This window comes from Leptosomus discolor, chromosome 1 (genome assembly GCF_034619465.1).
Source record: "Leptosomus discolor isolate bLepDis1 chromosome 1, bLepDis1.hap2, whole genome shotgun sequence".
NCBI classification, from domain to species: Eukaryota; Metazoa; Chordata; class Aves; order Leptosomiformes; family Leptosomidae; genus Leptosomus; species Leptosomus discolor.
The window spans coordinates 1,523,648-1,664,567 of record NC_141391.1 but is presented as its reverse complement, the minus strand read 5'-3'; the positions used below and the strand labels follow the sequence as shown (position 1 = coordinate 1,664,567).

General features: G+C 49.5%; 2 protein-coding genes across 2 annotated transcripts; one reads left to right on the top strand and one right to left on the bottom strand.

Annotated features, from left to right (window-relative positions):
• Nucleotides 1-27,318: 27,318 nt before the first annotated feature.
• FAM168A (family with sequence similarity 168 member A) lies at nucleotides 27,319-123,725 on the top strand. Its single transcript, XM_086481597.1, has 6 exons — nucleotides 27,319-27,388; nucleotides 101,218-101,298; nucleotides 112,290-112,415; nucleotides 119,509-119,651; nucleotides 121,843-122,017; nucleotides 123,613-123,725. Exons 1-6 carry the CDS (start codon nucleotides 27,319-27,321, stop codon nucleotides 123,723-123,725), a joined length of 708 nt encoding a protein of 235 aa, XP_086337723.1.
• Nucleotides 123,726-131,773: 8,048 nt separating this feature from the next.
• RELT (RELT TNF receptor) lies at nucleotides 131,774-136,641 on the bottom strand. Its single transcript, XM_086481596.1, has 10 exons — nucleotides 136,591-136,641; nucleotides 135,933-136,022; nucleotides 135,674-135,846; nucleotides 135,498-135,583; nucleotides 134,996-135,235; nucleotides 134,736-134,816; nucleotides 134,562-134,646; nucleotides 134,285-134,473; nucleotides 134,067-134,190; nucleotides 131,774-131,812 (listed from the first exon to the last, which is right to left on the bottom strand). The coding sequence occupies exons 1-10, from the start codon at nucleotides 136,633-136,635 to the stop codon at nucleotides 131,774-131,776; spliced, it is 1,152 nt and encodes a 383-aa protein (XP_086337722.1). The 5' UTR covers nucleotides 136,636-136,641.
• Between the last annotated feature and the right edge of the window lie 4,279 nt (nucleotides 136,642-140,920).

The following is a 140,920-nucleotide window of genomic DNA, read 5'->3' as shown; positions in this document are numbered from 1 at the left end:
GGTGACTCCACCGCCGCCCTGGGCAGCCTGTTCCAATGTCTGACCACTCGTTCAGTAAAGAAATTTTCCCTAATATCCAACCTAAACCTCCCCTGGGGCAGCTTGAGGCCATTCCCTCTTGTCCTGTCATTAGTTACTTATAAGACCTGTTCTCCAGACCCCTCCCCAGCTCTCTGGACCCGCTCCAGCTTGGTCCAGGTAGGCAGAGATCAGTGATCAGACCTTTGGAAAGATGAAAAAAGAGAGAGCAAAGGCAGAGCCAGCGTGCTTAGAAATGAAACAGCTCAGGAAAGGATCTGTACGTGTAAGGGCTGCAGGTGGCCGTTCCCGGCTGCGATGGTCGCCTCTGGCGCCCCAGATCCCGTAGGCAGGGCTCTGCCGATGGAAACTCAGTCAGGTCTCAGGAGTCACGGCTTTCAGAGACATGGAAAGGAAAAAAATAAATTAAAAAGATATAAGAAGTTAAATTAAGGTGTAGTTTGAAAAGGGAGTATTTTAAGATGGAGTCATTTTATGCTGCTACACACCCAAAAAGCCCGTGTGCACAAGCACGGAATTGTGGAGATCAGAAATCTGCTCATAAGATGCTTCTGAAAAGAGGGTGATTGAGCAGATATTTAAGACGGAACAAGGCAAGTTATATCATAAAAATGTAACCATGTCACTCCAAGCAGAAGGTCCTTGGAAACAGCTTCAATTGCAATTTTCCCCTGTCCCAAATAAGCTTTCGTTGGCAGCGAAGATCTGAAGTGCTGTTTGTTGGCAGAATTTACGGGTGGCTGACAGCATTCTCAGCCCTCTGAGTCCTCGTGTTAAAGATAGTTCTTGCTATTGAAAAATATGTAAGAAACACAGAAAAAAACCCCAGGGAGTGTACAATATTCCCAAGTTAGGAACAGCACATGTGGCCTTTAAGGGTGGTTTGTTTGATTTTGGGGTATAGAAGTGATTTTTCAGATGCATTTCAAGGAGAGCCAGAACATTGTTGTGTTTTTTTTTTTTTTTCTTTTTCCTGCTCAGCCGGAAACACTTAGAAATGAGCAATTCCACCTATTTATCTTGTTGGTGGCTGTTTTCTTCTAGTATAAGGAAATAGTTTCCACTTATATTAGACCATAATCTCATACGGATGTGGAGCAGATTTCCATTTGCTGCTCTTGGCTAGAGAGGAAATAGTGAAAGAAATCTGGGGGAAGTTGGGGGAAGAAAAGGAAAATTTTGGGTAACTTAAACCACTGAACTGTGTGTTCTGACTTGGCCTGAAAACTCCTCATTTTTGGGGCAACAGTGATGAGAATAACTAAGGAAGATGCTGTGCCAGGTCTTGCTGATGGTGGTAGTTGAGTGCTGCTGTACTAATATTTTTGCTTTAGGCTGGTGAAGTCTCTTACTGCCGATAAAATGCTGAGCTGCGGCATGTCGTAATGCCTTCTGTGGCTCTAGCAGTGTTAAATTTTATTTTTTTTGATTATTATTAATAGACTTACATTGGGGAAAGAGGTCTTTCAGTCAGACTGGTTATACAAAGAGATAATGCTGGTACGGAGCATCAGATGCACCAGAACCAGAAGTACAGCTATCCTTGCTATTACTGACCTTGGAGAAGATTCAGTAACTTGTGTAGTCTACAGCTGTTTGTAAATAACTAAGTCCTTTTTTTTTTTTTTAAAGTGGTAGAAAATTTGAAGATACGTAGGTGAAACATTATTTTCCCTTAAGTGTCACATTGTCCTAAACCCCGCTACGTGGTGGTCCATTGGCGGTGTTAAGACTAACCTAATGACTCAACGCTACCGAAGCAATTAGAACATACGAAGGATTAGTTGATAACGATGGTGCTGGCTAGGTGTCTAGCTATTTAAATAGCAGGTGTATATATTAAAAAAAAAAATTAAAACATGAGTAGAATGCCTTTGGGGGCTCCCTTTTCCCCAGAACTCTTAAATTGCTCTTCTAGAAAAACTCTTTCACCTGTGTTTCAGATAGCCTTTGAGAAAGGGAACTGTCAGATCAGATTTTCTTTCTGCTGGACCCGGTTAACAACTAGAAACCCCCTGGAATTTCTTGGTACTGATTTGCAAGATGTGCCTCTGGTATAGGGACCCAGCAAACTCTAGCCTTGGACGGCTGGAATAGTGCAAAAGGCATCGGGAGAGATGTTCTTGAAATGGTATTTTAAAATTGGTTTAGGCAGTTTTCACCTGTAACTCATTTTGCAGTTAAAACCTAATTATGAATACTTAAATTCAGGTTAAAGAATCCAATTTTCTTCTAGTTCTGCATCAAACAAGTTGCCAGAATTTAGCTGGAGGTAGTGGGCTGGGTAGGAAGCATTCTCTGAGGCGGCATCGCCGAACTGCAGACTTCATTTACATGTGTAGCCCGTAATAGTATTGTTAAAACATTAATTTGCACAGAATGCAGTTACTGTCTTTCAGAAAAAATTAATTACCCCTCCCCCAACTGGGCCTCTCTATGATTACACTGAAATGCAAAAGTAGGATTCAAGCTTTTTGAAGAATGTGAGTTGGCCAGACTCTCATCTGAATTGGAAATAGCAGCTTCGGATTTGGAATTAGTCATGAGCTTACAGTCCCCTTCTGCAGATGAGAAACGAAAGATGGATTTGGGTAGCGTTGCCTGTTTTTCTGGTAGTTTGTATAAAATGGGCAACTACTGAACATAAAAATACCAGCTGAAAATTCCTTCGTGTGTTTTGTGTGGTTGGAAGTTCAGGTTGCACTCGTTGATGTAAAATTGGCCGTTGAAATCGTAGGTTGGCAGCGGTTGAAAAGTACGGGGTTTACTTGACATCAGAACTGGTTTCGTCCTGGAAAACATCGACTATTTATTTTCCTCAAACCGCTGTCTAATGCTTCTGAAGTAGGCGGGCTCTTGCAGCCTGGGTGGGGGCTGCAGCAGTGCGGGGGGTCGCTTGGAAGCTGTCCCGAACTGACATCTCAGTGAAGCAGAAAGAAACAGTTTACTGCCCAAAATGATCTCTTGGGTGTGATGTAGAAATCTGAGGCAATAGGGATCAAGCAGAGTAAATCCCAACAGAGCCTTGACGACCCCAGGTCCTTTCTCAAATTATAGCTAATTTCTGAAAGGGAGAACTTGAGAATGGTGCTGTTGGCTGAATTTATCTTCAGATCGTGTTAGCTTGATTTATTATGTGCTTTGTTCTTGGTTTTCTACTCTGAACCAAGATCACTATGAAAAGAATGAGAATTAATTGTATAACCGTTGTATTAATGTTGTACATGAGAGTCTTTGTTCCCAGAGGTGCTAAAACTCTGGCCGGATAGTCCACGAGCAGCCTGACGCAGCTTTGAGGTTGTCCCTGCTTGGAGCTGGAGGCTGGAGAAGATCCGCGCTGGAGGTCCCCTTCCAACCTAAATTGTGCTGTGATTTTGTGATCCTGACAGAATTAGTCACCAAGCTCCTGTCAATCGCTTCTCGGCAAACTGGTTGGAGATAGAGGGGAATCGCCCCCAGAACTTCAGTTGACTCTGACGTTGAACACGTGCGGCACAGAACCACAGAAGGGTTTGGGTTGGAAGGGACCTCAAAGACCATCCAGTCCAACCCCCCTGCCCTGGGCAGGGACACCTCCCACCAGACCAGGTTGCTCCCAGCCCCATCCAGCCTGGCCTTGAGCCCTGCCAGGGAGGGGGCAGCCACAGCTGCTCTGGGCAACCTGGGCCAGTGTCTCACCACCCTCAGGGTGAAGGATGTCTGGTGGACAAGGATGGACAGACACCTTGGCTGCTGAGTTGCAGATTGATTTATACTTGCAGTTAGTTTTTCATACGTGAGCATGTGATCCATGTCTGTCTCCTGTCCTCAGTTGGGGTTACTTTGTTCAGTCCCAAAGGCATTTTAGGAGGGGGGTCTTTCTCCACATGTGGAAAAGCTTTGGGATTTTGAATAAAAAAGGAAAAGGAAATGGATACACTCAGAATACAAATACTTTGTTTGCCAAATGCGCGTCTTTTCTGCAATGTTTCAATGTCTTTAAAAGGTCCCTTCCAACCCAAACCAGGGTACGGTTCTGTGATCCTATTAATGAGGAATAATCGACTCTGCTGTTAATGATAAGCTACGATGGGAGTTGAATGGGTGCAATCAGTTTGGCAATCTTAGAGATTGCTGCCCAAATAGTTTCATCTCTTTATTACAGGTTGCCTGAAAGCAGTTAATCTGGAGTAATTTAGTTGTGATATGACCTGGCTAGTCTCAAAATGACACTTTTAAAGAAGTTGCCAAATAGAGCCATCTGTTTTCTTATACTCTAATTGCTCATTCAGCCCAAACAGCTCAGCGGATCTAAGGAAACCAGTTAGCGGGGAGGGCCAAGTGTTGATGTGCTGTGCTGAAGCTATCTCGGTATGAATCAAGACTTCTTCTCGGGAGCACAAACCTAGAGCCTTAGAGTCCTTTTTAAAATTTTATTTATTTATTTTTTTTTTATACTTCCCTACTTATCTGGTTGTGCTTCTGTTCACGTCGCCTATTCTGCGCTACAGATGAGGCTGGTGAGTTTTATTGTCTCTTCTGCTTGGTAAGAAGTGACCTTTAAATTGCTTTTCCTGCAGCTTTCCGGGCACAGCGAGCCTCCTCTGAAATGATTTTGTGAAGCCTCAGTTCTTAAGGCTTTCAAATCCTTCCTTAGGACGCACTTTTATTACAGAGGCTGGAAGAAAGATCCTTCTCAAAGGGCAAAACCTCCATGCTAGGCTGTGCTTTACAATCTTACTGAAGTTGCTGCTTCCTTCAGTGTCCCTCTTGAGATGACGGGTTGCAAGGTGAGGCACCACCAGAGACAGGAGCCCTGTGCACCCAGTCTCTGCCATCCAGAGGGACCTGGACAGGCTGGAGAGGTGGGTCTGTGTGAACCTCATGAGGTTCAACAAGGCCAAGTGCAAGGTCCTGCACGTGGCTCGGGGCAATCCCAAGGACAGGTACAGGCTGGGGGATGGAGAGCAGTGCTGGGGAGAAGGACTTGGGGGTGCTGGTGGGTGAAAAGCTGGACACGAGGCAGCAACGTGCGCTGGCAGCCCAGAAAGCCAACGGCCTCCTGGGCTGCACCCAGAGCAGCGTGGCCAGCAGGGCGAGGGAGGGGATTCTGCCCCTCTGCTCCGCTCTGGTGAGACCCCCCTGCAGGGCTGCGTCCAGCTCTGGGGGCACCAGCACAAGACAGACACGGACCTGCTGGAGCGGGTCCAGAGGAGGCCACGAAGATGCTGAGGGGCTGGAGCAGCTCCCTGTGAGGACAGGCTGAGAGTTGGGGGTGTTCAGCCTGGAGGAGAGAAGGGGCCGGGGAGACCTTAGAGCGGCTTCCAGTGCTGAAAGGGGCTGCAGGAGAGGTGGGAAGGGACTCTTGGTCAGGGGGTGTGGTGATGGGATGAGGGGTGACGGTTTCAAACTAAAGGAGGGGAGATTGAGACGAGATATTAGGAAGAAATTCTTTGCCCTGAGGGCGGTGAGGCACTGGCCCAGGTTGCCCAGAGCAGCCGTGGCTGCCCCCTCCCTGGCAGGGTTCAAGGCCAGGCTGGATGGGACTGGGAGCAACCTGGTCTGGTGGGAGGTGTCCCTGCCCAGGGCAGGGGATGGGAACTGGATGGTCTTTAAGGTCCCTTCCAACCCAAACCCTTCTATCATTCTCTGGTTGCCCAAAGCACGTGCTTTTCAGGTGCGTAGGGCTACGCGCTCCCCGAGCCCCCGGGCGCTCGCGCCGTTGGGTGCCAGCTGACAGCATGGCGACGCCTTCCGTGCGGTCCCGGGAGCAAACCCCGTGGTCGGAGCAGACGCTGCACCAGGGACGTTTGGGCGGCTCTGAGCGGTTTGAGGATAAGCAGAGCAGCTTCACGTCTGCCTCCAACTTTCTGTCTGGAGATGGGCGCCCTCCCAGCTCTGTTGCTTCCTCCTTCCTCTGAGCAGCTTGCCGTGGAGTCCTTCGCCAGCTGTAAACTATTTCGGCTCTCGGCAGGCTCTGCTGTTGTTGCAAACAAGGAGGGGGAATAAAAGCTCTCTGCATTTCATGTGTGTTTGCCTCGAAGTAGGAGAGGGTGCAGCAGGCGACTCCAGGGTCAGCTGGCCCTCCCAATGGCACCAGTGCCGCTCCTTACAGCCCATCTGCTTTATGGGGCACAAAGTAGCCCGAGGGCTGCTGCTGCTTCTTGCTGCGCAACGTTTGTTCTTTCGTTCTTCTGGGAACAAAGTTCAGGGCTATTTTTATCTGTGTTATGTAGTGTTTCGCGGAGGTTTGGGTGCCGTAAGAATTATACTTGTTGACTGACCTCTGAACAAGGCTTCCTGTTGCTCACAGGGCCTGAAAGATCAGACACGGACCAAAATCCAGAGCTTGAGAGTCCAAATTGAGATGGAGTCAGAGCTGACACTGCTGCCTGCTGCGGCCCATTGCCTGTCCAGGAGAACTAGTGCCATGCTCTGCAGTGATTTTTTGATGGTTTGTTGGGTCCCCCCCCCCCCGCCCTCACTCCACTGCTATGAAATTGTACCTGAAAACAGAAAACAGTAAAGACACGTTATTTGTATCTCCTGCTCTCAGTTTTTGCTTTCTGAACTCCTCATCTTTCCTGGGCTGTAGCTGCTGAGAGCCCAGGTCTGGTTTATTTTCTGCTGTATCTTGTCTTTCAGCACAATCCAGACTTTAAAGCTGCGGTTTTCACATTTTCACCTGAACAAAGGGAAAGCGGAGATGTTTCCTGAAAAATGACGTGAAACGCATCTCCTCCCGAGCTCCCCGAATGCAGGAGTCGTTTAGACGTTTTCTAACAGGTACAACTTTGGGAGGAGGAAAGAAGGGACAGCAAGTCAGCGGTCCAGGGTGCTTGTGCTGAGATGGGGTTAAGCAAGGTTCCTGCAGCCGTTGGTATCATCCCTTTTCGCAAGTCTCTCTTTCTTTCCCGGAGGCAAGTTAAGGAGCTGTGAGTTGGATAAGGCATTCTCTGGGAGAAGGATATGGGAGATGGGTTGCAGGGACGAGGTCTGCCTCCTTCGCACCTGCGCTAGCTCCCGCCGGCTGACAGATGCGTCTGAGCCCGGCAGGAGCTGCTGGTGCCTCAACAGCTGCCTGAGATCTCTTTTTGCCGCAGGAGAGAGCGTTTTGCTGAGCGTTCTTGATCACCCCTCTGCTTCTGCTGGGCTCCCACATATTGCAGGTAAAACGATGACTAATATCGCGCCGCTGCGGCCCTGGCTGGGCGGGCGCAGTCGCAGCTGCTGGGACTCCTAAAGCAGGTGGAAAATGGGGTTGTTTTAAAGGAGAATTTTGTCTCCTTGTTGCTTAAGGCTTCTTGCCGTTCGCATTCCAGGTATGGTGAATGAGAGGTTCTGTGTGCACCCTCCTGGTGATGCTCGTTGCGTCTGTGCGGTGGAAGTCAGAACTGGTCCACAGAGCCGGTTTTATTGCTTGATGGGTGATCAACCGCTTTCCGGATCTTGAGATTCTTCAGCAATATGTGGGGTTGGGAGAAATCCTGGCCGCCTGGAAAACTCCAGCCCTCCTTGTTTGGCCTCCTTGGCCAAGATAGTTTAGTCGTTGTTCCCATAATCCTGTTTCCCCTCAGGTGAAGTGCATTGCCCTGGAGCAGAAGTCACTCTTGAAACTCTTCCATAGTATCCCGTTTTTATTCCCAAAGTGCTCATATGCAATTTCAGGAGGTGAGGGAGCTCCTTACAGGGTGTTTGCCAGCTGCAAGCCTCGAAGCATCCGTTAATGCCACTGCTACAAAATGCAGCAGAGCCTTGGCTGGGACGCTGTGGAGCTCCAGCTCTGTTGGCAGCTCAGACGGGAACGTCCGTAGGGAATTGCTGTGGCAGCTTGTACCATTCCATGCGCTCTTAATACCTCCTGAAAAAAAGCTTCCCTGTCTCAGAATCAGAGGTACTTCTGGGATTTAAAGTCAGATCCCTTAGGACATAATTTGGTGTTTTAACTGTGATTCTTCCATTGTCTGTATTTTTTCTGACAGAGGGGGAACTTGTCTCTAAGAAGGAGGTACCTGACTGTAGGTTTTCATAGCAAGGCTGTTTGGCTCACCGTGTGTGTGTTGTTACCTTCAGCTGACCGGCTCCTGGGCGAATAGGACGCTGGCAGGTAATCCCATGTGTCGTGCCTGTTGGCTCAAAGCCTGCACGAGGGAGGTGACACTTCTCCTTCCAGCTGGACAGGGGCTGCAGGGTGTGTTCGTACCCACGGGGAAGAAATGGTAATGGTTGTGTTTGTTTATTCCAAATGGCTCAGCTTCAGATCTGCTGGCCAACAGACTAATGGTTGGTGGTAGCCCGTCATGGTGATAGCATGGAAGAGGACTCTGTAAGGTGCTCGCTACCCTTTGGACCACAGAAATAGTTCCCTTGGTTGTCCTTGGGCCAAGTCATCGCTCTGTTTACATCCCCCTGCTGCCTGCCCTCCTCAGTCTTTTCACCCATAAGCTCTTTACAGCCTGTCTCTGCCCTTTGTGTTGTTTCTTATGCTGTAGAAGAGGCTGTTTTCCACCTCCAGTTGTCCGTCAGTGGCTGCTGCCCTCCTCCTCCTTCACCATTTGGTTTCGTCAAGCTCATGCTGCCCTGATGGCCAAGAAGAGCTGTCTGTAGACACCTGCACGGCTGCTACCTTTGCTCCTTGGGTGCTGTGACCCTGTCAGGGTGCCAGTGTGCGGTGACGAGCGCAGGTCGTGCTCCCCAGAGCCGCCTTGTTTTATACTCGGCTGCTGCCTCCCGTAAAGCTGGTAGGTGGTTTGTGTGTGTGACAGCTGTCACAGTGCTCCGGTGGTGGGATGGAGAGCGCTCTGCTGAGGCGAACTCGAGTAAGTGCGATTTACTTTGCTTTTCATGCCTCATTTAATAATCGGTGCAAATCCACACATTAGCAAGCAAAAAGTTATTGTTCACAGCGTTGGAACCAAATTAAAAAACATTCATAAGCTTACAGCGAAATTCTCCAAAAGAAATTACTGAGATCTGCCTTGAAAATTACAGATACTTGGCTGCTCCTAATGGGGTAGTTTATTTTGGGAGACAGATTAAAAGCCACGCTGGTTACGGGACGTGATGTATTTCAGGGCAATGCCAAGTGAAGAACTAGTGCTTATGGTTGTGCTCTTACTGAATTCAAGCCTGTAATGTCTTCGTAGCGTCTGTGGGTGAGTTACCTGCTCTTGGCACAGTACTGCTGATCCAGCCAGCCAAAAGACACGGAAGATTGGAGCTGGAAAAATGATCCTTTGTTCCGAAAGTCCACGGATCCATAATGATTCATCTTCAGCTTGTTTGCAACTTAGGGAGCAGGACAAGCCCTGACAGTCGCTGACGGCGAGCGTGGGTGAGCTGCCGAGGTGCAGGCAGTTGCCTTCCCTTGCGGGGAGGCTTTCCTCGGCCTCCCCGCCAAACAGATTTTGTAGGTTTTTAGAGGCTTGAAGGGCCCACTCGGTGCATCCAGCCTGGCTGTCTCTCAACCAGACTGTGGGACTTCATGCCGTGATGCCTCCATCGGGCCTGGACCTTCCAGGTAAACTAGTGCACGTGCTTCACAGAGATCTGTATTCTTGATTTATCGCGTATGATTTCCCTAATAAAGGATTCCTGACATAGTTCAGGAATTGGGGCCGATTTAATTAGGTGGAGCAGCTTCGGATTAACCTGAAACCCCTGGTAGTTGGTGTCTTTGGACTGATCGGTGACAGGTCTGTCAGGAAATTATACAGACCCATGTGAAGTCTCCCACCTTGGTCGGGAATATGTGTAGGGCACATAGAGCGTGGGCCAGCAGATCACCTCGTTAACCAGATCACCTCAAAATCACCTCAACTGGCCAGGAGGGAGCTAAACCCACCCGAGCTGCAGCAGAACTTCCAGCCCTCTCTGGGCAAGCAGGATGCGGGCGTAGGCATCAGGTTAACAAAACGAAAGCGGAGTAAGATATATAATTGCTAAAGCCCGATGTTGAGAAAGAAGTGATGTGTAGCCGTAATTAACCGCCAAATAATTGAGTGATTTGCCCAAGTCATGCGGGATGCGACGCGTGGTGTATATGGAGAACGTGCGGTGATAGAGGTTTGCGGGAAATTCCCTGAGGTCGTGGGCAGCCTCTGCCGGCTGGAACGGCCACCCCTCTAGGGCAGAAGCTGCTGCAGCGGCTGTGAGCCCCATCTTTTTGGGAGTGTTGAGAGTTGCCAACCTTTTCCTGGGCTGCACGTGCTTTCTCAGTCTCATTACCCTTGGGAAAGTAAAACACCAGAGTTGGTGCTGCATTCCTCTGAAGGAAATTCCTTTGGTTTTTGAAAAAAACACTGAACAGCCCTAAAAAAAAAAAAAAAAAAGAACAGGATGCTTTTTCTTTTCTAGTGACAGCAAGTGTTAAATACTAGATTGCAAGATTGGAAATGGAGCCGTATTTTTATGTGGCTCTTTTGTAGTTCCAGGATTATGTTGAACAAAGATCCTCTTCAGCTACACCAGGGTTTCATTAGCTTTGGATGCTAGTGACCCCGGAGCTTGTCCTACCGCATTAAACTCTCTGAGACGAACTCTTTCTCTTTATATTGAAGATGGAATTTCCTTTTTCTCCTTCTTAGTATTTTGTTAAGCTATTTTAGGAATGATTCTTCTGGATTTATACCAAATACAGCTGCTGTGACTCAGCATCCTCTGTTCGTGCTTTTGGACTTGGAGACCCACTTGCTGCTTCTGCATTTTGAGCACTTCCCTCCGCCTCTGTAATTTCCCCCTCTTTGTTTCTAAGCCAGTCCTCTTGCGTTCCTCCAGCAGGGTTCTTCAGTTTGAATGGCTTTCCTATCGGTCTCGGGATTTTTAAGATTGTCACAATATTTTATAAATCAGCATCGGAAGAAGAATGCAGCACAGGAGATTCACCGTGCCCACTTGGCCGTTAGACTGTCCTGTAGCCCTCACCTGACATTTCAATAATGACAAATGATGGATATGGAACTTAAGAGTGTTATTTTGGTTGCTCTGGATCTCTAGGGAGACTCCCCTCCTCCACGTAGCACCTATGGAGGAAAGTTCCTCATGAGCTACGAGCACGGACTGTCATCTGTTGAGGTCCATCATGAAGCTTGTGGAGGTTGCTCAACCGTGATCCACGCTACGGGAAGGAAACTCCAGTGGGGCTGAATGTTGTATGTGCTTATGTCGAGAGCAGGGTGCGTTGGGTGGTGAGCAGCGGCCGACCTGCAGACCTCGAAGCTACAAAGTGCTCTTCACGTCACCCAGCGCCGGGGCACGATCCTGGCCGTTTTCTCCCTGCGTGGTAGCAGTGGTGGGAGTCGGTGGGTCGTTTGGTTGTAGGTGTGCTCTCCTGTGAACGGCCACTAACGGGGCAGTTACTGCCCGTCGGGGATGTGAGTGTCCATTTACTGTGATCTAGACCGGAATCGTTAACTCTTCTCACACGGACCCTTCAATGGCCGTGAGATGGAGACGAGCAGGCCAGACCCAACGTGATGCAGCAGGACAGGGAGGCGTGGGAAGCCGACCGTGTCAGTGATGTCACCTCGGGTCTGCAAGATGGTAGAGAGGCTGGTGAGCGTTCTTGCTTGCCTCTGTGTCGCCAATAACTGGCAGCACAGCCTTAGCAGTTCTCTCTCGTGTTCAGTTTCCTGCTTTCCCTCTCCCGTGTCTGCAGAAGAGTTTCAAAATCAGATGGCAACTCTGAATTGCAAATCAGGAGGATTAGCATTTGTATCAACCCCACTCCAGCAGAAGGAGATTACAAGTCCTGGGTCAGCCGATAGCGTAGCTGTGGAGCGAGCGGGTGCTGCTGGAAGGGATGAGAAGGAGCAGAGTTCAGCGACACTGGCCACCTGATATTCTGCTCCGGTCCTTCCACAAAGCTGCCTCGACAGATGTTTTGCCTCCGCGAAGATTTTTGTGCTCTCCTGCAGAAATGCTTGGAGGTTTCACCTCTCTCTGCAGAATAAAATCCTTCAAAAAATGTCATTCCTGTTCCTCAGTATCATACCTTTCTTTCTCTTTCAGCCAATAGCACGTAGTTTGCATCAGATAAAAAAAAAAAACCCACCAGTAGAGGTGCAGGCACAGGCTTCATCGTTTTACGGATGCTTTCAGTGTAGGCTGAGCTGAACAAAGGAGGGATGTGAGCCCAGCCAGCATCAGTGGCGGCTTCGCCCAGAGGTGAAAAAGGCCCTACTCACCCACGCCGCGCGCAAGCCTGACATACCTGTGGTTTTGTGCGCGCTCAGCGTGGAGTTTTATTAATTTGCAGACTGGTAGCGCTGGCCGGGGGAGGCCTGGGCTTCCTCTGCCACGGGCTTCGACACATTCACTTAATTGCTTGCCTGTGGCAAACAGATTGCCTACGGGTGGAATTCGAGTGCCACTCCTAGAAAGCTTTCTGATTACGTTTCTGTAGCCTTCAGCCACATGAGGAGGAAAAATCTCAGGCTGTTGTGCAGATCCCTCGATCCAGGCACTGTTGCTGGTTTTTTTTTCCGGAGAAGAGGGAGGGATGGTGGGAAGTGCAGCTTCCTCTCCATGTGTCGTGCGTCTTCCTCTGTAGTGGGACTAGGGGGGTTTTGCCCATGGAGGGGTGCTGGTGGGGAAGCAGGGCCCCAGTAAGGCAGGGATGCCTGTGCCCATGGAAATTCATACTGGGATACTTGATGGGGTGTCGCTCGCTGTGCTCTGACTTGGGAACAGATGCACCATTCTGTTTAAATTAAGTCGTGTATGTAAAGAAATATAAAATTTATATTGAAATATAATATTTGAATATATATTATGAGTTGAAAAGGAGTAACCAGGTTGTTTTATAGTTATTGCAAGAAGTCTGTTTGGGGGGAAAAAGAAAGAAAGAAAGAAAGGGGGGGGGCCTTGGGGTATGTCTTGCTGTGTAACACTCATTCTTTATGAAGTGCGTGTTCCCAGGCTCTCCACATCACAGAGGTCACGACTGCTCTCACAATGTGCCCTCCTTTCCATCCAGGACATTTTTTTTTCCCCCCGTGTTGCCTGGCAATTCACGTGAAGATCTCTCAGGTCCCGCCCTGGGCTGTCCCGCTGTTGTCTGTGCCGGTCGCCTTGTCGAGCACCTTGGGAGTGGTGGTCCAGAGGACGCGCCTCCAGCCGGGCTCCCGTCCTGCCGGCGGGGTGTGCTGCCTGCTGGGCTGCGGGGGATTTTACTGCGCTTACGGTGTGTTTGAGTCTTTGTAGGTCCCAGTGCCTTGGTAGCTCTCCAGGCGTCATTCTTCCTTGCTGTTGGAATCATCTCTTAAAACTGAAGTAATCGTTGAACTGAAACCAGGAACTCGATTTCTGTTGTTTTTTTTTTAAGAAAAAAAAAACCCCATGCCATCCAACACTTCTCAAAACACTGCCTGGGAATATTGAGCTTATTTTCCAAGCATGTGAAAACAAACCTACGAATTCATTAAAAAGTAGAGCGAGTCTTACCGGAATTAGCCCCCTGCCAGGTTGTGTTTTCCATCACAGGTGATATCAATTTGGGCATTGTCAGACCGGAGAAAAATTTGGAGAAAGGAAATCTCTTGAGTAGGCGGTGTGCAGCTGTTGTACGATTGATAGAGGTAATTTAAGGCACGAAATGAATTGTTATGAAGAATGATGGCAAAAGGGTTGTTATGTACAGGGGTGATGCTTATCAGCATGAAAATAAATGTGTCACAAATTGGTTGCAAATCAAAGGCCTGTGGCTTTTTTTTCCTTTTTCAAAATGCAGAGGGAAGGGGTGTGCATCTGTAAATCATGTAATCGCTGCCAACGGGCGCGGGGATCTTTGCAGAATGTATGAAAGACTTTGCTCTGTAGAGTTCAGAATGTAAAGCTGTGAGGCTGCGGGCACCCCTGTGTGCCTAAACCCGGGTGGGTTTAACCATGCCTACACCGCAGTGTGTTGTGAAACAGCTGCAGCACGGAATTCTAAGGATAATTAAATTCTTGGTCCCAGGTAATACCTCCCTGGCTGTCTGTTTGGACGTGGACAAGCGCTGGATTTGGGGTTGGCTTTGGTAGAAGGCACCAGCAAGGGTGTCTGTCTGCTGTTACATGTCTTACGGTGCACAGACGTAGGGAGATGTTAAATTTCAGTGTGTTTTGGGGAAGGCCGTTACCTGAAGATTATACGTTCTGTCTTCAATTAAACTTTTACCTTTGCACCTATAATGCTACTGAAATGTTACTGAAAATGCGGAAAGCCTGGACGAGCTGACAATTAAACAGGTTTTGCAGAGACAGTCCGAGTTGTGGCGGCAGCACGTGTGTAAAATTCAGGGTAACCTGTTGACTGTAGATGATATTTAAAAACCAGAAATTCGCTGAATCTGTTAAATTGCAAAATTGGTTTCTTACAATAGGGATTAACAAGAAATTAAACCATTTTGTGGCAAATGGAAACTTTTAGCCTTTTTTTTTTCTTTTTGGTCAGCGTGGGAGTCATGGCATCAAAAGGACACTGATTGATAGAAATTAAGATTTTTATCGCTGCTGTGTTGAAAGGCATTGTAGCTCTCGGTGTGGAGGCTCCGGCGTCCTTCAAGCCAAAGGAAATGTGAATGACAGATTAGTGAATTAAACTAATCATATCATTGCTGGATGCCCGCTTGGGCTTTAACGTTGCACAAGATCCTTCAACAAGGGAGCATTTCAGTTTTTTTGGTATTACTTTTCTCAAAAATAGCGGTCGCTGCGACTGGACATCCTCCTTCTCTCTTAGACACCGAGAGCACCGTCTCGTACTGGATTTGCCTGAGTATCGCATCGTTACTATTTTAAAGAAAACACTGGGATTTTTTTGTTCCTACACATGGATGCTGAAGCCTTGGTGGTTTAAACGGCTCCAGGTCTCCTTGACCTTACAGGCAGGAGGAATCAATCGGAGGTGAATAGAAATGTTCACATGTGAAAACCAATATTTGCTTAGCTGCTTCAGGGTAAGCTTTTCCTTTCACACATTTCCGAGAGACCTCAAAGGATTTTTGAGGGTTTTTTTTTGTTTTTTTTTTTTTTTTAATGCCAGCATACACTGTTATTGGAAGGAAGAAGAGAATGACTGCTCTGCTTCTCGTTTGTGCCGTACCATTCTGTCCCCAAACTGGCCTTATCCCCCCCGATGGAAAACAAGAAAGCAAAGCTGGGTTGTCTGGCCAGCCTGGATCATCGGCTGGGGATTTAGCCGTTCTTTTTTGCTGATATAAACTGCAAGCTGTAAGCTCCTTCAGACTTCACTGAATCTCTTCCCAGTCTTTAGCTTGAGAAGGGAAGTCCGGAAATCTATGAAAAGTGCTAATTGTTGACTCGCTGTGCCCTTTCAGCCTTTTTCTTTGTGTGCGCTGCAAAAGCATTCCTGGTTTTGGCCTCCTGGGCTGGGTATATTCACTGGAAACCTGAATGAGTGTTGAGGTGAATAAAAGCTCTGGAAAATCCTCAGTAACAGCAGGCTGGAAAATCCTTGGCTTTTACAGTGCTTGTGAAACGAATATGCTAATTGCTCGCATAGTACGTGCATTATAGGGTCATATCATACATTCACAGGTCTTGGTCTCCTGTCTCTTGCATCGTGTCGGCTACTAATCATCGGTGATTCCTGTATGGAGTGTTTAACTGGAGTTTGAGACCTGGCACAGCTTTACAAACATATGTAGCCTTCATTTAAAGGTTTAAAGCCATCGATGCTGGTCATCTGCTGCCAACTTTCTTTCTCTTACGCTGGTTATACGTTGTTTTACCGCGTATTTTTTCAGCATCCACCCCTGGAGGCTTAGGCTCAGAGTCTATAGAAGAAACACCGAGTAGGTACGATGTGCATTGGGTACGTACTAGAGCAGTAGGGGTTGTGTGCAAAAGGAGGTATGCGTTCGTGATAGGGAGGGAGGATGGTGAAGGTCGACTCCTTCATCCACCCGCAGCTGCCCAGGAGCGTGGCATGGTTTGGTGACGGAGGCAGTTGGGTTTGGGCAGCTGGTGAGATGCGTAGGACGTTGTGGTCAGGCCGTGATCCTCACCAGCGCTGCTTCACCTTCAGCCAAAGCAGTGCAAAGCATTTGTGGGCAAGGGGAGGGGAGCAAGCTGTAGACCACCCCATCTCCCAGTCCATTTCGATGTTTGAGAGGTGGAGGTGAAGAAGTAAGTCTTTAGGATTTAAATCAACCAATTAATTTCGTATTTTCAGTTTGGATCATCTTTATTTTGATGGCTCATAATAATGATTGCAACACCACTGGGTGTGCATCCCTCTGGCTTGTTTTTCAGCCAAGGACTGTCCCGTATTTCTTTAGGAAGTAAAAACCCTGCCTGAGCTCTGCCTACGAGTGTTGTGAATATCTTCTTTTCTTACCTCGAGTTCTGTTTGTTCATCACTCGGCAGCTTTCACCTGGAAAAGCCAACAGTGTTCTTTTGCTTATTTTTCGAGTGGTCACAAGTTGCCACGTACATTAGCCGGGTATTGGTGGTCCTTGCTGGCACCAGGCGCACCAAAACCAGCATAAATCTGGGGTCTGTTCCGCGCAGATTACTTTCCAAGCAGAGTGAACGAATGCCAGCGTCTGCCAGTCCTATGGGTAGGAAAGACTTTCGGTCTCCTGGGCTCGTTAATACAGTACCTCTTGCCAGCACGGAATTACAAAAAGAGGATGATAAACAGACCTCTTGCCAAAGCTCCCCTTCCGCTAACAGATTTAGCCTGTGCTCTCCTCCGTCTTCCCTGGTACAGCTTTGTTTTAGAACAAAGATTGCAAAATATTTAAGGAAGAAGGGACTATTACAGAGGATTGATCCCCTCTGTTTGCGCTGTTAATCTTCATTTTTCCCAGTCTCCCTACCCTGTCTTTGTCCGTGCATCAGCGCCACCGATAAAAAAGGAGAGAGCTGTATATCTCGGAGGGGGGGATTTGCTGTGTGGGAACGGGGCTGGAGCTGGAGGATGGCTCCATCAGCGCTTGCATTGGGTTTCCAGTCTTGACCGGAGAAGAAGACCTGCGACCAGAGAACAGGACCGGGAAGGAGGTTGTTAGAGGGCAACAAGGAGCAACCGTGGCTGGAAGTCGTGAATCACACAATCGAAACCTGCAGCGTGGTGGACTTGAACGCTGACCAAATAAAGCTGAGAGGATTCTGGCCCGTATGTTATTAAGAGGACATCTCTGCCCTCATCTGATTTTAATTCCAGGAATATTGTGTTTCTGCTGTGTCAACTTTGTACGGCGTAATCCACTCTGAAACTGATGTAGATCTTTATCCTGTTGCAGTGAGTGGGAAGGAGTGATGTTTCCAATATTCAGGATATGGTTGGAGAGTGATTCTCTCGTACTGGGGGGAGTAATTACAAAAATAGAAGGAAGGTAATTAGCGGCAGCGGTTGGAAATTTTGGAGCAAAACATGAATTAAAGCATGTCTTTGAGGGTAACGTGACTTTTTCTGGTACTGAAATTTGTCTGTTAGAAACCGGTTAATACAGTTGAGTTTGACCCAGTGGAAAAGAAACGAAAATGTGACGCTGTAGCCTGAAATGAAAACAAGGGTTCTTGCAGCCGGCGTGGTTTGGATATGTCGTCCGCGAGCAACTGCGTCCTCAGCTCACTGTAACGGGGTCGCCTTCAACTCTTTTTCCAACCTGGCATTTCTCTGGCTGACTACATCCCCTTTTTAAATGATGCTTTAAACCCTTTGAGATGCGAGGCTCCATCTCTATAACATGCTCCAATACTTGAGTCTTCTGTTGAAAACAAAGACGCCGATGGCAGCGAGTTTGACGCTCAGGAGCTGAATCGTGGCCCTGCCACTGTGGTTTTGCTTACCTGGAGCCCGTCATCTCACTGCTCTGCTGCAGGCTTCTCGGCATCTGCAAAACGAAGCTGTGGTGGTGGATTATTTAATGTTTTTCAAGAGCCTGGAAGAGGGGAAGCTTATAGTTATTGGTAACATAAATTGGTTTTTTATTAATGTTATTTTTGTCTGCTCCTTAAGTGTAGCTTCTCTTAGGAGAATGAGCAATGGCTGACTGAGAGAAAGGTCTGAAGCAGCTCAAGGAGTCTCAGATAAGAAAGATAACTAAGAATATTATTTTGCCTTTTTTTTTGTAGTGCCTGAGTGATGTTGTAGGACAGATGTTTACAATCCAGGGAAATTTTCTAACCAAAGCCTCAATAATTTTATGGTAGGTCAAATTCTGCACCGAGTTAATAAAAAATGTCGGTTAGACACCGTGTAGTGCTTGTTTAGCATCATGGCTGACGAGGTAAGTAAATTTTCACGGTCCTGCGAGGAATCATAACATCATCTGTTTGGCTGATATGCTATAGGACACATATCCATCAGTGGAAAGTGTGAACGTTGCCCTCTCCTCCACCACCCCTCCAAGGGTTCTGCTGTCCTACCGAATGCCAAGGGAACTTCTGACTGGAGGTCATTAGGAAAACCCCAAGTTTTTTGGAAAGCGATTACATCTGGCACCAAGGAAGTTACAGCCTGAGACCGTGGAGGGAGGTAGAGGTCTGAGAAATGAGTTGCAGCACGAACTGTTGTGAGCCGGAGAGGAAATGCTGGTTGGAAAGACATCTGGAGCCACCCAGTCCAACGTCGTGCTCACAGCAGGGCTTTCACCAGCACCAGCTTGGGTCAACCATGGCCTTGCTTAGACAAGTCATGTAAACCTCTGGCAAATCTGTGGTCAACCAGGTCCGGTAACGCAGTACCCACCTTTTCCTAATGGCCCATCTGAAGGTCCCAAGCCATCGTTAGTGGAAAGAAAGGAGCAGAGAGAAGAGTCTTCAAACTGCGTGTTCTGGGAAGTCTTTTCAGCAAAAGACAATGAAGTAGGATTGTGAAGATAAAAGATAATCATCTGGAGGAGGACATGGCTCAGTCGGAGAGCAGAATGAGAGCACTAAATAAGAGAGCACAGCAGGGTTCATTTCAAAAGGAGAAGTCAGCAGGGCCTCGAGTTAAAGAAGTTAATAGGAATATATCAAGGAAGTTGTTTGAGAACTGCTGAGAATGGGTTTGGACACACACGGATGGATATGTTGGATAATTTTTTAAAATACATTTATTTATTGGTTACCTGCTGGTGAAAGCCGTCAGTGTTGCAGATATAAAGCCAGGAATTTCCAGCGCAGAATTCATCTGCATGCAGACATTTTCTTCTCTGGAAACAAGCTAATGTAACATCAGCTGTGCTAGCATTGGTTTTTTTTTTCTCATTGCCAAAGTTTCTTGTAGGGGGGCTGGTTTCTCATCTACTGAGGCCCATAAGGGTATTTTTATAAGCTCTGTCTAATTCAAATAATACGACAGATAGCTCTTTTGCCACACCATGTTGAGGCTCACTGACAACCAAGTGCAGCCAGCGATCCTGTCTTCCTTGTCTGTCTCTCACTGTCTCAAGCTAGGACAAAGGTTTCCTTTACTATTTTTTTAATATGCTATCTAACATAATTGAATCATCAAATTTTTTTGGATCCTCTGGTTTTTAAGTAGATCATAAACTTCAGCAAATGAAAGGTCAAGATTTTTCCTGCCTCAGCATTTTTGGGCAGTCTGAGATCAGCAAATTCCAAAGTCAAGAGCTGCTTTGCGCTCATAAATCAGCCATTTAATTTTTCATGCAATGAAGATGTAAGGCCTTGGTCCTGTTATAGATGTCGAACTTTTCTCAAATGAAAGGCGTGTGTGTTTATTTAGTCATTTGTCTGAAAGGATGCGATCAGTGATGGGAATGTGGCTCCTTGCGGGCTTGGCTAGGTGACTCCCAGCTAGCCCATGCCACCCTCCTGTGTCTCCCCAGCGAACAGATGGGTTGGGAGGTGGATCTGTATGAAAGATGCTGTAGGGCTGTAAACGATCCACCTCATTTTTGTTTTCCCTTTGGTCTTTGTGGTTGGGTAGGTCAAGTGCCGTACGGAAATCCCTCGCTCCGCGGCGTTTCCAGTTGGTTTAATTCTTTCCCACCATCAGGGTCAGCTTCAGCTGAACAACTCGGGTTTCATCTGGTGGGGACCGGCCGTACTGCTGGTCTGTGGTGGCCGTTCACATCTCACTGGTCCTGCCTCTGCTGTCCTGTTGACGTAGTCCTGGCTGGTAACATCCCCGTGGCCAGGGATGGCGGCTCATCGCGGAACCCCCAGGACTCCTGGGAGCAGCTGAATACAAACACCTTCCAGTTGCTGAAGGGGCATGGCACGAAGTGTCTACAAAGAAAATACATCATCAGTGTAATTAGTGAGTAACTCAATTCGGTCAAGTTCAGAGCCTCGTGAAAGACCGCACACGAATGACGTTGTGTTGTTAATCACCAGCTGCGGTAGCCGTGCTGCTGACTGCAGCGCCGTCCGTGCTCGTACCTGGAGCGCCTTGATCGCAGCGGGTGGTGACTACGCTTCAAATATTTTTATATCATGCTCCTTACGTGCTCCCTCCAAGTTGCAGTCTCTTGAACGGAGGGAATATTGCTTAAACTAGCTCTTGTCATTCAAACCTTGACTGGAGAGTAAAACCGTGCAGCGTGTCTTTCCTCTGAAGATGGTCTGTGTGTGGAGGATGCTGATGCTGCCTGCCCGCCCTCACCCCCTGAGGGATGGAGATGTGCCATCCCAAATCTGGTTCGCATCAGCAAAGGCATGCCTGCCTGCAGTAACGTCGACTGCTAAAGCGGTCCTCAACTCCTGCTTCGCTGCGCTTCTTCATTTCCACTGGAAATGCTCCCGGAAAAAAAGGGTCTGGGACTGGGAGCGAGCGAGCAAGCCTGAAATCGAATGTGCGTTTTGATTGTGGAACCGCTTTTTGGAACAGCAAGGGTTTTCTCAGGATGGAAGAAAAACTTCTTGCCTGGCTCGTGCTGCTAGCTGCCACTTCACGGGTGCTTTGTCAATGAAAACAGCCGCGTGGAAATCAACAGACGTATCAATGGGATGGTTTGAGGACCACCATGACCCTTCTGTCCTGGCTGCATGAGTTTATGAAGCAGGTGCTGCAGGTTTAGGGGAGGTGGGGTTCGTGCTACAGAGTTTACAGGTCTTTAGGTAAAACAACAGAGCTGAAAATTTTCTTTGAAAGTGAAAAGTGTGGAGAACTGCAGGAAAAAAAGCCATATTCAGGGTCTGGAATCGTGCCTTAGATCGATTTGTATAAAGATGAAGGCGTAGCTGAAGTATAGTGGCAGAAGTAAAAAGGAACGTTGTATTGTACACATGAGAGCCACCATTAATAATTTACTGCTAATGGAAGCCTTAAACTTTTTGTGGCGTCTGGCCTTCCTTTGGTTTCCCTCTTTAAATGGATTTTTTTTTTTAAAAAGTGCGTTTTAGTTTATTAATAAAAGCTTGACTAAAATTGTGTCAACTTTGACCTGCTTCTTTTAGAAAGTCTTTAACAGGTTAAATATTTTGCTGCAGGTGAGATACGTTCAGTCAACTTGTAGTTACGGTGTAGCTAAAAAAAAAAAGAGTAAATTAGAAAGGAGGCGTTAATTGTGGAAAACCCACATTGTGTTGTGAATCTCGTGCGTACTGTCACAGCAGAGCTTTTTGGCGAACGGTGGGAGGTAGCCTTGTAGCTTGCCTAAATTAACCTTTGCCGGATGAATTGGAAGTTAATTTAATTACTGTTTGGCGGATCCCAAGTGAGGGTCAAATGTCAAGTGACTTAACTGAAAAATTGTTGGAAAATTATTGGAATTTGAACGCCGTGTAAGGTCAGGAGGTCTTTCCATGTTCAGAGAGGCTTTGGCTGAGTACTATTAGCATGTGATTTGTATAAAATGAATTTAAAGAGGTGATGTGCAGATCAGGGAAGAAGCGTGTCTTTTTGCTTTGCCTTTTTTCTTTGTTCACACTCTCTCGTGCTTGGTTCTGTGCAATCTTACGTGGAAGAAATAATTTTTGGTACATATATTTTCTCTCAGAGGAGAAAATAGCTCATTCCAAGGAAAAGCGCGGAGAATGGGTCTCTCAAAAGTGTTTACATCCCATTTTCACAACAGGCGAGGGCAGATCGCAAGCTAAGCAATAGGGGCTGTTAAAGGGTAAGTCACCTTGGCGTGAGGACTGATGGAGAAGCGTCTGTCATCCAGAAAAGCTCACGTTTGCACTGTTTACTCTTTTCTTTACAATTGGACTTAAGTTTAGATCTACTATTTAATTCTTTGAGAACCTGAAAGACGCACCTGGCAGTGTCACTGTTTTAAGAACCCCGTAAAATAGTTATTCACTTAGTCTGAAAAGAAAACGATAAGAGCTTCATAAACTTCCTGAATCTTGCCTGCCAGGTTTATTATTTTCTTTTAGGATTTTTAAAATCTCCTTCAACTTCGTCTTTCTTTTCCATTGCCTCTGTACAGTAACAGTGGGAAACACCTGTATTTCTGTATCTCAGAGCGGGAGAGGTGTGTAAGAGGCCAGATGCAGCAACGTGTGTGTAGAAATACTTGTGTTAAAGCTGATGTGTAAAAATTACTGCTGCCCACCAGTATTTGAAGACTCAAGGCCTGAATGACTTTGGAAAGGAGAGAAGCTGGTCGTGGTGCTTTCAAAGGCACAAAGTAAACTAATGATAGAGAAGAGCCCAACAGGGTAAGATGTTGCCGTGGTCTTGTGTCTGTAGTAGTTTGAAGGTGGTGGTGATGCCTGTGCTGGTTCTTGAGCGCTCCTGTAGGAAGAGGACGAAGTAGGCGATGTCCCAGGGTGTCCTCAGGGATGGGGGACAGAGTCCTCTCCCTTGGCGGCAGCAGGAGAGCGCGGCGCAGAGCGCGAAGCCCAGCTCTGGTCCAGCGAGGTGAGAGCACCCGAGCGGAGCTCTGCAGCCGCCGCACAGCACAGCAAGTTCAAGCTCAGCGTTCGTGGCACAAGCTGGGAAATCCCCCGTGCAAACTGGGTTTGACTGGCGCGGTGGCCTGCCGATGGCGCGGTGGCTGCCCGGTGACTGACCTCCCTTGTATTTCTGTTTACCCTTCCTCCGAAGTAATTTCCTAGCGTGATGGAAGCATGGCATGGGCTTTCACAGGAAAGATGAAATAGATGAAAATGTAACCAGGTTACAGCCAGGAGGTATCCCGGGACTGTTTGCTAGCAGCTTATTCCCATGGCATTCCTGTCGGAGTTACTCCTTCAGCTCCTCGCTGGAGTCTCAGCAGCTTCTAAGCAACTGAGCATCACTGCTGTGGGGATTAGGAAGCGGTGGAAGCTCCGTGCAACAGAGCAATACTTGTGTTTGTCTGTTTGTAATTCATTTCTATTAGTCTTTTTGTTGTGTATTCATGGCCGCGAGCGAGTGCTGCAGGTTATTGTGGTGAAGGAGGTTTAATTTTGCTAATCCTGTTTTATTCCCATTTCAGTGTAGCTTTTCAAACGCCACAATGCCGTGCCTGTAATGAATTTAAAATGTCTTTTGGAATGGTATTGTCTTGCAGAATGTATTAGAAGCTCATCTGAATGTGCTTTAATACTAGATGCTGAAAAGAAAGAAAATCATCCATCTGAAATGCCGTTCGCATGGACTCTTTCATGCTGGCTGGAAATAACACCCTGCATACCAAGCAGGGAGGAAGCACAAACCTCTTCCTCACAGTACACTCAAGCCCCTAACGTGATTACAATCTTTTTATCTCAGCTAAACAGCATCTTCTTTCATCCTTCTCAATAAGAGTGTTTCTACCCTCTGGTACAACACCTAATGCAAGCCAGGCATAAGCAGTCATTTTCACCAAATTATGATTTATTTGTACCCTTTACACCCAGAAAAGCGCAAAAGAAATGATGACCGCATTGAACAGGGCGCTTTATAAATTGCCCAGCAGCAGGTCCAGCTGTCACTGTGTGGTTCTGGGTGGAGGAACACATGTTCAACTGGAAGGTGGGGCGAAGAGGGACCCTCATAATCTTTATTTCTTGGGCAGGAAGGCTCAACTGGGTTGGACGCTGGCTCTGTGTGTGTGAGGGGGAGAATACAGGGCTGGGGGAGGATGGACCCGTTGTTTCCCAGCTCTGTTGCAGAGCATCCTCAGCTTACAGATCCTCTGATGTGGCCAAGACCAAGAGCCACGTGCCCGTGCTTGCCTGATGAATAGGATGTGGCTTTTTTGTGGCCACCTGGTATCGCTGCAGGGATTTCCCAGTGCCCCCCGTGCAAGGAACACCATTCAACCCAGTTGTTGAGAGCGCAGCCCAGTATCAGACACCATGCTGTCAGTCTAAAATGGAGCCTGGATGTTGACGTCAAGGGTGTTGACACAAGAATGGCTGGATGGGCAAAGGTCCTCCTTGCCTAAAAGCCTGTCTGGGCAAGAGGAGGAGAGGAATCACTCTGTCCCTTGGAAGGCTTTCCATATCCCACCATCCTGGCAGCGAGGGACGTGCCGAAGCAAGCCAAAGCAAGCAGCCGCCCCGTTGGCTTGTTTTGAACCTACAACACAATTATTCCTTCTAGCGCCTCCACTTGCTTGCGTTGTGAGCGAGAGCGTGTGATTCCTGCCTCTCCACCTTCTCCGGGTCTTTTGTGGTTTATTTTTTTATAGATGTCCGTCACATTCCCTGTCCCACTGGGCATTTCTTGTCTGGGCTTGAAGAGTCCTATTAGTGAATTAGCAGTTAATTACGGCCAGGAAATCTCCGCAGCTCTGGGACGCCTCTCTCCTCCGTGTTCTCCCAAGTCCTCTTTGTGGCATCTGTTACTTACCGCAGCCTGTACTAGCAGTAACCCTCAGGCTGTGTGTATTCCCGGTGTTTTAATTCGGAACAGTGCTGCACTTCGAAGGTGACTCTCACCAACTGCGGCGTTGTTTCCGTGTGCAAAGTGGTTTTGATGTGCATGGACCAGATTTCTTCCAGAAGCTTCGCTCCAGTTGCCCATCACGCATCCTCCACGCTCGCATGGGACATACAGGTCCCTACTGGTGATGGACACAGCAGTGAAGGACATACTGGTGATGTCCTTTAGACACCTTGAAACCACGCGTTGGGTGAGGACCAGCCTAAATTTAGTTCGAAGGGAGCCCTTCGTGTGCAGAGGGTGTAGCCGTGGGAGCCTCAGCTCAAAATGCTTTGGTTGCCTGAGCGTGTCTGATTGCACCAGAGTGTTTGTTAACGTGGACATATCTTTGGATTTTTTTAGTGCTTTTCCTTGTCAGAATATTTTACAACCGTTAAAAGCTCAAAACACCTTCTTGCCTTATTCCCACTATTGATGTGGAATCTGCGTTGCAGGGTGATGATAGACTCGAACTGCAAAAAGAAAAAAAAAAAAAGGCATTGACAGAGGCATTTGGGTGAAAAGGAGGAGGTTTTGGCTTCTGGGCTTGTGTTTAGGGCAGCAGTAGGTGCTCCTCATGCATTGCGTTGTGCTGGCACTTCTGGGCCGCACATTCCCCCACCTTGTTAGTGTCAAACCACCTCCTTTCAGATGCTTTCGACTTACTGAAGAAGTGAGGTGAAACATGTCCTACGTGCTTTGGATAGGGAGAGGGATTTCACTTTGGTGCCTTGTCAACGATTTGTTTGGAGAAGCAGTATGCGCGGGGTGGGTGGGCTTCCATCAGTTTTCTTTTTCACTAGGAAAAAAGAAAATAATTTCCACAAATGTAGATGTTTTTTTAATTTCATGTTCAAGTGAAGAAGTCGTGCGTGTTTAAGGCAGCGGTAGGCAGGTATCAGTCGGTCCGTGTGGACACGTAACGGGTTGGTGTGGGCAGTTTGAGGTACACGTATGAGTGCGTCCTGTATCCACCACACCCTGTACTGAAGGAGCCTCCCGTGTCCAAGGGGATCCCTCGGGCAGCCCAAAAGCCAGGCTTGCGGACGGGTGCTTACGGAAGCTGGTGTTCACCGTCTCAGAGACGGATGACGTTGGGTTTTCTCCTGTAAGTGAGAGCTCAACCCAGGAGGCAAACACCCGCTTGCCAGGGGCAGGCTCACCGAGACTCACAGCACTGCCTGGGGACACGAGGACCAAATGGCCATAAACCCCACGTGCTTGACCGTAAATCCCCAGCTGTAACGTCTCAGGGGCGTAGAGTTTTGTGTCGATTTTTCTGTGGATCTTCTTAAGAGCTCCATCATGCGTTAGTGAAGCCGCTGGTGGAAATACGTGTCTCCGTGGAGCTTTCTCTTCCAGCTCGCTTTATAACCCTGATTTCCTTTGCTTTGAGAATTGCTCCTTCTGTGCTGAGTTGGGGGTGGGGGAAGGCTAATTAATTAAGCAGTAATTGCTGTCAAGTCAATTGGTGCTAACATTTAACATTTGACTTGTTTACTATCCTGAGGTAAAGCGGAAGGAGTTAATGATCTAACAAATTGTGCATCCATCATGAGAGGCTTCTTTGGAAAGAACGGGTTTATTTATGAACTGTAAAATAATACATTTTAGAGAAACCCCACATTTTGAAGCAAGATCGTTGAGGTTCTTGTGTGAAATTGCCACTAGATAGCTGTGGAGACAAATGCGCCGCCTAATAAAGCTTAATGACTGATTTTCCTATTAATCAGAATTGAGAATGTGCTTCATTAAGATAATTAACTGAGCCAGTTGCTTAACTGACAGTTAGCAGACACAAATTCCCAAGTTACTTTGTTTCCTCTAAATAAAACTCAAAAGAAGCCAGGCCGGCACTGCTTCACCTTCTTTATCGGAGAGAGAAACAGGAGGGCTGTTAAAATCCCATCGCTCGCGTCAGGTCCGTGGCTGCACCTCCCCGCCTGGGACAGCGGTGGGATGCGGTGGGTGGCACCGGGTGCCCTGCGCAGCCTTGCCCATGACCCGAGCCTTGGGCTCGAGGTTTTTGTCGTCGGGTCATGCTGAAAGCTCGCAAATATTTGCCGCTCTCCATCTCAGCGGCAGCAAATGGTCTTTTATCCGCTAGTTTCTGAAAGGCCAGGTCTTTATTGTGGTTGTTTTTGTCACCCAAGACCTATTAGCTCCTCCAAGGTGGAGAATTCTTCGTCTGAATTTGTGGCTTCTCCTCTTTGTTCATCACAAACTAGAAGTGGGGTCATGAGTCCTGAGCCCCCGCCAAGACGGCGATGTGTCGGATGAATCTGCTCCGGGTACATTTGTAGGCAGAATATGCAGCGCTGAAGAAGTTAGGGGAATTAACTGAGAGATCCCAAACTTGAATTATTGACTATGCTCTCCGGTTGTAACGTCTGGTTGTAAATCCTTTCCTTCGCAGCTCTCTGTGTCTTGAATTGTACCGCGGTAACGCTATCGTGTAGAAGACTCTTTGCATAGAAGATGACTCGGGAGCTGACGTAAGGCAGTCGTCTCAACTCTGCTTTTCTTTTGTCCTCAGAGTTCCCGGTCTTCCACCATGAACCCTGTTTACAGCCCCGTCCAACCTGGGGCTCCCTACGGAAACCCAAAGAACATGGCGTACACAGGTAGGACCGGTGTTCAGCGGCTCTGTCGTGAATGTCCGTGTTCGGTGATGAGTGCAGATGATCGTTGGTGAGCGGGGAACGCCTTCACAAAGGGAGAAGGGGTTCCCAGCGGGGAGCCGGATGGGCAAAGCTCTTCAGCAAAGCCAATGCAGTAAGGTTAGTGAGAAGAGTTGGATCTGATTTCATGAGAGGAGGATGCCCTGGAAATCTTAAGGAAAAGGATCAAAAGGGGGTTTCTTTAGGCAAACAAAACATGCAAGAAGTTGCTGGGGGAGTCGGCTGGGAGCTGGAGGCCTTGCCTCCAGAGCTGAGCCGAGCGACTCGGTGCGTGTGCTGGAATAATCCTGCCATAGAAATGAGGATCCCGTAGGCGAGAGCCCGTTATTTGGAGAACATGCAGTTATTGTTACAGGCGATGATTTAAACTACGTTATTGACTGAATTTGTTGGTTTCCAGTTGTGCTTTGGTTGAGTTAATCATATGTTGAACAGCAAGCCTGATGTCTGTTTGAAGTCCATCTTTAGAACTGAGCTGTCTGAAAATGTCGTCTTTAATACTTGAAAAAGGCACTGACATATGTTTACTATAATTACGTAACTAGTGGGGAACTGATATGGAAAGAATTTAGCTCGGAGAGAAATAGTGCTTTGGAAAAAGAAAATCTCAGCTTAGGCGTATCTGTGGTTTCCCCCATGGATTATGTTTACCAGCAGTTGTTCTTCTGATCTTGTATAAGCACCTTACAAAATCAGCCTTGGAAGACAGTTCATTCCGACATTTTGATGAATATAATTAGCTATTAAGTGTCATACTGCGTTAAGACTTCCTTCTTTGTATTTGCTGTGTCAGTTGTATGTGTTGACTTTTACCTAATGTGTGAAATCGCTTGGGAATGTCCTTTTGTGGAGGAGAGTGGTCAACAGCAAATGGAAAGGGACACCAAATGCTCTTAGCTACTTCATTTACAAAGTGTTCCCGTTGCCTTTGGTAGCTGTTTCAGCTGGTGGATCAGTAGGGCTGGCTGCCTTGCTGCGAGGAGACCTGTCTGATACTCTGCGGAGCGGAGAGTTCCTCAAAGGCATTTTGCCCCATTTTTATTCACCCTTTCTTTTTCCCCATCAAATTTATGCATGCTGCTTTGTCGGAGATACTGTAGCTCGGGGGGACTTTGGTCTCACAGTCAAAGCACTAGAGGCTTGGAAAAAAACCTCTCTGTGAGTAATAGTCTCTTCAAAAATATCACCGTTGTAAGAGGACTGCAGACTCCAGCAGTGCTTGGGTGATAGAATGAGCTCATAAGTGCACAGTTATTTTCCTGCACTAGAAAGAACAGCAATTTTGTGCTTTCCAGCACAAGGATAGTTTGGACAAGAGTCTACTTCGCTCCCACTTTACTTTTTTTTTTTTTTCTTTTTTTTTTTGGTGTGTGTTCAAAGCTCCAACTTAATATCCATTCAGTGGAGGTTTTTCTAGATCTGCTTTCATGCAGTCCTGAATGTTTTAGAAGCTGCTTGCTGGCACTTGGTAAGACAGTTCTATTTAATTATTGAGGTGCAGGTTAGATAGAGTTTGTACCTTGACCTTTCAGGAAGGAGAGTTTTAGAGGGTAGTTTCGGGTTAGATGAATGAATTCTACATGACGGCATTCCGAATAAGTCAAACGCAACATTAATAGGATATTATCTTATAGGAGAACCTGCTGGTTAATCACCATGAAGATTATGCACTTAAATATATAAAGCTCTTGTCTGCCTTGGCCAGCTTGTGCCGGCTCTGGTAGGGATCATGGCGAGGTGGCCCCCATGAGACCGGTTTCACCTCAGACCATTGGACTTTGGGCATTTGTCTTCCAGAGATTGTGGTGGAAGAAGAGGAATCAGTGGCAGATGTGCAGGATGACCTTGGAGAAAAAAGTTGGAGGCAGATCAGATTGGAAAAAAATAGAACGAGGTCCTTAGTTATGCCCGTGGAAAAACAAAGAAGGGAAGATTCAAGTGACGGTTTGAACGTAGGACCCCAAAGCAGGAACCGAATCATATCAGCGCTTGGATTTTCCATTGCACGGGTGTAAGGTGAGGAATCAGTGGGCTGGATTCTTACAAGGAAGTCCCAAAACAGATAATAGGTTAAGAAGTGTTTAAATGAAGAGCTATTTTTCTCTGCTAGGCAAATAGTATTACAAAACCTTTTCAATATGAATTTGTTTGAATCTTTAATGAAAGACCTAAAGTTTGATTTGAAAAAAGGGGAAAAAATGTAAATTCTTTCCTTTATATATCAAAGACAGGCAAGTCCTGAGGGTGGTCTCCACGATTATTAGAAGGCGGCTGCCATGTCTCCTGCATTCCAAGCGCCAGGCTCTGCCCAATTCTTGCTTTCTACGCGTCGACTTCATTTACGTTGCTTTGACTTGCGTCATTTAGCCACGTATCCGTTTGTAACGCAGCCACAAGCTGCTCTGCAGGGTGTTTAAACTTACAGAGACAAACAAAATAGACTTTTCACAGGAGGAACGTGAAGTTCAGGAGTTTGTGGATACTTCCTTCTCAAGCTGCTTTGAAAATAATCACTAAAGCACATGACGTGGAAGATCTGGAGGGGATGTTGACTGCCGTCTCATGTGCAGCCCCCTTCTGTGGTCCTGGGGGCTCGTTACAGCTTTGGGGCTTAACGAGTGCCTCAGTCCTGATCGACAGCTGAATGGAAGAGTTTGCTCGGAGCCCCTAATCTGAAATAGCGTGTCAGCGAACCGTTCCCACGATCACTTCGTGAGGCAGAGTGTACAGCATCTGTCACAAAATTTTGATTTGAGGTCTAGTTTGGGATACGGTACAGAATTTATATGCTAGAATTTTTTTTTTTAATCTCATCTTTTTTGCAGTAGTGGAAGACACTGAAAATAAATGAATGCCAAGCTTTGTATTAGGCAAGAAAGAGAAATGAAAAAACCTGAGGTGTAATGAAGTTGAGGAAAGGCCGTTAGCCCTAGGCTCACAGCTTCGTTTGCTTTGGAGTTCAGGGGTTTTTACCCCAAATCTAGTACAGCCCGTGCATTACTCAACTTCTTGTCTTTCAACATCGTGCATAAACCATTAATTTCTAACCTTGTGGAATAAAACTCAGGTGAGATACATGCAGAAAGAAACCAAGGATTTAATCAGGATACTTGCAGGTTGAATTCTATGCTCTTGTGGTTTCTCAGTGCTAAATGTGAATGCTTTATACAGAATAGATTGCTTTGGGTTGAAATAACCAGGTTTAGTCGGATTTTCTTCTCGTTCTCGCTTCTCTGTTATTTGCCATACCTGGTGGGCTAGGGAGAGAGGTCCATTTCAAGATAAATAAAAGCTTTTTTGTGCCAATTTGGCTGCTCATGTGCTGGGTGAATGGGAAAGAAACCCTTGGCACATACTCAAGTGCTCGATGTACCATACGTTTATTCAGATTCTTAATTTTGATCTCCTTTAAAGGAGGTGTGAAGGACAGTTATTTCCTAAATGATTTTTAAAGTGTGGTCTGAATTAGATGAATTTTTATTGGAATTTGTAATTAAGTTAAAAAAAGGAAGTTTTAAAATAGAGTTATTAGGTGAAACAGAGCCTGAAGTGTTAAATTCATAAGAGAAAAATGTTTGTCGAAACGTTCCCCATATTTGAGCTGATAGATGTGTTAAGCGAAGGTAGCTCCTCGTGTAGTTAGCATGTCGCATTTTTCGGGGATCTGTGCAATTGCAGCCTCCTTCCCGTTTTCCTTCCTCAGCTGAAAGAGCAGAATAAGCCTGGCGTGTTTTCTGCTGGCAGGGCTTTCTCGCCGCTGAATGAGCTGGTTGTTGAGCTGAGCTCAGGTGACGCGGAGAGAATATTCTCGCTGCAGACAGAGCTACGTCTGTCCAACCCCGGGTCTGCGCTCCAGCAAGTCCTGGGTTCTCGTGCTTGGCTGGCAACTGCATCCACTTCGCTAATTTGATGTGGTTTAGAACATCAGCAGCAAACAGTGTTTGAGTGTAGTTTACTGTTTAATTAAAACGGACTGTAATTAGCTTGGATCTTCGTGTAAGCTGTCATTTTAATTGAGGTTAACTTTAACATGTGTTTAAGGGCTCTCATTTGCTTTTTTTATTATTGGTAGAATTCACTTCACCTGCCCCAAAAGTGAGCTGCTGAATCGTAATTCACTTCACCTGCCCCAAAAGTGAGCTGCTGAATCGTAATTCACTTCGCCTGCCCCAAAAGTGAGCTGCTGAATCGTAATTCACTTTGCCTGCCCCGGAAGTGAGCTGCTGAACCGCCTGGTTTTCCTTTGGCGTGTTATCCTTCCCATTTTCTTGCGTCCGCTTTTGCTAAGGCACCAGTCCTGCGGCAAATAGATTAGCTCGTTGGTGTGGAATCAGGGATGAAGAATCTGTCTCTCCTGTAGCTTGTTTGACTTCAAGCGTGAAACTGCAGCAGTGTTTGCTGTAGCTCACACCACTATCATCTCCCCGACCAGAAGCTGATTAATATGCTGATAAGATGCTGTGATTCATGAACCTTCGGTAGACTGGCTCGGTATTCGTCGTAGTTATTACTAAATAACAAATGATAATAAAATCCAAGAGCCCAAAGGGGTGAAGCTGGTTAGTAAGTCTCCAAGGAGTTTGTGTCACACTGCTCTAGGGCCCGACACTTCCCAGGTCCTGCTGCAGCAGCGACCTGCTCAGGAGCTTCCGTGCTCAGAAGAGAGGGTTTCCAGCTCAAGTTTTTGCTGATGGAAGCCCTTGGTTTGCTTTCAGCAAGCAGCTGTGTTCGGGCTCTACATGCCATGCAGCAGTATTTTGGTTCCCCCTCGCAATTAGTGAAGGTAAAGGAAAAATGCTGTTATTCAATAGGTTGTTTGAAATTTTAAAAGGAACAGGCCAAGTTCTGTTTTTCTAGTTTCTCGTTCTTTCCCCACTCAGGAAAATCACTAAACAATCTGGATATGTTCTCTTCTGTTCCTTCTTTGACCACGGATTACTCATGATAGTCTTCTAGATGGTTGTCCCCTTCCACCTTTTCACACATCCAACCCTCCGCTTGCTCTCTGACAAAAATTCACACTTTTATTTCAAATTCCTTGTACTAGTGCTAAATCCTTGCTGTGGAATGGCCAGTACTTTAGTATTTGGTGCACACAGCATTTGACCATGTCTTCAGTCTCTCCTGGTCAGCCAGACTCAGAATCGCTTTGCCTGGTTTTAGATACCTGCAGCGTGGATGTGAGTGATCCCCTGAACCCCTTTAATGGTAAGGGGCAAGAAAAGAGCATCTCCCATGTGGTCTGTTTTGCTTTATCAGCCACTGGATTGTGTCCTAAAAGTGCTCGTTTCTCTCTGATGCTGAAAGGTGTTCTGATGGTCGTCTCAGATGCAGACATCTACACAAAGTGGTCTGTGTTTGGTCTTGAGTCCCATCCTCAGGGTTTGTGTCTGAGTTATTTACTGCAGGTCTTCTAAAATAGTTAAATCCATTGTGAAGAGATTCTGTCTTGACCAGGTTATGTGCCTGGCTCTTGGGTGGGAAGGGAAAGGCAAAAATGGCTTCAGAGGTGTGGGGCAAGGAAGGGTGGTAACTCTTTCTAGGCTGGTGCTCCCACCACATCTAAAATGTGGACACCTTGCCATGGAAGGCCAGCTGGACCGGTCATTTCTCAAACACAAGGTTTTCAGCTCTCATTGAATCCCTGCAGCCCGTGCCCATCACTGCAGTCTGTCCTCAAGGCCGTCAGATCATGGTTGTTTGAACTAGTGAGGATGCTCGGTCCGAAGCCACGTAGGTCGCTGATCTTCCCACCTCTTTGGTCTTTCTCAGGAAAGAGTCAGGGATATGCAGCTTGGTGGCAGAAAGCAATGGCAAGGAGGCCTCAAGAAGGAGGGTCCCACCCTCATAAAGGGTGAGGAGAAGACAACTGGGCCCTTGTTTCCTTCAGGAACCAGTAGATCACTGAGTGTGCCTGTGAGCTGCTGTCATCAAGAAGCTCTTGCTGGGTGGTGGTATTCAAATGGCCTAATCCTCTGGTTTTGGCAAATAAAAACATGCGTTTCGGAGTTCTGGTGTCTAATGCACTTGACCTGTTGACAGCCAATTAGCCATGAGCAGCCCCAGTGCTACAGGTCTATGAGGAGCTCACATCTCCCAGGATGCTGCTCAGTGGCTGCCACTGCTGATCCTAATCTCCAGCCTACAACTCTCAAGGGATTTCCCCAGAAATGTCGTAGGGTCAGTGCCACCCTGTCTGGGACAGTGTGTCCTTATAGGAGGCAGTGACCTGCATCCTTAAATCCGACCAGACACGAGCTGGGAACTCCCGGCTCTTCCACCTCCGTTGCACATAAGGCTTGGGAATCCCAGTGGCGGTATCTGAATGTGATGTCTCGTTCCTTCTTCCAGGGCTTTTCCTGGTTTGTCAGGTGGAGCCCCCAGCCTTCCCGCGTGTTTGCAGCAGGATTTCCCTTGTCTCTTTTGCTTCATCAACCTCATCCCTTACACTCAACTCCTTTTTCTCTTTTCCTAATGATTTGTATCCATCATGCAGTCAAGTTTCTGCTGTGGGACTTCTGCTGCTTCTCAACTTGTTTTTTTGTCTCAGAGGACTGGAAGGTCCCTCCGTCACCCCCTTCCACAACTTTTTGGGAAAGATCATCGGCCAAACTCCTCTGCTGTGTTTCTGGTCCTGTTCCTGCTTGCGTTGCTCATTCCTTGAGGTCTTTCTCTCCACCCCAGCCACTTTTCCTTCTCTCTTGGAGCCTGTCAGCCTGGCCCAGCTGGCAAACACCTGCACAAGTGCGGGACAGCTGGACTCATTTCTCCAGGAGGAACCTGATGCTTTTTAATAAAAGGTCTTTGTCCGACTGGGTTCTGTTTAGCATTTCCAAAGTGGATTAACCTAGACTGCCCAGAGGCACTTTTAGTGAGCCTCTGCAGCACACGACTGTGAAATAAATATTCAAGGGTAGCTGCTCGGCAAGTTTTACCCTGCACAATGTTCCCCAAAGTATTTTGGGGAAGCAGAGGAGTAGTCTAAAGCAAGGAAGGCTTTGAATCACATTTGCAATTCATCTGGGATGTTGCTGCAAGACCCAGTATGTTGTTCCTCGAGTGACAGATGCGTCGTCTTCATTTTAAAGCATAAAATAGTGTTATTTCTGATGATTTAAGGAGAAATCCTGGCTAAAAGCTTTATCATTTTTATGTAGAAAATCGTGATGTCTCCCTGTGTCACTTGTCAACGTTTTTTACGCTGTCTGCCAGGTCTGGGTTCATTTGCTTTCTGGTTTAATTGATTTTCCTGCTTCTTCAAGTGGCAATCCCTCTGTGGGATTTTTGAGAGCAGTGGGAAAGATATATGACAGTAACGTAATTTTAATTTACAGTATAATGCACACGTGTGGTTATAGTGACGAGACTTTGTGATATAGAGGGTAGGTGTGGCTGTAGGTAGGCAAATATTCGAGTCAACATATTAAATACTATTTTTTTTTGTGTTGGTGGAAAGGCATCAGTTTGATATTCTTGTGTGTCTGAAATCTTGGAGATTTTGTGGCGGGATTCCTGAAAGGGTTAAGGATTTGTGCGGGCTGGTGCTTTCACATTTGTGAACCATGCGGGCAGGCTGCACAGGTCTGAGGCAAAAGTTGGACGGCCGTCGGGGTGCAGTTGTGTCTAAATCTCTGTAGAAAGGTGGAGAACAGAAGTGCAGTCAGCTAGAGGGGAGATTTGGATTAGCTGTAAGGAAGAAGCTCTTCACTGCGAAGGTGGTGAGACCCTGGCCCAGGTCACCCAGAGCAGCCGTGGCTGCCCCCTCCCTGGCAGGGCTCAAGGCCAGGCTGGATGGGGCTGGGAGCGACCTGGTCTGGTGGGAGGTGTCCCTGCCCATGGCAGGGGGTTGGAACTGGATGGTCTTCAAGGTCCCTTCAACCCAAACCAGTCTGTGGTTCTATGATTCACAGCCGTTGCGCTGGGCTCTAGGCTGACCAGCGCTGCTTGCTGAGGCTGGCTTTCCTTTAGGACCCTCCACGCCTCTGCTGTCGCACGTGAGTGAGCCTTGCTTCGTCCTCTTTGGACATGGAAAGCTCCAGCGCTTCCTCCACGTGGAGCTCTCCCACCTGGGTTTGGGTTCCCTGCCCAGGACCTCTGCATGCTCCAGAAGAGCGAGATGCGTCCCTGAGCCAGGCTGTTTGCTGCACTCTCAAGCTGCAGACTCCCAAGTGTTGTCATTTTCTTCTTTTTTCCCCAAGGTGAAACCACAACATTTGTTCGGACATAATGATTAACAGAGGGAATCGGCATCATCCGCCCTCGGGTCACTGGTTGTGTTGGCAGGACAGGAGGTGTGGGATTCTCACGTGTGTTTCTGTCCTAATCTGTATCATTCGTATTTGTTGTTGAACCTCGGACACAACTGCACGTGTGAGGACTGACCCGATTTACACTTGGCTGTTCATTTAATTTATTGGCATGTTGAAAGCCAGTAGCCTCCAATTTTGTAGAAGACAGAAGGATGTTCCAGTAGGATTTCTACAGTTGGCTTTTAATCCTCCTTTGCATACTCTTTGTGGGACAAACATAATTCTAGGCTTGATTTCAGTGTTTCTTATTAACTTAAAATTAAAATTTTGCTGTATTATTCTCAGCAAAGACCGGGCCTTTAATAACAGATTAGCTCTTTGGCCGAGAAAACCAAGTTCTTTCAGAATCGCTGTGTGCAAAGAGGATAAACTTGAGTTTTTTCTCTTTCTTTTTGGCATTCCTCAGCACACTGGCGGGGAGCGCCGAGGAACGCGAGGGAAACGGCTTTGATGCTGAAGCAGGCAGGGTTGGGGTCCTCTCCTCCTTCCTCTTCCTTCTGCCCGTGAGATCTGCATGCATGTCTACCCCTTCCATTGACTGGGAGATGCCCTTTCTGGATTTAATTAGGTGATCCATTGCTTACCGGTTCTGTAAAACAGGAATTTTAAACTGTGTTCAGGGTGTTGAATTGATTTCAGGGTGATTAAAAATGTATGAAGTGGGTACAGTGAATATTTTTCCTCTGGCGTTTCTTCATGTTTATTAATTGGTGTGTATAGAGCAGACAGGAAAATCATACTTGACTGGGAAAAGAATGAGCTCTGACTTGTGTAGACTCTTGTTATTTTTGTGTTTAAATGCGTAATTTTTGTACAGGAATACTTCCAAACAACTTGCTGAATGTCTCCGTGTTGGAAGCTGTTTGACTTCCAGCGCTCTGGTTGATCAACAATGGCTAATTCACCATCTTTGTAATAAATTAACTTACGGGCTTTCTTGAAGTCGTAAAAAACATAAAACCCCTGAGGAAAACAGAGGCAAGTTTTCTTGTTTGGGGAGCCAGAGAGAAGGAAGCAGAGGGGTTTGGGGTGAGATTAGGGTTATTTATGAGTGCAGTAGCTGTAGGCTGGTTTTGGGTGGTTCTCTTGCCAACGGCGACGCTGTTGGACGCTGGGCATGGAGGTCGCCCCGCTGCGCTCACCTGCGGGTGGACGTGGATTGCTGTGCAAAATAGGTCTTGGTAGACAGACGTTTTGGTGGCATGTACCTGTGCTTCAAGACAAAAGACTTCTTTCTTTCTTTTTAGTGTTAGAAATGGAGGCATAGCAAAACTCCTTTGAAGAAAATAATTCGTAACTTCTCATTACAGAGGCTTGTGGGCTCAGCTGGTTTGGTCCAACTGATGTCAGCCTTCCCAGGAGTTTCACAGAAACTTCGGGGAACATCCTTCACCCCTTGTTTTGTGACTGTTTGTGTAAGGTTTTACAAGCTTTTGAGTTTCCCTGTGTTGTAAATAAACAGAAGAGTCTCAGATCTTAAAAGCAAACAAAGCTCATGTCGTGTTTTCCTGAATGACCCCATTGTGTGCCTTTTAATCCTGCGTGCTTGGTTAGTATGTGGAACTGGTTTATGCTCTGCCTTATTTCTTGGCTACAATATTGATTTTGCTTTTCCCCATAGTGGAAAAGAAATAAAAAGATTAAATGACTAGGGCTGAAGAGGGCTGGAGAAAACGTGTCTAAGGCAAAGAAGAAAGAAGAAATGCAGGTGGAAATAAAGAGACGGCCTTGGAAACGTGTTTTGAAGGCGAAGGTACTCCTTCTTTTAAAGAAAATAAAAGGTGAACGGAGAATTTCGTGTGTGTCCGTTACTTCTGTAGAGTATTGGCACATAATCTGAAGTTCTTCACTCACTTGGGAAAGAAATAAACTTTATTTTTAAGCGTGAGCCCTACCAAGGCTCTGCCTTACATAGCGTGTAGATGAATTCTAACCGGTGATTTGGGCTCTGGAAATGTACCTTCAGTATTAAAATGGGTGAACGTAATTTTTTTCCTCGTCTTGTATCTTTGGCTGTGTATATCATCGAATGAAACTCTTTTTTTGGTGACTTAGTTAATTTATAGCGTGTTTCTAAGCCATCTTCTTTTTCTTCATTTTAGCCATGGTTGTATTGCTTTACACCATGTAAAACCTCTTTTCCTATATGTTCTCTTTACTTCCGTGTGTTCTCCTCTGTGTTCCCTTTACTTGGCCGCTGAGTGACAAAAGAGCCTCCATACGGGCACTATACAGCCCGCTTGGTTCTCCGTGCCTCTAGGTCACGTTGCCAAGTCACGCTAGATTTGCCCAACATCAAATCTTAGCCTTATTTCGGCCTCATTGCTTTCCAAACCCCCATAATAATCTCCTCCCTCCCCGTAACTCTCTCTGGATGTCCAGCTTGCTCTGTTGAGAAAGCTGCTGATGTGGGTGGCCCTGCTGTGAAGCCCCTCTACCAAGAGGTTATTTTAGGGACCTCCCTCCCCTTGTGGGAAACAAGCACACCTCCTCGTGGTGCCTCTCTTCCAATGGTAGCGATTGTGGGAAAAAAAAAAATTAGATCAGGTTTAAAAATCCTTCCTTCTGGAGGTGAAGAGCACCAGCATCGGCCGTCAGCCATCGCTAAATGGGTCAGCGATTCCCCACAGAGCACTTTGGGAGCCTCTGCCATGGGCACCTTGGAGCTGGAGTGTGACCTTGTCATTGTGTGAATTTGAGATGGGGCTTGTTCGAAAAGCAGGATGAAAATGTCTCCTAGCACTGAAACCCCACGCCTGCTCGGGATCTCTCGGTTGTAAGTTCAAATCTCTCAGAGTCTAAAATAAATGGCTTTTTCTGCGTATTTTTTCCTGCCGTTTGCAGCTCAAATTCATATCCTCGCTTGTTTTTCTCTGTGCACGCGTGCACACCACACATTCAATCTCTCTTGAATCCCCAGGTGCTTCAATTAAACGATCGAAAATAAGGTCCAGTACTGCCTCATGATCCATTGAAAACCCTTAATATTTGCTGCCTTTCCTCCCCGCCTTCCCCCTTTTCTTTTTTGCGTCTGGCGCAGCAAGTGAGCGGTTAGATACTTGCTACATTTTTGCAGTCTGAAGGTAATAAATTAAAATTTTGTGGCTTGACTTCTGGAAGCATGTTTGTAGATTAAATATTGAATTTTTCTCCCCTCCTGGTGCACAATTATTTTTTTATATCGGGCACGGTCGATGCGATACAGAGGTCTGTACGTACAGAAACGTGATCTGGCACGGGGTCGTAAAACACTTTATAAGCTTCAGAAATAGTTCCCTGTTTGTACCAAATCTGTAAATTACCGAGTCTATTTTTCTACGGTGCTTTATCTTTAGTTGAATGGGGATCAGCTTTCCCAGAGTGGGGCTGTTGAGCTCTGACTTGTTAATCTGTTTTGCGTTAGATTTCGCCTCGTCTGAAACCCGAATCAGAAGTTGCCTGTGTGCAAACGCGGCCGTGTGCTTGCTTGAAAGCGCGTGTGCCCGCCTTTCCCTCGCCCTGCGCTCGCTGGCGTTCGGCCTCGTTTCATCTCAAGCCGTACTGGGCTAGAATTTTAATGTCTCTGCGGCCAGCGATGATTTATTAGATCCCAAAGCCCCGGCTCAGAGTGCAGGAAGAAAATATTGCATCAGTGAGCTGGCTTGGCACTGCTCAAATAAATGAGTCCTGAAAGACTCTTTAGTGTTATGGCCTTTTTTTTTTCCCCTTCCCCTTGTCCCCACTGGTCCTTCCCCCGTCCCCGACCCCTGAGTTTCTGCTGCTGTTGGGAAGTGCTCCTTTCCTTGCAGGAATTGCCGTCTCTGGGTCTTTTTACGATAATCGTGTTTGTCAACGGCCTCATCACGTAAAGCCCTTTGAATCCCCGCTGTCGCTTCGCGTGAGGCCGAAGAGGAGCTGGAAGCCTCAAGCTGGGAAAAAAAGGAAGCTTTGGTGGCAGGGCGTGAGGTTGAGCTCCCCGTGGTGAACTGGTGGTGCTGTGGCATCGTGGTGCATGGGGAAGGTGTCCCTGGGGTCCTTGTTCCGGCCGGCACCTAGTGCCATCAGCTCTATGCTCAGCACCTCTCTGGGGTGGCATGCTGCCGGAGCAGCCCTGTGGATCGTTGTGGCTCGGAGCTGAGCTCTCCAGGGCGGGATATTTTACCTACTGTAGGTTTTCAGAGTCTTTGGAGATCATGGTTTCTCCATTGAGCTTATAGTATCCAATAAATCATTGTTCAGCTGGGAGGAAAATGGTGCCACTGCTTGAAATGTCCCTGCAGGTCAAGGCACGATGAGTTATGTGTTACTTGTCATTTTTTTTCTCTTGTATGGGCTGATGGAGAGGTGATTTAATTTTGTAAGTGTGTTTTGCCTCCTTCACAGAACAGGACGGAGAGCAATAAACATCGGCACTGTCATCACTTTCACCACTGAAGGGACTGGGTTTTGGCCATCTCTGCTGTATCCCTGTGCTCCTGGCCACCCTACTGACATGTCGCCGTGGTGGGCTTCTCCATGGGGCAGCCGTCTGTACCTGAGATTTAAAGTAAAGCATAAAGGAGCTAATCCCACTGCTTACAGATAAGCTGGCTGTGTTTGCTGCTGGTATTGGTTCTAACGGTGCTCCTTGTGTCACCATCTAGGGCAGGCGTTGGGTGGAGAGGATCAGTCTCCTGTGGGCAGAGAGGGAATATGAGAGTTGCATGAAGTGGCCACTGTCCCACTGCTTGACCAAAATACTGGAGGCACTTCTCATGTCTGCCTCAGAGCCTGCCATGGAATCACAGAAGGGTTTGGGTTGAAAGGGACCTTAAAGATCATCTTGTCCAACCCCCCTGCAATGAGCAGGGACATCTTCAACTAGACCGGGTTGCTCCCAGCCCCATCCAACCTGGCCTTGAACCCTGCCAGGGAGGGGGCAGCCACGGCTGCTCGGGGCAACCTGGGCCAGTGTCTCACCACCCTCATCATAAGAAATTTCTTACGTCCAGTCAAAACTTACCCTCTTTCAGTTTAAAACTGTTGTCCTGTCACTGCAGGCCCTGGTGAGAAGTGTCTCTCCGTCTTTCTTATAAGCCCTGTTTATACATTGAAAGGCCACGAGAAGGTCTCCCCAGAGCCTTCTTCTCTCCAGGCTGAACAACCCCAACTCTCTCAGCCTTTCTCCATACTCTCCAGCCCTCTGACCATTTTCATGGCTGACCTCTGGTCCCGCTCCAAGAGGTCCGTGTCTTTCCTGTGCTGAGGTCTGTGTCTTAGCACCGACCTGGGGAAAGACACCCAGCACTTGAATATTTCAGAGAAGAGCAGCAGCCTGTGACCACCCCCCCAGTGCTGGCCATGCTTAGTCCCAAGCTGGTCCCCAGCGGGTCCCTTCTACAGTGCTGTCAGCCCAGCAGGCTTTCCCCTGGGGGCAGGTCTGATTTCTTTCCCTTCATAAACAAAACAATTTTGAATCCTTTCATGAAGAAGAAGAAGAAATCAGGCTGAAAAGATGACCTCTCAGAAGGATCGAGTTGAGGGCAACGGTAATTGGATGCGAGGGTTGGAGGGAGAAGTACAAGAATGAAACGCTGGAGTAACGACAGGGGAAGACCTTCGTAACTCGTAGTTAAGAAGTTCTCTTCAGTAAATACCCAAAGGCAGCTCTTGCCTTATGCTTGATTTGTTGCCATCCATTTACACTCAGAAATGATGCTGCTGTCTCTCGTTATTAGAAACCTAATGTATTGCAGAGAAGAGCATCCATCTCTAGGGAGAAGTTGTTGTTGATCTTGGTGGCATTCCCAGCAGATGCAAAGCACGTAAATTAAATCAAGGAAAAAAAATGATTTTAACAGCCTAACAATGAGTTGTTTCATTCAGGAAGGTGTGAGTGTGTAGGCATCTGAACTTCTGTTTACCTCTAGTTTCTTCTTATTTCCGATGAGTAACTAGTTCTTGAGGTGAAGAACATTTTGTGCGTGTGTGTTGAAGGGCTGGGTAAAGATGTGGCTACTGCTGGGGCATTCTGTTGCGGAATAGTTCTTCTCTCCCCTCGAAACAGTTAAGGAAACGGTAGTGTAATTATCTGTCATAGTAATGCCAGGGTGAACAGAGCAATTTTTCGTAAGCAAAGACACGATGATGATTACGTAGTCTTTGGTCGAGGCGTGGTTTGCTGGGAGCCCTTTAACGTAATTCACTGTCTAGGACTGCTGGACTCCGACTTAGGGAGCTCATCCACAGCATCTCCTTGAAGGCGTGGGCAGCAAGTTGGCGCCTCTCAGGTCTCTTACAGCCATCTGAGACCAATTTAGGTCTTAGCTGGGGGGTGTCGTTCTTTGCAATTACCGATCTCTTTCAGTTGCCTTTGGAGAGTTTCGGATAACAGCGCTTCTCTCGCGGGGACCTCGGGCTGGCGCTTGGCCTTTGGTACGTGCATTGGAACCCGGTAAGTTCGTCTCTTCTCCACCAGCCCCTGACCCCGAGGTGCAGGGAGTTAAATTGTAAAATTAGGGGTTGACATCTCCCTGTCTGATGGGAGGGGGGGAGCAGAAAGGCGTTTCTGCTTGTGCGCCCGAGCGAGCGCGTGAAGGTCGGCGCTGCTAGCCAGACGCGAGCGGCGGAGGCTACGAGAGGGTCCGCGTGTGTTACACTCTGCGTTTGTTATCGCTTTCCCGAGATGGTGGGAGTTGTCCTTGTCACGCAGCTTGTTGCACCGTCTCTATCAAAATGCAGGTGAGAGATGGAGAAGAGGAAGGTGACGTATAAAAAACCCCCTAACTCACACCTCGTCCTCCTCTCGCTTGTTCTGACTTACTTGCACGCTCACAACACCAAGGTAAACGTGTTGGCAGAGTCTGCCAGGACCACGTGCGTGCTGGCTGGAGAAGGCATGCAGCTGTCAAGTCCTCATCACCTCTCTTGGGTCCCTCTTCATCGGCAAAGACCAACTGGTTTTTGGATGTGCCCTTTAGGAGGTGACAGTGATTGAGATCTTTCTCCTCTTCCTCCTGTCTCGCCTCTTGTCAGTCACGAGTCGACACTGCTGATGTACTTACTGCCCCTTTTTCTCTCTGTCTGGGGGTCTTTTGGCTCTACTCTCTTTTTTCCCCCTAATCTGGGTGTCTTGAGGAAATGGACACACTGCGATTTTGTTGATGTGCCGTGATCTCAACGACCTGCTGACACAGGGGCCACCAACACGTGCTTTTCACTGTTCTTCTGCCATTTCTTCCACAAAGAGCTGTGTTATTCTCTCTGGCAACCATGGGAATGCCTCTGCTGAGATAAAATCTTAAAAATGCTGAAACTAGTGAAAATAAACGATAAGCAGTGTAAAAATGAGTGGCTGATGACAGCTATGTGCGAAGGATAACACTAGTCGATTTCCCACTCCCGTCGCAGGGAGGAGAGTCCACGGGCTTGCGGGCTGGCGCTCGCTTTCCAGCTTACCCAGTGTTACCACGCCAAAATCCACTTGCCAAAATGCAGGGACCCCAGCTAAAGAGGGAAAAGCTGGCATCAGCGTGGCCTCACTAGCCTGGTCCGGTGAGTTTGTCTGCCTCAAAACACTAAATCATTCGTGTCGCTGCTCCCTTGAATGCCAGTGATGCTTCGGCAGGAGCGGGTGGCCCAAGTGACCTGCCTGCTCCCTGCCAACGTTTCTGCTGCTTATTCCACGGAAAAGATAACGTTATCGAAGCACTAAAGGGCAGAGGAGAGCGTCTCCCTCAAAAAGGCATCACGCATCTCCCCCTGTGTTTTTGTCTCTGGGTTCTTTTCTGTCCTATCGGTGCTTGGGTTTGGCTGTAGGGTTTTTTAATTTCTTTTTTAACCAGACAGCGTGTTATCCCTCCCTTGCTTCTCCCCAGCTGTCTGGTTCCTTAAAGGCAGAAATGTGTAACTCTCCCATCGTGGATGTTAGACCTGTTATGAATAAAGATGAAGTGGAAGCGGAATGCTTTCCCATTAATTTAAAACTTTGGTTATCATGACAACAGGTTACAACTCTCTTCATTGCCATGACAATCTCCTGCAAAATTGTTAAAATGCCATCTTATAGTTATTTTTAGTTTGTCCTCTATTCCCATGGAGACCAACTTTTACTTGGAGTGTTTGATGCTTTGTGCTTGGAGCCTTTAATGAGCCTCACAGAAGTATGTAAGTCAGTAAAGGCAGAGACCTCCGAGGTCAGCCGATCCCTCCGTCAGCCCTTGCGAGAATGGTCTGTACAGTACGCCCTTCCACAGCTTTGTTCTCTTGTGTGCGCTTCTGGCTTTTTATTATTGTCTTCTCTTGGGTGATTTTTAACATTTGCTTGTGCTCTTCTTTGCATATGACCCTATTTGTTGCATTAAATGCTGTCTGAAAGCTTCAGATTCTGCACAGGACGCTGGAAGGAAAAGATCTACAAGGGAAAAAGAAAAAGTATAGAAAACTGTGATCAGGGCATTTAAAGTGGTAATTCGTTTTTAGTTGCTATGTAGTTGTTTTGGGGGAAAAAAATTGCGTAAAAATGAAGTTTCCTTTCTAACAGTTTACAAAGGAAGTTTTACTGGAGTAACATTTGCTCAACCAGTTAAAACTTTACTAGCTTATCGTGAACCAATATTACAATTTACCTCAATTATAGAAGGAAATAAAACCTCTTTGTGGGCCTCCCTTTTTCCTGTGCTTTTATCTTCTCCCCAAGTAGCCAGTGCGTGTGACCCGTGAGAGTCTCCCCCTCATCAGCTGCAATTAGAAATTAAATGTAGTAAGGACGAGTAGCAGAAAACCAGGCTGCATCCATCGAGCTGTTTCCCAAAAGCTGGGCAAGGCTGACTGTCAACTGCTCTTTATTGATGAAGGATTTATCTCGCTGCTTCTCTAGTGGGTGTGCGTGTGGCCGCTCTGCGGTCAGAAATGGCAAAACTGAGATGGCATCACCTCTGGGGCTGCGCCGGAGGGGCTTAGCAGAGAGGCGACGCTGTGGATTAATCTGTGTTTCTTTACATTTAGGGACTTGATGCTAAAATTTAAAAAAAGGACACCTTCCAGTGTACTGTTGTCTGTGCTGTACTGGTTCAGGTCGTTCCAACATCACGAAGATCGTGAGAAGAGGATTTCTGTAGGCAGCTGACGTTGGCTTGCTCCGTCCCTTGGTGGTGCTGCCGTGATGGTTGGGTTTTCTCTGCAGGGCTCCACAAACAGCGCGGCGGATCAAAGCCTCCTGTCCATGGGATTGTTGTCATAAGCCAGGGCCGATGAGGCGATAAAAGACCTCGACCTGCTGAGGTGGTTTGAAAAGTCCCAGTTTGGCCAAGTAGAGTCGTGCTTGGCTTGCAGGAAGGGTCCAGCTGCTGGCAGCAGAGTTCGCTTGCACCAAAAGCAAGGCCAGGAGAGGAGCTGGGATTCAGGCTACCTGAGATGAAGAGCTGTGAGGAATCCTCTTGTAGGGTAGACTCAGACTAGGTACAAGGAAGACATTATGTGGCTGGTGGAACACTGGCACAGGCTGCCCAGAGAGGTGGTGGAAGCCCCATCCCTGGGAACACTCAAGGTCAGGCTGGACGGGGCTCTGAGCACCCTGATCCAGCTGAAGGTGTCCCTGCTCCCTGCAGGGGGCTGGACTAGATGGCCTTGAGAGGTCCCTTCCAGCCCAAACCATTTCTGTGATTTCTCCTTAACGTAGATTCTACCCCAATGACTTTTGGAGTAAACAAAGTCTTAGAGATAAAAAAAGCTGTGTAAAATCCTTGTGTCTCCAGATTTTCTCTCTGATTACAGGCTCGCCCCAAAATCACCAACAGTTGCTTGGGGAATGGGCTTGTAAAGATTTTGTGGAAATGTAAGCTATCTGCAGCTATTTCCAGTATGTCTTGTTAAAAGCGAACCCCACAAGTAACGTGAAAGGGCTTCATCCTGTCGGTAAATAAGAATCGCAAACAGCTCCAGGCAGCTGGTGCATTTTTTCCTCGGATACCAAAGAAGTCATCCCAAGCAGGAATCTGTTCTTAAATATTTCTTTATACTATAGTAAACAGATCTTTGAAGCCTTGAGATCAAGGAGCAAGCAAAAATGTAGAACAATAACTTATGAAAGTATGATATTGTTTGTGCCCCTCAACAATATTGCTGGTATTTATTATAGTAATCTTGTGATAACATGGGGATTTTTTCCGTTTAACTGTGGCCTGCTTCTGTTGCTGGTTGGGTTCCTGGCTTCTTCTTAGCAGTGACAGTATTAGGTCTTGTCTGTGTAAGGGCATTTTATTGTACTCTGGTTTGAAAATATATTATCGAGATGGGTCTTGAGTCCAGGGCCCTACATTTCCTCTCCTCAAGCACTGAATGTATTTTCTTGCAGGGCGAATGCCCAGCCCTGAATTACTGGGAGCATTTCTCTACTGTGTCTCCATCTCAGCTCCTTTCTAGTGTAGTGTCTCCTCCTCGTCCAGTGAAGCACCTCAACTGACTGTTCAACGATCTCTTTCTACCTCCAGCTTTGTCCTTCAGGCTCCTTGAGATTCACCTTCTCCGTGAACTGAGGAAGCTTTGTCACCTCTTGTCCGACAGGTTCTGCTTTGTCCCACCTCCAGCTTTCTGTGGGGTCCCCACTGGGGTGCGGCCTTGCTCTCTTTTTGCTTCTGTTGCAGAAAATGCTGTCAATAGATAGAAATCAAGCTGCTCTCTTAGAAATGAAAATTTGCAGATCTTCCTTTCTGCTTAGACTTGTTTCTTCTTGGTCACTACAAAATCCGACCTTTGTCATCTTTCTTTCTCTGTGCCTGGAGCTCAGGATCTTTCTCCCACAACAGTTTTTGTGCCTCTTGCTCTTCTTTCTGGATTCCCGTGGAAAGCACTGAAGTGCTTCGTCTGCCATCAGAGCTGGTAAACTTGAGGTCATCTTTAACCCAAGAATTTATCGTGGTTGCCAGCTTGCTTCTCTCTTTTGTTCTGAAGGGTTGAACAGACGAGACTAGACTATTTCAGTGGGAAGGGACCTGCAATGACCATCTAGTCCCACTGCCTGGCCAGTTCAGGGCTGACCAAAAGTTAAAGCAAATTATTTAGGACATTGTCCAAATGCCTCTTGAACACTGACAGGCTTGAGGCATCGACCACCTCTCTGGGAAGCCTGTTCCAGTGTTTGACCAGCTTAAATAAAAGATCTGCGACTTGGTTTTCTCGCCCTTTTTGTGTATTTTAGCAAAATTATAATAGATCAAATTTCCAGCTTGAGGAGACGTTTCCCATCCTTGGTTTTATCTGAATTTGCTGAAGAGCCTTAGAATGGGGGGCAAAATATTCACTTTATTTTTAGAGGGGAAAATTTCTTCTTGCAGTGGAGAGATACAAGCTGGTCTCGGTCGCAAAGTGTGTTGTTCCTAGTGTAGTATTTTGATGAGATGAAGGAGGGCAGCTCACACAGCCTTGGGGCACCTATTAACAAAACAGAGCTGGGGAGATAGGTGGAAGACTAATCATGGTAGATGGAGCTTTCCAGCTCTACATCATCAGTTCAGTTGCCATCCAGGCGGTTGCCAGGCCGTGAGGATTATCAGACAAGTGGTTGTTGGCCTGGGTGAACCGAGTGGGTGGTGTACGGAGCTTCTATTTCTTGTACTAAAGCAGGAAAGGACCCTGTCTGTATTCCTGTGAAAAAAGTGTTCGTTGTCATAGCCTGGCATCAAAGAGCAAAGGGAACTGGTGTGTGAGACTGGTATGAAGCAAGCAGAGGGAAATTCAGGAGGCGTTTGCTGTAAGCTCGGTATCAAATGCTGCCAGCCACTGACGATTGATTAGCCACAACTCGTCCACTTGTTTGCCTTCCAGCTCTTACATTAACCAATAGTTAAATCATCCCTAGAAGTCCCTGGGGCTCCCTTGACTAATTGACCGCTCGAGGTGGTCCAGGTGGTTCTCTGCAGGTCCATCTGGCTGCAACTTGAACCCATCTGGCCCCGCTTTGGCCTTGGAGAAACCTCTCCGGCTTCCTTCAGGAAGTTTGTCTCAAAATCTATCAGAAGGGTTTGTGAAACAAAGCAAGATACTGCAACTACCAGCCTGTCAGTTGTTTGTAGGACAGGCTGAATGACTTCTGCTGCAGAATAGTGCATGGCTTCTTTATCCTGCACAGGAAGAAGTGGGAGCAAACATCATTTATTGGGAGAGCCCAGCTCATACGCATTCAGGCGGAGTAACGTGTGGTCCTGGGGAACGTGGGTGTTAAAGCTTCTGGCATTATCCATTCAGGGCAACTCTCCAAAGTAACTGCAAAGCCAGGCACCTTCAGAAGGCAGGGCATGTCCCCCTGCATTTCTGTACCGCCCTCACCAAGCAGAAGGGCTTGGTGTTCTCCAGGGTGGGGAGATCTGGTGGACGGCACGACTTCTGATGTCGTTGGCAAGTGGTACAAGTGGCATAGTATTTGGCAACGTTAGGGGTTTTGGTTTGTGGTTTTTTTTTTTTCCATTCCTTCATTTTTAGAGAAATTGTTTGTTTTGCTTGTGCTGCTGCTGTGAATCAATACATTGCGCAGGGAGGTGTCTCCAGCTACTCGCGTGCATCGAGGTGCGTACAAACTCCGTGCCGTTGATGTCCTCGCTGTCCTAATTCAGGTACTAAACACAACCCTTTGCTTTCCTGCACTGTGGGTCCAACGCATTTTGTCAGCAGAATGAAGGTCTCTTCAACACCTTCAGGTGAGCAGAAGCCCCACCCGCCTTTTACAGCCCATACTGGTGGCAAGATTGTTTTTAGAAAAGGAAGGTCAAGCCCTGAACCCAAAGACCTTGCACTGGCAGCAGGGTTGAGGTTTAGTCCCTGCCTTTGCTGCCTGGGGCTGGGTCGGTGCTCTCCCGTGTGATACCCCACGCGAACCCATCGATGAGAACCGCTGCGTTGCCTTCCAGCGTCGCCCTCGTGGTGCCCGAGTCCCTGCGGCTGCTGTGTGCGGAGAGCAGATTTGTGCAGCTCGTTTGCTGCCCCTGTGTAATCGTTCTTAGCCCGGCATTAATGTGCTGAGCAAGTAAAACTAGTTAATGAGAGGAGGAGAAAGGGATCTTTTTTGTAGGTCTAATGCTCTTGTTCCTGGAAGCGGAGGGGAGTAATTAGCATTCCAGCCGAGGAGCCAGTTCCTATGGCAGTGCGTAGCGGTGAAACGTGGCTGATGCAGGTGAGCTCGTTCAAACCAGCCCAAGGCCGTATGTTTAGCTCTCTTATATAACAAGTTTTGAGGTCTTTGAGAAAAAAGATTCCTGAGTAGAAATGACCTTCAAGGAATGGTTAAAATCAGAAAGCTGCTGCCCTTTTTGTTACCGGCACACCACCTCCTTCGTTACATAAACAGGATGAAGGTTTTTAATCTCCTTTTGGAGTTATTTGCGTATTTGTTGGGACTTACTGTGCCTTTTTATTGAGATCCCGCTGATCTGGAAGTGGAGGACACACACAGGGCTGTAAAACCCACCACGTTTCCCTGAGGTTCATATCAAGCTAGGTTATTAGTCCTTGAGGTGGGACAAAATGGTAGGATTCAGATTTGCTGTGAAATCAATAAACCAGGAATTTCTTGGTATTTCTATGCATTATTTTTTTGTTGTTGAATATTTGATCTTCAGATTTATTTTTTTTTTCCTGTATTCCTTGTGACTCTTTAGAAGAAGAAAGTCTTTGGGGCATTGAAATTCATTTTACTGCAGGGAGGAAAACGTGGGATTTCAGCCTTGCTAGGTGGCAAGCAACCGTCATAGTTAGATTTACCAACAAAAATGATACCTCCAAGAGCTCTATTGAGGCAAATGTTTCTTCTCACTCGGAGAAGAAACACTTTGCTTGTGCTTCGCCATTAACACCATTGCTAGCCTCCGCCTTCATAGGATGGTTTCGAGAGTGAAGGTGAAGCAGGAGCCAAGATGTCCCCGCTCCACCGTGCTCCGGCAGTGCTGGCTCTCCTTGCTCAGCCTGGATGGAGCCGGGGAGTACGTAGTACCCGTTTGGAATGCTCTGTTTCATGTAGCCAACTCCTCTTAGTTATAACATGGCCGCACACATCACCTGTGCAGGTAAAAAAGGTCTCACACCAACTGTGGCTTCTGAAAGTTGAAGTCGTATCAAGAAAGCCCCACCAAACCAGGAGCGTTACTCCCCAAATATATTTTAGTTAGCCACGTATTGCCAGGATGGAAATTCTGCAGGCTACAGGTCGACGAAGGTGCTCTGGGCAGCGAGGAGTGTAACAATTAAATTTCACAGTACACCTGAACACGGGCTGTTGTGGTGATTAATTTTAAACGCTGTCCTGTAATTATAATCAAGCTATATTCTCTGCAGAAACCTTTGTGCACCGGCAGCCAGGAGCTGTTACGCGTTATTGGCTTTGGAGTAGCTGGAAGAAATTCAAAACGTCTTCATAGAAATTACATTTTGGTCATGGTCTGCTCATCCACACGGGCCTTGCAGGCACCAGCTCCCCCTCCTCGAGCGCGGCTCCCGGCTGTGACGCAGCCTCTCTGCCCCGTTTTGTCAGCCTCCCTTTTCTGTCTCCCAGCCTCCCCCAGGAGGTTCGCTCCAGGACACCAGCAACACGGTTGGGGTTCCTCACCCCCGACCCCTCTTAGATCCCATCAGAGGTGCACCTAGCCCCAGGTCCCTCACTTTGGACCGTAGCTGATGGAGATACAGAGAGACCGCAGTGCTGGGCTGGGAGGCTCTTTCCCTGCTTCCCCCCAAGCCTGGCATGGGCTGGAGCTCTGATGAAGCTTGTTCTTGGTTTTCCTGAGTCGCCGCTTCCCCTAGTTTTTTTCTCAGGGTTCTGCTGCCACTGGTGCTTTTTTGCTGCCTTCTTTCCTTTTGCAGTATTCCTGGTTTACCCCAGTTAAGGCAAAAAATAATTAGGGGGAAAATTAATTCGATAACAACACGATGTGTTTGGTTTTTTTTTTTTGCTGTGTAGCTCCATCGACAGGAGGGCTGCCAGAAGGGGGATGGAGAGAGGGGAAGCAGCAAACTGCACCAAGGAGGGACCTTGGAGATAGTCCAAGTGTCTTGACCCGTAGTGTATTTCCAAGGTTTGGCTTCTGGGCATACGCTCACTTGTACGCTGCCTCGGCTGCTTTTACATTTTCATTTTCCTGCTGTGCTTGGCTGTACCGCTCGCTGACGGAACCCTGGAGGGGATTCCCAGAGCGTGTTCCCTAGTCCTGAAAAAGTTGGGTACCCTCCAGCCAGCGACGTGACCGTCAGCCCGTTCCCACCGAGCCGAAGGGATGTTCACGGCTGTGTGGTGGTTCACTCAGCAGCGCAGCCCTCTTGCTTCCCGTTCAGATATTTCAGAGTAAAGGCGTCCTCACTTCTACATCCCTCTCTCCCTGCGGCTTGCACTGGTGCTGGGATCATCTCAGCATCAAAGAGCCACTTCTGGTTTCCTTACTGAAATATCCCCGCGTGTTTATCAAGCACCTTTTGTCATCCTTGGGATTTTTCTTGATGATTTTCTTAGGTAAGAAAAAGAAACCGGTGCAGGCTCTGTCCTGTGTGGATCTGGGCGAGCGTTCCTAATAAAACATTCATAATATTGCGCTCTTTTATGAGTAAAATGGTGGCCTGTGCCCTTTTATGAGCTATGCTGGAGTAGTCGTCACAGAAAATATATGTTCATTTAATGCGTGGCAATAAAGAGCCCTTTACAGAGAAGAGGTTTTATAGTTTATTTGTCTTTATTTATGTAGAATCCCCTTGAGAATCCGCGAGACTTTTGCTTTTTCAACTTTCTTGGCTGTTTTGCCACGTCTCTCCCATCGAGGGGATATTACAGGGTACTTAATATTTATTTATTTGATGAGCGTTGCCAGGCTCTTTGCTGTTGTCATAATATCCTCTGCCTTGTTGTGGCAGCTTATTGATGCTGGTGGATGAATATCGTTGTGGTGGGGGTTTGTAGCTGGGGAAGGGAGACGGGGAGGGTGGCGGTAAGCCCTTCGATGGGCCGGCGTGCCGGCAGGTTTAAAACCCACGTCCTGGGGTTAAACCACACTTTTAAGCCTCGTCCCGCTTAGCAAGTCTTGCTTTTTGGCGCTCCAGGACTCTGCTGCACCGGGCAGAGGATCAGATGAAAGCCCTGGAGTTCATGTGCGCCCTACGCGACTCGTTTGTGCAGTTTTTGACTGAAACGCCAAACTTCTGTTACGTATGAGCCGTATTAATTTACTTTCAGGAAATTTTTGCCTGTTTCAAGTGTTATCCTCTTCTTTTAATCATTGGCCAGTTTATTGCAGAAGCTTAAGTAGGTGTCGGAACTGCGTTTGATTTAAAGCAGGCTTGCCAACTTGGTGCGTATCATAAAAAAATGAGGTGTTTGTAGATCCTCTTTGCCTGGACGACACCTGGCTTTCTGGGGTAGACGCACGCTGTGCCTAAACCCAAGGCTTTAGAGATAAAACACGACACTGGGATGCCTGACTAATCTCGTGGAGGGATGCTGCTGTGATAAGATAACGAACTCGTGGTCGTTGGAAATGGTTATTATTGTTGTTGTTATGATTATTATTATTATTATTGGTGGTGGTAGGAGGGCACAGGCTGCCAAAAGCACCCGATAACGTCCTGCACGCGCGGCGTCTGTGGGTGCTGTCCTGCTGGCACGTTCCAGGCTTCTCTGTGCCTATCCCAGGATAAATTAAAGTTTCTAATTGCCACGTGAACAAAAAAAAAACAACCCAAAGGTCAGCTCTGTTATTCTCGATTTGGTTCCTCCAAAGCCTCGTGTTCCCAGCGGAGCGACATCCTGCAAGGGCAGGCAGAGCATTTTCAGGAGGTTTCCTTCAGAAGCGATTAATGATTTCAGGGAAATCAGTAGGAGCTGTTGGTTAGTGGGACAATAGACATTTCTGTCCCTTCCTGTAGCACCTACAGAGCAGTTTTAGGGGGCTGAGCATCGCCTGGTAGCTGTGCCTTCTGCCTTGCAGGTGTTATTCAGGAGCTGTACCCGTGCTACAAGATTGACAGCCTCTCTATCCTTTAATCCTGTAGACTGATTTTTGGGGTTTTTTCCTTCTCTGCTTACGTATTTGTGTGACCTTTCTAAGCATTGTATAAAACACTAGATCTTTTTCTGTGTGGACAAATAGGATTCTATTAACAGGGCATGACATCGTTTTAAGGATCAAATAGAACGTTACAAATTGGCTTTCTTCCTTTAAAAACGTTGCAGGTGTATTCACCGAGATGTGGAAAAACAAGGAAAGTGTGTCACAGTGTGAAAAAAGAAAGAGAAATCTCTTCAGGCACAATGATTTCGGGAGGAAAGAAAAGATAATTGTTTTGGGGCAAATAAATCTGGTTTTCTTCCAGTTTGGGACTTGGGTAGCCAGCATCTGGAGTTATTCTGCCCAGAAGGTTTAGGGAAATCCCTCTCCATCAGTCCTTAAGCACTGCTTCAGCAGTTTTCCCAGGGCTTCCTCAAGGGCTTGGCTCTGGGCTGGCCTTCCTGCATCACCCGTTTTGTCCCCATTCTTTGCTCCCAGTTCTGCCCAGTTCTTTTCCTGCCTCTTCAGCCCGGGCTGTGGCAGTGATGTAATGTTTAATTTGACAAACAAAACTGAAAACATAAAAATAATTCCATTCAGTTTGAACAATAATTAATATTTATTCTTCTCCAAAGACCCCGTTTGCCTGCCAGCCAGTCTGGTGGCATTTAATACAAATTGTTCCATTCAGCCCCAAATGTTTAGTTTCAGTCATTTGTGAGAAAATTGAAGGAAACAGAGTGAAGAGAGGTGCTAATTTTCCCCTTCAACCCAGTAGTCCCAGGGTTAGGATTTTTTTTTTTCGGGGTATGGAACAACCAGTTTCAGTTCTGTCTGGGAAGGTTTGAACCTGCGTGCTCTCGTTTCAAGCGTGATCGCGAGGTTTAAGGATACCTTGGGACGCTTTTCCTATTTATTTAGAATCCTGCTCCAGTTTGCATCAACACTGGAAGGGGACCAGGGTCCAAATGAATGTTCAGCAGGTTCAGTATATTTTTCCAGTTGAATTGTCCCATAAATTTGAAGGAGAGTCACGGAGTAATTGAGGTTGGAAAGGACCTCTGGAAGTCATCAGGTCCAGCTTGAGTCAGGTTGCTCAGAGCCTTGTCCAGTCGACAGAAGTTAATGAAATGTTTTCAAGTGATTGAAGCCACATGCTTTGGCAGGTTTGCAAGTTCTGCTGAAAAAAAGTTCTCCTGACTCTGCTGCCAGGTTTTGAAAGGACAGGACCTTGAGAGGATCCGGGATGTTGTAAAGCGCTCGCTTCTGGAGGCTGGAAAGACGATGACGGAGCTTTGAATCTCTCGAGGGGGATGGGGAACAGGAAAGCTCAAGGCTTTAGCTGGGACACTTGCACGTTCATGTACCCTAACCGGCCGGTGTGGTACGTGTGGCGTGCACGAGATGCCTGGCCGAGGTGAGCCTGTGCTTCTGGGGTCCAGGCTGGCTGGAGACCCTTGCCACGGACGTGCATCGCTGTTACTGGTGTGGATTGTGTTGGGTTATTCTTAGCGCTGACTTGGTTCCCTGGCAGCTCCGAGACTTTGTTAGAACAGAATAGCCTGTTGCAGTTGGAAGGGACCTACAACGTCCATCTAATCCAACGGCCTGACCAATTCAGGGCTGACCAAAAGTTAAAGCAAATTATTAAGGACATTGTCCAAATGCCTCTTGAACACTGACAGGCTTGAGGCATCGACCACCTCTCTGGGAAGCCTGTTCCAGTGTTGGACCAACCTGTCCCAGTCCTTTTTAATACTGTTGAGCTTGTCTTGCCTCAGCTGCACATTGGGCAGTGACTTTCCTCCGTCTCTCTCTCTAGATGCTGAGGCAGTGTGCACAGAAACGTTCATTTGCTGCCTTTTTTCCCCCTACGATAGCGCTTGAGCCCTGCAGGGCTTTGGCTGGAGCTGACCTCAGAGAGCAGGTGATGGGATGGGCACAGTGGAACTCCAACCTGGCCCCGTTATCTCCTCACCAGCAGGACTAGACTCTTCCTTTTAGTCCGTACGGGTTTTTATGGAAAATTTTATGACTTTTATGGAAAGTTTCAACATCCGTTGCTGCCCTGTCAGTCTGGGTGCCGAGTTTCTTGATTTATTTTTTGGGTTTGGTTTTATTTCCCCCCCTCCCGAAGTTTACAGGATCTGTGGACACAAAGCTTTTGCAGCTGGTGCCGCTTTGTCAATGGATTTCCACATCCTCCCAATTTCAGGATGATGAGTCACCCGGCAGAAACAGGAAAGGAGTAGCGGTGCTGCCTCATCCGAAACACGTCCCTATTCATGCTGGTGCCTGATGATGCTGCACGTTGTGTGTGATGAACATGACATTGTTTTGTTTTCCTAGAATGTGCAATTAGCGGAGATATAAAAAGCTGGTGCTGCTCACAGCTTCTTTGATAGCAGGATGAGAGAATAACAGCTGAGGGAAGGTGAGAAAAGCAGGAGGTTCTTTCAGCTCTTCTGAGTTGGGACCCATCTCTGCTTTCCAGCGGAATGCTCTTCTTCTGAGACCATTGCCCCCTGTTTTTTCTGACTTGCCTCGGTTCAAGGCACATCTTATGGTTATTGGGGGAAATATGTATCAGTAAGCAAAAGTTCAGCTGGGTTTTCTTCCTGGAAAACTGACTTGGTCTTGCAGTTGAGCTCATCAGTACTTTAATTTCCTAATTAAATGACATTCTTCATAGGAAGCAAAGTGTGACTCAAAGCAAGCAGGTGATGATCTCCCTGTATTGTCTATCCCAAGTAAAAGGCTAAAGCAGTGCAGTGTGATATTCTGTCTTGTACTGAATGTTGCACAAATTAAGAAGAATAATTAGGAAATGCTGTCTGCCACTGTTACAAATGCACATACAGCGGGTAGCGAACACGTCCCGGTCAGGTCATAGATTTCCTTCCTTGCCTGTATATATTCCCCTTATTCTCTAACTTTATTTTCACAAGGTAAAATGGAAAAGGTAATAAGGAAAAAAAAAAAAAAGGCTCTGCTTTCACCCTGGAGCAAGTGTATGCTGATGCACACTGGTGGGATCTTTAGTTTTCTGACCAGAATTCTGCTCCATATTCAATTTATTGCACGTGTACAGCTCAACCTTTGGGAAGCAAAGACCTTCTTGAATATTCATTGAAGAAGTCCTTCTAGTGTCCCGAACTTGCATACCTAATCAGGTGATATATTTGCTTTCTTAATCCCTCCTGACCTCCTTCCATATGTAAATGACACAATTTGCACGGGATAGAAGATCTAGCTGATTACTCTTACAGTAATTGCAGTGCCTCTTACCAAGATTTCCTGGAAGAATCCTCAATCTTAAGTCTCATTTGGCTGTGCTGTGCCCTTGACCACTAATAAATTAGCTTTGGCCCATTTCTGTTTCCTTTGGAGGAAGGAAGGAGATGGAGGAACCTGCATCTACATTTGCTTTAATCTCCTGAAAGCTTGTGCGAATTACAACAAAAGGCTTTTTGGAAAATTGCTTGAAAACATTTGCAAACGGGTAAGAGACCAACTCAGGATCACGCCAATCCTTTGGAGCTCTTTCCTATTAATTCTTTTGAGGATCGTTGAGGGGCTGTTCCAGGAGGTCTCCCTAGACACCCCTAGAGCCGTCATTTATTTAGTGTGACCGACTGGCATTCCTTGGTTTAGGTAAAGAAACCTACTTGGCCTGGAGGAAGGGTCTCAAGAGCGAACTGGTCTTTTGAAAATTGTAGTGATGAGAGCATGAATAATAATACAAGTGAATGACGTCGCTTCCTTTACTGAGCTTTCAGCTTATTCTGTGGCTTTAAAGTCAAAATTATGGTGGTATTTTTTAGGGTTGATTTTATTCGAGTAGCACTGATTGGGTTTCTCTCCCATTGTGATTTTAATCCAGCTTGGTTTGTATCTCGCCCCTTTGGTTCAGCAGGAAATTTGTCACGTTCTTCGTCCTTACAGAGGGGCCTGACGGTGGTCGGGGAGCAGCTCTGCTGTGGGTTTTGGAGAAGACCTGTCATTTCCTCTGCGTCAGTCTTGACTTCGGAAGACACTCAAGCTCAAATGCATCCCTAATCAGGTGAAGATGCAGCACGGCCTCAAGTGTTTCACCGTTTAAGAGCTTTCGCTCTTTTTGGACATGAATTACAAGAGCGAGCTCTTTCCCTCTCTTCAACTCGTGTGATACATTGATTAGGGCTTAATAATCAGAAAACCACCCTAAACCCAGAGTGGGTTTCAGAGTAAATGGGTAGTTACAGGTGGTGTATGGCAGCCCTGGGAGCTGTCGTGTGTTTGTCAGTGCAGGACATCTCAGGGGCAGGAGCTTCTGGAGACAAGAGGAGAGCCCGCAGCTGATTTTCACCCTTGTTCTGTTTCCTGCCTCCCACTCGTGTCACGTTTAACACTGTGTTTTGGATATGACCGTGACCAGCAACTGCGCTGGTGGATCTTGCCTAGCCCTTCCCAGCGCTTACGCTTTGTTATGATGGAGGAACTGGCTGAAGAATTACCAGCTCTTGGTTTTCACCACCCTTTCTGCTGAACATCATATTCCTCAGAAAGTGCTGGGCTTCATATTGCTCCTCAAGTGAGACTTGAGTGTAACTAAAATATCTACTTAAAATCATGGTAAATGTATATTCAGCTTAGTACCCTGTAAATAAATTTTGACAAAAGGGCCGAAGTGATGTCAGCTGAAGAGCTGGGTTCATCTCCCCTGTCTTTAGAGAGTGTCAGTGTCGAGGGTCGACGTGTGAGCCTCTCGCCACAGGCTCTCGCTGGAGAGAAACAGGGATTTCTTGAGTGTTCCTCATCTCAGCAAATGTAGGACTACTCTGAGTTGCAATGAATCCTTTCCCCCTTGATAGGACAAGGGATAATGGCTTTAAACTGAACGAGGGTAGGTTGAGATTAGCTGTAAGGAAGAAGTTCTTCACCGTGAGGGTGCTGAGGCACTGGCACAGGCTGCCCAGAGCAGCCGTGGCTGCCCCCTCCCTGGCAGGGCTCAAGGCCAGGCTGGATGGGGCTGGGAGCGACCTGGTCTGGTGGGAGGTGTCCCTGCCCATGGCAGAGAGGTAGAACTGGATGATCTTTAAAGTCCCTTCCAACCCAAACCCTTCTGTGATTCCATGATTCTTTGGTTTCTGTTGAATATACTGGAGATAAAGGTGCGTGGACCTCTATATAATAACTGGTTGTAGGGCTCTGTATGATGGTATTCAACTTGGCAAGCCCGTCCCTCAGTGCTAATTGCAAAAAAAGCCCTGCAGAAAGATGCACAGGACACAAAGTAGTTGTGGGGCGATCATTGCATGTTGAGATTTGGACTAAAACCGCCACGTCTCGAGCTACTTCAGGCAAGTTTTTGCCGTCATGGAAGATGAATTCAGCACTGACACTGATTTTATTGTACAGTCCAGTAAAACAGGTTATTGAGCTGCAGAGGTTATATATAGTTACAGGAGACAGATACTATAGGAAGTGCAGTCCTTTCTTTTTCACTCTTATCAGTGAGAATCTGAAGCTGGAAGAATTTTTTGGTGCCCTTAATCATGAGAACATGGCCGAACCTTGGTTACTTCTTGCTCAGCTGAGATGTAATGATGCTGAGGTACAGCTTCATTGCCAGTTGGTACCCTGAACCGTCTTCAGAGCATCTCCTCTTCTGCCAACGGTCGTATAAAATAATCCTGACAGCGTGTCGTACCTGCTTCCAAGACACAGTTACCAGGCAGTCAGCGGTTGTAATTTTCTACTGGAAAAAGGTGGTGATCCTTTGTGCTAGGAAAGGGTGAATGCCATGCAAGGTGCTGGTGTCACCTGCAGGTTGCGAGATGGTTGGCCTAGGTGTAAGTGGTACGTAAACACCCGGTGCAAGCTGCTCCTGAGACCCACCGGCTGAAAGAAAAGGTTCAGCAAGGAGCTGAAATATTTAACTAGCTTAGTTTCGCACGGTTGGGTATCACAAGTGCAGCGGGGCTGAAGAGGATGAAGAGTGCACGGGCTTTGAGGAGGACCGTTCTCAGAGAGACGTACCGAGAGACCGCTCATTTTCACGCACCAGAAGCCGAAGACACGATCCCACGGAAGGCAGCGAAGTGCGTGGTAGGTAAAAGAAGCGTTTGCTGATTTGTCAGCCCTTGTGAAAGCGGGATGAAGATCGTAAGACACATCAACAGGCTGCTGATGGGAACCCAGGGGAAGGTGGTGCGTGTGGTTTGAGGATGAAGAGCGCTAGCTGGGTGTCACCTTCAGTGCTGTTAACGGAGCGGAGGGAGAGAGAAAAATAAATGTAGTCAAAAATATGAAGAGCAAAACCTCAATAGGAGTTTTCAGGGTCCTGTTTCTAATTCTGGTCAAAAGATCAGTGAAATGGTCTGTGTGCGAGGAACATGTATTAAAGCAGACAGTGAGGTGGGAAGGTTCCTGTATGATGAAGCAGCCAGGTGCTGCACTGTTGGCCTCCATACGTTCTCCACCTCTGCACAGAAGTGCATTACAAGGCACATAAACCGTGTCACATATAATGTGAGATGGAAGTTTGGAAGGAAGATAAAGCACCGAAGTTGCAAAAACCTAAATGAGGTGTATTTGTGCTGTTTATAAAACTTCTATGCTTCTTCTGTAGTTTTAGGAGGACTTTTTGATTCTGCTGAAGCTCTTCAGATCTTCACTTTCATGTTCTTTTTCATAAGCTCTTTATCTTTTGATATGCCAACACCAAAAAGATCCTGCCAAGCCGTCTGAAACCATAAAAAAAGAAGTCACCCTGTTTATTGACCTTTGCTTGAAAGCTGGAGACCGTACTTTGTTTTTCTTAGATGTTTTCCTCATTTCACCTCCTGTATTATTATAATCATCTGTCTTTCAAGCGTGAGGCAAGCTGAGAGCAAAAATTGCCAGTCTGGATCAGATCCTCATGAACCACCTGGTTCCTTCTCCTCTCTGTGGCAGGACCAGCACCAGGTGCTGCACAGAGGTGCAAGACCTCCACAACAAGAAGACGTGGAAGATTCCTCCTTTCCCCTCTCCAGGTGCATGGATGTTAAGTCCCATCAAGAGCTCTGTTATTTTGGTTTAAGCTCTCTGATATGAAATCTCCTAACTTCTATGATGGATGTGTTCTATACTAATTATTGTCCTGGATGCATTAGATACATACTAAATTTTTGGCATCAGTGACATACTCTGATGAGGACTTGCATGAACGAGTGTTTCTTATACCTGGTTTGCTGTTAATCACCTTTTATTTTCGTTAAACGCTGCCTTGTTGATTTTGTGCCAGACAATGAAGTCGCTCCCTACTCTTGTCGCTGCCCCCTCTCTGTAGGCCACTGCTTAAATTTCATCTATTTGATCTTTCTTTCTCTTCTCCTTTCTGAAGTGAACCGCCCTTCCCTAGTCTCGGTTGGTTTTGCAAGGCTCCTTTCAAGCTGGAGAGCCTGGCACCATGCAGAGCATCCAGAGGAGACCGAAGCTCTGATGAATAGAGATGATTTCTACCTGCCTTTCCTTACATGACGTAACATCTTATTTGCTTTCCTGAGCCCCAGTTGCTCATTGAGCAGGTCTTTCTCTTCATCCCGGCGCTGCTAGCACCAGTCCCTTTATTTAATGCTTCGGATATTTGGGGTTTTTTTCCCCAATATGTATGATTTTACGCTTATCAGTGGTCGATTTTGTTATTTTCTTGGTGGTCACTTTGCTTATTCATCAAACTTACAACAGAATCGTAGAATGGTTTGGGTTGGAAGGGACCTTAAAGATCAAACTTTGTACAGTTGGGGTTTTTCTTTTTACCCTTAAATTCCTTGTGGTCCTCTCTGGTCTGGCTAGTGTTGTTAATACATTTTACTAGCAGGTTTTCTTTTTCACTACTCACTTTTCATTATTAATACATGCATTGAACAGTTGTAATGGCTTTTTGTTTTTCTTCTGTAAACGACTAGCAGCGTGGTGCTGCAGTGGACTAGTACAAAAGAGGTTACAGAGCCTCCTCCGCGAGCCAAGGGAGCTGGCAGGGCGTATTTTTACCTTTCCCAAATTTCACGAGCCAGGCCTTCCCCGTGCCCCCAGGGCAACCCGCCGGTTTTAACGTGCATCGTTGCTGGTTCTATGAAGGGCTGCAACCTCCCGCCATGTCCCTGGCCGCTATCGCAGAATCGGGACGAGACCAAACGTCCTTTCTCGGCCGTTTAACGCTGACCGTTGTTATCGAGGCCTTTATCACCGCCACAGCGCAAATCGGCTCCAGTGGGAGGTGGAAAGTACACCCTGTCCAGGACACCGAGCCCGGGTCAGTCCAGGCAACGAGCCTTCTTCTCCCTCGTTTAAGCTGGCGGTGAGCTGATATCTTTTAATTGAAGTGCCCAGCGATAGCAGCAGCACGTGTGCTGGAACATTTGGTGGCTGGACCCTCCGGGAGGGGATGAGGATGCTGCGGAGGGCAGATGCTCGTGTGCGCGCCGAGCATTCGTCAGCTTGGAGTCTAACTCGTCTCCCCTTGTTTTGCCTGTTTTTCCTTTATCCCCTGCCAAAGGATTAATTTAAATACATTCTCATTTCTGTATCTTTTTTTTTTTTTTTCTTCCTGCCAGACTGTCTACACTTGATTTGCAGTTAATTTTCCAGACTACGTGCAGCTTCTTGGGCAGAGAGAAAAAAGTCTTCTGGTGTACGATTCTTGCATTGAATCATAAAGCTCCGTTTCGCGTCGTTTTCTGGCACATGTAATTCCTTGTGGGAATTACGTTTGTGGTTCGGATCCTTGGGTCTGAGACAGCTCTTTCCTATAAATCATTAGCAAACAATACAGAAGCTCCGTTTCTGATTGACAGCTCGCTCAGTGTATGTCCTTACCCCACTGTGGTTTATTTACCTTTTTCATTAAGCTTAGGTGTAGAACTGCCCACATGAAAAACAAAGAGTAAATTAACTTCAGCAGGAATGATTAAAGCTATTACCATGTTCTAACGTGTCACCTATTACCAGACAACTGAGTGCACACTGACTTTGTGCTCTTCCTCCACCACGCTCTTCACTGCCAGCATTGCTTCTAATAACAGAAGGTACTTGACGCTACTTAGAGCACGGTGCCCAAAATGAATCCAGCACCTCTTAGCGTCCAAACTCAGGTGAAAAATAGGACTGCTATCTCCTATATATTTCATTTAAAGCCATGCTTGTTGTAGTTGCAAGTATGGAACAAAAAGATACCATTTCAGAGGAGGGAAGGCGAAAGAAGAAGGAACTGAAGGGCAGGAGAGGAATAGAGAAAGCACAAACCAGCAATTATTAAATAATTCTGTGTCAGAAACTCTCTGACTAATATATTAAATCCTAGAATAATTTAGTTTGGAAGGGCTCTCCGCAGATCTTTTTTCCTCAGCCCCTGGCTCAAATCAAAGCCAACTTCAAAGTTAGATGTAGAGTCGTGTCCAATTGAGTTTCAATTTTAGCCAAGAAAGGATATTTCCATCCCCTCTCTGGGCCCCAGTTCCACCCTCCCTGTGGATGTGTTTTCTCCCAATATTGAGTTGAATTTTTCTTGCAGCAGTTTGTGCTTGTGGCTCATCATGCTTTTGCTGTGCACCTCCAAGTAGAGCATGGCTCTGTCTTCCTCCTAACCCCCCCAGCAGGTAGCTGCAGATGACATTAAGGTCTCCAACTTGCCTTCCCTTCCCAGCTCCTCACACTCTGTACGCTCCAAGACTTGGGAGTGCCAGTTTGACTACGAACCACCAACAGTTACCCTTCCAGTCTGATGATCCAGCTGGTTTTCTGACCATCCAGTCATTAATTCCCTGGTGTTTGGGGAGGCCATGCAGAGAGACATGCTGTGGTCAGGGTGAACAACATCTGTGGCTTTCTTGTCAGCCCCTGAGCCAGTTGTCTCCTTCGTGAGGGCGGTCAAGGTAGCTGGGCACGATTTGTGCTTCACAAGTCCATGGTGGCTCTTCCAAATCACCTTCTTATCCTTCACACGCCTGGCTATGGTTTCTGGAAGGATTTGCTTCAGGAGCTTCTGGGTAGGGAGGTGAGGCTGACTGAGCTGGCATTCCCCTCTTTGCCCTTTTTGAAGGTGAGTGTGATGTTTCCCTTTTTCTAATCATCAGGGGCCTTCCCCATCACCATGCCCAGAGATGACAGAGTGGCAGTGACAGCAGCCACCTCCCTTGGCACCCTCAGATACGTCTGATCTGGCACTATGCACTTGTGTAGGTCCAGGTTTCTTAAGCAGCCCATAACTCATTTGTCCTTTATCAACGGTGGTACTTCGCTCCTCCAGACTCTGCCAAGACAGCCTGCTCTCGGGCACGTGGGAGCAGAGCTAGCTGATAGAGACAAAGCAAAGAAGGTGCTGAATTTTCTCAGTCTTTTCTGTGTCCTTTGCTGCTAGGTCCTTTGTCCCCTTCTTCAGGAGGCCCATGTTTCCCTTAGTTCTCCTTTTGCTGCCCCTGTACCTGCAGAAGTCCTTCTTGTTGCCTTTCTTGACAACGTCAGCCTCAGCAGAGCGCTGGCTTTTCTAATGCCAGCCCTGCACGGCCAGCTCTCACGGACCCGCTGAGGACAGCTTTCCGTGGGATCTCACTTGACCAGACCCCTGAACAAGCCAAAATATGTTGAAGTGTAAATTCACACATTTCTCGTTTTTGTTACTGCGTCTTCTTCCTTACCTTCGTGCTCTTCCTTTTTCCCGTAGTCGGTCTTATAGTGTTGCCTTCATCATCAAATAACTTCACTCCCCTGGTTCTCCTCCAGATTTTCCTCTGGGTTCTCCTCCAGGTCCGTGGCATCCATGCAGCCAGCACGTGCCACCACCCTGGGACATTGAAGCGTGATGGGAAGTGCGCTCCTGACCCGAGCTAAAGCACTGGTGTAGGCGCATCGTTAAGTTTGTCTCTGCACTGCTTGGGGTCATAGGCTTGTTGGCTTTCCTGCTCCCTATGGTGGCTGTCTTCTGCCCTTTTGACTCTCGAGGTGTCTGACAACATGGCTGGTGGAGGTGTTCAGTCCCATTGGAGAGGAGATCAGGGAAAGCACCCAAGACAGGCAAAATGGATAAAGGAAGGGTGCGTGCGGCTGCCCCTGGGATAAACAGGCAGAGAATTACACGGATCTCGACTTGGGTGAGGATTTCAGTCATGTGAAAAAGGCAGGTTGGGGTGAAGTTGAGGGAGGTTGCAGTGGAGCTTGGCCAGAAGATAGCTATCGACAGAAAACGCTCATCGGTGCTGTTTGAAGTTGCAGGTTGGCTTGTCGGTTTTTCACTGTTTTGTGGTGTTTGATTCGTTTTGCTGTTGATGCCTGACTGATGTCTCGCAACTCCTACTCTAGGAGACTCTAAAACGAATTCCTGGCAGGATTTGTTTAACAGAGATGGGCGATATTGGGGTGTACTTTAATAAATGTCAAGACTGACACGTATGGGTCTTGCACCGTTGATCTGTCCAAACGTGATCTTTTCCGTGATGCTTCTGTCAGCTTCTTCACTGAAATTTGGTGTTGTTTTTTTCTGTCTTTCATGAGAAAACTATCCAGCAGTAAAGCACAGAAGGATATAGAAAGCAGATTGGTGTTTGCTGTTTTCAGTTCATTTACTGAAAACAGCTGGTAGCCATTTAGGAGAATGGGAGAAATATTGCAACTTCTGTCAAGACTGAAAGTAAACACATGATTAAGACAGAATTGACAACTCCTGTTTCACCACCAATTATTTGTCATCGTGCTTTGGTGAACGACATCAAGATGAAAATACATTGCAGTGATGTGGATATAGATATTATTTATTTGTACTGGCGTGAAGCGGCTTCATCTGCTTGCTAAGTGCTTTGAAAATACAGCGAGATGAATCGTGGCTGTCGTTTAACTCTTTCTCGGCTGCGCTCTTCCCAAGGATTAAGCAGTTAAATTGAAAAAAATTAATGGTGTGATCTTTGGGGAGGGGGGATAAGCAGAGCTTATTGGTCCCACTTGGGAAACGCAGGGTAACGTACAGTTAAACGACTGGCTGTTGGCGTGCCCAGTCCGCTCCCTGCTGTTGCACCACTGGTCTTATGAAGGCCTACCAGTGTTTCCCTTTTGTGAAGTGGGAATTCAAATCAGTGTTTTTGAAAAAACGGCATTTTAAAACCCCAGAATATCTCCAAACCTCTCTTGTTTTGTCTTAGCAAGAAGCCTTTCCGTACAAAGCAAGCTGGTGGCTTCTCTTTGAATTGCCCGGCTCTTTGGAGTGGTAAATTAAGCCTTAACGTGGCGTCTGCTACCTATTAACGTTTTTCCCGTACCGACAGAAACGTGATCACGTGTGATAGCGTGGAATCAGTCCAAATATTTTTCTGAGAAACCGTGATCGTTTAGAAAACATCCCTACCAGAGTCTGTAAAACGTAGGGGCTGCTCTGTGGCTTTGTTTCAAGAAAACTTGCATTTCTGAGCTGTATTTATCCTAAACAAGCATCGGGTGAAGTCTCGTTTGGGTTTTAGCTTTTGACAGAGCAGTCGGGAGGTTCAGCCGTGCTCTTCGCTGCCCGCCAACGTTTACAAGCAGTTAACCTCTCCCGACAGCGAAGGTCACGTGCATCAAAGATGGAGCTGTAAGACCCTGATGTCTTACATGAACGAGAATAATCTCACAGATGGGGCAAGGCTGGAAGTGAGATAAAAATTACAGTATTAATTTTTTTCTTAATTCTGAAGGACGATGGAACTTCATTATCCAATATGCTTAAAATTGAACGACCTAATGAAATTTCACACCCACTAAATTTAATCATGGATTACTCATGTGGGATTTGAATCAGATAGAAAGGATGCCTCAGATATTTGGTAACACTTGCATAAGGTAATAAAAAATCTGCAGTGTTCTTTGTCCTTTTCAGCAAACGTGGATTGCTTGACCTACTTTCCTTTTCTGTACTTTTTTTCTCTGTTTTGTTTTGTTTTGTTTTTTTTGCATTCACGGACCTGACCCCGACTTCCTCCTGGGCGTCAGTGAACCGTCAGTCCCACACTCGCATCCAGGCAGACAGATCTCAGGAGTGCTTCCTCCTGGATGTTGTTGGTGCACGGTGGATTATTGCTTTGGCTGCCGCAGTTTGAGGCTGGGAAAAGAAAGAAATATTTTAGCTTGTACATTGAAAGGCCTTGCTGATGAGAGGGTGTCATTGGGAGCAGGTGAGAGGTGGATGCTGGGCTAAGGTTCTGCTCAGGGCTTTGTCTGTGGCTGCTGAATGATCTTTTGCAGATCCCTTTACCCTTCCAAACCTTTGGTGTATGGACTTGAATGATGTTTGGCTCGTAGGGATGTTCTGAGCCCCTGAGAACTGACGGTGCCTTTGGCAACCTAGAGACAGCACATGCTCTGTGCTTACAAACTGGGGTTTTCTCTCCTTCTCGGTGTTTCTGCATGAGTAGCCGTTTGTTTCCACTGTCTTAAGTCTTAGTTCTGGTAGAAACCAAAGCTCATATTCACCAGCAGAGCCAGGCTTGGGGGACAAGTACAAAGACTCCATTTGAATTCCTCAGGGATCTACTTGTTGCTTACATAAAACACAGCATGTGCTGTTTTTACAAGCAAATTTCCAATCCATAGGCATTGGGTTCTCATGATCTAAGTGCAGATTGGCGAGCCTGGATTCTGTCATTGATAACTTTTAAGCAGTTAGTGGGTCAAACAGAGGTAGTTACAAGAAGAAGTGAAAGGAGTTGAAAGGAGTACATCTTCGGAGTGAATCATCTGGTGTTCTCCCTTCTGACACAGCTGCTGCAGCAGCTCCTACCCCTGCAGGGGTTAACCGAATGGTGAGGATTGTCAGAGGATTCTGGAAAGAGCAATTCTTGCGTGTATTTGGTGGGACTTAGGATTTAGGAGATGCTCATCAACATCTCCTTCTTCCAGGCAGCACCCAAGTGCAGAGCAAAACCACACGCCTTGCCCCCAGAGCCTGAGACAAGCAGATGAAGGTGGGTGATGATGCACAGTGGCAGCCTGCAGCCGCTTTTTGGAGGAATACAGTCAAAGGAGCATTTTGAACTAACGTTGGCTATTTAGGAGGAATTCTAGCCTTTCTTTACGGGACAGCCCGAGTGAGAGCGAGCACACAAAGGTGCTTACTTTGAAATGCCCTGAGTGAGCAGCACAAGCGAGGCTGGCGTGCTGGGGGAACCAAGGAGGAGCTGGTCCCTCACCACTGGATATGGATGGCTGAGGGAGGATTAGGTGACGGAGAACCTTGAAATCAGCACAAATTCCTGAGTGTTGGTAGAGGAAAGGGAGCCGGTCCAGCTGAGCAAAGGAGAAATGGCAGGGACAAAGTCACACACTAAGGAAATGATCGTTCCAGCAGTATTCTGAATAGACAGTGGTGGAATAGCAACGTTTTTGTAAAAGCTGGAGAAAAAACCTATTGCGACGGTTGGTATGTGAGATGATAAGTGGATGGTTGCCTGGATGGATGGGGAAGGCTGTGTTTTAAGGATGTTATGCACAAAGAATCTTGAAGACTTCAGCCTAGTTCGATGCAGGAGCACAGACAGGTTGCAGCTGAAGACAGTGATGAAGTTAGAAGTGTGAGTGACAGGGAAGGTGCTGGGCACAGTCGATGCAGGAGTAACAAGAAGAACTCGTGGAGAAAGCTCACATACTTCTATTCTTTGAGAACTTCAGCTGATGGGTAGGCATCCTTGACATCCATGAAGAGATGTCAAGCTGAAGTGTTGTTCGGACCGGCCTACAGTAGACACCGCTTGAGCTTTCTGTATGGGAGTTGAGAGCTTTGACTCCCCTTTCAGGAACATTTGAAGCTGGAGAAGCCAGCGGTCTTCACTTTTTGACAGATTAGGAGCCTGGCTGTTCACAGTACAACAAAGTCAGTAGACAGGCATCTCAGGATGGAGAGAGAAATAGTCTTTGTTGTCAGATCTTTTCTGCTTTTGGCTGAGCAATTATTTCGAAGCTTGCATGGTCTCTACCTGGTGTCCACTGGGTGCCCTTCATCTTCAAAAAAAAGAAAAAGAAAAAGAAGCAGCTTCTGCCTTGCACAAGGATATAAAAGGATCCATCAGCAAACTGAACAGCAGCTTCAAATGTTTCATCAAGGAATATGAAATCTCATCACAGCTGGATTACCCACAAGCTTCAAAGTTCTTTAAGGTCAAAAAGTAGTTAAATTGTATAGAGCAGCGTGAAACAAGGGCACTGAGGCTTCCTCTGGAGGCACAGAGGAGCTGCTTGTTTTGAGTGCTGTCTTCAAGACTTGACCTGCTATGTTTTTGTTCTTATAATCCATTCCTGGTCGTGTTTTCTAGGTTTGTAGGGTTTTTTGCCAGTATTTTCACACTGCTGAAATTAATGGAAAGGAATTTTCTGTTGAGTAGAAGCAAAGGTATCGTTCCGTTATAAAAGGCATTCTTTAGTATTTGTGAACACTTCGATGTACCTTTATGGCGGTAAGACCTACTACCTTATTAGCCCTCACACTGCAGGATGATGCCGTGGTTTTTTGTTGACTTCCATGTGCGCACGTCTGGAAGATCGCGGCCATGGTAGGCAGGAAGGCTTTCTGGCCGTGTTTCTTCAGGCAGGCTGCTGTTTGGTGACCTCCATCGTGCTATCGAGGATCACAAACCAAAAGCAACGGATTTGGATCTGTTCACTGCGACCGATGACAACGAATCTCCTCCGTTGCCAGTTTCTCGGGAAAACAAAAGCAGCAGTTGAAATCAGACTGGTGCCTGCCACGGGTTTTACAGTCCGTATAAAAATTACTTGTACGGCCAACGGGTGAAGGCAGTGATGGATCACAGGCAGCTGAGGCTCGCTCAAGGAGTTGGTGGTGGTGCCAGATACAGGGGAGATTTCTCCTCCTTTTTCAGTCTCCTGCTAACACCTGCACCTGCTTCACCTACAAAGGAGTTCATGCCCGTTCTTGGGAGACACGATTGCCTGTCTTCCCTTGTAATGCGCTGCAGTTTTAAAGCCCCAAGTTTGTCCATTAATATCAAAAAAATCAGAAGAAAGAAATCTCTGCCTGGATGGAAAGCCGATTATTTGTCTATGTGGTGGGCAAAGCGTGCTCCTGTGCTAATGCGCAGTCGGAGCTGCTGATCTGAGGACCAGGGAGTTGGGAAACAGCAGAGGCGAGATGGTGGGTGTCCAGGCTTGTTAGGGACCTCTCTTGGTAGTCTTCTGTGTTGGTGCTTATCCCTCAACATCATCACCCTACTCATTCTGGGTTTCTCCAAAAAAAAAAAGTCCTTTAAAGGGGGGGTGGAAACTTTCATTAGAGCTTTGACTGGTGTGGAAAATGTGATTTGAGTTTGGGTAAAGGGGAAATGACACAGAGCCTTAAAAGCCAGAGGGAGCGTTGGGAGGAAGACCACCAGGAGCTACAGAAGAGAAGAGCGTCTGGCCCGCTGGAGGGGGATGGAGGAACCAGCAGTGGCACTTTGAATGGATGTTCTGAATTATGCTTTGCGTTAATTTTATCCAGAAGCGTTTGACATTAATTTAGATTTGAAATCTGCGCTCGCTCATTACTGAGCGACTGATGAATGCCAAATCAGTTCATTATTTTTGGAGTGCTTTTTTATCTTGTCCCATTATCTGGGGTTGCTCAGATCCTGTTCGTTCGTAGTTGCCTTTTCTGGATGTAATTGGGTTTAGGCAAGTAAGATCCTAAATGAAGTGTTGATAACTAGAGGTATTGTTCATCTTTCCAAAGATAGTTTAAGATTTTTTTTTTTTTTCCTTTCTCTCGTTCATGGTGTGCTGAAGGCTGTGCAGCAGCAATTGTTCCGAGCTCTCTGCATTCAGACGTGTTTCATCACTGTCAGTATACATGTACTGACCGTACCCTCTCTGCTGGAGCACATGATCTGTAGGAATTCGCCTGCAGAGCTGAAGTTTTTCTGTCTCGATTCCTGAAGGCTGATACGACAGCTCAGCGAGCGCCCAGTGGAAGAATAACAAAATGACCTTAATACCTTTGAAAAGTTAACTACCGTGTTTGACTCAGTAACACGGAAAGGAAATTGGTTTCCCTTCCTAAAAATGTCTCCTCTCCTCCTGAAGGAATGGATGAGGTCTCCATTTATCATAGCAGCCGAGATCAACAGGAAAACGCTACCGAGTTCCTGCGGCGTTTTTAATAGAATATGGAGGCAATGCCCTTAAGCTGTTCCTTAACCAAACAAACCCTTCGGTGAGTCTCGTTAATCTGTACTGACAGGACTAGAGCCATCGAGCAGCGGGAAATGTCACCGTAGCCAACTGCTAAAAAAAATTAAAATTGTATCATTTGTACTCCATGGGAGAATTCAGGAAGTCAAGCTGTACTGGAAATTAAGAAAAGTAATGGAGGATCAAGTGAAGACAGTGCTTAGTGTCTTTAAGACCATGAAAATTTTCTTGTGAAAAAAGACAACACGTATTTCTTCTCTCAAAAGGGCACAGTTAAGAAGAAGAATGTGCCGTGACAGGGATATGTCAATGGAGTTACAGAATGTTTAAAAAAACCCTCCAAACCTACCACCCTGCAAAATCTTCCATGGAAGGGAATATGGTCAGAAATGGTCAGAAGGAACCAGCAAGAAATAATGTTACACCTTTGTAAAGGGCGCTCGCAAGGATTTTGTGCTGCTTGTCACCGTCAGCAGACTTCGGAGCATCGCCCATTGTCTTTGATACAGCAGAAATTTCCATTTGAACCCTTTATCTCTCAAGGTACCAGGGTAAATATATATATATATATATAACCATTGTACAACTGGATACCTGCTGAACAGGACAATGTCAGCGTGTGGTTGTTTCTCCTCCAGCACACACAGCTGAACCTCTGACTTTGCAAGACTTCAGTGTTTTCCCACATCTAAGTCAATTTTTTAACGCCACCAAGCCTTGTGCTCCAACGTTGTGCCTTTGTGCTAAATAGCCTAGTCCCACATCTTGTCGTTTTAAAACATAGGAGCTTGGCCCAAGAAGGTCCTTGATGGCTCTCTGTCTTTACACAGATCTGTTTGATTCCTCTGTCTGTTTGAAAGTGTCTGAGGGCTTTCAAGATCAAATACAGCTGCCTCCTTTTCACTCCTCTATAGCAGTCATAGTAAATGCCTTTGTTTCCAGGTGTAGCTGAAGCGCCACAATTCCGTTTGAAAATCCCATTAATCTCATGCACCCAATGATAACATAAAAAAAAATAGTACAATATATGGTTCCTCTTCCACAGGCTTGCTATTATTCAGTGTACACCTACGGTGCTGTCAGAGCAGGGCTTCGTAAGTACTTCAGAGAGAAATTGAGTAAATTTCCCAGGCTTAAGCTTGCCAGGATGTACCTTTTTTACTCCTTCTAAATCATCTCCTGTCTCCTGTTGTTGCACTCACGGCGGGAAGATGGGACTGCTGACATGGCTTTTAGTCTTCATCTCTGATCTCCAGGCATAGAATCGTAGAATCACAGACTGGTTTGGGTTGGAAGGGACCTTAAAGACCCTCTAGTCCGACCACCTTGCCATGGGCAGGGCCACCTTCCGCCAGACCAAGTTGCTCCAAGCCCCATCCAACCTGATCTTGAGCATTTCCAATGAAGGGTCACCCACAACTTCTCTGGGCAAGACCAGGAGTGCTCACTTGTCATCTCCCTGTTTCCTTGCTCACACCAGCATGTGGATGCTGGAGATGGGGAGAATCCACATAACTTGATATTTAGGTGAATTCACCCAGATAGGCGGTGGCAGCCAAGGAGGTGTTACGAGACCTCAAACTTGAGCCAAAGTTTTAATCCCGTGTATTGACACATGTGGGCCCAGGTCACGTGGGTTACATGAAAGAGAGACTCTTCAGTAGCAGAAGTGATTCAGAAATCAGCTGAGGTTCTCCATCCAAAATAGCCTGGTATTATCTCCAAATTCTTTCCATTGCACAAGCAGGAGGAGCTGGATGCTACCATATTCCTCAGATTTTCATAGAATCACAGAACGGTTTGGGCTGGAAGGACCTTAAAGATCATCTTGTTCCAGCCCCCCTGCCATGGGCAGGGACACCTTCCGCTAGAGCACGTTGCTCCAAGCCCCGTCCAGCCTGGCCTCCCATTAGAAATTTGCCCGTTAGAAATTTGGCTGAATGGTTACTGGGAAAATTTGAATTTCAGGGTGAATAGGTTTGAATTGGGAACAAATTTAACCGTGAGACTTGGGAAGCTACCCTTGCACCGTGTGGTCTCATTACCTTTTTTTTCCCCCACATAAACTGATGTTCACTGTTCTGTAGGGGTTTAGCTCTCTCTGTCTTAGTCTTGAACCCTTTCTTAACTGTATTAATCTCATCTTCCCATCAGAATAGATTTTTAGATATTGTTAAGCGTATTTTGCACAGGTTGGAAGACTTAGCGAGCTGCCAGGTCTCTCTTGTTAGTCTTTAGATTTGTAATTCCCCAAAGATAAAGTAGTATTAGGAACAGTCCCCCAGTTTTCTCTTGGAGTAATTTCTGATTTCCATATTAATCAAAAAATAGCTTTACCTTCGTGCTGCCCTAATCCTGGTAACAACACGGAAAGAAGATTACATTCTGTAGATGTCAGAAAAGCAATTAAAATTTGCACACAAGAGTTGAGAGGGGGGAGGAATATCACCTCTTTATTTTGTGAGCTGAACAGGGAAATTCCCTGACCTCAAATTGTTTGTTTCTCATTGGCTCCTTTCCTTTTGAAGTGTGTGATGGAAAAGTCTTTAATATTCAAAGATTAAAATACTGCCATTTCAGTAGAATGAGAGGGTTATACGTGATGAGAAGAGACATTTTGAGGAGGGTGAGGATTGGCTGCTAAGAGCCTTGAATTTGCAGTTGGAGAGGTAAGTGACTATTAATAGCTCTGTCTGCAGAGATGGATATTCGTTGATCTTAATGATGAGCCGCGAAAAAGAACTTTGCAGCGGCAGATCGAACGCGCGTGGGGAGGGGGAGGCTGCAGTTGTCAGCCCAGAGAAAAAGAGGTCGCAGGAGTGAAGATGGCAGGTGAGGCACGTGCCTGTGTAGCTGGGTGGCAGAGGCTGTGGTTTAGAGGCGTTGAACAGCAAGAATTTGGAAGTCTGGGGTGGAGTCCGGAGAAATGAGATCCGTCCCAGCTGAGGGGGACAAGGAGGATCATGGTGTTCTGCAGAGTAACTGGAAAAAATGCGGTGGGAATGGGTCTTGTGGCGGTGAGGTGGAGCAATGTTTGACTTCGTGGCCTGGTCGTCTGTCAAGCGTCAGCCGTTTGGGTGTATTCAGGGTATTCAGTGGACAAATCATTGGTTGGGAAGGAAGGTGGAATTTGCACAGAGGTGGTTTATACCTTTGCACTTTCAGATTAGGTTGTACAAGGTAACGGTTTAGCCGTTGAGGAGAAGAGAAACGGAATCTGTGGAAGCCGTGTGGCAGCTCTAAGTTTGGAAGCGGCAGAGGAGTACGTAACTCTACGCTGCTGTGGTGCCGACTCGGCACGCATGAGATGTATCCTCTCAGAATCGTCCTCTTGCCTTTGGTCTTTGAGAAGAGAGGAGTTTCCTGTAGCTATTCTCATAAACATCTTTTATTCTCCAGTTTTTCAGGGTGCTGGAGAGTAGACACTGAACTTACCCTGTATCTCATGTAGTACGTACATGGCAAGGCGCTGCAGATAGCGTTGAGTAATTGCTGAACCCTTGAATTGAACCCAGTTTGCAGTTGGACTAGATCGTTGTAGGTCCCTTCCAACTGAAATAATCCTCTCCTCTCCTCTCCTCTCCTCTCCTCTCCTCTCCTCTCCTCTCCTCTCCTCTCCTCTCCTCTCCTCTCCTCTCCTCTCCTCTCCTCTCCTCTCCTCTCCTCTCCTCTCCTCTCCTCTCCTCTCCTCTCCTCTCCTCTCCTCTCCTCTCCTCTCCTCTCCTCTCCTCTCCTCTCCTCTCCTCTCCTCTCCTCTCCTCTCCTCTCCTCTCCTCTCCTCTCCTCTCCTCTCCTCTCCTCTCCTCTCCTCTCCTCTCCTCTCCTCTCCTCTCCTCTCCTCTCCTCTCCTCTCCTCTCCTCTCCTCTCCTCTCCTCTCCTCTCCTCTCCTCTCCTCTCCTCTCCTCTCCTCTCCTCTCCTCTCCTCTCCTCTCCTCTCCTCTCCTCTCCTCTCCTCTCCTCTCCTCTCCTCTCCTCTCCTCTCCTCTCCTCTCCTCTCCTCTCCCCTCCCCTCCTCTCCCCTCCTCTCCCCTCCCCTCCCCTCCCCTCCCCTCCCCTCCCCTCCCCTCCCCTCCCCTCCCCTCCCCTCCCCTCCCCTCCCCTCCCCTCCCCTCCCCTCCCCTCCCCTCCCCTCCCCTCCCCTCCCCTCCCCTCCCCTCCCCTCCCCTCCCCTCCCCTCCCCTCCCCTCCCCTCCCCTCCCCTCCCCTCCCCTCCCCTCTCCTCTCTCCTGGTATTTTAGTGAACATGTATAAGTAGCCTCTGGAATATGTCACGTCCTATACACAATAATTCTCTTCCTGATACACTTCTGCTGTTAAATAGACCCATTGTGGAAACTGGTGTCTTCCATCTGGCTAATGACCTTGGACCAGTCCAAGGCACCATTATCAAATCATTGGTTTGGATCCCAGAGGGCTCTTGCCTTTGAAAGACGTGCATTTATTTGAATAAATTTCTCCAGAAACTTGCTGTGAGGGCACTCAACACCTTCAGAACCTTTTCTTCCACTTCCCCCGTGTACCACAACTGGCAATAACACGTTTGGTGAAGAAAAAGCTTCCGATTTCTTCCTGCCCTGTCCCGGCAATGGTATCCGAACAGTGTTCCTGGGGCTTGCTCCTTGGTGTGGGCGAGCCGTCCGTTGCCTGGTACCACATACAAAGAAAAACTGATAAAACGCAATAATTTCGTCTATTCTAAGCAGTTACATCATTGCGTGCGCTGCCTTGCGGCCTGCATCGGGATGTTTCTCGCCCTAATCCTGCGAAAGGCAGCTGATTCTGGAATAAAAATGGCTTCCTAGATTAGCTTCATAATTTAGCTTATTTGAAATAAAAATCTCCTTTTGCACAAAGCATTCTGCTATAAAGCTTTGCCTGCTATTTTGACTCATTAAAAGCATTTTTAATTGTGACCGACAGCCCATGGAGCCCTTTGGAAGTCTCTTTCAGTTTAAAACTCTTACGGTGTTAATACCTTAGTTTATTTTTGATAGGGAGAAGAACCTCCTGCAAAAACCGGGACGATTGTCTCCATGCATTTTTTATTGTGCTTTGGCAGGAGGTTGCTAGGGGGAAAAGTTAAAACTGATTCAACCAGAGCTGTGACAGTGTCAAACTGGCCTCAGGTCATTTCTTCTCCTTGACATTTGCAAGTCAGCCAGTTGAGGAGCTTTAGATGTCTTTACCGAGCTCCCTTGCCTTGAAACCATGTCATAGGGGGACTTCAAATTTCACCATTCTGGTGTATCCGTCTCGAAGGGCTCATTTTTCTGGTTCATTTTGTGTTGTTTCCCCATTCAAGTGCGTTTGCCGTTGCCCGGGTACGCCTGGGAGATGCTCACGTTGTCTGCAAGTCTCCGCAGCTCCTTTATAAATTGATTTAACGTGTGGGGACCACCTCGGAAGCGGGAGCCCGCGATGGGCACAGCAGGGCTGCAGGAATCAGCCGAGGCGTGCGTACGGCTTTCCTATTTGCATGGCTTGCAGCGCTGAAAATGGAATTTCAGCTGGGCAGCGGTGCCCGGCACCATTTAGCTGGTTGACAGAGGCAGCCTGAAGCCAGACAACTTGAATTTTGCTGGTTTTTGGAGACCAGCATTTGGTGGCATTTGGTTCTCAGGGCTTCATGACTCACGTGTTTTTGTAAAACCTTAATCCTGAACAAGTTTGGTACCACAACGCCTGTGTGCAGATAAAATAGATGCTCATCTTCCCTTTCCCCAGGAGAACTTCAGATCCTCTTCGACCCAGGGTGTGCTGGACGTGCAGGCCCTTCCACTCAAAGGTGAAGGTGTCACAAGAGCAATAACAACTTGTCTCCAGAGAAGTTGGTGCAAGCTTTGGCTGGTTAATACTGAGTTGCACAACGTAGGAAGTAGGCTAGCACTGCCAAAAATACATAAATACATGCAAGCGTACATATAAAGTTGGCAAATAAATAGGTTTTTGCACCTCTTCGTTTCCCTTCCTCCATTTCAAGGCTGCAGCCAACTCTAAGGGAAAACATCAGCAGCAAGTTCAGGAAATCCAGAAGTTAATGGGTTCTGCGGGATGGAGGAGCTGCTTGAGATGGATTCAGCTGCGGCTTTATTCAGCCCAGGTGGCAACTTTCTTGTGCCCAGGACTGCGCTTCACACAGCTGGTTCACAAGCACCTTTTCTATCATCCTGAGAAGCAAATCCAGAGTAACTGTAGTGGTTTGTTGGGGTTTTTTTTCAATTCTGTCTCTGTTTTTTAAGAGAAAAAAATGTTAATCCTTATTTTCAAGGCTCTTTATTCTCAGGTGGAAGATTCTTGATTGCAGTTAATACCACTATTGTAAGCCCTTTGCCCATCTATGCTGGATCCATCTCGATATACCAAGAAAATACCAAGCTCTGGCAGAGCTAAAAAGAGGTGTCAGTGGAGTGGGGGTAGAAGGGCTGGTGGGAATTTGTTTGGCCCTTTCCCTCTGCCTTTCTCCTGTGGAAGAACAGTGGGAAAGCGAAAGGAATTGTTGGATCTTACAGGGGATTTGAGGAAAGGAAGGAATTCTTCCTCAGGTGGGATTCCCAAGGCCTTGGGCTTTTTCACCTTTTCTGTGGTTTATCTGCTAAAATCACTGGGTCATAATTCCTGTCGCCTGAGGGGTGGTGGGACCTACTGGGGGTTTCTCCTGCTGTGTAGCTGATGCTCACGTGTGAATCCAATAGCTGGCAATGAGGATGTCTCCTGAGGTAGTGGATGGTCTTTTCACTCACAGTTCCTTCTCAAGACACCCATCAGGGGGCAGATCCCTTCCAGTATCTCCATGAACGTATGGCCGCACCATAAGCACCACATTTTCTTGAGCTCACTTAAAGGCCAAGCAACCTTACGGTGAGAAGAAGCAGTTCACAAAGCACAGGTGTGGATTCTAGGTCAAACTATTGGCAAATTCTGTCTTCTGTTGATGCAGAATGTTCTAAGTGTCCTGTGCTGTAGCCAGTCTGGGGGCTGGCGCTGCAGGGGCTTGGGGAGTTCTTCTGTCTGCCTTTGCTTGGCGCAGAATCTCCCCGGTTTTCTTGTGTTTGTATTTTAAATTTGCCTCTGAATTTAGTAATTCAGTAAAGATGTGGGTTTTAGGCTGTGAGCAAATATGGTCAGAGGGCTGGAGCACCTCTCCTGCAGAGAAAGGCTGAGAGACCTGGGGTTGTTCAGCCTGGAGAAGAGAAGGCTCCGGGGACACCTTCTTGTGGCCTTTCAATATGTAAAAGGAGCTTCTAAGAAAGATGAAAAGAGGCTTTTTACCAAGGCCTGTAGTGACAGGAGAAGGGGCAACGGCTTTAAACTGAAAGAGGACAGGTTTAAGTTGGACATAAGGAAGAAAGGTTTTAAGATGAGGGTGGTGAGACCCTGGCCCAGGTTGCCCAGAGAAGCCGCGGCTGCCCCCTCCCTGGCAGTGCTCAAGGCCAGGTTGGATGGGGCTGGGAGCAACCTGGTCTGGTGGAAGGTGTCCCTGCCCTATGGCTGGATGATCTTCAATGGTCCCTTCCAACCCAACCCATTGTGTGATCCCTCTGAGCTATGGCTCTGTTTTCCTCTCTGCGTCCGTTATGAGTGGGCTTGGAGATCCCCTTTGGCCTCTCTCACGTGTTAGAGATGCATGTGCTGGACACGGAATTGTTTATAATTTTCCTCATATTGAGCATACACACACAAAAATGCTGCAATGTCCCTCTTCATGCTCAATTCCTGAGAAAGTAAAACAGAAAGTGAAGCTGAGCATTCAAGTAGAGTATTCTGCACAAAAACTCCAGACCATGGGTGGTGGAAGGGGCCCTGGAGCCCTGCTCTTTGTTTTTTACGACAGCAAGGTGGCAAAGTGCCCACTGCCAGTGAAACCAGGCGAAAGGTTGATTCCCAAAATAAAAGGCTGCAAAGAAGGCAGAGCGCTGGCGATCCAGATGCCTCGCTGACGTGCTGATATTTCAGCTTCCAGATCCCGAGCAGGACATGAAGAGGATGGAGGATCCTCTCCAGGGAAGCAGTCACAAGAGGAAGGTGTAGTCCCCAATTTGGGATGAGGCACAAGCCACAACTAACCTTTCATTTTTGTTAGAGGTCAGAGGGAGATGAGAAGATGGGACTCTTGTCCCATGAGAAGCTCTTTTGTCTTCTTGCAGACAGAAGATCCAGCTCTGTTGTCTCCTTGCAGAGAGATGTCTCACTGTGGTCTGTCTTGAGATGGGTGTCCTGGTTGAGATCTATCTCCTAGTAATGTGGTCAGCATTTGTCCATAATTTTCTCTGTTGCAGTTCCTTGGATTTTATAGCATTTCTGTTGCTTTTCCATGAGGAAAACTGGATGATGAATTTCATAATGATTCTAGCTGTGATCCTGCTCACCCTGGCATTTGCTTCCAGTGCTTTGAGTAAAGTGACTGTGGAGTTCGTGAGCAGCTGCTTTGCGAAAAACCAGTGAAGACTTGTATGTGCTCGCAACGAAACCTGGAGCTTCGAGGTGAAGTTTCACAACTAAAATACATTTCCTGAAATGCATCCAGTGTAAATTCAGGAACTTCCATACTTCTAACAGAGCTCTCATTAGTTTGTTTTACTGGAAATTGAGTGCTAAAAGTGGGCCTTTCCCTTCTTGTTATGCTTCTGAATTTCTTTGCTGTTGGTCCTTTCCTTTTTGAAAAGTATCCTCAGAGTCCTCAGCATCTTTTGTGGTCATAAAACACCTGGATGGGTGATTTCGTTGTCAATTCCATTGTCTGTTAAACTCAAAAGTTAAAGTATGGAGAAATAACAAACTTTCAACTTGGAGAATTTTCATTCCACCATTATTTTTACACCTGAAAGATCAGATTTTTTGGATGGACCCACAGATGTGTTCACGCAGGTCCCAATAACGTCTCATTTCTTTGAGGCATCAATACAGTCCACTAGAGGGAAGGTGTTGAGTGTCACCAGATTTATTCTCAAGGCGTATTTTGAAGCAGTGCTGGATTTGAGGTGGACACAAACCCTTCGTGCACTTGTGGGGAGCGCCTGGATGGCCAGAGCTCCCAGTGGATGCCGGCGGCAGGAACGGGGATATTCGATAACAGCCTGGCCATTAAAGGGTTCACCTCTTGGCTTTGGATACCACATCAGTGGTACCAGTCTAAGCTCAAGCAGGCTGCTGGCTGGGCAGAAAGCCCAGTTATTGATAGCAATGGTTGGGCTCCCCTTAACTTCAGCTGTGCTTTGGATATTTCAGAGCTTTGTTCAGTGCTTTAAGATCTCATTTTGTTTTATCCTGGGACAAAAGCTTTTAGGTTTGACTCATTGGTGACATGGGGAGGCAGGGATGAGTATTACATGTTGGAGTTTCACCTAGAAGATGGAGCTGTTACTCAGTTGTGGTTTTCCCTACAATTGCTTGTTGCAAGGAGGTACTGCAAGACAATGGCTCAATATAAATTAATTGTAATGCATTGATTTTATACTTGTAAATCTACAGAAGTTCGTTAGTATTGAACAGGACTGTAGGAGCACTGGCTGACCAGGTGCCTGGTGGTCATTTGACCAAGCTGTAGTCTGCTTGAACCCGAGCTGTCACCGTGCACCACGAACAGCCTCTGCGTGTGACCCATCTGGCGTTTGCCAAGTGACCTGGAATTGCCACTTGCTTGTGTTTAAAAGAAGGAGCGAAATCTCTTCAGAGTGTTTCGTAAGGATGCTCCGTCTGGAATCAGCCTGATAAAATCAGATTCCTGCGGGAAAGCTGGTTGCTCATTTCCTTAGGGCAGGGTGTGCATGGAAACGCTTCCTCAGAGACCTTCTTTGCCATGATGGGCAGACCCACGGGCGGTGGGTCTCGGGTTTTGTTTCAGCTGACGCTGCTAAAATGGTTCGTCAGTTCTGGTGAGTTTTGAACTTAATGAAGAAACGTCCCTTTGGGTTTGAAGGAACAGTCTCCGCAAACTTGGCACTTTTTTTGTTGACTGAATTCATGTGGTAACTAGGAGGCTGATTTCAGCTCTGCTGATTAAAAGAATGCTAATTCAAAATGCCGTTCCTATTGTCAGTGCCTTGAAAAATCTGCTGAAAAGCCAGCAACTGCTTTGTATAATGATGCTTAAAAAAATATTGCAGGGGAAATCATTTAGCATGAAGGTATTTTTAATATGCAATTTCCAGCCATGTGAAAAAGAATTGCATCCCTTATAAAAGGAATTTCTAGCTTGATGCAGGTTAATTTTTTTATAGGTGTATATTGAGTGGGTATCTCGCAGCTTTTAAAGCTGAAGTGAAAATGAAATGATTAACAGGTCCTCACAGTGTCCTGTGGGGAGCACAGATCCCCCAGAGAGACCTCCTTTGGCCCCAGTCCTCTGATCTGCTGGCCCCTTCGAGTCTCTGCTGCTGAGCCCTCCAAAAATACGTCAATCAAGGAATGGGTCCAAACCAGACAAAGGCTGTCCCACACAACTGGACCCTTCTGCAACTTGTGTTAGTCCTGTTGGGGTAGTCTTGCTCTTTGAGGAGTCTTGAAGCCTTCAGTTCCTTCTTAACCCACTTCTCTGCTCCCTTGCACCCGCTTGAGGAGATGCTGAGAACTTCTTTCCCTGGTGTCCATCATCTTTTGATGACTGTTGTACCTTGTCCCATCCCACCATGCTGGTACCCTCACTGCCGAATATCCCAACGACCTGATAACACATCTCAGCCCTGCTCCTCTGCTCCATCCTTGTCCCTGCAAGCCCTTTTATCCTTCAGTCTGGGCCCCTATGTCCACAATTTCGCATCACAGGGACCCCCACTGAGGCCAGAACCAGCCTAGTGCCTTTTTGCAGCGTCTGAAGCTATGAAGAGGTTAGAGAGATGAGGAAGGCTCGCCTTAGTATTTTATATTGCTGAGGCTTTAGAATAGTTTAAACTATACTTTGCATTATAGCTTTAAAAATAACTGTATCCATTAAAATATATGCTGTTTCTACTTGCCCTGCTTGGAAGGAGACCAGGGCTTTGTGGATGACGGGAGGTCACCAGCGTGCTGAGATGGAGTGGGAGGCAGGAATCCAGGCAGAGGAGGATTTCAGGACATCTAAGGAGAAAGTAGCACCATTGCCTGCTGAACCTTTGGTGAAGGACTGCCAGTAGTGTTGATACTGAAAACCCATGCCAGGATAAATATGTACTTGTTGCAATTTCAGCTGGTTTGGTTTTTTTTTTAAACCTCAGCTGATCCTTCATTTCTCAACTGTTCACACTGACATACATACATAGAAGACAAAGCAGAAGCCTGCCATGAGTTTTGGCTACTTCATCACGTTGCCTTACCCAGCCCCCGTTGAAGGATTTACAGAATTTTACACATTTACATCAAAAGCAACGTAGACATCGTAATACATTTCTTAAATACACCAACATCACACAAGCGCGTGTAGCTCTGGGCATGTCCACAAGGAGAAGTCAACACAGAGCAAGGGTGACCTTATCCTTGCACAACACCCTGAAGCACGGCTTCATCGTGATATCCTTGGTGCTCCAGAGCAGAAGGGTGGTTTTGCAGTGCTCCTCAGCTTGCGGGATCGGCAGTGGTGGACCACAGTCCCTCATCCAGATCCACGGTCTGGGGTGGTCCTCGCCAAGATGGAGGTGTGGGCAGGGACATGTGCGAAAGCAGTTGGCTTTGGACATTTTGTAGGGAAGAGACCTTTCCTGCATGAAGTAATGTAGGAAAAATTCATAATTATGCAGATATATTGCTATTTCTTTCGGTTTCAAGTGCTTCAAATTCTCTTTGAAGAAGTATGTTTTGGTGCAATGAATTAATGGCAGTTTTCTACTGTTGGCTTATTTGGTAACAATTCTTAATGCCATCTGAGAGATTCCTCTGGATGGCTCTTTCCTCTCCTTATCTATACTCCTCCTTTAAAACCCACAGGTTCTGCGGGTAAAACTGAAGCGTGCTGCTGTTTTGAGTCCCAAACCATAACTAGTTGTCTTCCTTTTTTTAAGCTTATCTGCTCACCAGCTCACAGTGCAGGAGGAGGCTGATTGAACCATCTGATTTTTATTTTGCTCGACATAATGCCTTTTGCTCCTCTAACTTCTGAGATTTTCTTTTTTTTTCCCTTCCTTTTTCCATCCCAGTCCATTAGTATAATTTGCTGTTCCTGGAGGGAACTGGTGACTCTTTTTTCCGTTTCCCAGGCACGCTGGTGGATGTGTTATTTTTAAGCCAGCCTCGCTACCTGCGGCACGATGACTCATTACGCAAAGTCCCCTACATTTTTGCCAAGAAGTCTACTTCTGGATTTAATTCTTGAGAGGATAGTTAGAAGCACAGCATAAAATCCCCAAATCCTTTAAGGATGTTAAAGTCACAAAATCTTCCCTAAACACAACACAACCATCTGCCCTTCTAAAATTAGGGGGCAGAGAGTGACCCAAGGACCTTGTCTTCACGTTGGGAGCCACCTCCTGGGGCAACGATGAGGGGTTGACTGCAGCAAGCCGTGGGTTTGCAGGGGAAAAGCGATGCCTTAGGCCGCGTGATTTAACGGGGGAGCACAGCCGTGTTCCTTATTACGGTTTTATACCTTTTCTGAAAACCTAAATCTGCAGGTTTCAATACGTAGTGCGTCTGGTATTTCTGCTTTGGTAGAGCTCTGTTTGCTCTGCAGTGGGTGGTTGTAGGAAACCGAGGGGAAAACCAGCTGTGTTGGGACATTGGGATGGACGTGTCGGGAAGCGGCGTCGGGATGCTTTTTGGATTTCCTCCCGGCTGCAGAGAGGTGTCCATGGTGTCTTGTGTTCCTGAGCCATCACTGAGTGGTTTGGGTTGGAAGAGACCTTCAAAGACCCTCTAGTCCAACCCACCTTCCACCAGACCAGGTTGCTCCAGGCCCCATCCAACCTGGCCTTGAACACTTCTGATGATGGGGCAGCCACAGCTTCTCTGGGTGACCTCTTCTGTCACTAAGGGGGGACCCTGATCCTGAAGAACCACGTTTCAGCTTTAAATCATGAAGAAACCCTGTCTATAAAACCCTGTTTGGAAGTTGGGAGTGGGGTACTTAGCTCTGGCGTGCTGGATCTCTACACGCTGCTTTCTGAACCGCGGAAACACCATCTTTCTTCAGCGAGCTTTCAGTCTGACTTGCACACGCGATACAGGGGGAAATAAGTCGTACCTGATCACATCTGGACACTGGGCACTGCTTTGGATCCTTTGAGATTTGGGCTTGTGTGTCAGAGGGCTGCAAAAATGCGAGCAGCGTGTGACAAGGTGGCCACAATACTGACTTGCTTCACGCTTGCTGTCGTTTTGGTTTGAGCTGTTGGGCTTGCGTGATCATAAAGACACATCTACCACCTCTGCGGTGCCCACACATGTATTACGCATTTTAGGAGAGTTTGTTGTGTATCTAACGTTCTAAATATTTCAAGATGTGTTCCTAAAATCCCTCCTGTTCTTCCACGTGGACGGGAAGCACTGATTTTGTGCCATGGCTTTTGGTGGTCTGCGGCCCACCTACAGTCCCACGGCCACCTGCAGGGATGGGAAAGTGCTGTCAGGACCTTCCTCCTCTGCATCTCCAGCTGATGAAGCAGATACGGAGCATTTTGGGGTTTATCTTTCCTTGTACCTTTAGTCTTCTGTGTCAACCACCCACTTGAGCTTCCTCCAGCGCTTTGTGGGCAGCGGTGGAAGGGAGAAGGGCGCTAAGAGCCCGGCTGCTTTCCGAGCTGCGGGGCCGTTCTGCCGTGCAGGTAGGGATCTGCTGACCTGGTGATGAGATCCCAGCAAGCGAGCCCTGGGCTTTTCCATGAGCTGTTCGTTTCTCAAATAGCATCTCCCAATCTCGCTGGCCAAGGGTGCGGGTTTCGAGCGATGCCGGAGGATGTCCTTCGGTCCTCCTCCACGGCTCTACGTGCCACCCGTCCCGGGAGCAGCAGAGGTCCCCTGCTTGTCCACGTAAAACGTGGCACCCGGGTAATACCACATGAGTCTTGGGGTTGTTTTTTTTTTTTAAACAAGCCTGGCTGTTTCCCCGGGTCAAAAACAAGCAAAAGAGGAGCTGCCACAAATTCATCACATCCGCCTGAGCAACCAGGAGAATGCACCTCGGCCATAAAATGTAATCGGCTTAATTAGCTGTAATTGCTTTGCTGAGTTGGGCTATCGCAGAAATCATTGTTTTATGGCGAGCAAATGAAAACTGTGCTGTGCTAAAGCATCCCTGGGCTGTCACCCCTCAGCTGTGGGTTTTAATATGTTTGTAGTTTCTTCTGGGCAGAAGTCTGTTTGTAAGGAATAAAATATTTACAAGCTGGGGGGGGAAGGGATTTTTATTTGCTTTTTTTCATGGTGGGTTTTTTTTTTTTTTTTCCTTTTAAATCTTTCTGAAGAGAAGCTCTACCAGAACAGCTGGTGCAAAAACATAGCTCTAACTCCAACATTTCCCAAAATGAGTTTGGTTTTTTTTTTAGGAGAGGGATTATAGGGCAAGAACGTGGTTTATCACACACTTCTTTAGGAAGCAACGGGCTTGAAAAATTCCATTTACGAACCAGAAGTAGTAAATGCTGCGTAGCCCCACGATTTCAGTGCTGCTGCTCGTCCTCCCTGGCTTTCAGTGGGTTGGGCAGGAGCTGCACCTGCCGGTGGATTTCTCTAGGGTCTGATGTGGTGGTCGGGGCATCTCATCCCAGCTCTGGGCTGGAAGATGAATAATAAAGACTTCAGGATAAGGGGTCTTTGTGGGATGACTGTGTTTCTTCGCTCTTTCCCAGAGAACCTTTGCACTTTTGAGCCGGTGAAATTAGATTTTATTTTCGCTAGAGCCTTTTTTTAAACACTGCTGTGGAGTTTTGCCAGTTCAAATATTATGTATTCTCAGCTTCCCCCAAGCACAATTTGAGTGTAATCTCCTGGCCCAAATACATGCGAGAGACCCATTAAGCCTTTTAACACCCAAACCCTGGTTTTGTTAATATTCGATGTGTGCTCCATCTGCTGCTGTGTTTGTCTAAAGCAAATGTATTTGAGAGGAATTCGCTTCGCTGGTCTAAGTCCAAAATGTCCAAAATACCATATGGACGTTTTAAAGTTAATTAGCGTTTTAAAATTCAATATCTAAGTTAAGGGTGTTGTGATCCCTAAACCCTCAGTCTTCCTGAGTTTAACTCAAGCTTGCCCTGTTCTTGCAACCCCAAATATTATATCATTTTGAATTTTTGTCTTGGCTAACCCTCACAAATGAAAATCGCCTGGTCCATCCTTTAAAACTGGCCCTTTTGGGCGATAGATTGATTCTGTAACCTTGTTGTGATCATCCTGGAATTGCCTTTTACTAGAATTAGCTGAAACAGAAAATTTGGTGTCCCCAGAGATCTCATTTAAGGGTGTGAATCAAGACTAGCTCCGGTGAAATCAGGAGGATGCTGCCAATTTTAGAGGAGAATGTGGAGTGTAAAAAGCAGAGGTAGGGAGCGGGGCAATGCTTGTGCTATAGGAGAAACTGAAGTACTGGGCAGTTTTTGTTGTGTTAACCCTTGCTCGTGCTCTGGGGATGCCCGGGGCACGCTGAAGTGGCAGTGCTGGGGACCTTGGCTTTGGCAGCACACCTGGAACACCCTTTTTAAGGTCGATCCAACACTGGCAAATTAAATTCAAGCGTCTCGAATAAGAAAAACTAAAAGTATCGTGTGGCCAAGTAAGGAGCTTTCCGCCGTCATTTCTCTTCCAAGCAAACACCTTGCTGTTCGTCCTGTAATAGGACAGTCCAAAAAAGCATTTCTGACACCTCTTACTCAACATTTAACTCCTCCAACCGGCACGGCGCCGGTCCCGTGAGGTCTGAAGCCACAAACCCTCCTACGCGGAAAATGGCGACGTGTCCCAGAAAACATTCCAACTGCGTTTCTGCAACCTTTTGAGTGATGGCAAATGAAGTGGGGGGGTAGTCCCGTGCCAGACAGACAAAACAGAATCATGTTCTGCTCAGCTCGCAGTTCCTGGGTGACTCGCAGCGAGCTAGCTTGTCCCTCGGCATGTCGGCGTCTCTGACTGTGAAACTGGGATTTCCCTTCCATCTTCCAGCCTTTTAAACCATTTCTTCACATTGCAAAGTTCTTCATATTGGAAAGCCACAGGGACAGACACCGGTCTGCAGGTATCTAGCGCGTGAGAGGCCCTTTCTGGATGCTGCTGTCATTGAAACGAGGAATATTTTGGACCTGGTTGTCGTAAACACCAACCGGGCAGAAGAAAGGCATTATGATAGATATGAAACGGGAGCAAATTCCCAATTCTGAAGTCTAAAAAGGCATCAGAGAGGCGCACTGATGCTGGTTCCCTTCCCATAGCTGGAAGCACGGAGCTCTTGCACGCACCGGCACCGTCTGTCGTGGAGCAGAAATTACATCTGGAACAAAACGCCAAGGCTTGAAATGGGTTTTTTTTCCCCCCTCCTGGCTTGAGAGCAGAGCTGAAAAGCCTGAAATGAAAATTAGCCAGATGAACAAGTGCATTTTGGCAATCACAAAGGGCTGTTTTCTGAGCAGTTATTGTAAATACCCTGCCGTAACCTATAACCTGAGGGCACGGAGAGCGCGGGCTTGCTCTCATGCCTGCCCGCATTTACGTTTCAAACTCCTCCAGAAAGAGCCTACCAGAAGTCCTCCCTTCAAGCCCCATCTAGAGTTGCCATAGAAACTCTGCCGGAGCAGAAGGGGACCGGCAGCGCCCGCTTCTGGGAGCGTGAGGCTCTCCTCGCCCTCCGCGAGGCTGCAGGGAGACGGTGAATTCGGGGTTGAAAAGCGTTTGCGCTTCTGTAGCGTTGGGTGTGAAACCGCGCGGGTGTTTGTGGGTTGGACTCCTGGGTTGCTGCGGGAGAAGGGGTGTCTCTGGGGCCAGAAGGCGTAGGTCTCCTCCTTGGTGAGGGAAGGATCTCAAGGAGGATCCGATGTTGAAAATTCACCACAGTGGAGCCTTCGCTGCGTGAGAGTTGCACCAGGCAACTTGACTTGAAGGTGCAAAGCCAGAACCACGATGTCCTCGTCTTCCTTCTCTTCATGTACCTCTCTCCAGTTTTCAGTTTACTGCAGCTTTTTTTCCTTCCAACTTCTGCAGCTCAGTGCAGATCTCAGTTCAGACAGCAAAATGCATATTCAGTATTGGGAATATAAGTAATTATTCCATTAAAGATACGTGAGTGGATCAAGGCTCCAGCTCTCTTTCCCCGAACTGCATCGCATCTATAAGCCAGCGAGAGCAGCAGGCGACTGGTGCTGGTGAAGTAAGCAGATCTGACTGGGAGTACACAGGGGAAAGCGGAGCTTTACAGGAAAAAAGGGCAACCCCGTTCCTTTTCTGACCGTAACCTCCCTCTAGTTTGTCATTCTGGATCAGTTCAGCTGCCATCTCAGGAGCCCTGCAGTGGCATCTCCTCACCTGCCGTGCACCTGTGTTGACCTTCTGAATGTTATAGTATATACAGCCCTGGAAAATGCTTTCTACACTATTCAAGAAAAGACAGAGGAAGAAACCTCTGGACAGGATGAAAAATGAGCTGTGTATAGTCACCGGGAGCAGGAAGAGGAACAGTTACTCTATTTTCCTTCTTTAAATTTAAGATATTGGCTGAGTGAAGGGCCTGATGAAGTTGTTGTGCTTCACCCTCATTACTCTGCAGTAAAGAAAACCAGATTTCATTGTGTTTTGAAGTAAGGATTTTGAAAATAACAGAGATTGAGAAGGAAAGAAGTAGTTAGTCGCAGGGCAGTATGTGCCAAAGCTTCACGAACCTACTGCCATTCTCCAAGGGTGTCAACAAGTCCCTGCAGGAAGGAGGTGGCATTTCCAATGGGTTCAACAAGGTCCCTCAGCAAAGATCTGCGGAGAAACTAAGCATCACAGGAGGAGAAGGAAGGTCCTTTCCAGGATAAGGAATTATTAAAAGGTAAAAAGAGGAGGGTAGGGGCTTTTCTGGTGAAGGGGTCCTGGCGTTTGGCAGAGGTCGGTGGTGGAAGCTGGGTTTGTTCAGCACTCTCAGAAGTGACCTGGGAAAAGGGACGAGTGCCGAGTGCTAATTTTTGATTATTCAGGCCGGTAAAAGACGAGGGCTGACTGTGAGGGTTTGCAGTAGCCTCTTGTGAGACTTGAGTAAAGACGAAATTCAGTATAGGTGAATGTGAAGTGAGGCGTGTGAGGAAAAGGAGTCTTAATCTCGCAGCTAAAACGCTGAGGTCTGAGCTGACTGCTCCCACTCAGGAGGAGGGTCCTGGACCATGACAGTCAGCGCTATGAAAATACTGCCTCTATGCTCAGCACCTGTCCAAAAAGGCAAATATTACGGCAGGAATTAATCAGGAAAAAGAGTTGAAGGCCAGAGCGTGCCAGTACAGCTCTGGGCATTTCCCTGGTTCACCCACCTCTGGAACACTCTGGGTGGTTTTGGCCTCCATCTCAGAAAGGCTTTAGGAGAGCTGGAAGAGGTTCAGAGAAGGACAATGAGGGCAAATAACGGTCTGGAAAGGCTTCCATATGGGGAGCATCCAAGTAACCTGGAAAGCTGCAGCCTAAGACATGGCCAAGGGGAATATGAGAGAGGTCGACAGAGCCATGGGTGACATGGTCGCTAGAAACAAGTCACTCCCCATTTCTGTAGTATGAAAACTAGGAGCCATCAGCTGAAGGAAAGTGAACTGTTTGCAAGAAACCAAAGATGAAGCTTCTCCAATGAGTATTTGGGCTGTGGAGATCCAAGGCTGAAAGCTTACGTAGTTCAAGGCAAGGCTTGACAAGACCGTGGAAGGGAAATCCACTGAGAGAGAAGTAATAAACAATAAATGTGGTGAAAATATCTAGCGCAGGAACTCCTCGAACTGCAAATGGCTGGAGGCTGGGAGCGTACTGGGGGGAAATCATAAACTTTTGGTTTTCCTCCTCTCTTCCCCAGACATCCTAGACATGGTTTTGGCCACTGTCACAGGCAGGGTGTTGGACTAGACAGACCTTTAGTTTGCTCCGGCACAGCTGCTTGTATGTCTTGTCCCAGACTCTATAGCCCACACCTCGTGTCAGCTGAGCGAGAATTTATGGTGCCTCATCACGGTGAGAGACTTGGGATGGGGCACGCTCTGCCCTGCTTTGGCTTTTTGTGGTCGCTTGGCTGAGAGGTTAAGAAGTGCCGGGCATTGGGTGCACCCCCAGTCTGGGATCTCAGGTCCTCGTCCCAGTGCTGGCGTTGACCCTCTGTGCAGAAATTGGCTTCATTTCTGTGAGTCTTAATGTTCAGATCTGTAAACAGATGCTTTTACACACCTGCAGTCTGGCTTTACGCTCCTCCCCTTGGCTACTGACCCGTCACACTCCGGCAGCAGCAGCGTCCTCTTCTGCAGCAGAGCATCCGTGACCGGTCGCACCCCGAGAGGGCAGTTCTGCAGGGAAGGGGCTTGGCACGACCTGGCCCATGGCAGTGTTTCTCCCACCTTGACTGCACCAGCCGGCTCATCTCGCTGTGGCTGACCTTCCCGCAGCCTACAACGTGCCCCAGCGCTACCTGCTCTGCTTTAGGAAGGAGTTTCTCCAAGGTCCTTGTTCGTTCTTGGTCCATGCCCTATCCCTACAACTAATCCGAGGGCCTGACAGCCATCTTTCGTGATGGAAGAATTCAGGAACAGTTCCATTTGCCTGAGCAAGAGGAACACTTTTTGCTGAGATAATTTTCCTGGAAGGAAGGAAACGGGCATTACATTTTAAATTGAACATGTGCACAGCTTCTCAGAGGGAAAGCCAGCTTTGTCCATCACCTCACTGCTGTGGGATCTCCACAAGGACCAAGGGTGACCCTACCAAAGCTGTTCAGGTCCGGGTCTTGACGACACACACTTGTGCCTTGTGTTATTCCTCTGGTAGGTGGTTCAGAAGAGGAAAGGTTTACAAGCAGGGCTACGAAAGCGATACCGTTGTCCACTGCTGGTAGGTTCAAGTCCTTCATTGATAAGGCTCTTCCCAAAGCCCAGCTGTAACCTCAGCATCAGTTGTCCTTCGAATGAATTGCTGGTCTCCAAGCAATATCTCCGAGTGTTTGTGCTCAGCTCGACTTGCTGGTAAATAATAACCTTCTCGATGGAGCTCCCTCTCCAGCTATGGGCCTTCCCTTGGTAGGTTTGCCTCTCGCTCTTCCCCGGTGCCATCCTGTGCCAGGGCGTGCTGGGTTACGTGATGGCACGGTGCAGCTCCCGCTGTTCCGGCGGCATGGTCTGTCCTCTTGCTTACGTCCAGAGCCCATCGTGGCTAAAGCACGGCAGGGGATATCAACATTTACTTAAAGTCGCTTTTCCTGCACTGCCTGGTCTTCCAAAGAAACACTAACTGGTGACAAGTTCTCCTAAGGGAGAGCTGCAGGTGGACTCCTGAAGAAGTTGCTGGGGTTTTGCAGTTATGTCAGCATCTCTAATAAAAGATCTGTCCTCTCCCAGCAAGCCCTGGCCTCGCTGGTCTGTTCTGCTTGGCTCTGGACAGGCCTGTTAGTGGTTACCCAGCACTGGTGTGGATGTCTGGCTTTAGCTGGTTTTTACCACGGCTGGGATTCCTTTGAGGAAGAATGAAAATCATTATTCTTCAGGGTTTATCTTAGGGAGAATAAGAGGAATACCACTTGGTCTTCTTCAAGTTTAGCAGTCTTCTGCTATCAGAACTTATTTTAATCCTTCCAGCTAAATATTTCCCTAGGGAACGTTATCGGATAAGGTGGAGCCACAGTTCAGTGTTTTAAGAAAAAACTGAAATGGCTTCTTTATCTAGGGCTTATGCTTTCTTTGGAACAACAAACAATTTTGTTTTATCATTAGAGGCTGTTCATATCTTGCTTTGGATTAGTCAAATACAGAATGAGGTAAATAATTGCAGGGAGCATTAATATTGCGTGCCTTAAATGATTTTCTGGAACTTCTTTCCCATAGAGACTTATCTCAGCGTAGGAAAGGATATGACATATGTCTCTCGGCCAGAAGTTATATTGATTGACAGTCTGTCAAGTTCTGTCACTATGGTTTATTTATAGTATGTGCCTTAAATAATCAAACTATCTCACTAATATTTTTGGACAGTTGCTCCTAGTTTTCAAGATGAGTTTGGCTCATACAAATGCATCCTGAACGCAGACAGCTGCCATAAGGCCTGGGAGGTTTCTTTGGGATGTAGGTGGGAATTCAAACTGGGATGGGACTGAAATAAAAATGGAAGTGGGAATCATGTCTTTAGGCCACCACCTTGCAACTATACTGGACCTTAAAAAATGGTCTGAAAGCAAGTTTTATCTGAGCAAGAGAAAATGAAGGCAAGGAAATTTTCTGTGCTGAGGGTGGTGAGACCCTGGCCCAGGCTGCCCAGAGCAGCTGTGGCTGCCCCCTCCCTGGCAGGGCTCAAGGCCAGGCTGGATGGGGCTGGGAGCAACCTGGTCTGGTGGGAGGTGTCCCTGCCCAGGGCAGGGGGTTGGACTAGGTGGTCTGTGAAGGTCCCCTCCAACCCAAACCGTTCTGATTGCTGTGAATGCCTCGGGCAGAGAGATGGCACGAAGCACGTTGTGGGATGGGAAGGACGTACCCGACTCCAGCCGCAGCCCCGCTGCCTTCAGCGTAAGCCCGCGGATCCTCCGCCACCGCCGCCCCTCTGCAGGCTGGGGGGGGCTTGGCTGTCTGTCTGCAGCTCATCACGAGGCCTCTCACCAGCCCGAGTGCACAAGGGCGACCCTTGAACAGCAGATACCACAAATTACCCCATTTAATGAAAGGTCGTTACTTTTCATAGGCTCGGATGGCAGCGCTGACTTACAGTCTCAACAGCAGCGAGTGTGAGACAGAGAGTTCCAGCTCTGCAGGAACGTGTCCAGTGCAGAGTCTCAGCCCGAGTCCCAGCAACTCCTGGTCTGTACGGACATCAGTGTTCAAAACTGGGAACCAGCAGCACCAGTGATGCTGTGGGTGCCTTTACCGTCCGCGTGACGGTTGGTTTGGCGTGGCCGCGGGCAAGGAGCAAGAAATAAGTCGCTGCTTATATTCAGGTGAAAAAAGAACCAACTCCAGGAAAGCGAGCAGGTTGTCAGATCTTCTTTTTTTTAAAAACAGTTGCTGTGTCTGGTGAATACGTGTTCGTTTGACTGCTCTAGTCTTGGGCTGATGAGGCTTGAAGCAGTAATAAGGGGGTGGCCCTTTTTCATGGGAATGAATGTATTTATTACCCTCAGAGACTTCAGAACTGCTGGATTCTCAGCCATCCATTAACTTGCTCTTCAGAACGGTTCCACCCTTGCTTTCAGCTTTTCCTCTATTTTTACATCCATTTAGCATGAGTGGGCTGCAATAGTTCCGTGGCAAGTGAGCGGTGGCACACCGGTGGTAATGTGGGCCGAGCAGTGTCAAATGAATCCGGGCTCAGCCTCTGGGCTCCCCGCAGCGTCGAGATGCATTTGCAGATGTGGAGGCTCGTCCTGCGTAATGCCCGAGGTGCAGCGCGCTGGAGAGGCTTGGGCAGGACTTCACGTGGAAGTGTGTGCGGTTGCTGTGCTCGGTTCAACTGTTAAATGGTTCTGGATGATTAGGGGAGAAAGAAAAGGTTATGCCATCCGTCCTGCTGTAGTTGCATTTGTGAGCTGGCAAAAGAGGTTTCACTCAGATTCATATGATTTTAAATGTTAAGCATAAACCAAAATAGGAATCAGTTTAGGAGGGTTTCAGCTCTGTCCTCCTGAGTGGGACACTGCTTCTGGAGTTACCTTTGATTTGGAAAACTCTGCGAATCGGGGACGTTTTGAGCTATAAAAGGAGTTTCAGTACATCAGATTTGCCTTTTAAAATGCACGAGGGCAAATTAAACTGGGGATAAGTGAGATCTAACGGAGGAGATGTGTCTTGGTGTTTTAGTACCGAGTTTGACCCGAGTTCCAGCTGAAGGATGGTAACATCTTAAAACACACTGACGATCTAACGTGCAGTCGTTGAATCATACCTCTAGCACCCTGAGAGCCCTTAGTCTGTAAGTCACTTGTGACAAAGGGCTCCTGGCTGGTAAATCAAGTGCTTGGTCTCGGAAGCGTTGCTCTCTGTCGCCCTTGGTGCAGCCCCGTGCCCCCCAAGGCAGCTGGACCCATAAAAGAGCAGCCTGACAGCGTTGGGTCGTGGTTTGTGCGAGGGGGTGAACAGGCCGGCTGGGGCAGGGTGATGGGGCAGGAGTACCTGCTGCGTGTCAAGTGGGCAACTGTGTTGTGTCAGGGCAGTTCTGCACTAATTTAGGTGGGATGAATCTGGAGCAATTAATCTTTGATTTAAGTAAGTGATGGTTTAGATAGTTCCCATTGAACAGGAAAGGTCCGTGTGAGAAGCCACTCAGAGGCACCTCCCATGCACCCAGGGATGTGCCCTGGGGGACGGCTCCCCAAAAGGCAGGGGGGGGGTGCATGGCTCAAGCCCCGAGCTCTGCAGCTGTGTGAGGAGCAAAGCGGGCTGCAAAGACATCCTTCTGGATGGAGAAAGGCTCGTGCCGTGGAAGAGCGAGGCTTGTTTAAACCTCTGCTGCAAGGCGTTTCCTCTTCGTAGCTCTTCGTCTCTGGAGGCTTGGTTTCCAACGCAGAATTAGCTCCCAGACGTCCTTCTCAGCTGTTTTCTCTGTGCCCCCCGGTCACCTCATAATTAGGCACGTTCTTTCTGGTGTCATTGCTACGAGCAATCAACGTTCAGGAACGTTGCTGCAAGTCTGGCTGGTGGAGGCTTGGGCAGAGCTAGGCCAGGAAGCCTGCGTGGTGTCTGCTCTAATTTCTCAGCTCTGGGGTAATTCCTCAGGTACAGAATTTCCACGTTCATGTCCCAGAATGTGACTTTTTGCAAGAACACATTTCCAGTCAGTCTAAAGGGAAAGGATTTACAGCAGCGTGAAGTTGAAGACACGGAGTTTCCCATGTTTCTGTCCTGAGGAGATACTCATAAATACTATTTTTGAAGAGTTTCTGAGGTCTAAGCAATAAAGAATGAGAAATGGTGGATGGGCTTCAAATTTTCGCCTGCACAATACATCGGCTTCACACGGCTGACCTGAAGAGATGATTGTAAAGGTAAAATGTTCGTAGACCTTTTGCAGCTTCAGAGCTGTCGCTTAGCAGGGACAAGCTGGCACACAGTGTTTTAGGGGTTTAAATGAGAGAATCAGAAAAATGGTGCCTTGAATTTATCCGCCTCGGAGCGATGAACGACAAATATGGACAGTTTTGTGGCTGCCCAACTTTTTAGTCTGTTGGTAGTTAATGAGCTCTCGAGATAGTGCCACGAGTATCTGAGCAACGGTGAGCTCGAGTCCATGCTGGAGAGGTTCAATGAGTTGAAGTGTGGTTTTGTAGTGCCTTGTCCTGCACTCAGATAAGGGACTTTATTATCTGTCCCTGTAAAAATGCTTGTGGTTCAGCCACTATTGGGAGCGTGTCACTGCTCGAGACCTGCTAGGAAAAACAATGAAGGAGAACGATTTGTCTCGTAAATTAATTCAGGCTGCTTGTGGCAATCGAAGCCCTAATCAGATAATGGCCAGCGGAAACTCTTCTCGAAAAATTAAATGGCCCATTTTGGACATCAGTGTGGTGACAATTCATTCACTGGTGGGAGGCTGAAACACCTGGGCTGGGCGAGAGGCAAATTCTTTTTCAGGGGTTTCAAGAGTGCCGACGTCCTGCAGAGACCCAGCGCTTGTGGTTTTCCAGCGCTGCGTTGGCTGGTGTGTTATTTAGATGCTCCTGATGATTTTGTTTGTGGTCTGAAGCTGGAAGCTCACCCTTACGTGATGTGTGAAATGGTGGGCGAACGGGTTATGGTGGATGCTGCTGGCAGATGCCACACCCTGGGTGCACATGTTGAGTTTGGGCTGCTCAAAACCGGCGGGCTCCTTTTGAGAAGGACTTGGGTATGTGGTAACCAGACTGGGTCAGCATAACAGGTTCAGATCACCGTATTTATTCCTTTTCTAAGTATTCTCGAGTGCTCTGTCTGCTCCATTTTTTAAGGTCTGTGCAGACAACAGGGTCGTGTCTCCATTTCAGCAGGGCTGGAGGGAAGAAATGAGTGGCAGAGCCCCAGGGAAGGTCCCTGAAGTCCACCGTGGTTCCTGAGCACCCCACTGTCTCTTGGATGTGGCTTTTGTCACATTTGTACGTGGAGGAGAGCACAAATCCAGAAACAGGAGGACAGGAGGGCGTGAATCTTATGATACATTGAGGTTTATAGTGTGCCTTCAGAAGGCTGTGTTGGATGGGTGTAAGAAATACGCACGGTAGATGACACAATTAGAAACGTTAATGAAATTGGGGGGGAAGTGTGGCCAAATCTCTGCTTGGTACCACATGTTGGTGTCTCTGAAGCTGCAGGATTGGACCTAAAGCTTATGGAGACAGGCTGGCAGCCTAAGGAGGTTCTTCGCTGTCAAAGGGTATCATGAAAATGCATCTGCAGTTTTGTGTTTTTGTGAATTCGCTCAGTTTTTTCAAATCCAGACTGGAGTGATCTGCTAGAGGGAAGTGATGCCATCCAGAAGGACCAAGATGGGCTTGAGGAGTGCCCCTAGGTGGACCTCTTGAAGTTCAACAAGACCAAGTGCAAGGTCCTGCACCTGAGCCAGGGCAGTCCCCAGTACCAATACAGGCTGGGTGATAAAGTATGAAGGACTTGGGGGTGCTGGTGGGTGAAAAGCTGGACATGAGGCAGCAACGTGCGCTGGCAGCCCAGAAAGCCAACGGCCTCCTGGGCTGCACCCAGAGCAGCGTGGGCAGCAGGGCGAGGGAGGGGATCCTGCCTCTCTGCTCCGCTCTGGTGAGACCCCCCTGCAGGGCTGCGTCCAGCTCTGGGGGCACCAGCACAAGACAGACACGGACCTGCTGGAGCGGGTCCAGAGGAGGCCACGAAGATGCTCAGGGGCTGGAGCAGCTCCCTGTGAGGACAGGCTGAGAGTTGGGGGTGTTCAGCCTGGAGGAGAGAAGGGGCCGGGGAGACCTTAGAGCGGCCTTTTAATATATCAAGGGGCTTTTAAGAAAGATGGAGAGAGGTTTGTTACCAAGGCCTGCAGTGATGGGGCAAACGACAGTGGTTTTAAACTGAAGGAAGGTTGATTTAGATAGAACATGAGGAAGAAATTTCTTATGCTGAGGGTGGTGAGACACTGGCACAGGTTGCCCAGAGAAGCTGTGGCCGCCCCCTCCCTGGCAAGGTTCAAGGTGAGGTTGGAGCAACCTGGTCTAGTTGAAGATGTGCCTGCTTATTGCAGGGAGGTTGGACAAGATGACCTTTAAAGGTCCCTTCCAACCCAAACCTTCTGCGATTCCATGATTCTGTGGATGGAGGTTGGTCATTTACAGCAAGGATGGTCGCTTGGGCAGTAGATCATAGAATCATAGGCTGGGTTGGGTTGGGAGGGACCTTATAGATCATTGAGGCTGAAGTCTTCTTGAGAGGAAGCAGAAAAATGGGGAGAAGACCTTTGAATTGGGTGCTCCCCTCTACAACTTGCTGTGAGTGTCTCCTGTAGTGCCCAGATAGTTGAGGTAAGGGCTTGGGGCGGGCGTGAGTGCAACTGAGTACCAGCTGAGCCATTTCATGGCTGGTGGGAAAGACTGGCCAAGCCTCCAGCACCTTTGTCCCTCATGCATGGTCCTCTGGAGCCTGGCGGTGCCGACCTCAGGGTGTCACAAGCTTTTTTCCAGTGGCTTGTAGGAAGGATGACCTGGAGCTGGTTTGCACCTGGGGCTGGGTACGAGTGCCCTGAATTTCAAATGCCGAAGTGAGTGGAAGGGAATAACACATCTAATCCTTGAACGAGCCCAAATTAACCCCTCCCCTATTATTCATATTAATAATATGAATTATTATTCAATTCTTTAGTCCTCCCCACCCTTCTGCTAGCCTTTCCTCCAAGGGCAGCCCTTTGCCTGTTGACATCTTCGGGTTTTTTCTCCTCCCCTCTCATTTCTCCCCAGTAATTCAGCATTTCTGCTGTCCTGATGTACAGACTAACCACAGCAGCCGCGTAGGAGCTGGGGACCTCGGGACCAGCAATAAGCTAGCCCAGGAGGCTGCCAGGGTGGAAAGAGCTGTCTTGAATGCCCCATCCAACCATTTCGTGCAGAAGAGGTCTGCGGTGAGCTTGGGTACACAGTTACACACGCAACTGTCTGGCATCTAGGCAGTAAAATATATAGAGAGAGCTGGAAATATAAGGGAGCTGCTTTATTATGGGTGTTCCGAGTATATCAGAAGGAGCCTAGGCTAAGCAAAGCTGGTGGTTAAACGCATTTGAAGGCTCTGTAAGCCGCTCTTTTTAAATTTATTTCAGGAACTCCCTTGCTAGTGCATCTCCTAAAGGTGTGCGTGTTAAAAAGAGGGGGCAGGTAGCTGGGGCGCGTAGCCTAAAAGCCGTGACTCAAAAGCAGCCTTGCACCGAAGAGGACAGGGGTGAGCAGAGCTGGGAATGATGGAATACCAACATTTAGAAGTACATGAAAAATTAAAGGCGGCTTTAAAATGCCTACTTGGTGCAGCCCCGTGTGCTCTTCGCTTTGCACAGCCGGTTACTGCGTCGTCGTTCTTACAGCAGTTCAGTCCGGGCTTCTCAGGGCTGGAGTGCTCTGTGTTCCCCTGGGGGAGAACATTCGATGAGCGCTGGCTTTCCTACTCCTGTGGACTGCGGAGATGATATTAAATTAAAATAAAGCAAGGCAACAACTTTTGGGTTCTCCTGTGAGGAATCTAATCAATTTTGTTCGATACGTTTTCATCTCATTTTCTTTCCTTTCTGCATCGTCGCTGTTATAAGGCCCCCAGCCCCAGCAGAAGCAGGGTCCCATCGTGTGCAGATCTGTACAAGCAGAAAGCAAAGGAGATTTTCTTTCTGTCCCTGACATTTTCACGTCTCCAGCAGGAAGCCCCTGAAGATTAGCAGTGCTCAATGTAAAACAAGGGGGTTTGGCCCACTGGCTGTTATTTTTTGATTCAAGGTGAAGAGGCAAGACAGATGTGGCAGGAGGGGAGCAGGGTCAGCGGGACCAGGGATTTACAGGAGGTCTCTTAGGGTATCCAGGGGGAAAATCAGAGCAGGGTGTTGGATGCTTTGGTGCTGCCGCCTCTCCTGAGCTCATCCCTGGTCGTTGGATACGGGCTTTGATCCTTATCCCCCAGGGGATGCAAGACATTGGGACCATCATGGGGATTGCAGGTTTTGCTTACTGGGGAAGCTTGTTTGTGGTCATTTGGGGGATGAAAAAGATCCGACAAACCTAAATCTGAACGGCTCAAAACCCACTAAGGTATAAAAATGTCTCATGTATGTTTTGAGCGCTGGGAATTTTCAAGCGTGTTTCCCCTGGCGGCACAAATTGCCCCAGATTCTGCCACTTTCTTACCTTTCAGGATGTCCAAAACAGGAGCGAACCACAGTCATTTTCCTGCACCTTTCCCATCTCTGTTTCCCCTTAAAATAGAGAGGACAAGTTTTCTTGCTGGAGGTCAGCACTTACCAAAGTTTATGAGATCAGAGTGGACGACAGAGCAGAGCAGGGCTGGCTGCATCTTTTCGCATCCGAAGCTATTAAGGCTTCCTTGATAGAAACGGTATTTATCTGAAATGAGATTACTCTGAAAATGGCCATACCTTTCTTTCAGAACTACAAAAGATACCACGGTAAGCAAGATGCTGTCCTACCAAGCAGAAGTTAAACCCCAAAAAAAAAGAGAAAGGAGACCTAAATAGGCAGTTGTCTCTGTCTGCCTGAAATAACTGTGAAGTCTTTCAATAGTTGGCTAGACGGAAAAGCTTGCCCAAAGCCACAGTTTTCCTGCGGTCTGAAAGTCGTCTGATTTATTTCAGGCTGGTTTTTGACGTATAAACCTAATGTTGAAAATTTTGGTCTGAGGAAAAGAGAAGGGTTTTTTTTTTGCTGAATTTGAATGTGTGTGTGAGTGCTGGTGAGATCTCAGAGGGCACGGATGAAACATTTGCTGCGTGTAGGCACACAGGACTAAATTTGTCATGGTTGTTGACTTCGGGACTATTAGTTAAGGGCTATTATTAAGCGCTACTGCAGCACTTCATGGGATCCAGGACTTACTTGGGGGGATTAACCGGCAGCAAAGACCAGAAGAACCTCTTGGTGCCCCAAGAGGCTATCATCTTGATCCCATCCCTAGTTGATGAGCAAGAGACTTCCCAACACCGTGGCATGCACACAGAGCCATCGGCTACTAAACTGTCTGATGAGGAGGTGAAATCCCGTGTAGAAACACGGTTGAGAGAATTGTAGGGAAAATGTACTTGGTGTGGTCCAGAATTGAGCTGGAGTTGGTTTAACACCCCTAGCCAGACTGGTCAGGAGGCAAAGCGGGATCATCAAGCTTGAGCAGGCAACGGGAGGACCCTGGAGCGATGAATGTACTGGAAAAGCAATTTTTAACTTCTAATGAAGCGGAGAGTAGGCAGGGATATTTCTGATTTAAGGTCTTCGTCATTAATGTTCTGCTTGCAATCACGGGATCTGCAAATAACTTTCCGAGGAGCTTCTTGATTGCTAAAAGGCTGTATATGTTCCTGAGTGTGATGACAACGTGGTTTTATGTAGCCTGAATAAATAAATAATAAAAAAAAAATCTGTTGAACTGCTGCTTATCCAACATTAACTACAGCAATTTTTAATTAACCTGATTTAGAAGCCAAATATATCGCTGATGAAAATGAGAGGGTAGAACATGCAGTCATTTATTCCAGTACAGTGGTCATGATTGTTGAATTAGATTTATTGAAATGAACCTCAAAATTTTGCCGCAGTAGTCAGCTGTGTCCGAGCGCCAGGTTTTCGAAATCCGCGGTGGAAGAGCAGCGAGCTTTGGGGCCTGGGAGGGAAAGGTTGCGAAGTGTTTGTCTCGGTGCTGAGCAAGGGGGAGGAAAGACTCACGCTTGCTTTGATTTAATAAAGCAAAAAAAAAAAAAAAGAAAAAAAAGATGGGGTGCGAATCGGCTGCTAATTGCCTCTTTCCAGCCTTTGCTGGCACCCAGCAGACAGCGTCAGCGGAGCTTGGCGTTGGAAAGACTCTCCAAGGGTCATTTTGCCTGCCGCTGGGGTGGCTCTGCTCTGGGACGATGGCCAACGAGAGGCACAGATAAAGGGGGGCAGCGGCCACGGTGGCTCAGCACAGCGAAGACAAACTCTCCGCCAGCCGAGGAAGGTTAATACGTCCCGTTCGGGCTGTCGGGAGGATTTACGCAGGGGCACGTCGGAAGGGATGGAGTTATTGGAGTGTTACCGTTTTCAGCCAGGAAGACTTCCAAGATATGGAGGTAGGGCCATAGACAAAAGCAAAATGGAGCAGACGGAGGCACGGAGGGTGTTGCCTGTGGTCTTCATGGAGGACAAGAACTTCTGACGACGTAGGAGCTTGGTGCGAGACGTCCGCGCCCTGTGCGGGTGCACGCCGGGACGTGGGGCTGCGGCGTGCAGTGATTGCCAAGCCCCCCACGGAGCTGCCTGCCTGGATGGTTTCCTCTGAACTCCCTGTGACCGGTCGCGGTGAAGATGATGAAAACTGAAGACGCTCCGCAACCTTTTCTAAAGTGCCCATTTAAAACCCCGTGCGGCTTCAAAGGGTACGAGCTGCCGTGCGTGTTCCTTCCAGGTGGCCTGGCAGGTAATCGAGTCCCTCCCAGGGACGGCAGATGTGCAGCCATGAGTGAATATAAGGGCTGGCATGTTTTCACGCAACCTCTCTACCTTCCCTTTAGCGAGAAGGTGCGGTTCATGGAGGTGCTGAGCACCGAGGACTTGGGGCTGGGCACTGTTGGGATGCGGAGCGCTGCGATGGTCAAGCTACCACGGCTGCCAGCAGCCAAGGGAAACTTTTCAAATATAGCAGTGCTGGTGGGTTTTGTAGCCGAGTTCTGCATTCGGTGTGTGTAGCTTTCTTCAGAGCACGTTGAGCGTTCCTGCATTCTGGTTATTGTCCTCATTTCCTAGAGGAATAAGGATGAAATATTGATGATGTCACGTGTAAGTCTGTAGAGCACATTCATAGCCCTTCCTGTACCCTGGCCAACTGAGAATACGTCTCTGCTTTATCTCTCGGCTGTGCTGATGGCCTCTTTGCTCACACAGGTTGTTTATTGCTTCCCAGGGATCACAGCATCACAGAGCGGTGGGGGTTGGAAGGGACCTCTGGAGATCATCCAGTCCAACCCCCTGCTCAAGCACGTTCACCCGCAGCAGGCTGCACAGGAAATCCTGCCCTCTTCCCTCTCCCTGTTGCCAAAAGTGTAATTTCTCTTTTTTCCTTCTCGTTGCAGGTTATCCGACGGGCTATCCCACTGCTGCCCCAGCCTACAACCCAAACATGTATCCAACCAGCAGCCCCGGCTACGCCCCAGGTAACAATCTGTGTGGATGGAGATGAGATCAGGCGTGCTGAAGCAGGCAGCAGGATTTACCTTTTGCTGCTGGGTGTACAAAACTCGACAGTTTCTGTGTCCTTGTCAGCAGATACTCTCCAGGGAAGGGGCCTGTATTAAGCTCTCCCCTCCCTAACGCTGCCATTAATGCCCTCCATCGGGAATATTTGTGTTGCAAAGTACTTTTAAGCCGTGAATTACGTCTTGATACTAATCCTAGGAATTTTACCCTGCTCATCGCTGTGGTACCTGGGCATTGGTGGCTTTTAATGTTTTCTGAATAGCTCATGCTGTCTCCCCAAGGTTGCCTTCCCCTTCCCCCTGCTTGTCCTTCCATCCTCCTTCCATGTCGTAGCTGCAGAAATGTCCCCAACCGCGTCCTTGTTTGGTATCTGGATCTCCCACGCCGAGTCTTTGTTCTCTCCCGCTTTCCCGTGGCACTAACGGACTCTGGGTCTGTCCTAGTGTCTTCTTCTGCCTGGCTCCTGCCCTTCACACCACCTTGAAAGGGCTCTTCCAAAGATGCAGCAAGCTCTTCCTGGCCAAACTCAGGAGCTCTTCTGCCATAGCCTTGGCGTGCTGGTTATCTTTAACAGCAGCAGCCGCACTCTTCTCCATAAAATCTTGTTTTCCCTTGGCTTTCCCAGTTTGGCCAGTTGTTTTCTACCTCTGCTGCAATGTGTCCATTGGGACGTGTTTGTCATCTGCTGCTTCCAGCTTTCCACGGAAGCCTGGCCAGGCTCTGTCCTTTATTCCCTTCTCCATTACTCCCTGTCTAACTCTGGGAAACTTTACTTGGAGGCACAAGGTCTTCATTTTTCAGGAAGGGCTTCATTTTTCACACCAGACTCATGCTCTTTTGCATCCTCCTTTGCAGCTCCTCTGAACCATCCTGCCAGCCAGGCTGATGGGTGATGCGTTCATCCCCCATAGCCCAGCCCCTACCCTGGAGCCCTGCTGTCGTTGCCATCTCCAACCTTGCAAAATTCTCCTCCATCCCTCTGGAGAGCTGGTACAAAAATGATTTCCCTGTTTCATCTCCCTCTTTGCCTCCCTCTTGCTCGGGTCTAGCACAGGCTACTTGGCTTTATCTACAGAAACAACACCCACTCCGTTCATTCTTGGTGTCCAGAGCCTTTCTGCTCTTCTGGCTCAGCCAACAACGTCTGTCACCTTCACCTCCTACCTTTCCAAGCAAGCTTCTCCCTTGTTCCTTCTGCTCCATTCACTGGAAGGAGGCTTCCCCACAAAGCCATTTCTCGTTTGAATTCCTCCGTTAGTCATGACTTCTTTTGACAAAAACCCGTGACTAGATTGCCGCGCTCCTTCCCTTCCCTGCTGTTGAGCACCATCTCTCCGCACCTCCCTGGTTTCCACTGTCGTCTCTTGGCCAAATACGTGCCCAGCACACGGCTCTGGTTCTGTTGCTCTGTGGATGCAGAAAAAGGTCTGGATGGAGGAGGACACAACCTGCCCAGGACCTTCCCACCTGGCTGGAGAGAGCTGGAGGGCAGCCTGTGGGTGGCATGAATCCAAACGCAGTCATGCCCTCTCACTTTGAGGTTGAACACCTTGTCTACATGAGGTGGGGAGAGGGAGGAACTGCTCATAGCCAAGGGCTGCCAGTGATTCATGTAGATTAGGACAGAATGTAAATTAATCACGGGAGCTGCTGTCAAATAACTTCCAGCAAGGACACTTCTTGTTCCAGAAGATGTGGGGCTGCCACTGGTTTTACATCGGAGAAGTTACTCTGAAACAGGAGTCATGGAGTAATTCCCACCCGTCCACGAGGAGTTGCCTTCACCACAGCATGGACTAATGAGGTTCTGTGCTTAATGAGGAGTATTTGAGTTGCTCTGCTAAATCAATCACTTGCTTTTTTGTGCTTTTGAGTCCAAACTTGGAAACCTTTGTAGAAAGCTTTTTCTTTTTTTGAAGACTTCTCTTAGGCCCCCGCTCAGGAAATAATTTGACTGAAGTCAAACCTACATTTAAGTACTCTCCTGAAACCAGCCCTTGAGTTTTTAAAGCCCGGTTGTCTGCTTTCAGCCAAATTTCCTGGCGGATGTGAGCCTCTTGGCCTGACGAAGGGTGGTAGAAACCCAAGGGCTAAGTAGCAGTTTCAAAATGTAGCTCTTACCCAGGGTGAATTAAGTGAAAGGTAGCATTAGAAAAGGAGATCTCCTGTTTAATATCAGTCTTGAGATCTTGTTGCCCAGAGAAGCTGTGGATGCCCCATCATTGGAAGTGTTCACGTTCAGGTTGGACGGGGCTTGGAGCAACCTGGTCTGGTGGAAGGTGTCCCTGCCCATGGCAAAGGGTTGGACTAGATGGTTTGGTCCAACCCAAACCCTTCTGTGGTCAGAACGTTATTTATTAGCGGTGAGGTTTTCAGGCTGTGGTGTGTTATCAGAACATTTTCGTTAAGGGATATGGTCGCGCAGGTCAAATGCCAGAATTGGCAGTGTCTGAGCTGTGATTGGAGAAGCCTTTCTGAAATCAGGACTGGCCCTTTTTTCATGTTTTTTTTTTTTTATGAAAAAGGCCTGAAAAAGTCTCTTGCTCACCCATTTCCAAGCATACAGTGGAGATGAAAAGTAATATCTCGCCCTTCGTTTTGACTTCATGTCTTTTCAGTTGGCTGAGATGTTTATGCTGAGTGCTTCAGCTCAAAAGAGCTGCGGGATTGAAAAAATTCTGAATAAAGCCGTCTTTTCAGCTAAGCGTTCAGTCGTCATCGGAGTGAAATAGATGCTTGTGTAACGAACACAGAGCTGGACTTTGGGGCCAAAAAAACCCTTTCTCCTCTGAATTGCCAAGTTTTCAGTCTCCTGGTTGTCATAAAATCAGTGGATCCCCGGGCTCGGGAGTTTTCCGAGGCGGATGAAGCAGTTGGTGCTGGCTTCTCCGTATCACAGTTTAAATTCACTGTTATTTTGCAAGGTTATTAAATAAAGCTGTTTACCGCAGATGAGTCTGTAAGGGTTTTGTTTGGCTTTTATGTGCTTCTGGTAGGGTCTTTGACTGCATTTCTGCCCACTGAAAATCTTAACGAGTAAAATGAAACAAGTTTTGTTCCCCTAGATGTGTGCTGGCCACCCTTAAATTCCCTTGAAGGATGCAACACTGAAAGAGTAAAGTGAAAAGAGCATAAAAAACCCCCACAAATTTATTAGTAGCTTGTCCTGCCAGAGGCTGGCAACGTCCTCCCTGCTCAGGCAGGGGTGTGAGTACAGCAGCGTTCCTGCGTATTGGCCTGGACGTTCTAACATGTCTGTTGTCCTCAGCCACTGCCTGGGGAGATGGCCAAGGGGACACCCAAGTGAGAGGCAGCACCAAATCACTGCAGGATGAGAAATTTTTGGGGGGGTCTGTCTTGCTTCTTGGACCTCTCGAACACCATCCTTGGGAGGCTGGAGTTCCTATTGGAAACCAAATTGAAACATCCCCCAGAAGTGCTGCGTTGCCATCCAAACAAAATACTTTTCTTCGCAAAATCTTGATGAAATCCACACGTTCCCCTGGAAAGGTTTTATTTCAGCTCAGTTTAATTTTCCAGATTAAAAAGAAAGAAAGACAAAAGACCAGGAAGTTTTCAAGCATTTTAAATAGCTGCGGCAATCGCCACATTTTGGGAGGATTTGGTTCCCTTCAGCTGTATAGACAGACCTTGGGTCTCTAACCCTTCCAGCCCAGGTCCCTCTGTAGTCAGTGGAGAGACTTTTGGTCTCTCTTGACCTCCCCAAAGAGACATTTAGCCCGTCTTTGGGGACAGACTCCCATGGGTGCCTGTCTGTCCTGCCAGGAGAGCTTGAGGTTCATCCTGCCTGGGATGTCCTTCATGCTCATGAGGAACAAGAACCCAAGGGGAGTTTGTAGGTGCTCTCTCAAGTGAGATACATAGGTCAAGATACCTTCAGAGAAGGAGACCTCTAGGATGATGTTTTATGGGACTGCTTTCATGGCATAGGTAGGAATAGATGGAGAAATGGGACCCACCTGGCGTAGGTCCTGGCGTGGGCTGGAGGACGAGCCTCCTTCTCTCAAACAAAGAGGTTGCTTGCACTCACAGCAAAGACAAGAAAGAAATGGATGCACCAACTCAGCGAAGAAACAGTCGAGAAGACCAGGAGAGAACAAGGAAACACGGGGATCACCCTGGAAATCAGGGTTCGCAGAGGCGGGCAGCAGTGAGCCCTTGGCACCCCTTCTCGAGCCCCGTCGTTCCTGCAGCCGTGTCTCCAGCCTGTGTCCTCCGCCCGGCAGAAAGGAGCCGCCACGCTCGGCGAGGGCCAGGTTGTCCACCTGCCCTGGTCTCTCCTCCCTGAAAACGGACAGAAACTTCAGAAGCTTCCTCACAATTGTTTGGTACGGAATAATCTGCCCCAAACCTTGCTAGTCAGCATCTTTCCTACGCACAAAACCGCAAAGGCTTTTGATTTTTTCCCTACCTTTGTCCTGGTGGCTGTGGCTGTGGGTGTCCTCCCTTTCATTAAAGATGCTTCACCTCCCCCGTGCTTTGATTCTTGCTGTATTTTATCACTACAATACTTTGCAGCCACCAGTTCTGCGGCTTAATTAAGGCTTGAGTAACTGATTTTATTTTTTTTTTAAAGCCATGCAAATAATTGTTGCTTTAGATTTGCATGATGTGAAAGGGGAACCGAAAGCGCTGGTCCATCTTCTTTGTGCCAGCCAGCCTTTTGTTCACTCCCCCTTCTGAAGTGCGGTCCTAATCTTCACCGACTTGCTTTCTCTAAAAAAAACAACCCTCTGATCGCTTCTGGCCCCCCCCTTGCCAGATCTTTTTGTGGCGCAGCTTAATGCTCACGCAAGAAAGCCTTTGCAGCCGTCCCGACATTTAAATTTCGTTTCTCTGTTTATGATTCTTAAAAAAAATGCTTTTAGTAATTCCTGTATTAGACATCTCCTAATGGCCAGAAAGCTGACAGGTCATTCTGCATTGAGAACAAAAATCTTCCAGTGCCTAACACCCCATAGCTAAGCACTAAATTAGCGAGGAAATGGTGAAGATTAAAATTGGTGCTCCTCAACCCGGCTCCTCTTGTGCAGAACCCTCCATCCTCCCCACAAACACTCATGCAGCTCTTGAAATCAATGCAATTTAATATCACAGCGGGGTTTTTCTTTTTTTTTTTTCCCCCACTATTTGGAGATATATCTCGTAGGAGGCATGGTTCAGAGCCCTCAGCTTGGTCGTGTGCAGCCGGGAGGAAAGATGCTTTCAGGGGTTCTGCTATGCCCAGACCAGCGGCTCGGGAGCCGGGGAGGCACAAGCGCCAGTTAGTGGTGAAAAAAAAGCCTGTGTGATGAACAAAAAGCCCGTGTGATGCTGTGAGTGAGGACAGCATCTGTCAACATTATCTTCAGAGGCAGAGCAAAGGCTGCAGAGGCAATCCTGGCTCGGACCTTTCTTAAATTTAGAGGCTTTTTCGAGCTATTTGCAACTGCCTGCCAGTTTTTATTGAATGATGTTTGTTAAGATCCCAGTTCTGCCGCAGGCAAGATGTCGCATTAACAGCTCCAGGAAGCAGGCGTGGGCTTTGCCGCTCAGGACCTCCCAGCATCGCACCCACTGTCAGTGGTCACTTCTCTATGGAAAACAGATCTAAAGGAGAAAAATTAAGAATTTTTTTGGAGAGGCAACTGCTGCAAAATAAGCTCCATAAAATATTCCGGCGGTGGGTATGTGCAGCAGAACAGGCAGCGGCCTCCGCTGTGTTAAATGGAATTGAGTTAAAGTGATACTGTGGTTCAGTGGCTGAGTTAAAAACCAGTCGTCTGTGTCGGTACGGGGAGCGTTTACTCAAATTCAATCAGCTGCTGTCATACAGGAGGCTGGAAATAACCCCGCCGCGGAGAAGAACGTGCTGCTGGGGTTCGTGCCGTCCATCAAACACACCAGCAATCAGAGGGGATCAGCTTTGTTTTGAAAATCTTTGATTCTGAAATGGCAGACTAATTGTAAATGTATTTTTTAAGGAATTTTAGATGAGCCTTTAGCTGTCTCGCTGCAGAAGGAGGTGCTGTATGTTCCCAGCAGAATTGCTGCTCTGAAGAGCATCCCATCTACTGCCGAGGGTCTTCTGTTTCAGACTTCCCGGCCTGGGAGGGTGGTGGTACCTGCTGGCAGAAATCCTTCAGGGTAACCAAAAAAGCAATCGCAACCCAAAGTTTCATCTGCTTGGAGACCTGATTCTCCACACGTAGCTTAACCAGGCAAACGTGCCCCTTGATGCTACTTGGAGTAAAGGGTGGAAAGAGCATCCTTCGCTTGTGCCTTCTGGATTTGTGGGGTGTCACTGAAAGCGAGCTGTCAGTCTTGAGAGACGCTGTTCTGTCCAAGCTTGATCACCCTTTCTGGTCCACCCTAAAGGTGTTCCTCAGGTGCAACCTCTCTGGTTACTTGTGTCTCGCCCCAAACCTCATGAGTTTTGCTTGGCTTCCACGCAAAGTGTTCAACCACCAAGTGAAGGCGAAGACTGCCCTCAGCTCCTGCCCTTGGTGTGGCTCACCCCAAGCGAAGAGAAGTCGTCAGTGGTGGTTAGGTTTCAAAGTCTGGTTTTCAAATACCTGCTGCTCACGTGCCGTCCTCTTTTCGTCCTCGGTGTCCTGCAAACACGCACGCTACGGTCCCTGACGCCACGCTGGAAGTCAGCGACGCTGGTGCTCTTCTGTTGACCTCGTGGTTCCCAAGATCCTGGGATCCACATGGAAAATTAAATGATTTAGTGCCCCAAATTTGGTAATTGCCCTAATGTGAGAAGCATGAGGAGACATGGAGAGGGGCCTGAAGAAGTCTAGAGTCCCCTTGGTCCATGCAGGTCCAGCAGCAGCAGCGAGGAAAGGAAAATGGTAACTGGAACCAGTCGTGATTCCTCAGTCCCTCAGTGTCAGGTATCTGGTGAATATTTGCTGGTGTTTGAGCACCAAAACGATCATAAATTCTTCAGCAGTTTATTTCAAAGCAACCCTTCCCAAGGCGTAGGTAACAGCCAGCCACTGCGTTGCTTGCAAACTCAGCCCTACGTCAAGCGAGGGAATGGATTTCTTTCCATCTTGATTCACCGAAACGACACGAGTTTCTGCCTTGTGTGATTTTCCTGTTGTGTTTTTCCATATTTGTTAGAGGGAGAGACCCAAGGCGGGCTACAGGATCACTGCAAAACGCTGGCATTGCAAACTCTGATGCTTGCAATAAGCCTGGTTATTTAGGACGGTGCTATTAAAAAAAAAAAATATTTTCCTTTCAAGTGTGTAAAAATGAGCTCCTAAAATCACTCTGCTGCAGAGACACGAGGCATGCCAATTTAAAAAAAAATAATGTATGTCTTCATTAAGCCTGGTGCATGTGCCCTCCCAGGCATTCTGTCTTCCTGAGATGGTTGTTTTGTTTTAACTTCCTTCATTAAAGCAGGCCTTTTTATTTTCCTGAAAGTAGGGCACGCACTTTTCGCGTGGAGGCTGGCTTATGCTCTAGCTGCCTTTATTAATAATGCAGGGGAGAATAATGCTTTGCATCCATTACTTGAGCGCCCTTACAGAGCAGAACAGAGATTTCTAAAATCGGCCTCGGAAATTAGGGGTCTCGGTGGAGCTGTTGTGGGATGGGATGGAGGCTCCGATCCCCCATTCCTGCTTCTGGGTCCTCCCCGGAGGAAACGTTGCTCTGCAGAGGGAAAGCGCCGGCATCGTCTTTCCCCACCTAAGTGCTCTGAACCATCCCCCCGACTGTTTGGGGACATCAGTGGGTCCCTTAAGGTGGGTGTCTGGGGCTTTGGCGGGGTGAATATCCTGTAGGGCCTTGCAAGGCTTTCTGAGAACAAATGCTCCCATGTTTTGGGGCGCTCAGGCACACAGTAGTGGGACTGCCTGGAGAATTAAGCTTGTTGCAAACTTCATACAAGGCTCAAGGCCGTATCCATCACAAACAAGGTTGGCAGAGGGAAGCAAGAAATAGATATATCACATATACCGTGTCATCTGCTTTGTCCTTGCGTGGCGATCCTGTACTCCGGTTAATTCACGGAGCTTTCTTCAGGCACATCTGATTCATATTGTTCTCTTTTCCACTTAAAATACATCCTGAACATTACCCAGAAGTCCTCGCAGGGAGACAGACCAGTCCCAGCGCTGCAGAGACCCACACTCGGTTCACATTGCTTGCCCAGTTCCCACCACTAGATTGGCCAGGGCTCCAACAGATAATGAGTAAAAGCTCTGTTTTCATTGAACAGTGTCGGCGAGAGGCTGGACCAAATCTAGAAGACACTGGTAGGAGGTAGACCTTAAACGATATTAGATAGTCATGGCTGGGTTGTCACCTCTGTGAATTGTAGCTCTTGCAAAGGACCAGGAGATATTAATGTTCCTAGAAGCCTCCTTGGTTCACCTCTTGTGTAGTTTTAAGTGATGGATTCTCCAAGGATCCATGATTTAATGTACAGAACATGCATAGCTATGGCAAGCTCCCAGCCATCTCAGACCCAAATTACCTTGCTTTTTTTGGTGGGTCTAATGTGAAGAGGAGAAACCGCAGAGGAAGGATTCATATAACATCTAAATAAATTGTCTCATCAGTCTTGGAGATTAAAACCTTTGTGAAATCCAGAGGCAAAAATGAATCTGATTTTGAATAAAAGCGTAAGTGAAAGAGCGTTTCTGTCTCAGCGCTGGGAGTTAGCTCTCCAGTGCGGTGTGGAGGAGTGCAGTGTAGCATGGAAAATAAAGGAAGGCACTTTGGAAATCCTTAATAACTCACAAACCTTTGGGAGGGGGCACAGACTCAGAGCAGAAAGTCATCAGTGCTCGACTGGAAGAGAAATTGCGCTGTGAATCTCTCACTTCCCACGAACCTCCTGGTTTTGTCTTGAAGAAGGTGAGGAGGGAGGAGCACATCTCCACGGCTCCAGCGGCAGAGCACCAGCCAGCCAGATCTTGCACCCGTAAACATCCCCGCGCAGCTGACGATGGCCGTGCCGTGCTGTTGGGTGTCCTCCATGCTCCTGTATTTCCATCCCACACGAGGAAAGTGGTCTCATGAGGTTTTGGTGGACCAACAGACTGGCAGCAGTGCTTCTCCACTCTCTCCAGCCAGTGGTATCCAACTGTTAGGACCTGCGTTGCGGCTGGCGTGGGCTGTGGTACCAGCGCCGTTTCCTCCTTGGCCTCCTTAATCCCTCGCCCTCAACTTCCAGCTCCATCATGAAGTCCCTTCTGTGGGACTTAGTGCCAAGCACCTCGGCGGTAGGAACTTGCTTGGGAGAAGGAGTTATGAAGTGCAGCTTTAACATGTCTTCGTGGGTGACTCCCTGGGGGCCAACAGGAGGATAAGGAACCCACCATCTCCTCCTGTAGGCCGTGGTGTCCCTCCCAAAGAGCTCCTCTTTCTGCCTCAGGCTTTTTTTTTTCCTCCAGAAGCCCTTTGAGTTGGCAGATCTGACCCCAGATCCCTTTACCGCATCTCTGAGGAAATCTGACCTCTCCGTAACGCCACGCGCGCAGGGAGAAGGGGACAACGGGGCCATACCCTGACCTCCAACCTTCTAGAGATCTTGGAGGATTCAGTACTTTGGCGTAGCGAGAGCGTGTCAACAGTTTACCTTCTGCGTTCACAAAAAATATCTTTTAAAAAGCCATAAATCAGTGATTTTCTTTGATCTGCATCATTTTACCTTCTTTACCGTCCAGAACTTCACAGCGAGGTCTAATCACTAAGTGGCTTGCTGAGCATCGAGCAGCCCTCGCTTGGGTTTCTCACTGGCTGGGTGTGCGAAATACGTACGTGGAAAAGTGCGTGGAAAAGCTGGAGCTTATTTCTTTTGCAATAACAGCTACAGCAGCTCGTTCAGCTGGTGAGCAGCGAGCTGTAATAAGTGGCCAAGGCTTTCAAAAGGTGTATGAGCTCCACTGGGAGGTGGTGGGGCTTAAACCAAGGATGGTGAGGGCCACCCTTTGAGATGAGTCTGGATAAAAAGTTAGGACAGATCCATGGTTTCAAGGGAAAAAAACCACAACAAAACAAACCAGAAAAAGGCTTGTTAAGCCTTTCCCAGAGGCACCAGCGTTGGGAAGGAGCCTGGTTGTGGGCTTAGGTTGGTGATCTGCCGTCTCCGCAGGTGTCCTCCAAAAAACCTCCAGTGTAATGGCAGTCCTTCTTAGGTGAGCGTTGGCCGTGTGGTTGGATATGGGATCAAGGTTCATCCTACAGAGGGCCGTTATGGCAGTCAGTATAGGAACTTTTCCTCTTTTGGAAAACTTAAGACCCACCAAATGACTGAATTCTGCTGGTCCCTTCTCAGATCCCACAAGATTTGGCTCTTGAGGTTCTGCTGGATTATCTCATTAGCTTCATAGATACTTTTTCACAAACTGGGATACAGGGCAACCTGCCCAAATCCACCGCTTCTGCTGACTGTCCTTTCCAGGGTTTCTAAGGACCACCCGATGCTGGGATGGGGCGGTCACAGCAACCAGTGCCTTGTCCACCGGAGGTACCTGCCGTGCAAGCATCTCAAAGGGGTTTACTGTGAATACAGTGCCTTGCACACCAGGCTCAGCCTGTTTTCCAGCTGGGAAACACAAGGCCAAGGACAGCCATTACTGGTCCCTGCGCACAGAGGTGACCGGTGGTATCTGGGGAGGGATTGTGGCTCTGCTGGCCACCTCGCCCCCCCCCCGGTGTAGATCTTCATGCAGGTCGCTTAGCTCAGGAAACTGGTCATTTGGGGTAGGTAACTGGTTCGCTGCGATGCGCTCTGCAAACTGTCCCTCCGTGGGGAGCAGGTGGGGTGAGAGGAACCGTGGTGTGACCTTCCTACAGACAGTTGTCCTTGAAAGGTGGCGGGGAAAGGAAGAGAGCAGCAAAGCGGCTCAAATGTGACATAAGTGCTGGAAGTTGTGTCTTCATTGCTCTGTGTGACACCTCTTCTCTGTCTCCACTCAAGCTACACTTCTGATGAAGCAAGCCTGGCCACAGACCTCCTCCTCCTGTGCCACGGAGGGCACCTTCCACCTCCCAGTGGACACCGGGACTGAGAACAGAACTTATCAGGCTTCTTCTGCAGCATTCAGTAAATAAACCTTTTCTTCTGAGGTTTCCCTTCGTTGTTTCGTGCCCCCCCCCCCCCCCCCCCCCCCCCCTCCTATGGGTTATTTGGGGATGGGGTTATTTGGGATCAGCCTGTTTCCAACAGATGGGATCATTCGTGTCCACCCAGGTGTCCATGTGTCCTTCCCTGGGTGCTGAGCCCTGACACGGGTGAGGGTCCTGCAGGTCCTGGGGGGGGGGGGTGCTCGTTGGCACCATGTAGCAGATCCATCACCTTCTGCTGCCAGCGCTGCCCGGTGGGAGCGTCGCGCTGCAGTTCCCTTCTGGGATGAAATTTGGGAGACCTTTTGGGGTTTTTTTATTCTTCTGCAAACGAGGTAGCATCCCTGCTCCTTTCTGCTCGCGTGTTAACACCATGAAGGAGCAGGAAAACGAGAGCACCAGCCCTCCTGGTGCTCCTTCAGAGGAGGAAGTCAGGTGGAGACGGGTGAAGGCCTCTCTTTTAGCTGAGCGTTTGGTCCCCAGGAGCAGCCTGGGGCTGTTTTGCAGGTGTAGGCCTGCAGCGGCGATGCTGCGTGGTTGGGCACAACGGTCCGTGTTGAAAAACCAAAGGGAGATGGTTTCCTATTCCCTTAGCAGTGGAAGAGAGAATTCCAAAATAAAGCACGATTTTCCAGGTGGAATTCCCACCTTTTAACTCAAACTGGCTGAGCAGAGGCAGGGGGAGGAGATGCTGCTTAGTCAAACAGGCTTTTCCAGGTGGAGCCTTGTAACCTCATCCCCTAAGGGGCCAAACTGTGCCTCCAGGAGGGGTGGGTGAGGTCCCCCGGTGCTTCCCCTGGTATGTGGGGTGTCCTCTGGCCCCTGCCCCATTGCTCCTGCCTGCTTTCGCCCTCGTGTTGCCTGCTAAAGCCAGGGCATGGCTAGTGGGGGGCGTGCTGCCAGCAGGAGGTAGGACCAGTCCTGGGCTCAAAATGCAAAATTAACCTTCCAAACCGCTCTGGGAACTGGAGAAACTCCCAGTTGTATCTGGAGAGAAAAACATGAGGTATCTTGAAGTGACTCTCCACAGGCCGTGTCTGCAAGGCTGGGGCCGCTGCGCCCATGCACACCAGGTCGAAGTGTTCCTCACCGTCTGCCTGCTCCAGGCTCCCTTTTGGCGCTAAATTAAATCATTTACAGAGTGAGATGAGAGGAAGAAATATTGGTGGGGGTTTTTTTCTTTTTTGCTGAAAAGAATTATTATAAATAAACCTGTTAAAAGCCTTCAGGAGACTTTCTCTTTGAAAAGGGAGGTCCCTGCCGTGCTTTGGGGTAGGGGCTGGATGCCTGACACGGTGCATGGGCTTTGCATCACACCTAATTTCATGCCAGACCAGATTTGACTGAATTGTAAGCGTTTGGAAAATCTCAGCGTGTAATTATTAGAAATCTAGGTATTTTTCGGCAAAATTCCCTTGGAGTTCAACCCGTGCCTGGATGTGATTTCTCCTCCCCATTGCACCTCTGGGCTGCTGCAGGTGAGATTCCTCCCTGGAAATCAGAGCGAGCAAGGTGCCGGGGTAGGAAGGGATTTGGGGGCAAAATTTGGCTGTGGCCCCCCAGTGTGGGTGATAAAGGAGATAAATAACGCGGTCACCGGCCAGGCAGGCTGGCCTCGTTTCCAGAGAACTGGCTTGGGCGCGTTAAATTGAACAGAGAAAGCCTTGAGGTCTGATTTGCAGAGATGCTTCGGGCTTCTAGCTGTGGTTGGCTTCACCAGAGCTTTGCTGGGAGATGCCACCTCGAGTGCAGGCTCTGAAAACACAGAAGCATTTCAAGTTGGGCATCCCAGCTCGGTTCTGTGAGTCGGCTCGAGCTCACCTCGCCCAGGTTTTGTTCTTGGGACGACAGCCTTCCCCAGGTGTCCTGTGGCAGGGGACAGGTAAGAGCTCAGCCACGAGCAAGGTGTCAGTTCTGGGTGGAGGACAGCCAAGGAGAAGGCTGGGAAATGAGTCCTTCTGTTCCCAGGGTGAAGAGTGCCCACCAGTATGGACTGGAGCCGCATACTGAACAGCAATAAATACGAATAAATATGCCATAGCTGCTCAGTACCTCCCCACATCTGCACCAGTAAGACAGAAAAGGTGCTGAGGGCTCCGCTGGGCTGTGAACAAAGGCCATGGCAAGACATGCATGAGCTTAAAGGTTGGGTAAGGGCTGCCCAGGTGCCTTCAGCCTGTCCTTGCCTCTAGTGCGGGGACTTGCCTTTTGGCTTTTTGTCCTTTAACATTGGGTTTTCAAAGCTTGGTTTTGCCTGAGGTATTTTGTTTTGTTGCTTAGATGCTCCAGTTGAGATCAGGAGCGTCATAGGCGCAAAGCTTTGCGCACAGTAATGAGCAAGGGTATAGATTTTATGATGGTTTTTGTCCAAGAGCCTTCTGTTTGCACCAGAGGATCGTGGTGGCAGTGACAACATGCCAGGGAGGACTTTGGCAGAGGCAATGCAAGTCTCCCAGGCAGCTGCTCATGCTGGTGTCCACACCATGGCATCGTCCCCTGTGATATCCCCATGCTCACCACTCCAGCTCCCTGGGGGCAGGGAAAGTGGATGGACAATAAAGCCAGGAAAAAGGCTGGAGGAGGATGAGCCCGAGCTGGAGGGTGGTGGCAGAAGCAGGACCAGACAGACTCAACTGGGCCGTGCAACCATGTAGGACCTCCCAGAGCTGCTTGCAGCTGCTTACTCCTGCCCACAGCCCGCCGCAGCCTGAGCCCCAAGTTCTGCCCTGGGTCTTCCTCAGGGGATCCTGGGTCTGCTCCCAGGGGTGGGTGTGCTGAGTGCAGCCGCCTTCGGCACAGCTTGATTTTACTGAAAAAGCTGCAGGTCTTTTTACAGAATCACAGAAGGGTTTGGGTTGGAAGGGTCCTCAAAGACCCTCTGGTCCAACCCCCTGCCACGGGCAGGGACACCTCCCACCAGACCAGGTTGCTCCCAGCCCCATCCAGCCTGGCCTTGAGCCCTGCCAGGGAGGGGGCAGCCACGGCTGCTCTGGGCAGCCTGTGCCAGGGTCTCACCACCCTCATCAGAAGAAATGTCTTCCTGGTGTCCCACCTACAAGCTTTCTTACAGCCCCTTGATATATTAAAAGGTCGCTCTAAGGTCTCCCCAGAGCCTTCTCTCCTCCAGGCTGAACACCCCCAACTCTCAGCCTGTCCTCACAGGGAGCTGCTCCAGCCCCTCAGCATCTTCGTGGCCTCCTCTGGACCCGCTCCAGCAGGTCCGTGTCTGTCTTGTGCTGGTGCCCCCAGAGCTGGGCGCAGCCCTGCAGGGGGGTCTCACCAGAGCGGAGCAGAGGGGCAGAATCCCCTCCCTTGACCCACTGGCCATACTTTGGATGCAGCCCAGGATACAGTTGGCTTTCTGAGCTGCAAGTGCCCATTCCCGCCTCGTGTCCAATTTTTCATCCACCAGTGTTCCCAAGTCCTTGTCTACAAGGCTGCTCTCCACCCAGTCATCCTCCAGCCCGTATGGATACCAGGGATTGCCCCAAACCAGGCGTAGGACCCTGCCCTTGGCCTTGTTGAACGTCATGAGGTTCATCTGGGCACACTCCTCCAGCCAACAGGCTGAGGGTGCGCTCGATCCCACCCCATCGACATCACTGATGAAGATATTAAATAGTATTGGTCCCAGTGCCAACCCTTGAGGGACACCACTCGTTACTGGTTTCCACTTGGACACCGAGCTGTTGACTGGACATGGCCATCCAGCCAATTCCTTCTCCATCTGTCATGCTTGTGGTGAGCCCTTCATGTGGAAACAAGAGTGAGGGTACAAAATTCATCACAGGGGCTTTTTTTTTTTCCCCACCACCACCACCCTTTGTGCTATTATAGAAAAATTTATCTGTGCAATCCAGGGCACTGCGTGTTGCGGCTTCAATAAGGTTGAGGTTTCTAGAGTGGCACGAGGGATTTAATCAGCAATTTTAATGGAAGCTGGAGCTTAAAGGCTCACTATTGCTTTTAAAATCCCAGCCTGCTGCTGAACCACAAAGCGGCAGAAGCACGGGCCATGCCAACCTCCTAATCCTAATAAGGTGTGAGATAGTCATAATGAGGCTTTAAAATTAGCTGTCAGACATGCTTTTCCGAGAGGAACCTCCGTCATCTTGCGGCTTTAAAACTTGATTACGTGCCGTTTTTACCTGCAAATTGTTCTTTTTTTTTCCCAATTTATAAACATGGAAGATTACATCTGCCTGGGCTATTATGTTTAATACCTTTTTTAATACCGTAGCTAAATTGTCTGTGATTCAGCAATCAGGAAACCGCGGCAAGGGTTAGCATTCGAGGCGGTGAAACCACCCAGCCTTGAGCCGGTCCGCGTCTCCAGGCGCCCATCCGAAATGAAGCGTGATGCCGAGACCTGGCTGCCTCCACGGTCTTGGTTTGAAAAAAGTGAGTTCAGAATAGAAGAAAAATACATCAGATATTGAAAACCAGGAGGTTGGTTGGTCGGTAGGTGATGTTGTTGGGTTCCTGGAGGACCTCATGATGGAGGAGTCTCCACTTGTGCTGCTGTTCGTTTCGAACTTGCGTTTCCTCTCTCTGCTTCCGTCTCTCCTTTAAAGATAGCTGCTCTCCTGCTAATGTGAGTCAGAAAAAGGGTCACAGCTATTCCGCTGTTTAATTAACACGTTTTTTCCGATCTGCAGTAATCAGGAGGCGGTGAGATGCTGTTTGGGAGTTCCTAGAAAGCTCCTCGTTATCTTCACGCTGTTTCAGTGCTGGGCAGATAATATGGGATATTAGCAGACTTGGAATCTTAGCCTTCCTTAATTGCTGCCCTGAACACTGGTTGAGTAAATTAGTTCATTATATTTGAGTGTTTCGATGTCTTATCGCTGAGCTGAGCCCTGACTTCTCCTCTCCATCCTACACAGTCTTCGGGGACCGTTTTCTCTAAGGAGATGGTTTCCCCCAGCCCTCCTCCAAGAGCTGGCTGCCATTTCTCACCAGCCATCCCAGCCCACGTGTTTTTCCTTGCTCATGCGAGCAGATTTTTTACCATTTCCATTCTTTTTTTAACCATTCATCATGCTGTGACCAACACCACGATGCCTTCATGGCACACTTGATGCAGTCCGGGCGCCCCATGGCAGCAGCTCAGCTTTTAGTCTACCCTAAAAAAACCCCCAACCAACCACCCTTAAAGCACAACTTTGAGTATTCTTGAGGATTTTCCCCCAATTTAGCACTTTGGTAGTAATGTTTCAGGGGCAAATTCATGGAGCCTTGTTTGGAAATGCCTCTAAAGGTTGGGAATTCCGGTGCTGGATATCCTTGGTGCAGGGACACCCCATCCTTGGGACAGGTCGCACCTCCTTTAGGTGGTACTGGCTACGAGGTCTTGTGGTACTTAGCTGCCAGGTAACGGTGTTATCGTGGACCTGCTTAAAGCCACCCCTTTCTTTTTGGAGAGGAAAACTGGTGGAGGGTATGGACCCCGTATTTATCACCAGTCAGCAGACAGGAAGGTACCTTGAAAGGAAGCAGAAGGAAGTGGAGATCCTTATGGGATGCCCTCACTCCAGGGAAAGCCTTTAAAAAATCCAAACAAATATGATCAGACTTGCATTAGAGGATCTTGAGCTGGTACCGCTGGGTCTTCCTGGAAGGAAAATAGAAATTTATAAGCTCCAGACAGCTCAGAACTTCACGCAAATAGCAGCAAAACCCCAAAGCGACCCCCCCCCAGCCAGCAGGTCACCTGATAAATCACGTTACCCCTTAGGTTATTTTTTGTCAGGTTTGCTTTTTGGGACAAGTTCCCACGTTTTGGAAAGGATCCTTCATTTTAGTTTGTCCCCTGTATACTCAGCATCTCCTAAAGGCTGCGAGGTGAGTTGAGGTTTCTTTAGCCCTTCGATAAAGCGTGAAGGTGGGCCTTGGCTGCTCCAGCTAAACAGCCTGGTGGGTTGATGGGGAAGACCAGGGGGAGCTGAAGTCCTTTTTCTTTTCTTTAAATCTGAACAGAAGAAAGAGAAAAATTCCAATCTGCCGTATCAGGATCACAAATATTGCAAGGGACGTTTCCCCGCCTGCCCCACCGCTGCCCTCCCAAGCCCCCGCTGCTCCTCCCCGCTTGCCAGCAGCCTGCTGGAGCAAGTGGCTTTGCTTAATGGCAATAAAGCAGATTTGCTGCTTTTGTCGCTCATGCAAATAGCCTGGGGGTGGGGTGGGAGAGGTATAAGGGTGCTTGAGCATCGCCTGGGGTTGCCTCTCCCCCCTGCAAGGTGAGAGGATGGTCACAGCCCTCCTTTTGAGGAGAGGGAACTGCTTGGCACCGTCCACCTTGACGAAATACTTCAAGGCATCCATCAGTTGCACCTTCATATTAAGATCTGGACCGTTGATGTTGCTGCTTTTCCGCTCATTGCTTGGGGACACAGGCAGGGGACAGCGACCCTGTGCCGTGAAATGAGGTCCTCCAGCGACTAAATTTGGGGTTTGCCTGTCGCACCGCAGGCGAAAATGGTGAAAGGACGAAAATCTGGGGAGGAGAGAAGGAAAAACATTATTCTTATCAAGCAGATAGATATATATATAGGTTAGAGATAGGCTATATATATATATATATAAAGATAAGTATAGAGATAGGATATATCTATATATCTATATATAAAGATAAGTATAGAGATAGGATATATCTATATATCTATATATAAAGATAAGTATAGAGAGGGGTAAGCAGGTGTGAGGACACTGCTGTCTTAGGTGATTTAAGTGGTGACTGAGTCCCGTCAAGCCATGCCTTGACCACTGGGAATACTCATCAGCTCTACGGCCTGGTGGGAAGAGCCGCCGCTGGGCTGGGTGGAGGATGCAGCCCCGGCTGCTGTGATGGATTAGCCAGGGGCTGCCTGTTGGACTTGGAGGTCTTGGCTTGGTGGGTTTCACGGGACATCAACAGATGCTGGTGCATCTCCTCCGTGCTGAGTGATGCCCAGTGAGCAGCCAGTGCATCATGAACTGGTTGTGCATCGTGAACTGGTTGCTCCTGTGCCGGGCGGACTGGTTCTGCAGCTGTAGATCCTCACCCTAACTTGGGCTGCTCTTGTCTTTGCCAGGGTACACTGCGGGGACTCCCTACAAGGTCCCACCGACCCAGAGTAACAACGCACCTCCTCCCTACTCGCCGTCTCCAAACCCATACCAAACCGCTATGTACCCCATCAGAAGTGCCTATCCGCAGCAGAACCTGTACACCCAGGTAGGTGCCTCACGCTTGACGGCGTGCCTGAGGTTCCTGCAGGGCTTCGTCCTTGGCTGTCAGGGCTGAGCACCCATGTCCTGGTGGGATGGAGGTGCTCGTGGGGGGGCTTGGTGGCTCGCCGGGATGCTGGGGTCTCTCTCCTGCCTCCTCGGTTGGATTCTTTGGACGAAACGTGGTCTTGCGTGTTTGTCGGTGTGCAGCAGAGTCAACACAGTGGTTTCCCTGTGGCTCGGCCAGGTTGGGAGTCAGGTCCCTTCCCCAAAAATCACACGCCTGACTGCCAGGGCTTGCTGGGTCCAGGATGGTCCCTGCACCCACCTCTTCCCAGCTCTCAACACTGCTCTTCCCCAGGGCCACAGATGAGTCTGGGTCACCACAACGTCCGCTTGCTGGTGGCTTTTAGCATCTCACTCGACTTGCATCGCCCTCCTGCCACCTCCCGTGGAGAAGCCCCTGTGTCACCTTCACCAGCCCAAGCTACTTCAGACAGGACCCAGATTCATGTCCTCACGGAGGAGCTTCTCCCTGAGCACCTGGATGGGTTTCCAGTACCATCTTCTCTGCTCCTGCATTGCCACTGCCTCCAGCTATGTGCTGGGTCCGAGATCCTCCACAGAGATGCAGTTTAGGGCAAGTGTCCTCCAAAAGTCACCTTGACGCCCCTGAATGCCCCTTGATGCCCCTGAATGCCCCTTGATGCCACTGAAGATCATAAACTCCTCGAGCAGTCCGTCCCTACGGCTTCCCTAGCTTTCCCCCGCCTCTTTAATGGCAAATAACCAACTTCTCCAGCAGCTACAACCTCATGGAGTGATTTCTCCGTGCCTTGCTGAGACCGAAGCATCTCCTCTTGACGATTTTGTCCGCCATCACCTCTCCTTCTGTTAACTGAGTGTTGCGTAAACCGCTGGGGACCAAACCCATCGCTGCTGCCTGGTTCCTTCTCTTGCAGCTGATTTCTCAGTCACCTTTTCTTCATGGGCCTAATTTATCTTAGCATGTCCTTCTCGTTCCTCAAGGAAATGCCTTTCAGCATCTGCAGTTTGTCCGATCCACCTATGTAGCTCCTGAAAAAAAAGAAGTAATTTAATAGTTCTTCTCCTTCACCCCTTAATCCATACCTTCTCCCCTTGATCCATACCTTCTCCCCCTAATGCATACCTTCTCCCCCAATCCATACCTTCTCCCCTTAATCCATACCTCTAGTGGCTTTCACTAATGCACCATAAAATCTCCCTTTGTTGTTTTAAATCCTCAAATCTTTCAGCCTGACCCTGGTTTGCAGGTACCAGCAGTGTCCCTGTCTGTCCCCAGGGTGGCAGTTCTTTCCTTTGCGCCTCTCACGTTTCAGGCCCTTCATTATTTTGGTGGTGGATCTTTTCCTGTTGGCTCCTTTCTTTTATTCCCACCCTTCCTTACCCCTTGTTTCCAAACACCGGGGGTCTCAGCAGCCTGGATTTCAGAACCCTTTTGTCTCCCGTGGGAAACCCAAGAAGACGACACGTTTCCTGGACCCAAGCAAGCACCTTGGGACCTGCCGAGAGCCACGGCGTCTCCTTGTCTTCCATCTCTTGTTCCTTTTCTACACCAGCAGCTAAAGTCTTTTGGGACCAGGCCCCATTTCATCCCACCACACGGAGGCAGCACAGTTTGTCCCTGACTAGCTGAGTCTCGGACCAGTGATGCTCATCTCCGTCCCAGTCCCGTTGCCTTCATCCATCCCAGGGACCGTCCCACATGTCCACAGGTTCAGCATCCTCCTCGCTTGTCCAGATCTGCAGACGCAGGCGCTTGCTCATGGGAAGGACCAGCCCCTTGGTACCAGCAGCTCTGTGTGACGCCTGCTTGTCTTAATATTGCTTCTGCCACACCTCTGGAGGAGCTGAGGCCTTGAAGTCTTGAAGTGAAGGACCTGTCACAGCAGAGCTGCTGCGGGCTTGCAATATGGGCTGGGTTTGGGAACCTCCTGTGCCCCATCTGCCGCAGGGGGTAGGGGTGGGGCTGCCTGAGAGCATCGCTGCTTACTCCAGCTGGCAGCCCGGTCGGTGTTTCCAGGCTGACACCCACCACCCACGGAGCTGGTGGTGGCCTCGGAGTGAAACACTGGCCTTCGAGGCGCCGCTTTGGCTTTGGCTTTCAAGCGAATGACGAAGACAATGGTGGTATTTTTTTTCCCCTTCTCCAACAGGGAGCTTATTACACCCAGCCCGTGTATGCGGCACAGCCTCACGTTATCCATCACACCACCGTGGTTCAGCCCAACAGCATCCCATCGGCCATCTACCCGGCCCCGGTCGCTGCGCCCAGGACCAACGGTGTGGCCATGGGCATGGTCGCTGGGACCACCATGGCCATGTCAGCAGGTAAGAAGGAAAATCTTGGCGGGTTCCGGGCCGTAGTTTCATCTCTCGGGTGGGACGTCTCCGAACAACCCATCCTGGATGAAAAACTCTCCGTGCATCCGACGTGCTGCCCGCGGCCTTGCAGGGTGTTGCTGGCGAGTGGCTGCAGAAGCACCTTGCACGCAGCTGATCGCAGCTTCGGCTGCTGGTTTTGCTTGCTGGTTACCGCTCCTTTGCGGGCAAAAACCAGTGAATTTGCTCCTGATACTGATCTGACTCAGTTTTTTAGGTTTAGCAGAGGAGACCTTTCATTTGGCTTACCCTAGAGGGAGGCACTCTTGCATCCTTAAATAAATTACTGGCTCCTCTGTCTGCTCCATAAGTAAAGGAACAACCAGGTTTGTCTGTCTTCAAATACTGTTGTATTTCTATCCTCAGGTTCCTTTTTTAGGAGACTTAGGATCTTGCGTTTGTGTGAAAAAAATGACCATTTACGTATGCCAAATCCTCTGCATTTTATGTGCAGGATTGCTTCAAACTGCAGTGAATTGCTAGCACATTAAGTAAGGATACAGGCTGGTTTTATTTTTTCCAAAGCCTGCGTTTCTCTCATTAACACTTCTTAGGCTCGTCTATTGAATTACGCCAAGAAACGCATCATTCATCCTTTTGCCTCTGCGTTAGCTGTGACACAGAACTCTGCTACGGGACGCAGTCCCTGGTGCAGGCAGAGATACTGCAGCCTGGCTGTGACAAGAACCACTCTGGGAGATTTGCTGTTGCTTATACTGAGAAGTGGATAGCTGTAATTAATGCACGCGGGACGCCTTAAAATTTCATTAGTAGCATTTGTCCAGAGATACCCAGAAACGGAGAGGTTGTTTCGAGCACCCAGTTACTCCCAGAACAGAGCAGTTGGGGGCTGTATTCTCCCTTCCCGTGTCTGCTGAAGGCACCGTGCAAATTCTCACCTAAAATCCCTCTGCGTGGCAGATGCAGGCTGGAAGAAAAGAGGCTGCACCGGGCGAGTCCCTCCGCTTCCCGGCTGGGAGAGGAGCGCTCCTTTCTGCCGCATCCCGCGGCTTTTGGCTCTGTGGCTTCAAGTGAAGCCCTCGGGAGATGGGTGGCAAAGCTCATCTTCGTTTTCCCTGGAAGGCCTGGGTGTTTCCTCATCTCCCTTTGCAACCCTCATCCCTTCCAGTTTGGGCTTCAGGTGTTTCAGATATTGCTGCAGTGATCGGCCGTTGCGGTTTAGCCCGGTGCCTTCGGCAGGTGGAAGATGTCGGCAGGTTAGCGGCTACCTCTGCTGCTGGTCTGTAGGAAGAAGGAAAATTGGAAAAAGATGAGTTAAGGGCCGAAAGTAGCCTGGAAAATATGCTGGAGCTTCAAGTGGGTTTATTCCATTCATGGCCCTGGCTGATACCAGCCGCGTGGGTCAAACGCCTTCGATTCAGGTCTCACGGATGAAGTTCTATTTGGGAGCACTGAAGAAGAGTAAAAAGGCAGCTGATGCTGTGCCTGCCCCTTGGGTGCAGCCTGCAGCACCGTACCCTCGGGGTACCGCCCCCCCCGGTGGAGCTCTCCTCCTTCCTAAGTGTTTCTCCGTGCTGTTGCAGGAACCTTGTTGACCACCCCACAACACACCGCCATCGGAGCACATCCAGTGTCCGTGCCAACGTACAGGGCTCAAGGAACCCCCACCTACAGCTACGTACCTCCACACTGGTAAACCCACTGGCCAATTCATGTAAGTAAGTGCTGCCTTTGCAGGTCTTGCTCTGCCCTTGCCAATTAATTAGCGACCGAGGACACTCGTTGCTTCTCTCCTTCCTGAAAAGCTCCTGAATCCCTGTGTCTGGGCGATGCTTTGACTCCAGAAGAGCCACTTAGCGCTGCTCCCCGGCAGCGAGGGCTGCACATGGGGCTGCAGAGTGGGTTAGCAAAGCACGGCGCACCTTGACCTTGCTTCTTGCTGCTCGGTGCGGGCAGGGCTCTGCCGGTGACCTCGGTGGCATCAAGCTGCTCCGAGCGCCCTCGGGCACTGCTGAGGGTGGAAATTTTCGTGCTTGAAGGTTTTGGATGCATCACGCTCTTTCATAGCATCACAGAAGGGTTTGGGTGAGAAGGGATCTTGCAGACCATCTTGTCCAACCCCCTGCCACAGGCAGGGACACCTCCCACCAGACCAGGTTGCTCCCAGCCCCATCCAGCCTGGCCTTGAGCCCTGCCAGGGAGGGGGCAGCCACGGCTGCTCTGGGCAACCCGTGCCAGTGCCTCACCACTCTCAGGGAAGAATTTCCTCCCAGTATCTCATCTCAATCTCCCCTCTTTCGGTTTGAAACAGTTACCCCTCGTCCTATCGCTACCCTGCCTGATCGAGAGTCCCTCCCCACCTTTCGTACCACTTGAATATGTTTCCTTCCCCTGCCAGAGCCTGCTGGGAGATGGTCCGGTTCATTAGCACCGGGGTTGCGTGCCGCTGCCTGCAACCAGCGGCAGGTTCACGTCACGCTCAGCCTCCCCAAAATCCCGGCTGCTCCTCGAAACACCCTCCGGGGTTGGCTGGAGCCCTTGGCCCATCGTGCCCAACGAACGGGCCACGCAGCCGACGGGAGCACAGGACGCTGCTGCGTGGGGGAGGCAGCTCAGATCTCCTCCAGCCCGGGGGCTGTCTGAGAGCTCCCCTTGCTGCCTCCGTTACGCTGGGCCCGTGACTAATGGCTGTGTAATTAGCAGAGAGCTTCCCCTCTGCGTATTTTTAATCCCGTGCGTCGGATAATCCCGGCGAGCTGCTGCTTGCTCAGCTCCGTGCCCCAGAAATTGCCCCTCGGAGGGGCGCGAGGGGCGGCTCAGTCCCGCCTGCACCAGCCCCACGGCGCAGAGGAGGGGAACGGCCCCTCCTGATCCTGCGCCGCCGGCTCCTAACTCCTTCTTCCTCCTGTGTTTGCTCTCTTCCAGATCCGGAGTCCAACATTGTATGCAACTACACAAGTCTTACATCGGGGCTGCGGCCGCCGTGCTGCAGCACCTCGTCTGTTTGCAAGAACAAAAGAAAAAAAAAAAAACAACAAAACCAACAAAAAAAAAAAAAGTGCAAGGGTCACTTTATGCATTCTTTAGTGGTTTTTGTAAAAGCTGCTTTTTCTAATCTTCTGCCTCTTTTTTTTTTTTCTTTTTTTTTTTTTTTTTTTCTCCTCTCCCCCTTCCTCCTCCCCAGCCCACCTGAGTGGTGTAACACACATACTGACACTGAGCAATAGTCGAGTTCTCTCTTTGGTCCTCTCGTTTGAAAGCTCAGAATATTCACTTTTCCGGCATTGCCCAGCTGAGTGGTGCAAAGATCCCCCACTTCTCGTTCGTTTGGGTTCTTTTCGTTCTTTTTCCGTTGTTGTTGTTGTTGACGAGAGCCTAGATTTTCTTTGGCTAGTAAGAGTGGTTGATGTTCAGGGTACTATGTGAAAAGCACAGCGCTGGTAGGCAGGCTTATTCCGATTTGGTTTGGGTATTTTTAGTTGAATAATATAAATTATTTAATCTTCCATAACATATTACAAGAAAATTGGTGTCTTCCAGATAGCTGTCGTGATAGATGATAAATGCATTCTCTGCAGTGGAATTCTGAACTCATCCCTTCTTTCGTAGGAGTAAGAGAATATAAATATAATTAGCGGCGTAACACACTTGTCTTAGGAAGTAGGAGGACTGGTCACCATTGGGTCTTTGGTCTGCTTTTTCCAACTGGGCAAACGGATCTTGCGGGATGGGAAGAAAGCAGCGGAGAGACGCGCGCCCTGGTCGCGTCTCGCACCTCTTGGGAAGACGAGATGCTCCCCATCAGCCACGTCCTGGGGCTGCGTGAGGGAGAAGGCAGCTCCTTCCTTGCGTGGCCACTGTTTGCAGGCAGAGGTGTGCCAGGCGGCTGTTGAAGGCAGCAAGATGTCCAAGGCTTGGTCTGAAGAGCTTCACCACGTCCAAGGAATGAAGAAGAGCTTCTTCAGGTCCAGGGCTTGGTCTGAAGAGCTTCTCTAGTCCAGGGGTTGGTCTGAAGAGCTTCTTCATGTCCAAGGGTTGGTGTGAAGAGCTTCTCCAGGTCCGAGGGTTGGTCTAAAGAGCTTCTCCACGCCCAAGGGTTGGTCTAAACAGCTTCTCCATGTCCAAGGATTGGTCTGAAGAGCTTCTCCATGTCCAGGGCTTGGTCTGAAGAGCTTCTCCAGGTCTGAGGGTTGGTCTAAAGAGCTTCTCCAGTCCAGGGGTTGGTCTGAAGAGCTTCTCCATGTCCAAAGGTTGGTCTGAAGAGCTTCTCCAGGTCTGAGGGTTGGTCTAAAGAGCTTTTCTAAGCCCAAGGGTTGGTCTGAAGAGCTTCTCCAGGTCTGAGGCTTGGTCTGAAGAGCTTCTCCAGTCCAGGGGTTGGTCTGAAGAGCTTCTCCAGGCCCAAGGGTTGGTCTGAAGAGCTTCTCCATGTCCAAGGGTTGGTCTGAAGAGCTTCTCCAGAGTCTGGTGGTGTGGGGAAAGAGGGTGGCCGATTGCTGGAGAAGAGTCTTTGAGGCAGAGCAAGAGGGAAGATGGGCGGCTTCACCTTGCACCCATGTCATTGGCAGGGCTGAGACCAAACTGCGACACCTCCGTGGCAGTTGAGGAGCCCCCCCTGCCCATTCTTTGGGTCACAGCCGAGCTTGGAGACTTCCAGGAGGAATGTTCATCCAAGCACCAATCCCAGCACCACAGAGAAAGGCCGGAGAGGGGGCCGTTGTCCAGCTGCTCTGCTTGGCGAGTGGGGAGAAGCGGGAGGAAGAGGAAGCAATAGCAATAAACACGTCGCCTTCCTCACGGGAAGGCACCTGAGCAAAGGCGAGAGCGAGGAGGGCGATTCCCCAGTCGGCGTGGACGGGGCTGGGGGACAACGGGCGCGCAGAGGCTGTGGGCATCGGGGTCATTCCTGGGGCGTTTGGCTCACCCAAGAGCACAAGGACGCGAAGCCAACTGCGGGCGGTGACATCCCACCGTGGGGTGTCCGGGTAGAGCAATAAGTTGTCTTGAGGGCAGCGGAGGGAGAGTTTGTATTTGCAGACGATGCTCGTGGCCAGTTGATTTTGAAATCCTTATCGCCGAACCCAGCGTAGAAACAAGGAGTTTTTTTCATCTTTATTCTCTCCTACGCCAAACCCACGGTTGTGTTTTGATTTTTTTTTCCCCTCCAGCGTGCCAAAAGAGTTAACACGCGCCTGGCAGCGTGTTTGCGACTCTCCTGTCTCTTGGGCTCGGAGGTTGTCACGAGGGACCAAATCCAGAGCCTTTAACGAGGTCAGCTGAGGAGATGTGGGTGGGAATCCCGCCCAGCACTGCCTGGCGTGGGTTTCCGACCCGTGCGTGGTGTTGAGTCGGTGCCCAGATGTCCCTGTTGGTTGTTCTGCTTTGGGCCTGCCTGAACCACACCTCCAGAGGGAGGTGAGACCAGTGGAGACCAGCACTGGAGGGGTCACCCTGACCAGGGCATGGTGGTGCAGAGGTCAGACTGGAGGGTCTTTCAGAAGAACAAAGTGACCAGTTGTTGGCACCTGAGTGAGACCTCCTTGCTCTTGGTGGTGTCTCCCAGCTTGGCTTGTGCCAAGCTACTGGGAGGAGCTACTGGAGCTCGTTCTCACGAGCGTGGTCCAAAGGAGGAGAAACAAGCTTGGGGACCCAAGAGGACTTTTTCTACCGCTGGTTGGTCCTGGGTGGTTGGTCAGGTGGGGTGTTGGCACCGGCGCTTCTGTATGGGGGTCGTTTGGTTGGTTCTGCTGGTTTTAAAGGAAGCAAAGCTCTGGTTGACCTTCCCAGCCTCAAGGGGAACAAAGTGGGTGAAGACTGAGCACCAGTGCTGCGGAGCGGGGGAGATGGGCTTCTCCCGTGCGGTGCTGTGCGGTGCACTTTGGGTTCGTATAAAAGGAAAAGAGAAGAAAGAAAATAAAAAAAAGAGGGTGGATAATCAGAGGGCTGCCCCGTTCAGCTCGGTGAAGCCAAGGGTTAGCACGGAAAGAGCAACGGGACAGTTGGAAATAACAATCCCAGATCGTCCTTCCACTGCTTGTAGCACGCTACAGTTAAACCTGGGCCAAAAAAAACCCAAACCCCAGTAGATCACAGGAGTTGAAGACCCCTCAAATACCCTCTTCGCTCTCACTGTTGACTCTGTGTTACTAGGAGCTGTCTGTCAGCGTTGAAACACGTAGGATGGCGCAAGCTCTGGCCAACGTAACGGCTCTGTGACTTGCAGGGCCCAACGAGCTTCATTGTCACAGGTTCTGCAGAGGAGGACCTTGTCCAGCAGACACCATCCAACCACTGGCCTTGGCACCCTGCGCCCTTAACTGCTTTAGGAACAACTGCTGAAATTTTGGCCCGTGGCTAGGAAGACGCCAGGCTTTCTCCTGAAAGGAAAGAAAACACTAAAGGCGGGGTAGAAAGCTCCTGGAGCTGAGCGTGGAGGATCATCCAGTGTTAGTGCTGGTGAGACCTTACATGGGGCGGTTTAGTTTTGATTCCTTCGTTTGGATCAACAGCAGATCTGATGCTCCTCATGCCGTTAACGCCCAGGCAGAAATACTCATTAACTCAACCAGGGTGTGAAGAGGTGAAATACTCGGAGTCTGTTGGGCGAGAGGCTTTGGTGAGCACGTTTGGCAACCAGCGTTGGGTTTCAGTTTGGCCTGCTCCGTGGGTCCAGGGCCACCACACAGCTCCAGGGCCACCACACGGCTCCAGGGCCACCACACGGCTCTGGAGCCACCACGTGGCTCCAGGCTTGGGTAGCTCCTTCCCAAGGTGGCTTCCTGGGGCTGCGGCGGTGGGGAGACGCTCCCTGCCACAGCGTGGGGATGTGGGGCTTGATGCCCCCCCTGGCTCGTGCCAGCAGTGACCTGCAGCCCTGTCCCCTTCCCTGTGGAGCGACGTGGGTGGGTTTTTGGGGGGCTAAATGGAAGGATGGGAGGAAAGCCCATGATCCCAAACCCTTTCCTTGGCCAAGTCATGGCTTAAGCGAAGGTTCTGGGGAGGTCACAGCCTGGTGGGGGACTCCCTCGGGTGGGGGACACTCCGATAGGGGCCACCAGCTTCTCCGGTATTTCGTTCCGGCAAAGCTTTGCTGACGTTGGTTAAGGAAAAGGGTTTCCCACCGTGAAGGCTCACACCGGGGGCTGGTGGGGAAGAGCAGGAGGGGTTAAAACAATCCTTAGCAGCCGGCAAAGTGTCTCGGAGATTAAAATTCCAGCTAAAGAGGAAGGAAAATAATTCTCAGACCACCGTTAGGACCATTAACCCATCCCTGCCGTTATCTTGGCTTTAAAATGTGAGCTGTAAGGCAAGATTTGGGGGGGGGGTTAAAAGAAAAAACAACCAATATATTAATAGTGGTGGTGACCCCCAACCCGGGGGAGCCCCTTGGAGCCTGGACCCATCCCGCCTCCAAGCGGCTGAACCCTCCGGGTGAGGATTTGCTCCCGTATTTTTGTGAATAATAAATACCCAGCTCAGCCTTTTCTTTTTTTTTTTATTTTTTTGCAGTTCCAAGATGTCATTACCAGGACGTGTTATTTAAGGGGGTTGGTTTAATGATGGATGTTTCAGGGTTTCCCCCCCAGCCGCCGGCGTCCCACCGAGTACTGCCCTACCCGGAGAGACCCCCGCTCTCTGCCATCCCCTCGCTCCCTCCCCTCCTGCCTCACGCTCTGGCCAGAGGGCATGGAATTCCTTTCTTAGAGGGAGAAAAAAAAAACAACAACCCCACATTTGGAGGTTTCTTTTCGACAGGAAAACCCAACCAGTCAACAATAGCAATAAGAGCCACTGGATACCCATAAATCCAGGGTTTGGGGGCGTTTGGGGTTTTTTTCAATTGTGAGTATTTTCAGGCCCTCTGAGCACCTGCCGTGCCCGAAACGCGGCGCCCCGCTGCCCATCTCCCCCTGGCTTTGCCACGAGCACCGGGCTCTCAGCGGGATCAGGCTCCGGGTGGTTTCTCTGCCACGTGCTCGCACTCCGTAGGGGAAAAAAAAATTAAAAAAAAGGGAAAATAAAGCCTGTTAAGGAGCTTGGGAGGGTGGAGAGCTTGGAAAAGGCATTTTTTTTCCCAGCGTGTTGCGCCGTTTATAGATTCACTGGTAATTGGGTAAAATACCGGGGAGGTTTGCAAAGCAGGAGCAGCAAAATACGTGGTTTAACGGCAGCGATTCCCGGTTGGAAACGCTCAGTCGTGCTGGGCGTAGGGAAAACGACCCTGATGCACCGCGGCCACCTGCAGCGTCATCGTCCCGCAAGGGATGGAGCCGGGTTTTTTTCCCTGAAGGGGCTTCAGGATCAGGGCGTTGGGTGGGGAGAGGTTTGGGGGGGGGTCGGCAGCCGGCGGGAAGGACGTGAGGAAGGGAGGACGAGGCGGCGGGGGGGCAGGATCGCACCCAAACCCTCCCATTCCCCTAGCAGGGAGCACACCCACGCTGGGCTCCTGCCCCTCTTTTCTACGTAATTCATTTTTTTAATTCATTTCGACCACCAGGCCAGCTCGTTTTTAAATATTATTGGACCTCTTAAGCAAAAAATAAATTAAAAAAACCAAAACCAATAAAAAAAAATATTGAAAACCAAGAGTAACCATGTCTTCCAAGTCTAAGTCTCCAAGGTGTGTAGGGAAGATGGCCTTGAACTGACGCCCTGGCAAGCCCCACAGCCTCCGTTTGTCCATCTGAAGTGTAAATTTGGGGTTGTTTTGGTTTTTTTATTTCCTGTTTGTTTTCTGTTCCGGTTTTGGTTCTGAAGATCAGGTTGTGATCTCCCTGACAGATTTCAGCCAAGAGTTTGTAACTGTATGATATTTACTGTAAGATGTAGAACATTCGATAACTATTAAAATGTTTCCAAAAAAAAAAAAAAAAATAAATAAAAGAGCCCGAGAGGGTTTGGTGGTTGGTTTTTTTTTTTTTTTTTTTGGTGTGGTGATGTGGTGAAGTGAACGGGACCGGCCACAAACCCATTTCTAGGTTGGTAGAGGAGCTTGATGGTCTCCACCTCCACCTTGGAGGTGGAGGTTGTCCCACTGACCCCCACACGTCCAAGGCACCGTGATCCTATAGAAACAGCTCCTATGGGAAGTGCAGTGGGTGATCTTCACGGTGATGGGCATCACCACCGTGTTCTCCTGGGCTGACTGGGACTTTGGAAAGAGGAGACATCGGGGCAGGAGACCAGCTTTGGCCAGAGGAACTCGTGCCTGGTTGGGTTTTTGGTAAGGTGGGAGCTGTGCCGTGAGGCAGAGCCTGTCCTGAGCGTGTCGTGTTGAGCGCTGGCGCCTGGTGATGGGGGGGAAAAAAAAATCAAGAGCTCGTGACGTTTCAGGGGAGGCTTCAGTTCAACGGCCCCAGAAGGTGACCACGAAATGGCATCCTGGCTGTGTGACCGCCTCTGCAGCACGGTGCCTCCAATGGAGCCGTGCTCCGGCATCCCGGCTCCTGGAGATGCTCTCCACCAGGCCATCACCCTGTGGCCACCACCACCACCGCCGGCATCACGGCTCCCAGAGACGCTCTCCGTCGGGCCACCATGCCGTGGCCACCGCCGGCCGTTGGGGACAGGGCCTGCTCCTCACCAGCTGGGCAAGACGTTGGATTTGCCGTCCTGCCGGTGGACACCTCGGCGGCGGGAGCAGAAGCCAAGACACCACCTCCAGCACTTCACGGCTCCAAGCGGGACTGGCTTTCGCACGGCGCCCAACGTCCTCCGTCCCCGCCGTGGGGGGGCTCTCTGTGGGTGTCACCGTCCCCCCGAGGCAGCCCCCAGGCCGGGTGCCAGCTGTAAGGGACGAGGGATGGACAACACCTCCGGGTGAGGCTGGATCGGGCCCTCTGCACCACCCAAGGTGGCAGGAGCCACTCCGCATCACTCCCTGGGCCGACATCCCTGGCGGCTGTCACTACCCAGGGACACCCCGTGTGGGAGGGGACAACCCCCCCCTGCTAAGGGCAGCCACCCAGGTTGTCCCCAGCCCCCCCCCAGGCGTCCCCAGCCCCCCCCCCATAAGGATTTGGCCACGGGTTCAGCAGGGTCAAGGTGTCCCCAAGTGGCTGGGGACAGCCAGGGGTGACGGGAACTGGAGGGGACACGGTGCCCGGGGGCAGGGGCGGGGGGGGGGGATCTGCCGTGAACACTGGCCATCGCTGTCACGAGCTGGGCGGGCTCAGGCAGGCAGAGGTGAAGGCAGGGTGGGCAGCTGCCCTGGGGGTGGATGTGTGTGTGTGTGTGTGTGCACGTGTGTGTGTGCACACGTGTGTGCATGTATGTGCACCCCTATAGGGCTCCGTGTGCAAGCGTGGGGGAGCTTGCATGTGTGTGCGTGTGCGTGTGTCCATGTGCACACGTCTGTGCCCGTGTGCCCACCTGGGTTCGCACGGGAACCTGTTTGTGCAGGTTTGCGTGTGAACGGGTGCCACGCACATCTGCGCGTGTGTGTGGGCACGCTCGCAGAGCTCCACACGCAAGCGTGTGGCTGCACGTGTGTGTGGCTGCACGTGTGTGCCTGTGCACACATGTATGCAGGGGGGGGGTTTGCGTGTGCACGTGTTCACGCGTGCGTGTGCAAGTGCAGCGGGGTGTGAACAGGTGCCACGCGGTAAGAGTCCACACCTGTGCGTGGACGCACGCTTAAAGCTGCACACGTGTTTGCATGCACGCAGGACTGCACGTGTGTGTGTACCCACGTGTGCACACGTCAGCGTGCAGAGGTGGGTTTGCACGTGCCTTTATGCCAATGCTCATCCATGCACATGCGTGTGGAGATGTGCAGCAGTGTGTGAACGGGCGCACACGTGCACATCTCCGTGGGCACACGCAGAGCTCCGTGTGCAAGTGTGGGTGCGTTTGCATGTGCGCCGGACAGCAGACACGCGTGCACACGTACAGGGGCATGTGTTCAGGCGTGAGGTGGGCTTACGTGTGCATTTACACGCATGTTCCTCTGTGCAGACGTGGGTGTGCACGTGCAGCAATGTGGGTGCACACACACACTTACAGAGCTCCAGGTGCACGTTTGCACACGTGTAACCGCACACATTTGTGTACCCGGCCATGCATGTGCACGCATGTAGGTGCGTGCAGAGGGGGGTTTGCGCGTGCCCGTGTTCCTCTGTGCCCACACGCGTGTGCACATGCAGTGTGCGCACGCGTGCCCGTGTTTGTGTGCACGTGTCCCTCCCCGCGCCCAAGCACCAGCCACCTGCAGCAGCGCCCGTGGCGGGGGGCACGTGGGCCCGTGCAGCTGCCCATGAGTCACGCCGCGGCCCCCCCGGCCGTGTCCCCCCGTGCCAGGCCCTGCCGGGGCCCGCAGCTCCCTGCGGCGGGGGGGGGGGGGGGGACACGCGACCCAACGACACCCACTCTCTCCTGCTGCCCTGTCCCCGCTCCGGGCCCCGGTTTTTGGGTGGCTATGGGGGGGTGGGGGGTGGCAAGTTGTGCAGAGGTGCACACACGTCACCTTTTGTGCGTGTGTAGGTGTGTGTCTGTACATGCAAATGGATGCAAATGTGTTGCACAGGGGCGTATGGGCATTTGCATACGTGCTGCAGGGGTGCATACAGGTGTAGCCGTACGTGAGCGTGCAGATACGTAGGGGACAGGGGTATAGGAGAGCACTGGCTGCTGCAGAACACCCCAGGGGCTCCCCCACACTGTGCCTCTGCACCAGCACCCACCCACCCCATCAGCAACCACTCCACAACTCCCTATTGCACCTTAAATGTTGGGGGGGGGGGAGGAAAGTGGGGGGGGAGGGGAGGGGACGGACGACGACAGATGGGGGACAACTCACCGAACCCCTTCAGGCTCAATTTTTAAAGTAGGTTTTTTAAGCCTCCCAGCTGCTGGAAGAGGTTTAGGGGTGAAAGGCTGCTCTAGCCTCACAAAGCACCAGCTGCCCTCATTAGGCTTCAGAGTTAACACTCTATCCTCCACCAGCCTCCTGAAGTGCCGTGTGTGTCCCCCCCCCCCACTCCAGGAAGGACCCTGCAGGGGCTCCCCACCACCTTCCCTCCCTCCCTCCACACCCCCTCACCTCAGGGGGGCCCTCGGTGCTTTTCAACCACGGGGGCCGCATCCCGCTGCCGGCGGGGAGGGGACCTCGAGGGGATTCGCCCCCCACCTCGCTCCTCAGCTCAGGGATCCGGGACACCCGAAACCTGTTGGGAGGGGGACACACATCACATCACCCTGTCCCCACCCTGGAGGGGGACACACGCCCAGGGACTGGGGGGCGGGGTGTCCCCTACTTACCTGCCCACAGAGAGGATGGTGACCTCACCGGGACGCCCCCCGGGTTTGGGGACCTTGGGGGCACTGAGCGGTGGCAGCACCTGGGGCCACTTCTTCTGGCTGCAGCGGGTGCAGGGGGCAGGACCCTGCACCGTGTGGAGGTGCTGCTGGTGCCAGCAGGCGGGGGGAAACTGAGGCAGGAGGTGAAGCCTGGGCAGGGAGGGAGATGCCATCAGCATGGGGCTGGTTCCCACCATGAAGGGGGTCCTTGATGCTGCCTTGTGGGGGGGTGTCTTACTTTTTTGGGGGGGCACAGCCCAGCGGTGTCAGCGGCTGTTGGCTGCGATGCTCCTTCAGCAGCTCCTCCAGTGCCGCAGCGTTTTCTGTGGGTAGGGGGACACCATTGGGGGGGGAGGGAGGGTCACAGAGGTCCGGCCCATGTCACCCCCCCCTACCCAGGGACACCGCTGACCTTTCTTCTCGGTGATCAACCGCACCAGCACCCCGATGGTGTCCTCATTGGGGTCCTCCAGCTGGTAGATGGAGCTGGGACCTGAAGGGAGAAGTTGTAGGGGGGACCAAAATGACTCAGGGATGGGGGGGATGACCCATCCCCCCCCCCCAAGCAGGATGCCCTGGGACAGTGAGGACCAGAAGCCACAGGGATGGGCTGAGCGAGTCGAGATGGGTGTGGGATCACCGAAAAGTCCCTGCGGTAGGACCGGGGCTCACCGGTGCCGCCGGGCTGGGGGTCCTTGCCGGCGGTGCAGTGGTAACCCTTCTTCTTCAGCAGGTTGCACACCAGGATGCCCAACAACCCCATGGCGCAGAAGACCGGGGCGATGGTCAGCACGGCCGCCTGTGCCGCCGCCTCCTCCTCCTCCTCCTCTTCCTCACCCATCAGGATCACCCGGGTCCCGTTGGTCCCCGCCGGGCGGCCCAGCGTTTCGGGGCTGCGGGCTCGCCGCCGCCCTGGGGGGGAAGGTACCAGATCAGCCTCAGAGAGGGGTTTTGTTGGGATTAAATCCCACTTCCCCCCCCCCGGAGCCTCACTGCAGGGTTGGCCCCCAGGGAAGCAGAAGCCACTCATGTCATGAGTGGAGCCGTCCTCAGCCACCACATCAGCAGGGTGAGAGGGGGGACACACATCCTGCAGCATCCCTGGGGCGAACGCTGGCACAAGCTCTTCCAGCACCCATGAAACCGCAGTGGCGCCTCCAGCCCGAGCACCCACCTGGGCACCCCGGGGTGCTGCGGGGAGCGGTGGCGCAGGGCAGGCACCGGCCTCGGGGCTCCCTCTCCCCTTCAGGGCTGTAAAACCTGCGGGGTGGGAGGGGGGGGGTGTCAGGATACGGCCCACGAGTGGCATCGGGCCTGGGGGTTTGCAGCAACCCCCCCAGTGGCGCTCACCCCGGCAGGCAGGCTCCGCAGCGGCTGTCGGTCACCGCCGTCCCCGGTGCCACCAGGATCCTGCTCCTGGCCTGACAGCGGGTGTGAGGGGAGCAGGGGACACCCCCCGGTGAGAAGGTGCCGGGGGGACATGCTCGGCAGGTCCCCAGGGGTCCCCGCGCCCAGCCGCACGCCTGCACGGAGGGACAGGGAGGTGAGCGATGGCCGGATCCTGCACCTCCCCTCCGGGCTGGACGTGCCGCGGGTGGGCACAGCTTACCCCCGCGGGCTCCTCTCCCGGTGGGCATCCCGGTGCCCCGTACTCCCGGGAACCGCAGCTCCTGGCCCCCGCGCCGGGTCCGCTCAGCACCTGTGGGAGAAGCGGAGAGCGGTGCTCAGCGCCGGGTGCGCTGGCTCTCCCGCTGCTCCGAGGGCTGTGCCGGCGGCGACGCGGCTCCGGGGCAGGGGACGGGGCAGAGGTGATCCTGTGCCAAGCGACGTGGCGGTTGCAAACCCGTCACCGGTGCCGTGACGGTGGCAAAGCCACCACGGCTGACGCAAACCCACCGTCACCCTTGCTTGGGCCAAGCCACCCCAAGGCAGCCCCTGGGGTACCCAAAGGGCCCCTTCCAAGAGCATCTCCCAGACATGGGACAACGCGGTGGCCCCGGGGTGGAGCAGCCACGTTCCCTGTCAGCGCCTGGAAGAAGCTTTGACAAAGGAGAGAAAAGGGGGAGGAAGAATTGTTTTGGGGAAAAAAAATCAAGAGCTGGAGCCAAATGAAGCATCTCCCTGGGGCTGAGCCGCTGCGAGTTCCTGTGTGAGAAACATTTTGGGGTGCCCTGTTGTGGCTGGGGGGTGGTGATGCTGGATGGGTTTGAGCATCAAAGGAGCAGAGATGCAGAGGGATGGGATGGGATGGCCGAGGCCGTACTCACCCCCAGGATGGCGACGAGCCACCAGCGCATCCCGCTCCTCTTCATCACCAGGGGAGACCTGCGTGAGAGGGAGCGGGAGGGTCACCAGCCATGAAAAATCCCAGCAGAGAAGCCATTTGGGGGCCCTGTGGGGGATGCTCCAAGGCATCTGCCTAAGTACCCCTACAGCAGCAGTCCTCCACCATCCCCCCAAAATTTTGTTAGAGCTTTTATGGGAGACCCAGCATCACCCCTCATCCCTTGGAGATCCCAACTGCGGTGGGATGAGCCCTGCAATGGAGTCAGGACCAACCCCACAAGGAGCAGAAGATGCTAAACACCATTAAATAAGGGGTTTTCCTGCCCCAGAGGAAATTCTTATGCATCTGCCACAAGGAATCAAGTCACTAAAAAAAATAATTTAAACTAAAAAAAAAAAAATCAAACGAAATGAAAGGTGTTTCCCACAGGCTCTTACCCCCCTCTTTGGGCTCAGCAATTAATTGTTAAACTATAATAAACGCTGACAGCACAGGAGAAGGGAGGAAAAAAATAAATAACAATCCAAACTTGGATCCAGCATCCGCCACCCGCATGGAAATTCACCCGGTCGTCATGGTCCTGCGAGAGCCACGCCGGAGCTTCGTTACAGCCTCTGCCTGACGAGTTCCTCCTCATTAGTGGCCGGCATCGTGGGTGTGAGAAACTCGGGAGCTGGGGGGGGTTAATCGGGGCAGAGCCGGGTCATTATAAGATGTGGGCTGGGACATGATGCCACTGCCCAAAACGAGCATCCTCCACGCTCCAGCTCCTCCCAGGAGCTCCCAGTAAGGGAGCACCCCAGCGGGTTCCCAGCACGAAGCCAACCAGCCCTTCTCCCCTCCTACAAAGCTGCACCCCCACACCAAGAGCCACCAAGCCCTGACTTCACTGGCGCCATCCGTGCCAAGGTGGGACCCCGTGATTTTTGGAGGGTGGGGGGGCTGAGCCAGCTGCCACCATCATCCTGGCCAGCCTGAGCCCCACCATGTGCCACCCCCCCCCACTAAGCATCGTCTCAGGGTGATGGCATCCCGTGGGGACACCTCCCAAATCCCTCTGGGACTTGGGATGAGCCCCTTGATTGTGGGGGGGGAGGGTGAAACCGGTGCAAGCCCTCCACGCGGTAAGCCAGGACTAACAAAACCCCAGTTTAAGCCCAATACGAAGCATTTTAATCCTTCGGGGATTTAAGCCTTTAATAGCAGCACCTTAGGGACACCCCGAGATGCTTGGGGTGCTCCTCTGCCAGGGAAGGAGCTGAGCAGGTCCCACCGTGGCCAGGGGACCACGAGCCGTGGCCGAGCAATGCCACAGGCTGGCACAGGTTGTGTCCGAGGTTGCCGGAACATCCCAGCTTGTCGCTTCCCGACAAACCAATTTAAACCCCACCAGGAACAGGCCTGGCCGAGGGTAAAGCGGGTCTAAGGCCAAGCTGAACCCAAGGATTAAGAACGTCCCTTAGGTGACCAAGGCCCTGCCGTGAAGATGTAGGAGGTCTGAGGACCAGAAGGTGCCGGCTCCTGGTTGTCACCAGAGCTTTGCCTACTCACACCCCCCCCCCCCAGGACTCAGCACCTGTTTTTTGGGGGCAGCTCAGGGACACCCCAGGCGGGGATGGTGGCACAAACCCGCAGCTGGTGATGGTGGGACGCCCGGCTGCCCCGGCACGGGGGAGAGAAGCCCTGAAGCTCCTGGGGAAAAAGAATAAAACCCGTGTTATTTACCCCCTCCAAAGCCAGAGGAAACCAAAAAATAACCCCACCAGCGCCAGACCCAGCTGCTGTTTGGGGACGCCCCAACCTCCACCAGCCAATGCCCCCCCTTGGCCGGCGCACGGAAGCAAACACGTCGGGAAAGGCGACTTGGTTTTGGCACCCACCCCCCCAGATTGAACAAGCCTTTTCTTCCCCAGCCCCCCACCCCTTGCTACAGCCCCCAACGCAAGGCAGCCCACGGGAATCCCAGCGAGGGCTTCCCCTTCCCCCCCCCCCTGCAGGGAACAGGGTTTTGGCCGATGGCTCCTGCAGATAAATGGGGGGAAAAACTGGAGTAACTGCTCAGCAACACTTTGGGGCTCAGAAATACTTTGGGGCTCAGCTCTTGGAGGCAGCTCGGAACAAGGGGGGGTTTGTCTGCCAGACAGAGCGAAATTCAGCATTGCCGCATATTCCCCCGCCGCCCCCCCCCCCGCCCCGGGTCCCATCAGAGCTGCGGGAACAACCGACCCGTCGCAAAAAAAAAAAATCCCCAATTAGGCTCAAACGCCCCCAAAGGCACCGCTGTCCCGCCGAGCCCCGGCAGCAGGACACTCCAGCCCCGTTTTGGGGTGCAGCCCCTCCCCGGCTGATGCAGGTATGCGGCTGGGAGCCTTGTGATTTTCCAGCTCCGGCAAAAAAAATACCCAAAATAAACCAAAACCCTACAACCCTGACACGATTCCTCTCTCTTTTCCCAGGCAGCCGCCGCCGAGTTTTTTCTTAACCTACTTCCTCCCCACCCCGCCCCCGCCCCCCCTCCCCCTTTATTTTAACCTACATTCACTCTGCAGCAGCCACAGCCGGCACCGGGGTGTCCCCCCCCCCCCCCTTCAGGCAGCGCCAAAACGAAGCTCCCCACCACCGCCCCCCCCCCCCGCCTTGCCCTACTTCGGGTTAAGGTCCAGGCAACAATCCCCCTCACCCCTTTCTACTGCAAACAGGGCGCCGAGCACCCCAAAAAGCACCAGCCCCCGCCCCCCCCCTTACACAACCCGAAGCTGCAGCAACCCCAAACTCAGCCCCCAGCCCCCCCCCCCTCTGCGGGGGGGAATAACCCTTTAAGGGGGAATAACCCTTTAAGGGGGAATAACCCCAGCTCGGGCTGAGCGCCCCCGCCCCCAAGGGCAGGGGGGGACAGGAGGGGACCGGCGGGGACACCCCTTACCTGCTCCCCCCGGGGCCGCCCCGCCGGTCGCGCCTCCTCCTTATGAATGAACCTGCCGGGCGCGCCTCTCCCGCGCGCCCCGCCCCTTTCCGTGACATCACACGGCGGGGCTCCACCCCCTCACTTCGCCCCGCCCCCCCGTCCCTCCGCCGGTAGCGCCACCTGCCGGGCGCGGCGGGAGCTGCGGGTGCGGGGCGGGCGGGGGGGGGGGGCGGGTTTGGGGGTGCCCGGCTTTAGCCGTTCGGGGGCGGGTTTTGGGGGGAAAACCGGGAAAAACCAGATCGCGGTGGGTTTGTTGCGACGGGCCGGAACTTTTTCCATTTTTTTAAAAAATATCGGGATTTTTTTCCCTATATGGGTTCGCGGGGGGGGGGGGGGGGGGGGGCCCCCGCGGTGGGCACCCATGGGTGCTGCACCCACGTACGCTATAGCGCACCCCACCTCGGCCTCGTCCCCGTCCCCAGGGGACAGTGTTCCCGCGCTGGGGACACCCCCGTGGCGGCTGGGCCTGGGGGGGGGGGGGGGGGTGTGTTCCTCCATACCCCCCCCTCGGTGCTCCCCAGGGGCTGGTGGGGGGAAGGTGTCCCCCGCTCCCGCTGTCCGTCACCTCTGGGGGACACCCAGGCAATGGGACACATCCCGATGTTCTGGGGCACAAGGGAGGGACATCCCCTCCCCAAAAATAAAACATCCCCCTCAGGGTTATCCTGGAGGGAACAACTGCACCCCGGTAGGGGAAAGGGTTTCTTCCTCTCACCGGGGTCTTCCTCGCAGCCGAGTGACGTCCCTGGTGATGCCGATGGATGGTGGGTGCCCCCATGGCTGCACCCACTCTCACCCCTTCCCCACCCCCCCACCCCCCCCAACAAGGCGAAGGATGAGACCACGCCGGCTTCGTGCTGACACGGGTGACCTTTAATGACAAAGAGCCCCCAAAGGGACCAAAATTCCCCAACGCCCCCCCCCCTTCCCAAAATATCCTCATTATAACATCCCCCCCACCCCCGGATGGACAGACGGACGCAGGACGGTAGCACCTCGTCACTCGAGGGGGCACCCCAGTCCGTCCCTGCCGCCGTGGTTGTCACCTCTCCCAGGGGGGCGACACGGCGCGTGGGTCTTCGAGCACCGGCCTCGCCTGGACCATGGGGTGGAAGAAGGCAAATGGGAGGGGGGGGGAAAGGGCAAACGGTGAGGTGGTGGTCCAGGAAAGTCTTGTTTTTAGGGTCCCAACCGCTGTGACCCCAAATTAGGGGTGGGGGGGACACCCCTGGGTGTCTGGCGGGGGGGGGGGCGCAAAGATGCTTGTTCTCCAGAAGCTGCTTCGAACATCGGAGGCGGCTTCATCCCGCTCCCCGGGCTGCGAAATCCCATGGGAATCACCGAG

Bases quoted from the DNA above. Each gene is read 5' to 3' on its own strand.
- RELT (XM_086481596.1), bottom strand. From the start codon at position 136,635: ATGAAGAGGAGCGGGATGCGCTGGTGGCTCGTCGCCATCCTGGGG. The intron at 135,847-135,932 runs GTAAGCTGTGCC...CCCTCCGTGCAG, and splicing joins CGGGAGAGGAGCCCGCGGGG to GCGTGCGGCTGGGCGCGGGG. The intron at 131,813-134,066 runs GTGAGGGGGTGT...CGTCCCTTACAG, and splicing joins GCACCGAGGGCCCCCCTGAG to CTGGCACCCGGCCTGGGGGC.
- FAM168A (XM_086481597.1), top strand. From the start codon at position 27,319: ATGAACCCTGTTTACAGCCCCGTCCAACCTGGGGCTCCCTACGGAAAC. The intron at 101,299-112,289 runs GTAACAATCTGT...TCTCCACTCAAG, and splicing joins CAGCCCCGGCTACGCCCCAG to CTACACTTCTGATGAAGCAA. The intron at 112,416-119,508 runs GTAAATAAACCT...TGTCTTTGCCAG, and splicing joins GGCTTCTTCTGCAGCATTCA to GGTACACTGCGGGGACTCCC.